The sequence below is a fragment of the Tyto alba genome, unplaced genomic scaffold (assembly GCF_018691265.1).
Source record: "Tyto alba isolate M040663 unplaced genomic scaffold, T.alba_DEE_v4.0 Super-Scaffold_6, whole genome shotgun sequence".
Lineage (NCBI taxonomy): Eukaryota > Metazoa > Chordata > Aves > Strigiformes > Tytonidae > Tyto > Tyto alba.
This window is the reverse complement of record NW_024881327.1, coordinates 28,593,141-28,737,319: the sequence shown is the minus strand read 5'-3', so window position 1 is coordinate 28,737,319 and position 144,179 is coordinate 28,593,141. Positions and strand designations below refer to the sequence as shown.

At 37.4% G+C, this 144,179-nt stretch overlaps 1 protein-coding gene across 1 annotated transcript; it reads right to left on the bottom strand.

Annotated features, from left to right (window-relative positions):
* Positions 1-41,294: 41,294 nt before the first annotated feature.
* On the bottom strand, positions 41,295-141,946 carry KCTD8 (potassium channel tetramerization domain containing 8). Its single transcript, XM_042808407.1, has 2 exons — positions 141,058-141,946; positions 41,295-42,609 (listed from the first exon to the last, which is right to left on the bottom strand). Exons 1-2 carry the CDS (start codon positions 141,899-141,901, stop codon positions 42,149-42,151), a joined length of 1,305 nt encoding a protein of 434 aa, XP_042664341.1. The 5' UTR covers positions 141,902-141,946; the 3' UTR covers positions 41,295-42,148.
* Between the last annotated feature and the right edge of the window lie 2,233 nt (positions 141,947-144,179).

The window sequence follows — 144,179 nt, the reverse complement described above, 5'->3', positions numbered from 1 at the left end:
AGCAGAGTAATCCTGCCAGTGGTATCACCAAAGTCAGGATTTTAAACAGTGAAAAGGAAGTCAGAATGTTTAACTTGCTAGTAACCACTAATCCCTTTTAGGATTTAATATTTAATTATGGAAGTGTCTCAATCAATGACGGGGTCCCCACTGTGCTAAAATGACAGTCCTGCCTGGCAAGACTAAAGCTAAAGCTAAAGCTCGTGTCTTACACATGTGAATTCTGGGTTTGATTGTTGGTGATTATGAAACCATTCTTCAGAATTTCATGAATAATTCAAAATATTTGTTTGCAGCGAGCATCCCAGAGGCAAGAGTTCCTGAATTGCTTTTGTAATTTTCCATGAAGCACACCTGACTTTGCCAGGAGATAACACACTGAGATAAAATTCACTGGCTCTGGCTTTTCAGTTCCCCTTTATATCTGGAAGGGGATTTCCATATCCTCTGACTCTGCTCCCAGAAGTTGCTGCTACTGGGTTTGTGGTTTAAACTTGGAAATTCAGAATGAGCTTGATGATATCACCTCTGTTTTCAGAGGTGCTGCCATCCTGCTTTATTCTTCTAGGTGAAGCTGTAGACCCAGTCAATGAAGAAGCCTGTTCCAGCTTTGCTGACTACAGCCTGAGACAGTGTCAGTCTGAAAAGGTATCACCATTGTGCAGACATCTGAATTCTCCAAGCAATTCAAACCAAAGTTCACCTGATGTAACGCTGTATTCTTCCATGGAAGGGAGAAACAGCAAAGGATTGTCTTATCATCTTTGGAGCAGAGCTGGCAGGGATGCCTTGCTCACTTCCTAATCAGCTATGACTAAATCCACTTACGTAAGGTGACTGAAGAAATGGAAAAACATACATTAAATACATTCTGGGAGCAAGGTGTGTGTTGGAGAAGGCTGCAAAAAGCTGAATTTTGTTTCCCAGTAGTCTTCTGAGAATGTACATTAAAAGTGTGCTACAAGAAGTTCTATGTCAGGCAGCTCTGACACTGGTCGAGAAACAGTTTACAGCACCTCAGCCCAAGGGGAGAGAAGACAGTGAGGACCAGAATCTCTGACCTGCACAAAGGTAGATTGATTCTGGCTGTACCATGCTAAAATATGAGTAAATCTATACAAAGTAGGTCTGTACTTCAAAATGAAATTCTTTACCTGTAAAAACCAGAATTGCCTGTAAAAGTATCAGTGGCATCAGAAGAGACTCTCTCTGTACAGGTGCAGCAAATTACCTATTGTAATTTCCTGAATCAAGCAAATGTGAAGGCTGGATTAAAAAACTTAACCTTGTAATGAATAACCATACCAAAAAAGGTTATGAGGAAGATTTGATAATACAAAAACCTGTATTTGTTGTATGAAATGGGAAAAAAAAAAAAAAAAAAAAAAAAAAAAGTGGCCAGAGTGATTTTATTATTGTACAAAAAGTTATGAAACTTGAAATTGATGCTTTGTCAGTGTTGTCATTTTTACCAACCTCAGTACATCAGTGTTACCCATTTAGGATGGGAACAAAGATACATAAATTTAGACCTTCAGTTTATCATCACATCTTTTTTCAAGGGATGAGAGGTGTTCTGTCTGTTTTTTCATTCTGCCAGTCTTCTACTGATTCAGACTTTCTTCATTTCAGATTTTATTCCCATGTTTGAAGCCTTTTAAATGAGGGGAATGAAATATGGGACTCTCATGTGCTTTCCCAAAAATAGTATCCAGGAGCAAGGGAGCAATAATCTTGAATGTGATGCATATGCAAATACATCTGTGAATTCATTCATTGCTCCATGAAGCTGAGGTATATATCCCTAGTGGATACACTTTTCTATAAATTTTGCAAAGCATAAACATTTGTCCTTTTTTTTTTCTGTTTAGTTCTTAGCTTTTCATTGAATATTTATTGAAACAAGGATCTGAGAATCCAGTTTGGTAACAGATATTCTCTTGACTTATTTCAAGGTCATTTTTTTTTTTTTTTTTTTTTTTTTTGGTGAGCAAAGACTTTAGCTCACTAGAAACTATTCTGCAAGATATAATTTCATCTCCAGTAACACTGATGTACTTAACTTGTTGAAGGTGTATTATAATTTGCACAAATATCCTCCTTAAATGTTGATATGCTTATCATATAATCAAAAGTAATGATCCAAATGCAAATTTATCAAAGACACATGGTTAGTAAGTAATTTACTGTAAGCTACACTGATTACATTTTCATCATTTTCATATATCAGATATAAGTTTTCAACTAATTATTCAGAGTTTGTAGGATAAAATGCAAAACACATGAAGACATTGAAAGTGATAATGTTATTTATACTGAGGCTGAGCGGGGGTGGGATGCAAATAATTTTACAAACATGTGGCATACACAGGAGATCTTCCAATCAGAGCCTGAACTTTTCAGGCAGGCTTCTGGTGAATTTATTTTTAATATATTTGGCTTTTTAATTCAGGCCTGAGTGCAATTTATGTAATTTCATGCAATTAACAGAGGTGCTTCTGTTAGGATTACAACTACCCTAGACTCCTTTAATAGTCAATAGGGAAAAAAAAAAACAAACCAAACCAAAACAAAAAAAGACCCAACACCTCTAGAAAACATCTTATCTCATTAGACTTCACAATTTTCCTTCAGAGATTACTCTTCCTCTGTGCTCCTAGCAATGAAGGGAGTCTGAGAAGATAATATTCCTTTCTCCCCAGTGCTTTACTGCAGTGGGATTATTCCAGGCTCTGCATGCAAGTGGGAGTGTGTCCAAGCTCGATGGAGCATGGCCAAAAATAACATCAGAGTAAATATCTTGAGCCTAAAATTCAATCTCCTTGAAAGAAATAACTTTATTTTGGTCTGAGATTTGCACATATACCATTGTGAAAGCCATTCTTGAGTCAGAAATGTCCTAAACCATGTTATAATTGTTACTTTGGTAATGATTAAAGTTACAAATCACTGTTGCTATATTCCTTCTCTTTACGTCATTTCATGGTAGCTCTTGTCATTTGATTGCATAGTAAATATCAGGTAGTGGCAGTCTAATTATATGATAATTGCTATAAATGTTACAAAGTAAATAGAGCCAGTGTCAGTTACATAGCAATTATTCTTGGCCCTACTAAGCATTTTACCAAGTAATCTGCAGGAATATGCAATTATCTTATCACCTTTTCACTTGCTTCCTTTCTGCTGTATCAAGAAAGGAATTAAAAATTACCTTCTCAACTTCCAAATTCTTCATGGTCTCTGCACTTTTGCTACTTACTCCCCCAGTGTCTCACTCTGCTTGTGAAAGCCGTCTATTCTTTGTCTTCTCCATTTGATTGAACAGATCAGGATAAGACAATGACTTCCCTACCTTGTTGTCTTAACATTTACAAACACAAATATTTGCATTTGAATTTCTTATATTTAGGTAACCATCAAAGCATAAATAAATTACTGCTCAAGTTCATGCTCTGAGAAGACAGAGATCCATTAAGGATGTTTCCTTTTGGAATAAGAGGATAAATAGTGCTGTGTAGAGATTTCTGCACCTTTACAAGAAAAGACTAATACTTTCCTAATGTAATTCCTGCTAGTGTGGGTTTTGAGATCATTTTCATTTTTGTTAAAGCTACACTTAGGATTTTCACAGCTCATTGTCAAGATATAAAACTTCCTCTTTGTCCTACTACTACTCCCTGCTTATCGGTTTCTCTTTCATCTGTTTCTGCCACATGTTTTTCCACTCTAATATTTTGCCTTATCTATTATTATCTTTTCCCCTCCTTATCTAATAGATAAGTATCTGATGCCTGAGGCAAATAATTCAGTAATTGGTGTAGGAGGAGAAGAATGAAACCAACAGCAAGAAACCTTGCTCAAGCTTAACAAACAGACAAACAAACAAAAAACAAAACAACAAAAACCTAAAAATCAAATCCCCAAATCCCACCCTCCTCCCCCCAAAACAGCTTTGCTATCTGTGCTTGTACTCTTGCTGCATTCTCCATACCTGCCTCATGATGTCCGTCCAAATTTCCCTCTGCTCCTGCTGCTTGAAAAGGTGCAATCTGACTGCTACTTGCAGGAAAAAGTACTGGAAAAATCCACAGCAAATAGGTAGAGAAGCTGAAAAGGACCATTCCAATTCATCCCTTTCGGGTCTTGGCACCCAGTATCAACTTATACAGCTATGAAAACAGAATGATTTAGGCTATAGCAAGGGCTTGAGTCCCTTCCACAAACAGCAAAAATAATTGAAGACATGTACTGGTAATTTTGTATGGTAGAGATAAGACTGGACCTGAATGTTCCATCTGAGAAACAGTAAATTACTTCCTATTCAGAATTTTCTCATTTTATTAGCTTTCTCTTACAGCAAATTATGGTATCTTTTGGAATTCACAGATTCTGGGCTCTGTAAGATTAATTTCTTTCTACAAGAATGTTAATTAAAATATTAATTCATACTGGAGTTCTGCACTGCACATTAAATACTACTTTGCTTTTGAATGGCAAGCTGTTTGTGACTACTTGGGTATCAGACAGTTTGCACTTCCACAAATTTGAGATTCATTCCCTTGGCATCAGTCTTACACATATTTTTTCAACTCAGTTCATCTTAGCCATATCTCATCTGGTCTATTGATAAATTAACAATAGACCATGACAAGGAGTAGGAAAAAAAATGCTATACACAGCAGCAATTTACATCTCATAGTTAAACTTCAGAAGCAATAAGTAAATAGCGGTCAGAGAATCAAGAAGTAGGAAAAAATGTTGGACTCCGCAACAAAAGCTTTATCCTTCCAATATTGCTTTTAGCGCTGATTTCACAGGTAGTATTTTAGAAGATACAGTTAGATTTTACTTCTAATTTACCTCTGAATATATTCCCATAACAAAGAAAAATGTGCAAAAGAAGAATATGAGCTTCATTGGCTCTACAGTGGTGCAAAACCTGCAATGAAAGCTATTAGCATCAGCTAACACTAGTCAGGGTGGCCTCCAGTCAAATGCAACCTGGACTCCTTATACAACTGCATAGCCACCATATCTCTGACCTCTGACAGATACTGCTCTCAATGACTTATTCCATGTAAGCTTTTTCCTTCAAGAGCCCATGTAGGCTTTTTCTACTTTTCTTAAATAATGCTATGGCTTAAAGCAGAAAGACACTAAAACAAGCTTCTGTTCCTGTTGTGCCATGGGGAATATTCAAATGCTACTGTGTTTGAATCACAGTCTGAAGCTCATTTGATTGATTCCCATGCCATTAATCCCAAGAGGTATTATTGTATCAAAGCAGCTTCACCCTCCCTCTCAACAGGGGCTGCTCGGAAGAGATCTCTTCCCATAAGAAGGAGTCCCCTCTCTTGTTCTGCAGCTGAGGAAGAGTGATGAACTAGCATCAGATATGAAAACTGAAAACAATACTCATGTGGAAGCTGTAAATCATCTCCTTTCTTGCCATGACAAAGTGCAGCCAGCCAAGAGAGGATGGATATATTTCTACAGTAGTTTAACTTCCACTGGGTTGTTTCCAATGGGAAGTTACCAGGCACATCAGTAACCTCTGCTCAACACAGGGAAGGCCAACAGTGGCTGAGGAACATTTTCCAAATCTCAGACCTAAACCTCAAATTTACTGACTGTGGCAAGTGAAGACTGTCTCTTACGTTCTTCACTAATTCATCGTATTGTGTATTAAGTGGTTCAAAAATCCAACTCCCATCAGTTTGTCAGGAAATTATTCTGGATACTGATGTTCACTATGGTTGAGGGGTTTCTGTGATCTCTGGTAATTTTTACTTGCTGACATTTTTCTTTTAGTTTAAATAGGAACAGCAATTTCTGAATTACTTCACTATAATATGTATACACTCATTTGTAGCTCATTTCTACTCCCATTAACAAGCTTTTCAACACCCTTAAGTAGTAGAAAAGAAAATATTTGCAGCTATTAACAAATGCAGCACTTAATGACATTATAACCCTGCTTGATCAGAGCCTTTTACTAGATATTGGATTGCTTGTTGAAAGTCAATTTTACAACAAAATAAACACCGGCATGACATAAATTTCACTGGTTTATTTTTCAGATGTAGTTATATACCGTATTACTCCTCAGGGCTGAAAAACATAATGTGTGCAAATGAATTTAGACACACAGCAACTGATTTTCCAGTCATGATATAATTAAGGCTATAAAAGACTGCTTATATGTATCAGCTACTGTGGGAGCGCCTCACATGCTCGTATATACACAACAACTATATTCTGGGGTTTTTTTGGTTTGCTGTAACACTTATTTGTCTTTTTGTAAAGCAAGCAAATTATTCAGAGTCTAAAAAAGTTTCTAAAAGACTGAGAAGCAGAATAATTAGACTACTGTGACTCAAATTTTGCATTAGAGGAAAATTAACATTGCTCAATCAAAATACATCCTATTTGTTTGATATAAGTACTTGTTTTCGGTATATACACATGCACATCATGGGAACAAAGTCAGTAGTTTTAGCATTTTGTTTTTCAATTATTTCTGAGATGATCACCTCGTGTCTGAAACAAGAGCCTATTAGAACCTCTTTGGTTCCTAAACAAAATATTGATCCACTTTAGCTTCACTTGGGATTAGGGCAGTACCAAGTAGAAACAGTGCAATATTTTCTTTTCTATCAAAGAAGGCTTCACTGCACTGTTTGTGTTTTGTTTTGTTTTGGTTTGTTTTTACTGCTACCAAAGGAATTGACTAAGTGCTGCAATTATGGGCATTGTTCAACTTTCCGTTCTCCTTGTTCACCAGAGAAAGCAGAAGATAAGTGATTGTGGCTTTATAGCACCAGGTCAGATACAGGTCTTCTGAGCAGTATAAGCATGAGAGTGGAATGGGAGAGAATGAAGGTACTCAAGCACTAGGAGCTGAGCTCCATCACTGAAAATATCTGAGCTGTTTTAAAATGTGTTTTGGAATCCATTAATAAGAATGTATAAAACCAGTACTTTAAATGGGCAACAGTAGATAAATATTAATAAATTGAACTTCACTTTGCAGTATGAAGTGGAGAACTATTTCAGTAGATATTTGAAGACACTTTTTACTAAAGCTTTATATGTAAAATTTCAGAAATTTCTTTGGGAATTTTGATTCACTTAAAAAAAAAAAAAAAGATAGACTTTCTGGAGTCAAAGAAAATGAAATTATTTCCCTTCAGTCACATAAGTTATGCAAGTACAATAGTTAATAATCAAGGCTGATCAATAGACTCCTATTAAATTTCTTTACCAATACAAAGCTGCATTTTCTGGCAAAAATATCTTCTTTCAATGGATACGTTGATATTCTGTTAGAAAAACAAGTATCTGAGAAGTTAAACCTTTGAAGTTTTGTATAAGCATACAGAGTGTTTTCTCTGAAAGATAAAAAAATTTCAACACCAATAGTGCTATTTTCTACTGCGAGTTATACTTTTTAATTGACTTGTAACTCATAAATCACACAATGTGTCCCCCATCTTCATTAAGAGGAGATAAAGAGATGAATTATGTGACAAGGATTCAGGCTAGAGAGCCCATCAAAATGGAAGAATGGGATTGTAAATCCTGAGCAACAATTATAACAATACCTTCATTTGGCATGTGGCATCATTTTGAAAATAGTATTTTGACATGTTTCAATTCTGGACTAGTTACTGAAAAATTTAAATTTTTCTCTTCAGAACTGTGCTATTTCAAGGCATATTTAATTCCGTTTTAATATTTACCACATAGTTGCCTTTGAATCCCTACTTCTGTGATGTAGATGTTCATAGTGCATCCCCCCGCACAGGATGTAATCTGTATTTTATTTAGACTAATATTCCCTATTACAAGTTGAACTATCAACTCCAATGTCTTTGGAGGCTTGCTTTGCTTTCATTAGAGATGCTCAGGGAGTCTCCCGGGTTAAATTTGCTGATGTTCTATGTCTCAGATTAGATCCACATCACAGCTGCTAAACAAGCAGAAGCACTTTCAGGGCCAGTACCATAAGTAACATAGATCTGTAATACATTGTTAAAAAAAACAAAAATAAAAAATTGGAGGCTGTGAGAGTGTCATCATTTTAATGCAATCTCATTGCTTACACATCCCTACTATTCCTTGACAAAAAAATAGGTCTTTTGCAGGTTTCCTAAAAAGAGATGCTATTTTTTTGTCTGCTCCACTTCTGATTTTATTGTTTTAGAGATTCTCCATAATGCCCAATTCTCCCTCAAAGCCACTTTAAAACTAATTTTAGACATAATGAAATCTCAGGTTACAAATCCCAAATAACCTCAAATTCATACAATCCTACTGGGCCCAGTCAGTACACACTTAAATTTATTGCAATATTTTCATTCACCCAGATGACTATTTCAGAGCTTCACAAATTCAGAAGTGAAATATAATATTTGCTCTTCATCATTTTCTATTCTCCTGTTACAAACCTTCAATCTTCTGTCAGGAGGAGAAAAAAAAAATCAGACAATTTTGGTGATTACTTATCAGCTTTCAATAATAATGTCTTTGAATGCTTGAGAGCAGAATTCAGTCTCACTGTCTGTGTATATTCTTAAATGTTCTTAAATGCCAAACAGCTGGAAATATTTCATAAAGTTTTTAAATATTTCAAAAGAACTCATGAATTTTCAGTGTTTCATTCTACTGTGACCCCGGGTTGCCTTCAGTAATACTGCTATAAACTATCTTTCAAGGAGTTGAGATTACACGTGCAATCTTATTGAAATCTAAGTTCTTCCACCCATAGGCAGAAAAAAAGGACTTAACAATATGATTACAAGGGCTTTCAAGTTTTCTAGGCCTCTCATAATATCTTATGTCCTCAACACACCAGAAAAAAAAGTTTACTTATTTTATTCTCGGTAACCTAGCCAATTAGTGGGTGACATGATAAAAAGGAAACACCAAGAGCTTGGATGCACAAAACAGACCTTATTTTCAACAAAAAGCTGATGCTTTGTGTTTCTCAGGGTGTAATATCACTGGATATAGAGGTGTATTTATAACATGGTTCTTCATTGCCTGGTACAGCTCTTGCAGAGGTGCAATGTTCCAGCAGCTCTGGAGTTCACAAATGAGCTGGTTTGCTTTTATTAGGAATTTGATTGTTACCTGTGACAGTTTTCTTTTGCTTTCATTAGGATTATAAGAAATGGGAAGTACAAGAAATGCTGACTCCTGAACAGCCTTACAATTCTAACAACTGATTTCACAACAATGAAGAATTTTAGACAAATACTATATCCTGATGCTCACAGCTGTTTCTCAGGTAACCTTATTCCAAGGGCAATAAACACTATTATAGAAGGATACATTACAAAAGCCTAATGTACTTTTTGCTTGCTCTCTTGTATCTAAGGACTACAACCAGAAAACAGCTTACACAACTCAATGATTCTGCTCCCACTGGAAATGGTAATGACATATTTCTTTCCTGCATTTACAGTCATGGTGTAAAATACCTGACCAAATCCACCAGCAAGTCCCAGATATTTGTACATGCTTTGAGGGCAGCACAAGAGAAGAGGATATATGAAGCATCTAAATAAGATCATTTAAGTGAGAAAAATGTTCCCCGACACCAGCAAGGGGTACATGAGACCTTGTTATATAGTTTTCTGTCCAACTTGGAAATTGTAGTTTGATTTGCTACGATAGGAACAATAAGCTCAGAGCTTTACTACTCCCAGAAGACCAAAGGATTTACTACTGAGGTTAAGTTGGATAGTGTACTGAAAATATAGTAACTATAGTAAGAGATACAAAAATCACAAGTTTGATTGTCATCTACTGATTTTTAAGACTCTTGGGTTTGTTTTGTTTTGTTTTGGGGTTTTTTTTTGAAGGGAGAGGAAAAATGAAGTACAGAAGGTTGGAGAAGGGAGAAAACAAGTGTGTCCAGGACCAAGTTAAGAAGCATTAAGAAGATAACTAAAATTTTATGTGGAAAACTGTGAAGAAAATATGACCAAACATTAAGTACTATTTTGTGTGAAAAGGCGACTAAGATTTTCACATTTACATTTGCAAACAAAATCCCTGCTCAAAATCTCAAGACAAGACACAAAGCATTAGATAACCAGTAAGACTAGCTTCTAGACAGAGTGGGGGAAAAAAAAAATAACAAAAGAGACCATTTATAACATTTTCAAAACTGTGAAAGTGATAAAGAATCTTAAGTCCCCCTTATAATATAAAATAGTTTCCAACAGATTTAGTGGAAATCAAGTTGAAATATATGAAGCAAAACCAATTAAAGATAACTTCCTCCTCCGGGACTCCTAGTGCATCCCAGCCTTGGAATCACTACGCTCCATGGAAAACTTGATGTGAAGTTGCTTTTTTATTCAACACTAGTCCCATTACACTGTCTAATAAATAAATACAGAGAATGAAATTAATTTATTTCTAGATTCAAATGTATCTACTCAACTTAAATGCTGAGCTTTGTTTTTAAGACAGCTTTCCAGAACCGTCGAGATGAAACCATGTTTTTTGAGTAAAATAAGAACCTAACATGATGGTGAGTATTTATTTTCCAGAAAGTAAACCCAGGAATTGAAATATACAGAGGACACAGGTTAGACTAATGTCTAAAAAAAGCACAATTCTGAATACATTTTGTCTATTTATTCCCATGAGAAGTCAAAATAGAAAATTCTAAACACTAGGAAAAGGACATTCACGGTGGGAAATATAAGGTTGTCACTTTTTCTACTGACAGGTTTCACTCCCGAATTCATTATTATTTTATGTAAATTTCAATGTTATTCTTTATATAACATAATATAAAATAATAGCTTCATAATGAAGGCTACACCTGCAAAGGTCAGACTGAACTATTCTCCCCAAAAGCAAGTCAAGTTACTGCGACCACCAGTTTATTTTCTACCTGAATTTTTTGTTTTAGCCATTATGTTTAGGGCTGGGTTTTTTTTTTTGTTTTGTTTTGTTGGATTTTTTTTTGTTTGTTTTGATTTGTTTTTGGTTTTGTTTTTTGCTTTTTTGGAAGATAAATTACTGCTGTGCCATGAGGGTTAGGTCTTGACTACTCACTGCATTGACTGATTATTCTGAGCCTAGATGATGTAGCTGTCCATGGAACAAATGATATGCTTAGCTGATCAGGAAGGTGAAAACTGTAGCCCTGTTTTTAACTTGCAGTAATAGCCTGTGTTTAATATATTTTAATATCAAAAATATATTAAATGTTATGGGCTAGTCATAGTGCTGGTCATTGGCTTCTAACTACCTTAATAACACTCACAACAAAATACTATACAACATAAGGTTAATAGGTAGCAAAAGCATAGTAGAGAGCAAATCAAACATCATCAAACAGTGAGACCATGTCATATTAAATAATAGCATTAGTGGTCAGAAAGTATATTCCATCTCTGTCCAAAGACAACTTTATTGATTCATTATCACAATGTTGTAATTGTTCTTAGCATTTCAGAAATCATTAACAGAAGTTATAGCAGAAATACTGAAGTGCTATTAGTTGAGTATAAAATGCTGCTTTTACAAGCCAGACATGAGATTTGCCCGTGTGGTGAGTTTGGTGCTTACTTGCAGTTAACAAGAGGCTCTCCTGTCCTGTTAAATCCTCCCTAGCTATTTTTAGAAGCCTCTCACACTTATTCATACAGTGCTCATCAATGTGTGAAATTAAAGCATGGTCTGATCAGTATGTGAAAGTGAGGTTCATGGACTTAATTTATGAATAAATTATAATGGGGATGCTGAATACTTTTAAGGAAGGCTATGCAACCTGATGAAATGAGCTAATACCAACACACTGAGGGCTGAAACTGGAATGCCTGAAAATAAAGCCTGGCTAGAATTTACTAAGGTCAGGCAAATATCAGCAAGTTACTAGGTACAGACAGTTAATTGCATTTTTCTGGGATGGTTAGTATAAAATAATATCTTTAATATAAAAAGCAACATTGCAGAAACTCGGTTTTTACTGTTAAAAATGTACAATGCAAAGACAACGTTTTAAACTACAGAAGTGTTTTACAAATAAATTGTGGTTTTCTGCTTAAGTTATTAAAATCAACAGCTCCATGTATAGTTGTAATGTCTGTGTGTTAGGAATGTAAGTTCTTTAGCTCCTCAAAAAAAAGGCATTCTGGAGTAAGAAGTAGATATATCCCATTAAGTTATTATCATGCTCCCAAATAAACCAGATCACTTTCACACAGCTTGGGCTCAAAGAACCTGTGAACAACACATGGAATCAGGAGTAAACTGAAATGGAAAAAAATAACAGCATGGAAGAATATGGCAACTAAATGTTCTGTTAGACCTGAAACTCAAACCATCAGGGAAAGATTTAAGCCATGCACAGGTTACTGTAGGAAAACAATCAGGAAGTAGTCTAATTTTTGATAATGGAAGTTTCTGGTACAGTTAATGCATCTAGACAGATAATTGTGCATGTCAAACCAATTTTGTTGGAGATGGGATACATAGCATAGTAATGTCTGACGTGATTGATAGATTAAATACTCTACTTTCAAACAGAGTGGTGGGCTTTGATAGAGTAATGAATAACTATTTTACAGCACTGGGCAAAAAGTATTATGTGGACGTGGTGATGAAAAAAAATAAGATAGCGTTGGTCTCTTCATCCTCAAAATGCTTCTAGAGTGTGATTTGCTTTATCTTCTGAGCTATTCCATGAATATTTGACAAGCAGAACACGTTAGGTAATAAAGTTGTGGAAAAAGTAGAAAATTAGAGGTACATATTTTCCCAGAAAATAATGTCTTAGAATTATTATAAGTTTAAAATGATAATAATTTTTAAGTGGTCACATAATTTTAAAACTCTATTCATAAGTCCACAGTTAGCTGTATGAACATGGAGCCATGTGCCTAAAGAAAAGCTGCTGGTAAACTGGGAGATACACTCAAGCCCAGCACCTTCTGAAACTTATGAAAACTCTGTCAGAGCTTTACAACTACTGAACAGAAACATTACCCTTCAGTTTTGTAGGCCATAACAGTTGTGGTACTCTGTTAAAACAAAACAGACTTGTGATTAAATCAGGTAACAGAAAAATAAAGTTACTTTTCAAGTTAGAGTAAGGGATATATCGCTCACTGCAGGTTTGTTGATAGCAGATGTGGGAGGAATGGGAGACCATATTTTGGAAGAGTTTTGAGAATTATTAATTCAAGCATAGATTAAGTGCAAGGCAAATCATACATGAGCTAAATGCCAATACTGAGAGTCTCTTTCCTCGTTTTGAGAACTGGAAGATGCCTATTCTCAGACTCTTCTGATGTATTCTCTGACGTTTGTCTTACTCTCATGCATTTTTTCTTTTCCACCCACTTTGCTGATCTTGATTCTTTGCTCTTCTCCATCTCATTTGTATCAATTTTCCAATGCCTCTATAGATTCCAGTCTCCATGTTAATGACAGCAGTGACTGTCCCCTTCTTCTAGTATTTTAAATCAAAATTGAGCCAAGAGTAGACCTGCTATGGAGACTAGATTATTTTTTCTTCAAATACAGTGGATCTGTTTACTCCTGGCTATATAATATTATTTTCATATACTCCTAACATTTCTTTAAAAACAAAAGGGAAGAAAGGAAAATGTACTAAAATCATTGAGCACAAGTATAGAACACAATGTTTCAGTGGGAAGTTTAAAAAAAGTTTCTGGCTGTGATGAAAGAGTAAATGTTAAAAAAACATATTTGACAAAAACATCATCATGAGTTTCAAACATCCTACAAGATACATAAAAAGAATCTTTCATTCTCAGAAAACCACAGATTTCATCAAACATTTGAGCAAGTCCAAGATTAAACAACACTTGCTTATTCAATTATAAAAAAATTATAGCTTTTTAACTTTTTTTTCAGGGCAATGTTTTAAAAATTAAATTAGACCAACTTAACAAGTTTCTACAACTCCATTTCAACAATAATTTTTTCAAATAATACCATACAGTAGTATTTTGTTCGTTTGAAAAGATAAGATTTGCTTATGCACTTCAAAAATAAATCTTTTGTTTAATTTAAAAATATATACATAATGGAAATTAGATTATTTGATTTAAATTTACAATTGTTTATTTGTCACTATTTTAATTAATCAGATAACAATTTAATATTTTTTTTCTGTCCCAATGTTGAATGGAAACTTTTTTAAAAGTGTGAAATTATGTGCAAAAAAAAAAAAGACATTCCTATTTCAACAAAGTAGTCAAGTAGTCATATACTGGGTGTCAAGGTAATAGCTGAGTTGAAGCCTCTTCAAAAAAAGGCTGGCATTTTTCAGAGGTAAAACAAAGAGGGGATATAGTTTCAATAAATGCAACTAGGAAAGGATGAAATTAAAGAAATCTTGTGAAAAATATAAAAAAAAAAAAAAGAAAAAAGCAAAAAGAGAAAAGAGAAAAGAGAGGGTATTTTGTAGCACAGCTTTCAGCATGATTAATGAAGCTTGGTACACTAGTGCACTGAAAACAGAAGATTTCTACTTTATGTCATATTGTCTGATCTGGTAAATCTGGAGGCTGATTTTTAACATATCTGATACTTCTCTCCAATTTTTTTTAATCCAATGGTTAGCTCTGATTTTACTGGAAGCAGGTATGTGTCAGCTGAATTACACAGCTACTTACCTTTGCTTCTGCTAAGACTACATTTATAGTACCTTTTACCTTTGAAAGGAAATTAAATGCTTTATTTAAAAGCAAGCAGGTTTCTAGACATAAAAATGGAAATGTGATCAGTTCTATTTGCGTAAGTTGTACGTATTTCACATTTTAAAAGACTGTAATCCTCTGTGTACTATTGTTGTTTCATGTATAAAAGTACAACTTGGTGCACAATTAAATCATACAAAAATACATTAAAAGCTCTAATGCTCTCTTGTATGGGTTGTGAAATAATGAACATGTTCTGCTCACAGCCTCGGCCATTATAATGTTATTACACAGTCATTAAATTGAAGCTGTTATTCCACTGCTAAAACAACTGATCAATATCCATTACCATTCAGTGATGGTTGGAGCCAAAATGAGATTATATTGCAAATGAGCCGCAGACAAGGTAATGATCCCTCTACTTTGATATATTTAAAGGCATTCCCTAAAGCAGATAATTTCCTTAAGAGAGAGTACAAGTTTTCTATAAAGTTTCCAATCTAGGGAAATAAAAATGTGTTTTAATTATAAAGAGCCTTACGTAGTATGTTTTATAATGAAATAATAGCGTCCTCAACAAAGATAACCACTGCTGGATCAATTAAATTGTTTCTAGTTTCTACCTATCAAGTTTTACATGTTCTGTAGTTATAAATGTTGTGTTATATCAAACCTGTACCTTACCAAATAAATGAACCAATTGATGTTGTCTTGAACTCATAATGTATCTTAGTGAGGTAAATTTTAAAGCTTGCCCAAAAATAAATAAATAAAGATAGGAGAGATCTCCTTAGAAGGATTTTAGTCTTTCTTTCCCATAGGACCCATGATAATCTTGTTTTCTCCTTTGTTAACACTTACAAAGTCTGGTTGAACATCCTCCAAGCTGTGCTTGAGTGGTTCCTTCAAGGCCCTGTCAGTCATTGACTTGAGGGATCTGTTTTTTTCTATCATCTCTGTTATGTCTGGCTCATTAGTGTATCTGGGTGTTAATAATTTATTGGTGGTTTTTTTTCTTTTATGTTAACCAGATATCCTCACAAGACAGATGTCCTTACACCCAGGTATCCACATCTCTTACTCTCCACACATCCTTGCAACATGTAGAACACAACAGTTTTTCCAATTACTCCATCTTGCATCTCTTTTCAGCTAGTCCTGAGATTTCCCTATTGAAGAAAAAAGCTTCACAAGCATGTTAAACATATTTGGACAATTTACTGATAAAATTAATAGCATAGTAATAGATTAATATAGTATAATATAGTAATAAAATATAGCTTAGTACTTTATCTCAATTTCATTTTTTTTTCAACTAGTTCTTCTTCCATATTTGCCAGATTTCATTCACATTTTTTCCCAGAGTGGTTGTTGTTTAATTATACATGGCCAAAATGCTCATCCTCTTCCAAATAGCCCTTCTGGATCTAGGGCTTCCATTTATTTTTCTTTTAAACTCAGCCTTCCATGATTTTAAATATAGTCCTAGAATATTAATAACATTGTAGCCCTTATTAATGCGGACAAGCTCAAAAAAAATACAGCTTTGCTCTTGACACTATAATGACTATTTGGAAAGAAAAATTACCAGTAATTATGATAGGCTTACATAGGCATTTATATACTAAGTATAAATACTTCCTGTGGCAGAAAGAATTTTTCCAGTACTAAGGTAAAATTATGGGAAGTCTAATATCTCTAATTTTCACACACTTATATTCAATATTCTTGTGAGTCTTACTTTCTGTGATACTGTTTAGTCTGAGCTCTGCAGCAAAGGTCTGAATTTTTGGTCAAGCTTTTGCTTGTTCAAAAATCGGTATCTGTAAATGTGCATAATAATAGAGGCAAAGAAGTCCAGCTCCTCCATGGATATAAATTAGGCTAGTCTCTTTGTAATCCTACATACTCAGAAAAAAGAAGCTGTGATTTAACTCTACAAAATGGACACATTGTCCACCTGAGCTATTCAGTAGAAAAAACATGTTTTTTTCTTTCCTTGCCATTGCTCTCTTCTTTCTCATGTAAAGCTAAGGACTTTTGCAGTTTTTGCAAACCCCATGTTTCTAGCCCCTTTCTTTGGACAGGTCATCCTCAGCTTCTCACCTATCTGGCTTCTGTTCTCAAAAGCTTTTCCCTCTTACTGACCCTGTGTGATATCTCCATTCAGCAAGTACAATTTGGTTTTCTCCCCCATTGCCTCTGAGGCTTGAAAGGACTCTGCAAGAATAACCACTTTGCAAAATCTCCTTATTTTCCTATGAGACCTCAAATAAAAGCATTACTAGATAAGCAGCTAGTATCCCGTAACCACTGTGCATGTAATACCAGGCCTCCCTGCTTCCTCCGCTGCCTGCCTGCCTATCTTACTTTCACCTTGTCCTGTATTTTGTTTGTGATGCCACTGCACAAGCGCCAAGCTGCCTGGTTTGACCACCACCACCACCACCACCACTGCTGTACCGCAGGCTGCAGTGGGAGCAACGTAAGGCCATAAAGGAATAAGATCTTAAGATCATGTCAGGAATGGAGGGAGGCAGCCCCAGCGAATGCTACGGTGACTTCACTGCTGGTCCTACCCACGATAGAGCGAGTAAAGCTGACCTGCTGTGATGCAGTCCCGCCTCTGACTGCTCTCTAAACATACTCTGAGTTGTAAGTTCCTTGCCAGAACTGTGAACGGCAGCAAGAACAATTGGATCATAGTCCATGGCTACTGCGAGGCATGATAATAATACCAACAATAAATAATAAACAACAGCAATAACCTTCTATCATCTGACAGCTCAAAGGCATATTTAATGCAAAAATAAATAAATCATTGTTATGAAGAGATTCTTACAGCCCCTTCTATACTACTATATTCTGCTTCATTTAATGTAGAGTAGGCATCCCAGTCTGACAGCCCTGACAGCAGCACTGTCAGAAGATTTAGTGGAATTGTATGATTTCCTTTCTCTGATCAAACTGAGAAGTGACTTGTCTTGGCAAATCTGTAACGAGGTTTTGAATGTTGACAGAAGAAGGGCATGTTGGGGAGACACGCAGGTCATAAAAGATATCTAATCTAACGAATATTAGAATTCTTAATGAGTTTTGTCTTTTTTTTTTTTTTCTTACACAGTTGTTTGTAGGCAGTCTTCTCGTCTTAGTTTATGTATTCTACATTAATGCATTCATTACATCTTATCTGTCAGAGATCTGAGGGTTGGTGCTGATAGCAAAACTAGATGCTCCTATTTATAATAACTGTTTGATCAATAATGTATTGCAGATGCATAGCCCATAGTACACTGTTACGAACATACGAATGGGATGCCTTCCTCCTGCACATGCTCTGCGGTAGCTCGCTCTGCAGCATCTAGCACTATTCCACTCAAATAGTGGCCAATGAATTCTTGCTGTTTAATTGCAGGTCCATTAGTACAACACCAAAGGTTAAGGTGTTGCAATTACTGACATTTAAGTGGTAAATCAACAAGGCCTGGACAGGAGAAAGGAAGTGGGAAGATATTTTTATGGTACGAAAAGAATAATTTTACTGGAGTCATAAAGACAATTCTGTGGTTATTTCAGAGATGCATTTTCATTGGCATTGACTGAATATAACAGAAACATGTAGAAAAAAAAAGGATTTTAAAAGATTGAAGTGAAAGAAGATCTTAATTCCCTTTCACTTACACCTGCCTTGTCAAGACTTACTGCACTGAAGGAAAAATGTAGGTGAACTGATTCTGGTTAATTGATTATCTCTTTTATGACATGAATGCCAGCTGAACAGAATCAGATTCTGTCCATATTACTTCAGCAAGTTCAGTGGGTACAAATGAGAATAATTTCCAGTGTAATGCAACGTAATATAGACATCAGGCCTATTTATATTTGATGTTATTATAATACAAAATTCTATGCAGCAAGTAATAATGATCAACTGTAGTCGATAAATGCCTCAGTTTATAAGAATGGCTTAAATAGCCCTAAGCTGCATACATATTAATGAGAATGTTTTCTCTTTCATAAATAAAAATTCAAAATGCTTTTTCCTACCTAAACTAATAACATTGTTCCAAGGAATAACCTGGCTTCATCATTACTTTGAGGGCTTAATTCAGCATTAAAAGTCTTTCTATAGATAATTATCTGTGACTTCTTGAGGGGGATGCAAGAACTGCTTGGTAAAATTCTACAGCTTTGGTTACGCAGAAGGATGTGACTGTATCTTTTAGCTTTAAAAGCTGATAATATTACCTTTCATGACATTGCATACATAAGCAGCACAATCAGCATACTTTGTCAGGATAAATGATGTTAAACAGGAGAGATATCATTTTAATTATTTCAGAAGCTAGGCAAAAAGCAATTAACATATTAAACTGAACGTTTTGTTGTAATTTTTAATTTCTGAAGTGTTTTTTGGTTTTTTGTTTTTTTTTTTTTTTTTTTTCATTCAGGCAATTCTGTTATGTTTATTATTATGCACTATCTTTTATGACTTCCACTGTCTTCATAAGTTTTCAGCCATTTCATCAGAACTTCACATAATCTGTTTTACTCAATAGATGGTAACTGAATGGCCAATGTTCACTGTAGTGTTTACTATAATTCAGAAAATAACTGTTTTCTGATGATTTTCAGATATTTTAAAGTACACTTGATTATCAAATCTGTCTTATAAACTTGGAAAATTACATAGCTAAGGTTAGTCACCCTTCTCAGGAAGGTCAATATATTAACAGCCAATATCAGTTATATTCCCTTTAACATGCTCCTTTTAGAACCTTGAGTCATTCAATTTCTATTCAACAAATACACATAGTTGTTGAGATATATAGAGTTTTTTCTATTATATACAAGCAAAATATCATTGCCAACATAATTCTATAAAAAAACCCATATAAATTAATGTTTAACACGTGGCTGCTAATAATAAGTCTATTATATTAAACTTTAATTCATTTAATGCTGGTCTCATATATTTCTATGTAAAATTATGTAAATTCATCCTTTGTTGTTTAGTCCTGCTGTTTTCCTGAAAGGACTTTTTATATGCTTGAGTTTAACATGCTAGCTACATAGTGTTTTATATCTCTGCAACATTTTACTTTATAAAGTGAAAAAAACAGACAAACTGTACCAATTCATCTGGGTCTTCTTGCCTTCTGAGCACATCACTGATGTGTGTAGTGTTGTCTGTGGGATAACACCAAGTGATTGATGGTACTTTTTTTCCTACCTAAATGCTGTGTATTAAGTGTTTAGAATAAAATTAGTTTTTCTAATGGAGTTTACTGGAGTATGAACATCATCGGGGAGGGTACTAATGCAGTTTTTTGATGGTCCAGCCCTGCTCTAGTTGAAGTCATTGAAAAACATCCATTAATTCTCAGAGAGGCAAGTTTAGGCCACAAGAAATTCAGGACAGAAAGTTGTACAGCATGAAGCTAAAGTAGCTAGATTTAAGTATCCTTTATACCAACTTTTTACAGGTATGACTGTGTCAACATCACTGGAGCGGTTCCCAATTACATCAGTATATAAAAAGAGATTGGGCCCACCAAGATTAGATTAAGACTAATATTTGAAACAGTCACATGGAGCATTACCTGATTCAGTAATTCTCAGTCATCAAAATAAACAGTCTAATTTCTTCAGGACTACTTACATAGGCTAACAGACACAAAACTCAGTCCAAAACAGAAGGAGTCTATACTTTTTTCTGCATCATTGGTTTAATTATAATGGAAGATCACATTGTGGTTTTATGCATCCATATGTACATTTGACATGTCTCTGAGGAGCTGGATGTTTATTACTTTGACCCTAAGTAAAAAGGAAAAAATGCTTCCTTTTCTTTTAGGAACTTGATCCTCTGTAACACTGAGCACATTGTGGAAATGTCAAGGGCTTTGAATTGCCATTAAAGTCAGCAGCTTGAAAGGTTGAGTCATATAGACATTTATTTTAAAGCAATTAATAACCTGAGAAGTCACTAATACACTATACATCTTAATTAGAAGCCACATCTTCACTTCCGTTTAATTACTTTCACCTACCATGTCTTCACTTCAGTTTAATTACTTTCCTTTGTAGCTTGCATAACAAAGGTGCAGATTCTATATAAGATTTACAATGGATTCAATTGTTGTTTTGTTGTTTGTTTATGTGAAACTTGATGAGAAGAAAGATGAACACTAAGTGATCTATTTTTACACCCCGGTTGACATGCACAATTTTCACTGATACTGGAAGATACATCACAGATAATACTCCCCAGAGCTTTTAGGAAAGTATTGAAGCTACCCTGTATGATTCACAAAAATATGTGCTTCGTTTTTCAAAAAACTACATAATGGAGAGTCTTCTCTAGGAAGATTTCTAAATCATCTTTGGCAGGGCAGACAGACTCCCCAGAAAATAACAGGGCTGTAGTAACCCTTTACCAGTCTATGAGGAAAGATTATATGTGGTTAAGTAAGCTTTCAACACCTGGCTGACGGTGCCTCTCTTCCAGCTCCCAAAGAGATCTTTCCGTTTGCATTTTCAGCAAGCTGGTGAGGGCTTGGGAGGGAGGAGGTCCAAGTGCATATGTAGGCACATGGTGGTCATCCTAGGCGAGAATGGCACAAAAAGAGAGAGAATTTGGGAGTCCTGATATCAAACAGTAGCACTATGAATGACTGAGGCATATGAGTGACCAAAATAAAGAGCTATATTTTTATATACATACATATATATATATATATATATATATATATATATATATATACACTTCAAATCTGTTCTCCCATATCTTCCCTGGACTAGCTCTTAAGCAGGATTTGCAAGCTTCACTCCCAGAAAATTCAAAAATCAGCGTCATATTCTCTGCAGAGGGTGTTCAAGGGTCTCCCCAGATGACAAGACAGTGTCCTGAAGTTGTCCACTGATAACATGCCAGTCTGATGAGCAGTCAAAGTCCAAAACTGTCCCTCAGAAAAAGCCTCAATAGAATTCTTTCTGGAAGACCTCTCTCTCACTCATGGTGGGGAGTGACCAATTATAACATGCTTATTTATTCCTCAGAATATCTTGTGCTGTCCCGGGATCTGGTAGGTTTGAAATGGCATGTTGTTGCCTCCAAGAGCTCTTGACTCAAGAAGATCACCATACCTAAACATGTCTCTTGTTCATTCCTGCCTCTGTATTTCCTAGGAGAAGCCTGAAGTAATAAACCTGGTTCATTTTGCAACAGAACATCCCTCTGCAGAAATCCTGCTGTCCCTTGTACATCTCTGCCAGCCTCTGTGTTTGTACTGATTTCTCAGTTACATGTGTAGGAGCAGAAGAATAAGAATATCAGCTCTGCAAGTCAGCTTCTACAAATATAATGAGAAAGGTTTTTCTCTCAGTTCAGAGCTGGTGAGTGTTCAGAAAATGCCACAGGTGAGAATGCATCCCCTTGTCCTTTCCTCTGTCTAGACACTTTCGAGAGAGCAAGGCTTGCTCTGTGTTTCTCACCTGGGCAGACCACAAAGGGCTGTATCCCCCATCCCTACCAGAATATCATTTTTTCACTGCATCCTGTGCCTAGAGCCCTCCTACCTGTCGGAAGCACTTCTGATTCAAACAGTTCAGCAGCTCCGATCAGAGTAGCAGTGAGCTCCACTCCACGGGGTACCTTCACATTAATGGTGCCCTGTGAAAAATCACTCACCTCTTGAAAAGCGAGAGCAGCTTCTCAGGTGTTAACACAGACCTGGCTGGCTTGTCCCCTGGTGGTCTTTGAATACCTTTAGGCCATGGAAACGATTTTCTTTCTTTAGAGCATCTTTTCATGTCCTCCAGGTTCTTCATGGATCTTATTGTTGGACGGTTACAGTTAATTTCCCTAAATATTATGCAGTCTAAACCTTTGCTTTAAAATAGTTTTTTACCTTTTTTTTTAAATTCTACACCAGGGAATTCAGGATCTTGGAAGTGATCTAGCTTCTATTTTTCCTTCTGAAGACTTTAAAAATTATAAATGAAGACACAGCGACCAGGTTAAATTCAAGAGATAATGAAAAACATTCAGAGATTTATATATAGTACATTTCAAGTGCTCTTACAGTAGGTATTTAAAAAAGCTAATGTCAGAGGGTCCTCCGCTGCTATCCTGTGAGAGAGTAAGTGGGTATAAGTGTGCATGATGGAAGGAATGGGGAAGATGGGAAAAAAAATACAGGTATTTCTGGGAGCCACAGTTCCATCTCAGGAACAAGAGAGCTCCCCTCAAAAACAGATTTTCATTTTAAAATTTCCAAAAACCAGGCATAATGAACATTTGCTCAAAAAATGAGGATTTTTTTTATTTAGTGCCCTGAACATGACACAAATCTTAAGAAAAAAACAGTATGCATCCAGGTAAAACCATCAAAGGTGTTTGTATATTTTTTTAATACTAGGTGTAACTGAAGTTTCTAACTTTGCAAGGACTGACCTTGAAACTTTTAACAACACTCTTCCAATATGACCACTTTGATGGATAACATAATAGCTAAGTTTTGTGGTACGTCCTTAATAGGCTTCTGGAAGAGACTTTTAAACTTATATTTTTATTTGTTATTATTTATTTACAATATACTTGCTTTTACTAAAGACTACACCCGCAGGTCTCAAGTGAATTGATTGCATAAGAAAGGCTATTTTTAACACAAACCACCATCTAAATCTTCTTCCAATATTATTGTTGCATTTCTCACTTACTTTCCTCTTCTTCAGGCAAGAGTTAAGTATAGTATTATACAGTCCAAAGAATTATTATACTAGCCAAATATGCAATGAAAAGCTTCACAAGAGCTCTTTCACAGAGAAATCCTTTTATGCTTAAATACAATGTCCATATTAGCAAAATGGTCCGTTAGATACATTTTGATAATTGAATGAAATTTATATTTAAGAATTGTTCACCACGTGTTGAAACTGGAAAGCTCTCAATGGTGATAATAAAGAATAATAATAGAAAAAATATAATAGAATATTATAGACAAAATAATTTAGAATAAAATCTGCCTTGTACCTAGACACAAAGAAATTTCATCTTCTTTTATCTGTTTTGATTTTTGTGTCTTTGTGCTATTTTTCTTTACCTTAGAGCATTACTTAAAATACGTTATTTTGAATTATCTTCCATGGCTTTAAACTTGAATAGATGCAGTTTGTTGCTTCCACTGACAGATCATGAAACAGAAACTTTTTTGCTGTTGGCTCTCATCATCTCATTTTTCTAACATATCCATGACGAAACCATTATGTCATGATTTTATAAAGACAGGAATATATGCAGTTTCTGGTTTTGGCTCCCAAGCATGGAAGTTTCACTTCAGAAAAAGTTTGAAGCATGAATCTGTTGTGTTTGTTTTTTTTTTTTTTTTTTCCTCTCCTCTTTTTTATTGTAATGCTCATCTGTGATAACTTTATTCATGTTAATGAAAGCAAAGCTTTTACCTGCAGTACATTCTTAAGCTGAATTTTCATAATGCACTCTGGGTTCTGGATAAGTAAGGCTTTTATTTAAATCTTATATACAGTAGCTCCCTAGGAGAACAAAAAAAAAAAAAAAAAAAAAAAAAGTAATAAAAAGAACACAAGGGATTCTCAAGGTTTGCAGAAATGCTTGGATTTTAAGTGTTCCGTGATGCAAACTAAGCACCTTTCTGACACCCTAAGCAAATGATTTATAGAAGGTGGGTGAAGAAACTCTTATGGCAAAACACAGAAAACCCAGGTCTGTAATTGTTTGTGTCTACAGAGTCTCTGCTTGTTTTTTCCTGCATTGTTTCATCAAAATTTATTTTGTGGTGATTTTAAATCGTTATATCATAATCTTTTATTTTCAGTTTAAGTCTTTTCCAATATTTAAAGACAACAACACTTCATAGCTTTTGCAATTGTTTATAATCAAGAAAATTACAATTTCTCAAATCTAAATGTATTTAAGTATCTGATGTTAGAAATAGTTGACAATAGAGCAGATGCTCATCACATGCAGTAGGACACTTAAGTTTTTCTTATATCATGGCAGATGGAAAATTTTAGATAATATCAGTAGAGCCAGCTGAGGTGAAAGAAATCTTTTCCTATGCCTCTCTGAGAAAGAATAGATTATAATTAAATGCTTCTTATGAAATAAGATTTGTCCTAGGACAGGAAAAAGGCGATTCTTGGACAGAAAGTGAAGAATTTCAAAAAGCTAAAACAAACAAAAAGGCTTCAGTTCTTGAAGATACCCAGTTTCAGTAACTGACTTTTCAAATGGTGAGTAGATGGAAATCAGTAGAGCTAACAGGGGTGTGGTTGCAGTCATAGCCCTGAAGACCTAGCTAATTTCCTAGCTAATTGGAGCTACCACTACCAAAGCAGATCCACTATACTAATGATTCCATTATTTTGTTTTCAGAGTATACTTGCAGGTGTGAGTCCTGCAGAGAAAATAAGAGCTCAAATACTGTCATATCAAATCAGGACACCAGTTTCTATCAGCCATAATATGAAGAGAATTAATGAGAGAAACTCAGCTAGACTTGTGTTGCAAATTATTGTCAAAGTAGAAGCTGGGCCTCTCCAATCTAGAGCTCTTATTGTTTCCCCAGTACTTGTTACCTAAATCAGCCAAGTCTCATTAGAAGACAAAGATCTGATCTAAAACTCACTAAAGTTACTGTGTATATCTCTGCTAATTTAAACTGACTGCAAGAAATGTAACTTAGAAAGTATTTGGCTAAATTTGTAATTTGAAAGGGACAGAACATTAATCCTGGGATCTCTGGGTTGTATATGATGGTTAGAAGTCAGATGTCATTCCTAAAGGTCTTAGTTTTAAACTGTAGCCTACTGCTTGCTTTTGGTAAATTGTCTTTACAAAGACTTTTTTTTTTTTCTTGTTTTGTTCATCATTTACTCACTCCATCAGAAGTGATAAAGAGTTTCTTTACTCTCATTACTGAAATTGGTGCTGTCTTAATAACCTTTCTCACAGTTCTTCCTGGGTCTTTTCCTCATAGTACAGAAAACAAATTTGCAAAGACAGTGCCCCATTAATCAGATAGATTGTAAGTCATTAATGACTGTTAATTACAAAGCAAGAATAAACAAATGTACCCCCTCAACCATTTTGTTTCCCTCCAGAGATCTCTTTACAACCTTCTGAAAGTTAAATCATCTCTAGCATAAATATGTTTCATCTTATCATAAATATAATTTAATTCTAATATAATATAATATGATTTGAGATCAAAGCTCTTATAAAACAATAACATGATTTTACTATGATAAGTGGTTTGTGTTTCTGCTATATTCATGTTCCATTTCTTTTCTTCTGATTTGAATATGACACAAGCTAGATGATTGTTCACTGAATACAAATTGTTATTCCAGTCAGAGAGTCCACTTGCCCTATACATCAGAACATTAAAACCTTTTAATTACTTGATGTAAATAGGCAACTTCCTTTCCCTGTCACTTCCTGAATGCAATAATATAAAATCTTTATTTCATAACAATATTTCATACCACATTATTAGAAATCTGTCAAAGAAATAAGGACATGTAATTTTGATAATGGTAAAATTGGCAAGTAAGAGAATCACCATATTCAGATATTATTGCTAAAGAAGGGGGAAAACAATAACTTCCACACAAATATCTTAGATAACTGTCTAACAGAGTACCTATGGTAATGAAAACTCAAGAAGACTGTCAAAATACTTGCTAACTTCAGTGTGTCGGGATGGGCTCAGAGGAAACTCTTAATCCCTCTTTTAAGAAAAAGATAACACAATTTGCATTAGTAGTCTCTTTAAACTTCTTCATTCACATGTCCACAGTTTAACCTCAAGTCACAGATTAGAACTTTATTATCAGTGAATTGAGTGGGAATGGTCCCCAACCCTTATCACAGATTTTTAATAACACACTTTTCAATCTCTCCTCACTTAGAAATAAGCAAGATGTAGAGAACTTCTGACTGCAGGTTTCTGCTGCGAATGGAAAAGGTATCACTTACTGCTATGAAGTATTCAAGTTTTTTTAATATGATGGATGGTAAAGAAGTGGATGTTTAATGAGAGAGAACTAGTTTTCTGAAAAGTAAAATAAAAAATTCTATAGGGTCTTGCATCAACAAATATGAAAAATCATGCATGGATTTTAAAAAAGTGCATTTTTTATTTAAAGTCATAGAAAAGAAAGCTGACAGAATGTATGATGTGGGAGGAAAAGAGTTATTGACTGTGAGATTCAGATCACAGAGGGAGACAGATGAAAGAAAAATTAAATGGAGAATTTTCCCTGATAGATTGGGTAGTTGTCTACATTTTATATATGCATAAATAAATTCTGTGTGAAAAGAAGCGGTAGTCTGAATTGCATGTCCCTGTTAGAGGGATATGTTATTTTTTGTTTTAAAATATGGCTTACTCCTAAGGATATAGTTCAAAGATATTTCAATCAAAGTTTAGTTAATGCATGCTGGTAACAGTAAATAGAGAAAAATAGGAACAGAGAATTATAATTAAAGCCTTATTATCTTAATTTTAAATAAATAAATAATGATAGCCTTAAAGGGGCTGGATGGGGAACAGAGTGGATATGGTTTTTATTTAGCAGAGTATGTCTGTTGTAAGGACTGATGTAAGCACTGAAGAGGAGGGAACTCCCAAGATGTGGCAATGAGAGAGACAAGAAACTGTGGGCAACAGGAACCGAATTTAATTGCAGTACAGGTAACAGAAATCACACTACTCAGCAGTGTCTGACAGGAGAGGGGGGAGCAGCTCCATAGAGGACAACACTTGCATGTCTTTGCACTGCAAAGTGTGAGCCCTACATTATTTGACATGTTTGCATCCCAGTCTAAGCTAAAACGAGGGAGAAGTCAACAGAAAAGTAGGAGGGAAGTAGATGTCACAAGTGGCACCGACAACTGTTTATAGCAACAATGATATATATTTGCATTAAAGCAATCCCCAAGATATATCCTTTCCGGGCAGCATGAAAGAAAACATCTGTTGCAGAGAGTGCAGAGGCTTTGCATTCAGAAGATGTTCAATCTTTTATGCGCAATTTGGTCTTTTATGCATATTACAAGACATTTATAGTGGTGCCTCACATAAACTGTGTCTCCCTTGTGGAATCTCACATTGGGATAGGTTATTGGAAGCCAGTAGCCATTACAGCGGTAATTTGAGCTGGGACAGAGTAATGGCACCACATTATGAACCAATAATGGGATACTAATGTTTGCAGTACGCTCTTGCAGTGCATAATAATGAAGGGGAAGTATAAGTTTAAAATCAATCCTTAATTAGGTGGATGACTTTCTGATTCTGACAAACACTGAAACTTGCCCAGAACTTCAGTGCTGACTCAGAGTTTGCAGCTTTTCTGCCTTAGGATGCACAGGTCCCTACCAAGCCATATTTCAGGGCCTGTTCTCTTTAGCTTTTATTAAATAAAGCCACCTGAGCCTTTGAGTAGCTTTTCCAAACCCTTAGATTTGCATACAGTTTTATTCCTGTAGTGCAAGTGATCTTATGCCATTTGGCAGCACCCACTGCTGCGGTGAACACATGTCACAATTTCAGCAGAGTGAGAAAAGCAACAAAAAGGGAAAAAGCTGGCATTTTGGGAGCAGTCAGCTTACTTTTGATCAGTGTGAGGAAACAAATGTTTAGGTGATGAAAATTATTTCAGTAAATATCCTCTAATGTTTCAGGTGGCAAAGGCTGTGAATCTTCCCAGCATGGGTCATGGATGGCTACAGCACGCTTTGCATGGGGAGGGCAGCGTTTAAATCAACCTGTTGCGATAGATCCACTGTGAATGGCACCCACAAGGAATGCTGCGAATGCAGCTCTTTTCATCTCCTGGAAGGTCTGAATATCATGCATTAGTCATATGTGGGGGAGGAATTGATAAAATAAACAAACATATGGAATGATTAAGTCTGGCACGGTACTTACACACTGGCACAAACTCTTCTGCGGCACAGTGGCATCAGCTGGAGTTTACAGTCATGTAAATGGAGAGTGAAGTTGGGCTCCTCAAAGCTAAGATGCAGAACCTCTTTTTTTATTTCTATTTTTGTTGTTCTGTTTTAATAAACTTTTTTTTTTTATTTAGGAACTTTTTTTTTTTTTAAAATAACAGTGTGTAAGACTTCTGCATGTGCCCTCGGGTTCAGTGCTACCAGCTTCATAGTCCATTAAGCTAAATGTCCCTGCTATTTTCGCTAATTTTATAGATGTGGTATAAGCGTTAGGAAATGCTGCTAAATATCTAGGAAATTCATTAAAATCTGAAGAGCACAGATACTGTATATAGAGCATGTTCATCAGTCCATGTCTTCAAACATCTGTGACAGCCGACAGACTGCTTGCCAGGCACTCATAACACAAAGGAGATGGGGGTTAAGTGAGGTAGGAAAACAGAGCAGCAGAAATAAAACTGCCCATTCAGCATCTCCTGCTTTAAATGTTTATATCAGGAATTCCTTCATTCAGAATATTCTTTGAAGTCCCCCTGTTGAAACCTTTGGGTCTTCCTAGGAAATAATGGAAATAAATTTAAAATGGTAATCTTCATAGGCCAGAAATTATTATAGAAATTATTTGTATTTTCCCATAGAGATGCATTCTCTTTCTCTCAGAATATGCATTTATTATCAATCCCTCCTCAGTTTGTTATTTACTGCCTGCTTACAGGTCAGGTCAACCAATTCAATTTTTTAATGTCCAATAATGATTTTAGGTCATTTAATTTAGGGCAATTAAGTAAATTGCTAGAAATTTCAGCACATTCCAGGTCAATTCATTAAGTTTTATAATTCTTCTGAAGTTTAAATTTAACACTTTTCTACTGAATTACAACTCTAATTAATTATCTTCTATGCTACGCATCAAAAGGACTCTTTTTCTATCTTAACCTGCTAATAAATGGAAGTTTTTATGAAGAGGAATGTGCCAGATTCTCATTTGCACTAAGGCTCTTCACAAGCCATGACAGTAAAAGAGGCCTAATAGGGGTATAAGACGCTTTGCCTCCAGTTTTAAAGTCCCTTCTCTACTGATATTATGGACAGTTATTTTGACAGTGTCTAAATAAGCAAAGATATAAGATTTTGTGAGTATAGAGGTGAATAAGCAATGAATGACAAATGCTAGTTCCAGGATTTAAAGCCCATTATATGTATACACACCATTTCTTGTTTGATACACTGTTCATATATTACAAAAGGAAGAGGTCTTTTCTCAGCATCCCTAAGGACATGTCTAACTCCCTCCCTGTTGATAAGACTTTTTCAGGTTCGTAATTTTTCTTCTACCAGCTCCATTGTTTTTAAAAGCCAGTCTTAGCAGTAACATAAATTGAAGGGGGTGAGGGGGCAGAGAATGGGGTTATTTTTTTGTTTCTCTGACAAACAGGTATTTCCAGAAGCATGCTGACATTTCATCATCCTCTGGACATTTCTGTTTTACAAGAAGGGCTATATTTTGTGGGGGATTGCTTCCAATACGCAGAGTTACAGCTTCATTCCTGTCCTGTGTTAGTTTAAGAACATAACCTTTTTGTTCCGAGTGAAATTATTATGATCTGTTTCAAATGCAAGGGAGGGAAAATGAGCAGTGAGCAGAACTGTCCAAGGCAGGTATTTTCACAGCTTCTATTCCTTGATCTGGAAAATACAGAAAAAATACAGGAAAGTGATTCCTTTTAATCAGTGACAACTGTAATATGACAGAGGAATTGTTGCTGTTCCTGGATTTTTGTGACTTTTTTTTTTTTTTTTATTTTACTACTTTAGTATTCCAGTCTTATTTTTCTTCCTAAGAATGTATCTAGTTGAACTGTTCTGGTTTGCACATATGTTGTTAGGGCCCATGGGGCTCCCTGGGAAGCAGCAAGGCAGGACCTGGCAACCAGGACTGGTCCCACCACCCAGCCCGGGAGCAGGGCAGCCGGGGCATCAAGGGCAGCCCCAGCCCTGGCCAGTGTGCACCTCCCTGGGGATGGGGACGGACAGGGGTCAGGATATCAGCCCGTGGGTGGGGGTTCATAAAGAAGCAGACTGGCAGCTTTGCTTACAATCCAGGCATCCAGACATTTGTTAAACTGTAATTCATCTGCTGCCTAAACCTCCAGGTATCTGCCCATCCATCATCACCTAACTACCCAAATGCCTGCAACCTGAGTACACACCAAATGGTTACACCCCAGGGCTTGTACTCGGGAACAGTCTCCAGCTCATTCAGCAGCACATCTGGACAGCCACATCTGTCACCCCCCGAAACCCCTTTGCTGCTCCGGATTTCCCTGAAAGCCTAATTTTTTTTTAATGAGGTGAGGGAGACACCTGTTGTGCTGTTGGGGATGGCTCAGTTAGTGATGCTGGAGCTGAGCAGTTGTTCCCCATCACAGATCCATGTCCGATACACAGCCCTGCTGCAATGCAATGGGTCGAAAGGCAGCTCACAGTGAAGATAGCGCCGTAGGCAGGTGGGTAAGGAGCCAGAAGGGAAGGTCTGTGCTGGGAGGCAGTTGTCAGTTCGGTGAAAGGGTGGAATAATAAGATGCAAAGTTTTCTGGGCCAGACAAGATTGGCAGAACTCAGAATGCCTCTTTTCATTTCCCTACTAATTTCCTTCTGGGGGCATGTTTCTAGCCTCTTCAATTTGCAAGGGAAGAAATTTCAGTTTGTTTCCCACTCCGCCCTCATCATCCACCTACTGAGCCGTCGCTGCTTATTTTCACACCCTTGACTCCAGTCTCAAGCCCCCTCTCACAACCTCTCTCAAAAGGCACAGAGGTGCTGCTGGTTTCCCCATAGTGAATCCGCTGATGGTCCCCACCTCATTCTAGGAAAATCATGCTCTCTGAGCACACTGCACCCACTTCTGCTCCCTCCAGGACCCTCCTTGGCCACTTTCCCACCCGGGTGTCGTGGCGGCGCAGGGAGAGCCTGGGCGCAGCTGGTGCGGGTTCTGTGATCCCTCTCCTCCTGCAGCTCTGAGCCCTGCAAGTTCAGGAGAAGCTGAGATCAGCTCATTGCCATCACCACCTGGGCTCTGCTCGGCGAGGGGCCACGGCATCTGCAGGGGTCTATCTGTCTACACGGACATTGTTTGAGGCTCCTCCTCTGGGGCAGCCCCTCAGCAGCTTGCTGCAGCTTGGGCAAAGCATTGTACAGTTGATACAACTTTCTGTGTGATCTTCTGCTGCCCTCTCTGCTCTTCCCACTAGCTCTGTCTTATTTTTATTCAAGGAGAGACAAAATTGGCTGCTGTCCCAGATTTGCAGCTGGTGTCTCTAGAAGAGAGCTTACAGAGGGGAAAAAAGCCACAAACCAATAAACAAAATAACCCAAAGTCCATGCTGAACCCGCAGACTATGCAGTTTCCTCTATTCAGACATATAAGGCATTGGAGACTGAGAAGGAGGTTAAGGCTATAACTGCTTTCTCCTGTGGTGGGGATAGTAGCAGTAGTCACTCTGTCACCTCTAGTGGTGTCCCATAAATTGAGAATCCCAGGTGGCAGCAATGTTTTTAGTTACATGGCTCCGTTGTGCAGTGCAGGAGTTAGAGCCTGAGAAAGGAGGAGGAAAATAAGAATTTGCTGATGATGGCTTACATAAAATACACTATGCCACTGCCAGAAATTATCCCCACTGAGAGAAATTAATAGCTCTCTCTTTCAAAAAAATGTCAAAAAAAGCAGCTTGTTTTTCCATGTGGATTGTACACTAAAAACATCAGAGCACAAGGTACAGAAAGGGTGATTCTGCAAGGAGGAGAATACACCTCTCCTACCATTAGCATTTCACTTGGGTAATATAAGTGGACTTGCAAATGTTAAGTGCTGCAAGAGTTAAAGGCAGTGACGGGCCAGCAAATTGTTTCAAACAAGTGCCTTCCACAGAGGCTGAGCAGCCCCTTTTCAGAGTTACCTTTGAGGAACTTTGGGTGGAACGTCCTATGCAGTCAGTGAGCAGAAAAGTGCCCTTCAGTCACCTACCCCAGTACTTCTGCCCAGCGGATGGGGTTACTTGGAGAATTCAGCTGTTTGGCACTAAGCTGGAGAGACCCTGCTTTGAATCTCTGGAGAGTTCTGGGTCTCCATTCTTACAGGTAGCTGAGCTTGCCAAACTGTTAAATGTTCATTTTTTTAAATTGTTTAACCAGTCTTTCGGAGGAACATGAGGGTCTTCCAGCTTCCACTCTTCCATGAAGTAACATCTCATGGCTACCATCTGCATAAGAATATTGCTCTGCACTGCGAGGACTTGAAAAGATGGGAAGCTTATGGACTCAATTTTAATTAATAAATTTTAATTAATCCTGCAGTTAGATACCCATGGGCAAGAGCCCCATTTGTATCAACAGACATTTGCCCAATCATTGGGTCTTGCTTAAAAGTCAGGCTGCAGGACTGGGGCCTGTGAGAAACCATCCTCATCCATTCAGGAACTTTTCTGCTTTGCTGACACATGACAAAACTTCTTAGCTACCACGCACCAACCAGAATGTTCAGTATGGAAATAGGTTGTACATAAGTGCTTTTTTCCTCTATTTGGCATTCACATGATATGATTTCTAGGTTTGTTGCTCACACAGTTGATGAGCAAACAATAAAGCAAACTAATTTGATAAGTTTTAAAAATATGGAAGTGTCAAAGAGGGAGACAGGTAATTAGGAAGATTTGGGGCAGAAAAACATGGTCTAGACATGACTTGATTTAACTCACAAGGAGTTTCATTGATTTAAAAACAAAATAGTATGAAGAGATCGTGATCTTACCCCATACTGTAATAAAGTTTAAACAGAACCACTCTAAGGAATACTAATAGAAATTAGAGAGAACAACCAATCTCTTTGCATTTATGTCACATTCCTATCAACAGTCCCAGGTTTTGTTTTGTCATTTTCAATTGTCTTGGGGCAGGAGACAAGTCTTTACACTTAACTGTAAAGCATTAACCATGTATCTCATGCAAAATAAATAAAAAATTAATCATGATAGGCATTCTGAGTTATTAAGTAAATCAGCACATGCCTACTGCATCAAGAATCATTCTTACTGAATATCCTTGGGTGACGGAGGCACCAGGAGGGAAGAAGAAAAGGAAATAATCCATCTTCAGAACTGGGAGGAAGCATCAACCAGATAATTGCATAAGCACATGTATGGATTAAAAGCCTGGTATTTTACCAGCTGAAAATAATCTTTTAATTGTTACGGCAAAAAAAAAGATATGATAATTATGGACACGGAAGTCAAGATCATGATGGGATGTGGCACACATCCAAAAACATAATTCCTAAATTTAGTGTATTGGACTTGCACTAGTGATAAGGCATGATCTATGAAATTACACCTGTGTTTCCTAAGGTGAGGTATTGATGGTGTTTGGGAGGTGAGGCCCGTGATGGCTGCTATGAAGTCAAGCAGGATCTTAGCTCCTGAGCACCAGCTAGGAACTATTCAATAAGATGGGAGCCCCAGCCCACAGGATGTCCATCAGCAGACAATCAAGATAATCACATAGGGAGGATGATTTTAAAGCAACTAAAGACCTCGTGGCTTCCCAGGTACTCGGAGTCTGGAGGAATCCACTCAAATCTCTTTCAAAGCCATGGAGAAGACTTTTGTCCTGTTATTGATTTTTTTCCCCTCTCTTTCCCTCCATGACAGCTTCACTGTGTGTGAAGGGACATAGAAACCTTCTGGAGATTTTCAGAAAGACTGATGTTCAGCTAATTTATTGGAAGCTTGTATGCATAAGAGTTCTTCTCATTTCTGTACCCCACAGAGCAGCACCACTGTGTGCCTCCTGCTGAGATGCCTATCACAGGCTGGCTCAGGCAATTGCTGTTTACCACAGTGTGAGAATGAGACAGACTCACAAGGAGTATTAAAACATAGCTCTTGTCAGACAAAGTTGATTATTCTTTTCAGTAAGCACTACAGAATTAGTGGATGAAGGTAATGGGACAGGATAATAATTCCTGGCTTCAATTTCAAGCAACCTTACTTGTAAAATTAATTCAAATTGACTTGGAGTGGAAGTGAGAAGCTGCAGTTAAAGATGATTGACAGGTCCTATTGAGATGAGGGGAAGGGCATAGGGATCACTGCAGAGCTAACATGAGTTTTTCAGAGACAGGGGAAAAAAAAAGTAGTTACATGCCCAAGTCTCTCAGTAAACGCCACAGGAAATTAGGGATCTCTCACCTGTGTGCCTTTGAAAATCTCTCTCATATGTTTTATTTGCCATCTTCTCTAATTATCTAAGATAAAGTAAGTGTGATGTTCATGAAATTCAGTTAAAAAAAAAGAAGAAAAGAAATAGTAATGAGTAATTAGAAACATCAAGGAAGGTAAAATGTGACTGAACTTTTGAAGAAAGTGGTCTGGTTAGAAATAATTGAAAATTGGTGCTGTGTATTTCCAGAGGGCTGAGGTAATCAGGGGAAAGAGATGTTTTAAAAAAAAAAAAAAAAAGGCAAGAAAAGTGACATAAGTTTGCAATATAAGGAGGCAGTAAAAGAGAACATGCAATAATGAATTCTATATATGGAAACATCCCACCACAGTGCAGGAAGGGAATAACCTTTTTTTTCTACCTCTGTCCTTCCATTACTGACCAAAACTAGAATATGTGCATTTGTGGCTATCTCTTTCCCAAAAGAATATCGAACAGTTGGAAGAAGTTCAAGGAGAGTAACAAGACATGTTTGAAAAGACGGACCTACGCTTGCCAGTGAAGTTCCAGGTAATTATTCACATAAATTTAGTGACTGTAGTCGCAAAAATAGAAGCCAAATCTACTTTCTATTCAGGGACTGAGAAGGAGGGCACTGCTTAATTTTTCCACGAGGACATTCAGGACTAGCGTCATAAATCCTGTGAAAGAACAACTGCTTTTTTCCTAAAGACTAGGCTTAGTTCTGCAAGAAGGTGAAACCAAGCTTTTCCCTGGGGAAGGGTATGCAAGGGCTTCCCATCCGTCCCTGTCCAGAGATGGAAGCACCCCATGCCATGTCCTGGGGCTTCTAATCCTTTGGAATGGCTCCAAATCCACTGAGGCATGGAAGATTATTTTAACTCTTTAAGCTAATTTCTTGACTGTATGGACGTGTTAAATCACTCAGCACTCATATCAACTGCTGATGTCAGAAGCTTACTAATATAATTTAAATCAAGTGTAGGTATAAATCAGAACAATTCAGGGTCAAAGTGTCAGTGACTGTTTTGTGCTGCATTGAATGTAATGCTACCTTTGACAGAAAAATGACACCACATGAAACACACAATGCACCTAACTAGGAAGAGAAACAGAAAAAAAGCTTTTTAGGATCACTGATTAATGGTTTCTAAACTTCATCCTAGGCCAAACTAGCAATCTATTAATTATGAGAAATATTTCATCAGGTGTTGGCCACTGTCAAAATTTACATTTAAAGTGTACAATATACATTTATGAAGAAAACAGTCTTTCAGAAATTTATCATGTGAAATCTAAGCTTTGGGCACATTATGAATTGATCAATATTAAATTAATGAATTGCATGGATGTTAAGCAGAGAGTAGATAAAGTGACAGTATTTCAGCATTAAATATTGCTTCAGAATCTAGAAAGATTACTTATTGTCTATTTGTGATCTCACGTTTATGTTAATTTAATTTACTTCTTGTTACTGGTACTCATCAGTTCTTTGGTGACTTGTTAAAAAATTACACTGCATTGTAATTGAAAGACTTGACATGTTCAATACTAGAACTTCATCTAATATGTGTATGAAAGATTATATGATCAAGACTCTCAGAACCAATCCCATCCAGTTATTTCTACATTTTCTTTTTCTGTATAAAAAGGAACATAAAGTAACATTGTGAAGAACTATAGACATTTTAAAAAGTCAATGCAATACAGAGACAGAAATTCTCACTACCTTCATCTAGTCCATTATTGCTTTTCACAACCTCTTTTCTTTTCATATTATCTGAAGAGAAGAGATGGCCCAGCAAGGAGGGGAGAAACCCTTAGGGGAGGAGAAAATTCCCAAATACTTATTCTCTTATACTCATCACTAGCTGCACTTACTCCATTTGTACATTTCCCCAATGTGTCTTACACAATCTAATGCCTGCAACTGAGGACGGCCAGGATGCCAGGCTCCAAACAGATGGGAGCACAGTCAGTGCTGAGTTTTTCTTCTGGGCACCATTTGTACTTTGTTTTCTCAGCACCTCATTTCACACTGTCACGAGCCCAGTTTCAAAGAACGAACAGTGTGTTGCAGCAGCAGAGATTTACATCTTCTGCTGGGGATCTACATGTAAGGACAGCAGGATTTGGTCTCATGACACAGCTGTTTTCTGTGCAAACAGTTATGATCCAGCAGAAAAAATCAACAGACCCTCTTCAGATGCAGAGTGCACCTCTGCGAAGGCAGGTATCCACGACAGCAGCCTGCAATAAGTAGTACATCTCCATAAACGGACACACCGTGTGAGTAGTAGCTCTTACCTGCACCAGCCTCATGCAACCCAGCATCACCGTGTCTGAACTGGGATGACCGATTCAGCTGCAGTACCAACACACACCAGGTGTGGATGACAAACCAGATGCTGACAGCATCAGTGGCTCATTTTTCGGTGTATAGTGTCTCTGTGGTTCACTTCATTGGATGACTGGACAGTGCTAAAGGTATTGGATGCCTGACAGTCTGAAAGAGAGCATGAGCTGTAGGGTGATGGGACTTTGCCTTCCAGCTTGTGCTTTATGGAGTCTTCTTGCCAGCAGTGCTGAAGGTTATTCAAACCAGCAATGTTCTCAGTGTGCCCAGCTTCCCCCATCATTTTGCAGTGTGAAGACCACAGTTAGTCCCTTCTGAATTTGGGTATGTGTCTTCAAGCAAGGAACGGATAAGCTCTTAAATAAAAGCGATTGTATGAATGTCCATAGTAACAATGGAAAAGACAGGGGTAGAGTGGAAAATAAGAAACAGCTTGAAGTTTACTTCTAGGTAACAGATCCTAGAAAGGAAGAAACTACTTGTCGGACTGCAATATATAAACTGAAGTAATGTGTGAATGCTATTTTTATGATGAGCCATACCAGTGGTATGATCTTGCAAAAAGCTAAAGGTTTCTTGAGAATTTCTGAGCATCCCAAAGAGCTTGGTTCTGAACATGAGTCATTTGTAGAGGGAACCCAGTGTTGCCCTCTCATTACCAAGTATACTAAATTGGGTTTTCCACCTCCAGTAGGAAGTATATTTTTGAATATCATTACTTGAACAAAGACATCATTAGCAAGTCAAATGATTTTGCATAAGCACTTTTTTTTTTTTTAAAGGCCACAAAATGATGCTTTTTATACAATTTAGCATTTTGTTCAATCAAAGTGAATTCTAAAATTCTGTTTCAGAATCAATTTCAATTAATCTAAAACTTGTACATTTTTATTAGTGAAGAAGGGCTCAGAAATATTCCTTCAGTAGTAGACTAATCAGTCCACCATATAATTCAGATTTTTGTTCACACATTTTAAAGGTGTAAACATCATTGTATGGCAAAACTGTATCTCTAGTCCCCATCTGTTCAGTTACAACAATAAAGTATATAAAAATTGGTGCACATCCATTATGAGGTCTTAAAATTAACATTTATAGTGTATAAACATGGACAATAATAACAGTATTTTTGCAGTAGATTCTGATATATTACTCTTGTGAAATAACAGCTTAACTGTGAGACTACTTGTGAAGGAAGATTTGTTCTATTTTTATCAGCTCCAAATCTTTAAACATAATCTAGAATATAGCATTCTATATCGCTGAACTTGTTGAAAATTAAGAATTAAACTCAGCTGAAAAACATAAAGGGTTATGTATTCTATGTTGAATTCCCAATACAACCATGATTTAAGGGATTATGTTTATTTAGAAAAAAAAATCTGAAAAAAAAAATATTCTTTTTTTAATAAGAACTACTTCTAGAAATATGCTTCATTTACATGTTATAATATTTCTTTGTCTTTTATATTTTTTAAAATGTTTTATATATTTTATCAAATCAATTATCATTTATAAATTATCATTTATAATAGCATCTGCTGACTAAAAACTATTTTTTAATGACACTAAACTAAATATGTAATAATTATAACTTTAAAACATAACCCTGTAAAATTTGAAATTAATATAAAAATTGTAAGTGAAATATTGAAAGAAAAATACAAACTTTATTATTTTCATCCTTTTTTTTTATTTAAGTTTGACAAATGTCAGCATTTTGATTTTTCTTTCCTTTCCAGAAAAATGTTTTAAAATCATAAACTTCATATGGAATGGAATTTCAATGTACTGACCAACTTTACTGAAGTCCAATAAAAGGCATGGATTCCCATGGTAGACCATTCCTCTGTGTAACAAAGTGAAAACCTGAAAAGAACAGAAAAAGAAGACCGAAATGGAAAAAGTAAAAGCAGCTATCATAGAAAAGTAAGAAAAAAGGAAGACAAAAGTAAGCATTCAATCCACCATGTGCTTCTAATACACAGTTCTCTTGTAACGTCTGGGAATTTCCAACAATCTTAGCCATTTAACCACTCCTCTGTTCCACCAAATGTCTCAGCTTGCTTCCTCCTTAATGACAGGATGGAAACTGGAAACTAGATTAATAAACATGTAGGTGGGGTTGGAGCTGTAACTGGGTGAACTGGATGGACAGTGTGATGGAAATTAGAGAATATGACCAAAGGATTCACAGAAGCTGTTGTTCTCTCCCACTGTCTCCGACTATAACACATCCTAATTTTTCCCTCTGAAAGAAGGAGGACAGGGTACACTGTGCAATTCCAAAACCAAAACACTTCATCTTAAGATGCTGTTGCTAGGTAACAGCAATATAGTTTATCTGCCACATCACTCACATGCCTCGTGAACACAAGGAAAGCGGTTAAGGTTATCATAAATCTTATGCTGCCCATGTATTAAGAAATGTTTTAAGATAATATTATGTTCTTCTCAAGAATGAATTAAGAATGCTCTGAGAAATTTTAGGTAGTATGTTAAAAGAAAAAAATTAAAAAGCTATAAAAACATCTATATACAGACAAATTAAAATGGATGGACAGCTCAAACAAACACCTCAGCATACCACAAACAGGTACTGCCTGGACTACTAAGAATAACTAAGGCAGCAAAATAAATCCCCAAACTCAATGGCGAGGTTTAATGGGAAGGTTCAAGATGCTGCGTGAACCTAAAAGGTATCATCGCAGGTGGCAACTTAGGCTAAACAGAGGTAACAGAAAACAGCAGAAGGTGTGAGAAGTGTAATGAAGACAGATTCAAAATGCTAGAATAAAACTCAATGTGAGATTTTTTCAAAAGCTCTTAATAATAGTCTAACTTTAGACTAAATAAGAACAGAACTGTATCCATTGGAGGTTAGTAAGTCATGGTTAAATAGTTGGACATTTCATCAGGTAAAGACTAGAAAGCCAAAGATTAAAAAAGAGAGAGAAAACAAACTTTAAAAGTGTCTAGGAAGCAAGAAACTTTCAAAAGAAGAGAAAGAAGCAAGCAAGGACCATGAGGGTAGAGCTGAGACGCCAAATGATTTCACACAGTTCAGACTAGATTTATCACAGACAATGCTTTTTCAAGTCATAAAAATGTTGTCAAAAGATGAAATGTTGGAGCTAACTGATTGAGTAGGACAGTAACTAGCTCTAGATGGGTAAAAAAAAAAAAGTGAATTAAGTCACTGAGCTGGTATCAGAAGTATGCAGTCTTATCAAAAGTGGCTTATTAGAAGACTGAAAAGTAATACAGGCATTAGGAATAATCCTGGAAATTACAACACAAGAAGTCCTCTTTACTTTAGCTACACAGTTAAAATTACCATCAGATATAAACCATCTCTTCTGACACAATTGTACAGTTCCTGCTATAGAATACATATGGGGACGAACCCTTCTAAATGTGTATGTGTATGGTTGTGTGTGTGTACACAGTAATAATTTCAAGTCTGTAAGAACTCAGTGGCTCCCTTGCAAACTCCGTGGGTCCTTAGCCATTCAAGCTATGACTGTCTGGACCACAGTTGTCTTCTTGGTGGTGTTGTAATGAGAAAGGTATTGATTTTCCTGTATCTGGGCTGAGAAAATAGGTTTGTCATATACAGTTGACTATTCATAGAAAACTTTTCATTTGTAAATGTAACGCATTCTGCTGTGATATTTTAAATCTTCAATTTCTAAGCTGATTTTTGTGACCTTATGAAATTGGAACTGCTTTCTGCTCTGTTAGTAAAACCACTCAGTTTTTTAGTTCATTCCCTGCTGCTTCTTAGCGTAACTCTCTTCCTCTTGGCGAGTCTATATCGTGGTTCCAATTAAATGGCCCTACCCTAAGTATTTTTCACCCACTCTTGAAACATGGGGTTTTTTGTTGGTGGTGGTTTTTTATTTTTTTTTTAGCAGAGTAGTTATGAAAACATTAAACAAAAAGTAGCAATTTGCTTAATTCAATTTTTTAAAAAGAGAGGAGATAACGATAGCCAAGGAAATCTACCAGATGATTCTTTTAATAAATACATTAAAGTCTCTTTTATTTTTCTCCAATTTTAGCAACTAACATAACAGAAACTTTCAGACCATCAAACCAGTTTTCACAATCTGCCATAAGTTTGCATTTCACAGAAATAACCCTGACAAGCACTAATAGATGAACGTTGTTGGTGCAATAATAAAACAGTATAAGGCATATTTACACCATCCGTACATACAGAACACTGTACACACAAAAAAATCACAGATCCAGAACAAAGTAAATTCAATCCCTTAGACATTTTATGTTTATAGGCTTGGTATCAAACAAACAATTCTCCAAGCAATAGACAACCTCTTGTTCTTGTGTGATTTATTTGTAACATTATGCTCATGCAAAATAGGTATTTGCTTTATTGCATTAACATTGAAAGAACATTGGGAATTAGTTCTGAAACCAGTTCAATCAAATATTAAACCCTGTATCTCTTCATCCATAGCGAGTCTGAGTCATTGTTATCGGTGACATAAAACGAGGTGTTAACTGATGATGAACATTTTTATTCGGTAAGTTCCAAAACGAAAATGAAGCTCAACTGACTACAGTTTAAAAACCATCTCTCTTGACCATGCACTTTTTTCTTTGCTATTATGAAGTGGTTTAGATGAGATGCCTTTTGTACTTTTTATGTTCCTATCTTTTTATATATATTTTTAAAGAAACCATGTACTATCCAACATCCACTGTTCACAGAAAGAAATAAGCAGTAGGAATAGCTCTGGTGGCAGAGTTGGCCAGAAGGAGGACATCAGTAAGTTAGTGGTAACAATAAACATCAAACACCCCAGAGATACGTCATGAAAGAGTTGATTACTATAACCCATATTTCTGTAAGAGTTCAGACTGCCAGGGACGTTTGCGCTCTGGAAAGTAATCTGGAATATGGATTTTTTTAAAATCTTGGATACATTTTCTCATTTCTTCTTCAACACTCAGCTTCTCACATACCTTCTTTTTGGAAAGATTTGTTTCTCTGGACTTGCTAATGAGGGTTTGAAAGAGTTCACTGTTCCTGCGTTTGTCTGGTGGTGGCATCCACTGCACCGGGGCCTTCTTAGATGGACGATCCAAAGTCAGAGTATTTGGCTGGTTGGCTGTGGATGGCTGAGTGCTGGTGGCATTTTCTTGAGGGGTGCTCGCTTCCGAGTGGCTGTCACAGCTCGAGGTTGACAACTCGTTACAGGAAGTCCCGCTTTCACTGCCCTTGTCCAACACTTTGTCATGCTTCCTTTCTTCATGGTCTTGTTTGGGCGAAACTGTTCGCTGGGGGGGCCCTAATACAAGGCAGGAGAGAAAAAGCATTAAGCAAGCATTGGTTTACACAGAAAACTGATCAGATACCATTTAGAAAAACATGACTCAGAGTCATGCTTGGCTGGCATAAATTGGTGGCATTTTCTTGTACTCAGAATTATACCAGACTGGTACACAAGTTGAAGGTCTGGTCCTTAAAATTCTCACTCCTTAAAAATGTTTACCATAAGAATAATTTCACTGCCTGCCTAAGAATCCAGGTAATGAAATGTGCATAATGCTCACAGATTATCTGCACTGGAAATCCCTGCAGACAAGTTTAAATGAGTTAGTTTGCTATTACACCTCAAGAAGTTTATTATGAAAAATTAGATTTTGTATTATTAGGAAAATACTACCATACAATTTGCAGAGTCTTTGCTTAAATAAAAATAATCCAAGGCCTTTGATTTTTTTTTTTTTTGGAAGCTCTTAACTCACCTTCCCAGAACAGTCTACTGATATTATGCTCTGCAGATGTCAACTCTGCAGAAGCCCCGGACAGAGAAAGAAGTATTAATCCTAGAATAACAGAGAGATCGCTCACTACTGACAAAACCTTTAGGTTTTTTTTTTTTTTTTTTTTTATCCTATAACGATTTCACTGCACTTCTTACTGTCAGTTATTATCCCAGACTTGCCTCTGCAAGCTCAGAATTCAGTTGTACACTTCTTACTGCACAAGCTGGCAGGGAAAAGGAGGTTATGAAGTTATCAGTAAAGAAACACTTTGCAACGGCAAGGAGAGCGATGTGATGGCCTATCAGCAGGCAGTGTTCAGCACTTCACACTCCTGAAAATCAGATCTAGGCTGTTATTCTCGCCAGATACCACTTTTGCTTTGAAGTCTTAAAACAGAATATGAATGTGAAAATTAAGTGGTAGCAGCTAAATCTGTACAAGCATTTTAATTTCTGAGGCCTTTTTTCAAAACTCCAGCTGTGAAGTGAAATGATGCTACGCTGACATCATATAAATGTCACAATCTTAATTTAGGACACTATCTAAAGCTCACAGAATTATCTACAGAGTTCAAGAGTCACTGGATTGGACCAAAGGGAAAAATTTCAAAGAAAGATGTTTAAACATCTGAATGAAAATACAGACCGGGGCTTCAGTGGCAGTTGTGTGTCTTCTAAAACCCCTGAAAGTGTCCCAACATTTTAGATATCTAAATATCTTACAAAAACTAGATTATCCTTACAATTTACCCAAACACCACCAGGATCAGTTAACTGCTTTTGCCAGTACCAAAACTCAGGGTATGACAGCTGAGCCTTAAGCTACGGGGGCAGAGTTGCAAGGAGATTTTTGAGACACTTAGTATTCAGTTTTTCAGTTACAAATTAGAAATATAATTATAATTATAAAGAATGCAGGAGCAATATGAACACTCTAGTGTCTTTTTGACAGTGTAGTTCTATGATTCAAGGTAATTTAAGAAGATTGCAATATTTTATATGATACACAGGGAAAAGCAAAACAAAGCAAAACACAAAAGCAAATAAATAATAATCTAACAACAGCAGCATTCAACAACCTGTTTTGGTTTTGTTTGAGCCAGCATCCCAGGATGCTATGTTATGTTTCTGTAGTCCATCTAGAGAAATCCATGAATATCCAAGATCTAAAGAGGAGACACAACAATACACCAGGGCTTGTACTTACATGATTCAGAGAGAAAATCACAAGTGATTTTCTACTCCATTATATTCAACCCAAACATTTAGCACATGGCTGCAGTGACTTCATTCCTCTTTCCCTTCCAGAAATATGTTCACCTTCTTAAATAGATTTCCATGCCTTGTTTCTACTGCTGTATCTGACATTTCATTTCATACCTCAAACCATTATATGAATATGCTAAACCAAGAGTCAGCTGCCATTATGGAATTACTCTGGCTTTGCAGCATGCGATTATAAAAATGAGTTGTTAATCAGATAGTGATTTCAGTATTGTTACTCTGATTTTCAATAACATAACATCAATATCTAATCTAGTTTTCAATCTTAGTTTCTTCAAAAGTAACAACACACTCTATGGCTAAGAAACTAAAGTTTTCTATTTGCAACACCCTGTAGTCTTCAACACTGTATTTACTGCCCACTTTTTTGTTGTAACTTCATAAATCAAGATATTATTTCTACTTGGTCTATTTATACTTACTTCTTTATTGGTACTCCTTGCTTCTCAAGTGCTCAAACCTGCAATGTATTAAGGATCTATTTCAAAAAAGCACTGAAATACACTTTCAAGAATATAAAAAATTCTATTTTCTGCTACAAGATTATTCATGAGCCTGACAATAGGCAGGTATTTAAATGCTTTTTTGGATCACAGCCTTGAGGTTCAGTACCTTAGAGCACAGCTCTGTATGCTTCACTGAATTGCCTAAATTCACAATGACTTTAATCCAAACACAGGTTTCTCCCACACCTCTCCTTTTAAAAATTAACAAATCCTCCCTCACAAAGAATTCTTTATATGCTCCTGCACTTCTTCCTCAGTACTGTGTTATTAACAGAAGCAACAGTTCTGCTAGAGGGGAGGTTTTTCTCACAGTATTTTCCGCCTGCTGAAACTCAAAAGAATTTATAAATACATAAAAAAGAATCCTCAAAAGATATTTGTTTTATTTTCAACATCAGGGATTATTTGATAAATTTAGCTACATCTCTAATTCTGAAAACATCTCCGTATTGCCCTTTATGACAGCACACTCATTTGCAGCTGAGGTCGCGTGATGGGATGCTGTCATCACTGTACTTTCTCAGCCCTTCGAGAATAACACCAAAGACCTTCAGATAGCTCAGCCTACCTGAAACTATTTATTTTCCAGGAGTGCAGAATAGCTCTTAAAAACCCAGAGAAAGTATATTTATTCCACTGTACACATAGAATCTTAGAATCATCTAGGTTGGAAAATACCTTTAAGATCATCAAGTCTAACTGTTAACCTAACACTGCCAAGTCCACACATAACACTAAAAAAATTCACTGACTTACAACCTGTCCCTCCTGCTCCTGCCCCTTCTAGGATCTCCTACCTGGCTGCTGGTTCCCCAACTTAGAGAAGTTGAAAGTGAGTTACTGCATCTTGGTCCTCTTCAGCTCATTCTCCTCTACCCAGATATGTCCACTTGCCTTCTTCATTGCCCAGTTCTCCAAACAGCTCCCAGGTAACACTTCTCCTCCGGGCAGTTCCAGTAGACACTGAGCCTCCCACTTCTTTTTTCTTTATTGCTCTCAAATGGCTGTGCCTCTCTTAGAAAGATAGAAAGTGATCTTGTCCTTTACCTGGGCTTACTCATGACCTCTACTATGGTGGCTACTAGACTCTCAAGTCTAGTTAACTTGAGAAAATCTCTCACACACATTTCCCTGATCAGGAAGACATATTTACTTTGACTGTATTTATTCCTCATCTATGTTGCTCTCTGTAGACATTTAGCCAACATTTCCTGCCAGAACTGACTGATAAAAGAGTCACTTTCAAGTAATTACTACAGAATATTAATGGAAAATGAGCTAGAAACTTATGAACGTAATTCTTTGCAGTGAAAATCTGCTTCTACCAGTTACGACAATAAAAACAGAAACCAGAAGTCCTCTCTGTTAAACAATAACTGAGCGACAGAGCTCCAGTCAAGAACAGAACATGACAAATACCACAGCAAACCATCCACTAGCCAATAATTATTGGCTGAAAATTGTAACGACGTATTTCTGGAACATAAATAAACCTTAGATAGGTCAAAATTGCTTGTGGATACTCTGAAGTGCAGTCTGAATATCTGTTTGAAAATTCCTTTATCTCTGTCTCCCACAACAGCAAAAAATACCACACAGGAAACATTAAAAGCATAAAATAATGATATTCTGCTTATCTATATTTCAGTTTTTATGTACACTTATTTTCTTAAATATTAACACAATAGGCTTAAGATAAAGGAAATCATATTCAAATCCAATTAACCTGACTGCTCCGTAACCTGGCTTCACCAAGGACAAGTCCTTCCTGACCAATCTAGTGGCCTTCTATGATGGAATGACTACATCCGTGGACAAAGGAAGAGGTACAGATGTCATCTATCTGGACTTCTGTAAGGCTTTTGACACGGTCCCTCACAACATCCTTCTCTCTAAATTGAGGAGATGTGGATTTGATAGATGGACTGTTTGGTGAATAAGTAATTGATTCAATGGTCACATCCAGAGTGTAGTGGTCAATGGTTCTATGTCCAAGTGGAGAGCATTGATGAGCGGTGTCCCTCAGGGGTCCATACTGGGACCAGTGACATCAACAGTGGGATTGAGTGCACCCTCAGCAAGTTTGCAGATGACACCATGCTGAGTGGTGCAGTTGACATGCTAGAGGAAAGGGATGCCATCCAGAGGGACCTGGACAAGTTCAAGAAGTGGGTCCATGTGGACATCATGAAGCTCAACGTGACCAAGTGTAAGGTCCTGCACATGGGTTGAGGCAATCCCAAGCACAAATACAGGCTGGGCGATGAGTGGGTTGAGAGCAGCCCTGCAGAGAAGGACTTGGGGGTATTAGTGGATGGAAAATGGACTATGAGTCAGCAATGTGCGCTCGCAGCCCAGAAAGTCAACTATAGCCTGGGATGCATCAAAAGAAGTGTGGCTAGCAGGTCGAGGGAGGTGATTCTGTCCCTCCACTCCATTCTGGTGAGACCTCACCTGAAGCACTGCATCCAGCTCTGGAGTCCTCAGCACAGCAAAATCATGGACCTGTTGGAGCAGGTCCAGAGGAGGGCCACAAAAATGATCAGAGAGATGGAACACCTCTCCTGTGAGGACAGGCTGAGAGTCGGGGTTGTTCAGCCTGAAGAAGAGAAGGCTCCAGGGAGACCTTATAGCAGCATTCCAGTACCTAAAGGGAGATTATAAGAAAGAGAGGGATAATCTTTTTAGTAGGATCTGGTGTGATAATACAAGGGGTAATGGTTTTAAACTGAAGGAGGGTAGATTTTGATTAGACATAAGGGAGGAATTCTTCACTATGATGTTGGTGAGACACCAGCACAGGTTGCCCAGAGAAGCTGTGGCTGCCCCCTCCCTGGCAGGGTTCAAGGCCAGGCTGGACGGGGCTTTGAGCAACCTGGTCTGGTGGAAGGTGTCCTTGCCTGTGGCAGGGGGGTTGGAACTAGATGACCTTTAAGGTTCTTTCCAAACCAAACTGTTCTGTGATTCTCCTCCCTCTCTCTCTCTGTACGTCAAATACCCAGTTTATTGTATGTGGAATGGCAGATGCATAAATTAATATCTTTCTCACTCAGATACTTTATTCCTACAGTGTCTCAAAGATCATTTGTTTGTTTATTAATATGTTTACTTTTACTGCAGAATGTAAAAGAAATTCCAAACCTATGCACAGCTTCCTGCGGTTAGCTATTTCAATAACTACTGTATTGACATGAAGAACGGAAAATCTTAGGTCTGGAGTACAGCAGTTATAGCTGGTTGTAAGACATGTAGATAGGAGTTAAAGATGATATAAAAATAGTAATTTGGAAACAAAACATAATCAACACTTTAAATGTGTTCGATATGCAGTACCTCAATCAAGAAGAATGGAATCTGTTAGAGATGTTATTTTCCAGTTTTTCCAGAAAATATACATAAAAAAGTAAAATGACTTGAGTTTTAACAGTCCCCTTACCAGAATTATAAAATTAAGCCTGTTTGTTGATTTAAATAAAAAACTAAACCAATTAAGAAAACCCCAGATGAGCAAACCCAAAATCCAGTTTTTCTGTTATGTAATTTTATTGAAAACAAAGTTCTTGAGGGTTTTTATCTTCATAATTTTCTGTTCCTTCACATGTACTTTTTTAGAAAAACCTAAACAGTTCTACTAGATATAGCCTATTGAATAAATCAAGTAACCCAATTAAGTTTTCCTTTGAACTGATATAGCTACAAACAAAACAAACTCCTGCATAAGGAAAAAAAAATTAGCAAATACTTTATATTTACTGAAAATGCATTTTTAAAAATTTGCAGCAAAAATGTTAAAAAAATTCTGATGTTAAAAAATACTGATGCAGTAAAAAAATTCCATGTTTTTAACTGATTTCACAGAAAATGAAGACAGGAGACCAACAGGGTTTTAAAATGACTGATTATATTGGATGGCTCAGAAACATAATAGCAAAGAGAACAAGTTATTTTTATTTGTGTCTGTAGAAGGAATGATATCTAATCCAATAAAAGTTTTTGCAATTTGATTCATAACTTTTGCATACTTCAGAATATTGGCAATACATGATTTTCACATGATTTTGCATGAAATGCTTTTTTTTTTTGCATTATTTTACATAAGGAAAGATCCTTATTTTTAAAGGCTACACAGGACCTTCAGGCTGGTACACAGCTATGTTAAAGCCCTGAATGAACTTTTCCTCTGCCTACTATCTCAAAATTACATTATATTCAGAGTGAATATGAGTCCTATTCTGTTTTATGATTTAATCTTAAGAATCTAAGTAAAATTAACTATAATTAATATACACTCATAGAAACAATACTCATAAAACCTCACATTATGATGGACTTATCCATCTTAGATACCTAGGGTTATTTATTGCCTTTCACCAACATTCAAAATATTACACTAAACTGAATGCTTAGAGAGAAGTCACCTGTGAAATCTGATGACAGGTTATGGCTACTGTGGGACCATTTTCATTACCAGACTTTTGAGTACTTAATACCACACTTCAGTGGTAAATTATTATATTTTATGTCTAATTTCACTTTGATTTTACTTTTAAAAAAGATTATTTTTAAGAGCTATAAAAGGATAGCTCTAAATCCCTGACATTTTCTGTGGCACATTAATGATATTTCCAGTTTTAGAAGAAAATCCTGTTCTTAGAGACCAGCTCATGAATTCACTCCCTGAGACCAGCAAGGGATTCATCTTGCCTCTTACCACTAGAGTTGTAGATTAAAACTAGCTTTATGGCAGGCAAATTTACAAGGGACTTCTTGACCACTGTACTCTCTCCTCTTTAATGCACTACAAAATCAAGATAGATACACTGCTTGGTTTTAACAGTGAGGGTTTATGCGTGTTTTTTTTTAAAAAACTTCATACAGTTTGTCAAGGAAACTTTACTTATTTTAGGTATTGCAAATTACATCTAACTTAGTCTTGCTGGGAGGAAGGAAGAGGGAAGGCCATGCCTCACTTAATTTCTATTTTAAGGCTAATATGCAGGCTTACAAGTGAATTAAGCGGCATGCAGTCTTTAGCTGCCCCTCTAACTGTGGATGAATTTTATCTGTTATGAACATCCCAAGCAAACAATACTAAGAACTAAGTATATAATGTGAGAAATATGTAAGTGCTTTTGACAAGATCTGCTCTTGACAGCTTGCACTTATGGGAAAAACTGAAGAGTTCAGTGTAGAGATTTCAGTAGAACAAAGCTTTGTGTGGGAGTCTTTATGCTGTGTGCTTTCAAACTGCTTCAAGTAAAAAAAAAAAAAAAAAATGTGTATATATATGTGTGTATATATATATATTCAGTTTCCAAAGAATGCTTAGTATATAATAGTGAAGTATTTTTCAGAAAGGAGAATTGAAACTCAGCATTTCCAATTTTCTTCCTCCTTTCAGATGAGTGACAAATTGCTATGGATAACCAAATACTCACACTTTCATGTTCTTTGATCCAACTGAGGCTTGGCTTTAGTCAATGCAAAGTAGAATGGTTTCAATAAAATGAAGAGAATGTTCCTTTCACCTTCGATTACTTCAGGGCAATATATTCATTTGGAGGAAGAGAGTTAACTCCTCTCAGGCACAAGAAAGAATTAGTATCTGGGAGGTTTTGATTTATTAGTGTGCTAAGCCCTGAACTTGTGGGTAAAAGGCCAGCACTGTTGACATATCAACTTCAATACTTTGAGCAGAACCTGAATTTTATGTGATTTAAGAAAGCCAGCAAGTCAGCTTGCAGATGAGACTGCCACAGAGACATATCGTGAATCTGACATAAAGAACAGCATTTACGTTACTCACATTTTATCAAAACAATTTTGTAAATATGCCCTCTGGCAAAGCTTCAAATTTGTATCTACAGGGCATGTAAATTGGTTTGGCTTTACTAGAAAGCTGATTCTGAGCTGTGAGTCTGGATCCAAAACTGCATTCATATTAAAAAAGTTTTAGACTTAAATGTTGATCCCATTCAAGTCACAGACAACACACTGTGACCTTAAGTTACAAAAAATTAATTAAAAAATAACGCCTGTTCATTCTAGTGTGGATGCAAAAAAAAAAAAATCTTAAAAGGAAAGCAATTTAATTGTGAAAGCAGAAAGTGTCAAAAATACTGTCTCTTTTTACAGAAAAAAAAAAAAAAAAGGAAACTAGAATGATTTCTATAATTTTTCAGTACTTTACTCAGGAAGCATATATTTACTGGCATCCCTGGAAAATTCATCTTAATGTGAAACCGAGCAAAATTAGTGCAGATAATACTTTATCCCCCAAATATTTGAGCAAGAACACGTGAAAATACTATGTTCTAAAGAAAACCTCACTGTAGACTTAATTACCATCTTTGCATGAATATGGAACCTGTAATAATAGGGTGTTCAATGAGTCATTGTAGACAAACTAAAGAAATGATGAGAAATAAAAAAAAAAATCATGGTGATTATGAGGGATGAAGACATAATATACTCCTTGATTATTCTGAAATGTTTTACTACATTCGGAATTTAATAGGAAATGCAATTTTTCCCATAATATTTCCTGTCCTCTACTGCCAAGCCCATGAGACATCTCACATGTTTTGACTCCAACACAAAATTTCAAAGTGGGAATTGTACGAAAGTCTTCTTGGTAATGTTTAGGAGCATTAAGATTTTTAGGAGTGTTTATTTGCTGCTTCATGGATATTTCAATAGGAAGAATATGTCTGTGATTGGACTCCTGATGAAGCCTTTTATTTAAATCTCCTTACCTGCCATAGAAAGATAAAAAGACACTGTATAGAGATTGCAGCTGTATTGGGCATAGCTCCCACAGGGGAAATTACCCTTTAATAGTGTTAAACTCGATGGTGTGTGAATGGTTATGTGGTACTTGTAGTGAATGAACCAATTCATCTTTCAGATTAGGACCACATGCCTGTAAGTGATAAGTGCTTTTTCTCAGGAAAAAAAAAAAAAACAAAACACCACAACAACATAAAAATATTTTCCTGTCACATTTACTACCACCTGATGTTAAGCTAACTTCTAGAAAGGGTACAGTAGAATGAGTTAGATAAATCAGTGAGGAAAATTTCTTTGCTTATTTCCAGTCAGGCTGTATTTTAAATATTACCATTACTCACAACATAAAAAGACTAATTAATATATGGAGAGGGAACTATTTTTGTTATTTGGAATGACAGAAGATATATAATAAACAGTCCTGTGCCCAACTTGAACTCATTAGATATTTCACCCTCATCTTGTTTTGAACAAATAACAAACCCACATTCCTTTCTTTTGTTACTTTTCCAACTGGGTTTCATGGTAGGCAAAACAGTACTTAAACAGGAGAAAGCCAGTGAAATTCTGACACAGACAATTTGTTGCATTCAAGTAAAACCAATGAAGAGTCCATAGCTTTTTATTAAATACATTAATCTGAAAATTTTGAAGTCATTCTGAGAAGTGTCTTTTCTTGGCTGATAAGCTAAAGATAGCAGGAAAGACCAATAATTTTCATAACCAACTACGGAGTCAAATATTGAAGACGATATTTTTATTTTGTGGAGTTAGAGACGGCTACTGCATTAATGCACTGCTGGAGAAACAAGAAGAAAATTAAATGTTTGTAATAGATAAGATACAAGCTGAATCAATATCAAATGACTGAAAGTCAGGAAACCACCAATACTGCCAATATTCAACCACTGTGTAATATGCACAAATATTTGATCCATTTCAGGACTATATCACTAGCTCAATACTTTGCAGTCAAAGATGTTAAACCTCCTGATAAGCCTTGAAGAGACCACTGTTTAGCAAAAAGATTGCAAGATCTTCTGCAAAGTTCCAGAGCAAAATTTAAAAAGTCTGAGCTAAAGGAATATTGTAAAGTTATTTCTGACAATTTCTTAGCAGACAACACAAACTTCCAGAGTCAATCAGATGCTTCACACTTTGTAAGTTATTTGGAGAAACAGGACTCACTGAAGCAGTAGAGAGCTTTCCTCCCAAAACATTCCTCCCGATCTGGATAAGTCATCACATTTTTCACTGGTGGTCATATGCTATACTAATCTTCACTAATAGCAGAGTAATAGCAATAAAATACAAATATTATAGTAGTAGCAGTAAGACTGAGCTTGATCTTGAGATTTGAGAGTTTTGATTATTTTAGAATGAAGGCAATTGGACACAAATTATATTTATTACATTATATTATTGATATTTGGAGAAAATATCAGAAATGATTGCATTAGTATACATGACAAATGAGAACAAGTTTCATGAAAAGCATGCTTCTTCCATAACTTCACTTGCTACAGGGAATAGCCCCAATTGCTTGTATTTCAGTCACATCTCAGCAACATCTGGTATATGTGCCTGTCATTCATTTCCAAACTGTAAAGTAGGTTCATGCTCAGCTCTGTATGAGAATATTATTTGCCTTTTTTGACTGGTTATTTTTCAGTGGCTACCGGTTAAGAGCTAAAATCTTTTGTTCTGTCCACGAAAAATGCTTATTAGTTGCTTATTAGATGCAATATTTTCCCTTAAAGAAACAGTTAATTGATATTAAAATCCACCAAATTATCGTCAAATTATAAATTTGACATCTGAAAGTTAATAAGATTTATTTAGAGTGATATTCTCATTTTACCACAAAAAGGAGTCAGGAGAATGATCAAAAGCAGGACATTTGATTATGTTGCTCTTATAAACTCCCTTATGACTTCAGTGCTTCTTTCCCCTAACTGGTGCTGACAGAAAGTTTATTTTGTTAATGCTGATCACTGGAAGAGAGTTCCTTGACATAGACCCTAGTCTTCCAGCTCCTACTCTAGCCCTTGTAGCTAAAAGCAAAGGTAGCTTCTTATTATTTTAACACCAGGGTACTCAGTGCTACTAGAGAATCTTAGTGTCAAGGAGGTAAATGTCTTTAAGTTGTTCCTTCTTAACCATTTTCTTGAAATCACTTCTAACACAGGCTTACGTTAAAAGAAAAAAAAAAAAAATAAAAGCCAACAACACACTTGCAAAAGCTTTACAAGGGCAGAAGTGACAAAAAAGAAAGACAATCGCTCCATCTTTGCATTGCAGAAACACTTCCTAGATGTGTCTTCCCTCCAGGATTCGTAGGACAAACTATAAATGACTGCTTAACCTGCGAGTTTAGAGACTCCGTTCTATTTCCTATTTGGTGTCTTCAGACCACATTCAGAGAAAACATCTGTTGGGCTGGGAAAAGATACTGACTTCTATATCCGTTTTTATCCCTGATACAGCCCTTGATCCTTGGGGGTCCCTCTGAGGTTGCCAGATATTATCAATGCCCTTTCTCACTCCCTTCCCCTTTCTTCTGAGGAAATATTTATTTGTAAATCAATCAGGAAAATCATTCTGTTGTCAACCACATTGCTGGCTGCTGCCTTCTGCTTTGTAAATATTAATATTGGTTAGGCATCTGTTCAAGTGCGAAATAGTCTTTTAGCCATCGGCTCTGTTTGGCAAAACCCTAATCAGAGTTTTAGGCAACATGAAGCTGAATCTTTTTCCACTCAGATAAGCAACACTCTTCTTTGAACCACTCAGAATTCTTTTTTCTAAATTAGTTTTAACTTTTCAGCTGTCAGATGTGGCTCCCAATGTGGCCACACAAATGCTTGTGCCAGAACAAAAGGCACCAGAGGGATGGGAAAGAATATTCAAGGGAAAGGACTGCATTTTTTAGTGATGGCTTATGACAATTTGAAACATACATGAAGCAATTGCATTCTTGTGACATTCACATGCATTAAATATACTGACTTAATAATGTCCTCATCAAATATAGTTTTCTTTCAATAAAAGTATACATAGAATGTAAAAAATGGCGTCTCAAATGAGGTCTACCAGTCAGAAACTTATTTCAGTGGGACTTCATAAGTGAAAGATTTCAGTGGGGATTCAGTCACTTCCAAAATCACTACTTCTCTCTTACAAGCTCCAACATGAGTTAAAGCAGAGGGAGTGTGATTAACACAGCAATTTCAGGCATCTTTGTTTTTATATTTTCTTTTAAGAAAAGTTAATTCACAACTCATTGGTAAGAAATCTCCTCCTTGGAGACTGTCAGTGTCCTCACTCTTGGTTACTTTGTTGTAACAGTATGAGCAACAGGAAAAACAAAAAACAACAAACAGTTAAAAAAGGGACAGAATCAACTACCACCTTTGTGGCTTGCTTCCTCATTTAATTTCAGATACTAAACCAAAATTTTTCCTTGATAATTTTAATTTCTGTTTGTCTAGCATCATCTCACATTACTTTCCTTTGTCAATTACTTTGTCAGATGCTTTAGATAAAATGTGTAATCTTCATGTCTTCCTTCCAGCTATTTCAATTTTACAGGTTTCTTTCATACTGGCATGTAAAATAAATTAATGTTGAAGTGAATTTAGAGAACATGTATAAAACATGCTAGCAGAAAGTTGTCAAAACACTGTGCACTGGCTTTGGCATTAGAAAAAGTCTCACATTAAAGAAATATTTCAGACACCAGCAATCTTGGCAGGCTTACATGATACTTATGATAGCACTTTAGGCAATAAGCAAATGCAAAACAATGGGAAATGCATACTTGAATCAAGTCTGCATTTTACTTATGATTACTGAGAACTAGCAGTGAATTATATGAACTGGGTAAGAGTCCACAGTGAATTATCCTAAGGGTTCAAGCACTAAGAGGGAATCAATTCAAAATATACTCAGATTATATTTGTATAGTTTTATTCATTTCCTTGCTGCTCCCTGAGATAATAGAAGCATCTCAATCTGCAAGAATTCTGTGAAAAGACCAGAAATGTTTGCTGAAAGCCTTCCCTGAGTAACAGTGATGGTCATCAATGAGGTCTGTGTACATAGCATAAAGTACATTTCAGACTAACATTTCAACAATAGCAGTGCCATTTATCTATCATTAAGGTGTAGTAAATGAAAAATAAAGTAAAATAATATGAAATTAATGGGGCATTGCATCCTAAACCATGTAAAACACATGCTGATAATAACACACTGTCTTTAGATCCAAATTCCTAGATCAGCCTTATGGAACATTCAAAGCATTCACTCCAAGTAAACAGGTACAGAAACCATGAAAACATATGCAGAAAGCCAATCTTATTTATATGGTATATATTTAAGTAAAATAAAAATCATTGCATATGTAAAGGGTAATGAATTCACTCTGCACACAACATCTTGTCCTCTACAAAAAGCAAAATAGTTCGCAAATAATTTGCATGTAAAAATATTATATATCCATACAAACAAAATATTATGACCAGATGACATGAACCCATAAACAGATAAAAAACCTGAAGGTTGAATTCATTAAATGAATTCTCCTTGAGAAACAGTGAAACGACACAGATTACAACTACAGTATAGTAAAGACAACATGAAATTCTTAACAGAAATCCTGAGTATTTGCAGAACAAACTGCATTTTTGACAATAGCGAATCAACAGCACTTAAGGGACAAGACTATACTCGTCAAATTTAGAAATTAAAAACATACAGGGATTCCTAGCAGCAATATTGGAAATATTGCAAAATTTCTTCAGATATTTCTTACATAATACTTGAAGATAAAAGTGATGTTACGTATCTTGAACTAACCTAAAGTTTCCTCATCACTTAATCTTATAAAAGGATTAAAAAGGAAAGTCTAAAAAGGATTTACTGCTATTACTGAGGTGCTTGTTGATAGTAATATTAATTTTATTTCCCTTGCAGACTGTATGTTCTAGTAATAGGCTATGTTGTACATAATGTAGTCAGGCTGCATCATCATTAATTAATAGATGACCATTGCCCTGAACAAGTTAAAAGCTAAGAACAAGACAAGAAACAACAGATGAGAAGAGAGACAGATGTGAAAGTACCAAAAAATGCAATATTGGTCAGCACGATAGGCTGGTTGTCTTAAACCAGCTGTCTAATCTTTTGTCAGAATTTATATGAGCAGCACAAAACCAGAGAGTTTTAAGGAGGATTTTGAAGTATAATAACATAATTGCATCACAAATGTTAGTGGTTTCTCCCTCAACTAAGAAGCAGCATCACAGGTGACATGAATGTGAATAATAGAGAAAGTCACCATGGTTTGTTTGGGTCTAAAAGTTACCATTACAACAGCAAATGATAGGAGCTAGGTCACTTACGGCCAAAGGCCTTAAAAGTGTGAGGACAAGTAACCTACATCTGACATAAAAATAAGAGATTTAATGTAGAGACTGAGAAACAAGAACCAAAGAAATAAACTACAAAAATGATTTTTTTTAAACAACACGAAGTAGATACTCTGGAAGCAGATAAAGTAGTATTTTTCACAACTACATACTTAAAGTCTGGGTGGAAGAGGAGGAACACGAAGACCCTTTCTTAGAAATATAATTTAATTTATATTTCTAAGCAAGCACATTTAAGGCTTAAAATCTATGTTGCTTTTAATATAAACAAAATCACCCATAAGCAATTTTCTTCCATGCATAAGACCCTGGTTCTTCAGTGTATCTGAATTTATTTCGGCTATAATTGAAAATATCTTTTGCCAGAAGATTTTCCTCTGTCCTTCGTTAAGCAGCTACATTGGTTCATGGAGCAGCCAGGTCCTGGTTGACTTTTCCATGCTTTCCTCAGGACTTTCTACAACACTTTCTCACCTCACCCTAGCTCTTCCCAATGAACACCTCCCATCTTCTTGCAGTAGAACTCGAGGGATAAACAGCAGCAGACCTGTTTTGAGCAACATCAGGCTTATAAAATCGGTCCTACAGAAACTATATACCGTTCTGATTCAAATTTGCTTAACTGTTCAACATGATGTGCAATTTGTTAGCGGAGGGATCTTGCCTGCGATATTTATCTATTTCTTAAATCCCTCATCCCTTGCAAAAATATTTTCTGTAAGGTTACTGCTAGTTACATCCAACAGTTTCACTTACATGTAACGTTTCCATCCCTGATCAAGTGACAAAGACTGATTACTATCCCAGGTGAAACCAGCATTAGAAAGAGTAGGAAGACTTCATCCTCCGTTTATTCCAAATGTTTCAGATATTTATCAGGAAACACAATCAATATACAGAACTGAGATATTTAATCACTTACTACAGTTTGCAAAGTATGCCCAGCTCAGACTGAAATGTGTTTGTTTAAACTCATTCTTTATTGAAATATTAACTATATTTGTAAAGTTTTTAAATAATAAAAATATTAAATAATAAAATATGGACTGATTTTCTACTATCCTGCAAACTGAATACCAAATGAGTACAGAAGGCTATCTAAAGAGGGTGACAATGTTCTTTAGTGAAAATTTAATTTCTTATATTGTCCTTAGAATATGTTTTTTTAATAATTTTAATCAAATTTTAGTAATTTTAATCAAATCTTGAGAGATTCACAAAACGTGTCTTAGCAGTACTGAAATAGATACTAATAGTTGATATCTAACTCAGCCCTAACGGAGGAAAAGAAAACAACAAAAATAGCCCTATAAGAAAAAGTGTGAGAATTTCTGAGGAGAAATATACATTTATTTACACATTTAATCACAATCCTACATTCCAGTAAATTATCTGAAGCATGTTTCAATTAGGAGGTGAGTGGCTTCTGTAGCTTTGCATAGCGACAAAAAAAAATGAGAGAAGGAAGGAAAAATACATTAAAAATCATCTTGGGAGAGTGGACAGACTATTGAAAATTTTCACATGAAGTTTCATTTACCAAACAAACTTGAGCAATTTTCTTTTTATCACAGTAATCTACCTCATAGTAAAAACATTACACAGAAAATAATAACCTCATTCTGATTATCACTAAGAGTTCTACCTCAGTTTGACTAAAGGCACAGTCAATAATTGTTTTACTAGAGTTTCATTAAAGCTAAACTCATTTACTTTGTCTATTTGTTTTTACCATCTTTGACTGGCTCAACAGAAGATTGACCAGCAGATGGAATAACTAATTTGGAATATTATCACATAAAAAAAAAAAGTCACTGAGTGAAAAAATCAACATTTAATGCATTTTAGTAAGTGATCATTTATAATGAATATAATCCTATGTCGTATGAATTGTCATTTTCATTTCATTCATGTAAAGGCTATCATATCTTATTTGTATAAAAAACTAAAATGTACAAAACATGAAAATTAAAAAAAGATAAATGGCAGTTGACATGAAAACACATCTTTCTTTTAATAGCCATAAGGCTTGGGAATATTTACTCTTTCAGAATACATGACTCATTTGTTGCCTTACAGATGTCAACACGAGTCTGCAATAACAGTTTGACTTCTGCATTTGAAAGTTTCCAACAGCAATGCAAACTGAAACCTGTTTCTGATGCCAGCTGAGGTAGTGCTTCTTTTCCGTCACCATCCAAAGCTGACAAAAAAGACCAGTCTATATGCGTATGGACTCTCAGGGGCCAATGATGTAACTTTAGTGACTCAGATTTCCAAGTGCCAAGTGTAGAGTTATTAATCAGGGAAAGGGGTATGTGTGCCCTTTCTTCTCATTTTTGTATTCCCCAAAAAGAAACCCAGGATCAAAATACTCCTCTGTTGTTATGTTCACTTGTCTCAGGCTTCTTATGGTGAAGTATTTTGCTTCCTACATACTTGTTTCTCCTACTACTACTGTTTTGATTCTCTTATATACTAGTTTAATTTAAGCAACCTTTACCAATGATAGTACATCTTCCATATTCAGCTGTACATTGAGCTTTCAAATGTAACAAAGTAGTTGCCCTGAGCAAATTGTTTTTGTGTCTGAAAATGTAATTTTCTTCTGCTTTTCAATGTCAGTATGAAAGTCAGGGTGCTTCTGTCTCAGTGCCTGAGTTTCTCCATCTGTAAAATGTGAGTTGTCCCTTCTGTAAAATGCTTCAAGATTTACTCCTAAAAATATTATATTACAACTGGATACTAATAATATACTAAAATAAATCACACTGTTTTCTTACAAAATAAATTCCAGATTTATTTTGCAGTTGCAAAATAAAGTACAGCTGGGGCAAGAGAAAGTAAAATCAAGATCATAAACTAGGTAACAGGTTTATCTCATAAGACTGTAGAAGAGGTCCCTCGTGTACATTCTTACTAGTATTTCTGGTCTGCTAACTCATGGTGTGCCACAGTTTTAATGTGGCTTGACAAATTTAGGAAAACAAAGGAGGTGAAAGTCCTTAGTGAAAAAGATGAATGAAAATCCAGTGATCACAATGTTCACTCTTCTGGCTTCTTCTGGTTGGCTTCGATTTTTACTCTGCAGACAAAACCTTATTAAATTATCCCTTCCTATTTGTTTTTTATTATCTTTAAAGAATGCAAACAAATGTGGAAAAGAGGAAGAAAAATGTGCTGATACAGAGTCCTACATTCTTCATGCAAGATATTGTAACTTACACACTTAACATCTAGATTTCGTGTTACCCTTAGTATGTACGAATGGCAGAGCTCTAGAGCTGCCTGTATTCCAGGAAAGGTCACAGACAGGAGAACAACACTGGCAGGGACTTTTATTGACAGAACAAAAACTTTGAGATTTCCCCTGAAATAGACTCTCTGCCTTTAAAACAAAAGAAAACCAAAAAGGAAACGTGTGGAGAGAACTCCCTTTCCTGATATATCCTTCCATTTCCCCACAAGCTTTGGGGCTTCACAGACTCGGAACAATGATTACAATATGTTGCTATTTCATTATTCTAGCTGAGTGTGTTTTTAATAATTATACTAACATGAAGCAAGAGGCATAATCTTGGCTATACGTGCTGTTTCTTTAGAGAAAGACTTTAAACCAGGTTCTTTAAACCAGTCATGAAATGCTTTCCAACACAAATACCACCAGCTGTATAAAAAACAGTAAACTTAATAGCTTATTTGACTTTACTTTTCAACCTTCTGCCATTCATATTTTTTGTTTATAATTTATCCTTCTCAGCAGATGTTCATAATAAGAAAATACAAACCACAGGTATTTGTAATATCTAATCATAGTGGAGGTATTACATTTTTATAAAATATATAGGGGTCTAGAACAGAATTGCCTCCTCTTTTGCTCAGGGTGAGTTTTGACTTTTGTCTCTTGCTATAAGACATAAGTTCTTCCATTTCACCAAGTAGGGTGTTTGTTGTATTTTTATACAATAATGCAAAGAAAATCCACATAAGTAAATCCACATAAGTAAAAAAAATAATTCAAAGTTATTAAATTAACTTTCAATTCCTTTTGGAAATTGCCTGGTTTTCTTCTTAAAATTACTTTTTCTAGGAAAAAAATAATTTAAAACCATGTACTTAAAATATTTTAGCTTTTGATGAAACTTATATTTATCACTGAAAAAATATTTCGGATTTCTCTGAACACAACCAGTGCTATAAATACATTCTTGACATCTTACATCACTCTATGTTTATGACATAACTGAATCACTAGTTCCACATATCACTTTTATGATATTTGTATGAAGCTAGTTAATGTCTTTATATGAAAGAATAAAAGGGAGAAAGGGACAAAGAATGGGAATAATTTTAACATGTATGATAAAGTAATTAGAATAAGAGTATCTATGGATTATGCAGTATTTATGGATGATGTAGATACAGTACCAAAAATATAGATATAGAAATACATTTCTACTAATGGCAAGACATTATATAATATATCCGTATAACACAAAAAATGCCACTTTTTTCCTCAGCAGGTGGAGGCAGGCAATTATTTTACAATCATCATCTCCTTTGCTTCCTACTGCTATTGTTGCGCTCAATAATGAGAATTTCAATTCTGGCACATTCATATGGATACATTTCTGATAGCGTGGCTCATATTCTGAACAGAGTTTCACCGCTGTGAACTCGGCTTCACGTTAGCAGTGCTGACGAAGGTGCTCTGGTCTTTCAACACGCTCGCAACAGAACACGAGTTAGGTTCAGTGAGCTCGTCTCCCTTATTCATTAACATACATTAACCTGAATATGTGCAAGAGACACATTCCTAAATTCAGCATGTTACAGACAGACTTGCAGGTTCTCAGCTCCTCTTCTTTTCAGCACCTTCTAAAACCTTTTGGTTTCCAAAAACTTGTAAATGTTTTCACCGTCATCATCTAACAGCACCACTAGGATTATATGTAGTATTGGAACCATTGTGTTGCTCTTGCTGTTCATTTTTTATAGTTTGTGTATTTAGGTATGTTTTTTGAAATGTAGCTGCTAGGAGAGGATTCATCATTTTTAGATGATGAATTATTTTCTGCCTTGTGGAACAACCTCAGTAGGTGGTCTAGGCACACACACATGTAAAGCTAAAAGCCTGGAAAGTGGGAAACTGCTAGAGATTGCAAGTGTTTCCAGAGTGAAGCAATAGCTGAGTCAGGTTTCTTAGGATGACATTTTGGATTTGCCTATCTAAGTTCCAGCATATATACCTAAATCTTCTTTTTTTGATGTGGCTTTCAGTTTTCCCCTAAGCTGAAACACAGCTCAGAGATATCTGCTACTCTCCTGTCATGTAAGCAATGAAAAATTTCAAGGTTTTCTCCCACTTGTGTTTCTTTAATAAAGACTTTGCTAAGCACATTGAGCATTTCAGTCTAACAAAAATACAAGAAAAAGCTTATGGCTGGGAAGTGAATGAGTGAAAGAGGTTTGGAAACGGTATTATTTACAGTAGCTGATCAGAGACAAAGCTAACAGAAGTAACATGGGATGAAATCCATTGCAAAATCCTGCTTTTACCGGGACATAAGGATCCACAAAAATGTGCCGTGCACCTTTCCCGCCCTGCCTCTGGCTGCAGGTGCCTAATGTCACTTGGTGGTGCCTGTCCAGCCCCGCTTTGAAGCACCCATGTAAGAAAACCTCCTGTTTTCCGGACCGCGCCAGCAGCAGGGCACAGTGTCCTGCGTGGCGTGTTTGACATGGGGCTGGATGCCCGAACGCTTGCCCAGCCTGGGTGTCAGGACAGGGTCACCCAAAGCGAGAGCCCTCTCCGGGGAGAGATGGGAGCTAACGCTCCCTAAGGAGGAGTGCCGGTGCTGACCTTCCAACTGCAAACCTTCTTCCCGCTCATTTCTGCTCAGGGACACGAGCTAGGCAGCCATTTCAGCTCCGTCTGTTGTTTTTACTTGAGCTTTTTTTCAAAAATAAATGAAAGTCTTGCTTGCATCAAGGGACACCCTGAGAATGGGCCCAATTCACAGAGAAGCAAACATTGCCTGATGTGCACGATTTCAGACGTAAGAAACAGTGATAGTCACTGAATGGCAGTCCGCAGCATTAAACTAACCCCCTCTGTGAGCAGCATGTCTTTTCAGGATTAACAATTTATGAAGTTAATGCACATCTAAGTATGCAGCTGTCCTTTTCTATTTTTAATAACCAAAAAGAAAATGTCACCAAGTAAAGGGGAAAAAAAGCTGCTTCTCAGTTGGGACTGTACATAAAACTGTGGCAGCATTATTCTCCGTGATGTAAAATGGTACTAACCAGTTTTGTCATGGAGCTTAAAATACAAGATAGATCTAAAAATGTAAACTTTCTTCATTTTCCCTTCCTGTTATTATTAAAGTGTTCTTCTAATGAACTTATTTTAACTGTGATCATAAAATGAATATGACCTTGTGTATGGCTTGGTATAAACAAACATTAAACAAAGGTACTTGAAATATTCTAATACAATTGAATTTTCTGTTTTACACAAGAATTAATATAAATAATCTCTTACTTTTCTTGGGCATTTAAGTATGAAGAATCCTTAATTGCTTTGCAAGATTATATACGTGAAGGAAAAACTTCAGTTGTTTAAAGGCAGCAGTCCTCTGATTGGGCTATGTGTAAATATGTTTTTTTTCCTGCTTGCAATGAGTTTATTGGACTTTGGTGGTGGTGTGCTATAAATACTTTGATAGGAATAGAATCTGCAGCTGCATGAAGAGATGAATTCTGAGCAATAAATATTTTGCTAAGACATCAGTACAACTTCTCACTCATTTGAGGAGTATTGTGAAACTTGCGCAGCAATGTTCTGCAAAAAGCCAGACAAGTAGAGGACTGATATAGGAATACAAAGGTGGCTACAGATGAGTAAATGAGAGGTGAAGAAGCACGGAAAATTGAATTGTTGAGCTAGAGAAAATTGGCAAGTGTTTTTTGTTACGAATCATTCTTGAGATGTTTCATTTAATATTGGTCATAATGACCTCTGCACAGAAGCATGCTGCTAAATCATGGTGTTGACACAAAGCTCTAAGATGTTACTGTTGAGGAAGATCGGGATATCATATCAGAGAAACTAACTGATGCTGAAGACCTAAATGATAGAAACAGGATGAAATGTCATGGTACAAAATGCATCCTGGACATTATTAACAAGAATTCCTGCTTTAAGCATATGAATGGAAACAAAAGGAGAGGAAAGAATTGGTTGTGCTAATTGAACAAAATAATACAGTTATTAAAGAAAAAGTTGTATGTGATTCCAGAACATGAAAAGTGAGGCATACCCAGAAGGAAATACTGTGCTGCTCTACAAGGTAAAGGTAAGACCTGACCCAGAATACTGTGTTTATTTATGTCTTCTCACACTTATGAAAGACAATTTCAAACTAAAGAAAGGGCTTCTAACTTTTTTTTTTATTTTGAAAGCCCAAAAGAGGAAAAAGCAATGCAAACAGAAATGATAGTGTTGGCACAAAAATAAGTTGATTTTAACCAATTATGAATCCAGAAGCTTTTTAACAAGCTGAACAAGAAGGTTTGGCAGTTTGATTAGTTTATAAACAGGATTATGTGTGGTTGTTTGTGACAGTACAAATTCACTAAACTGGGAATCATCTTCCAGCCACGTCTATGATGAGACTCCAAAACCAGCTACAACTTTGGGGTGGATCTGCCTAGATAATTTCCTTACAGATACTTCTCAAAGGCTTTTGACAAATGAGAGGACGAAAAAAAAAAAATCAAGTTTTCCTTTAATTGCTTGTTCTGTGGGCTACCAATTTTTTTTTTCCTGGGAACTGCACACCTAGGAGCTTTGCAGACCTTTTCCACCCTCAGTACATCCTCAGTACAGTGACGGCACTAGGCAGAAACAATCTTTCCTCCCTTCATCCAGCCTATGTAAAAGAGTGCAGCATATCAGCTTAAGGACAAATAAATGCAACATGCATTCTATCATGTCTCATAATGAAGCTGGTAAGTTATACATAACATAATTTTTATAAATCTTGCATTCTGCTCAGAAAAACAAACAAACATAAACTTACCCAACAGGCCTTCCTGAGAATTTGCTCTGCATTTGGCAGTAGCACACATATTACATGTGTGGTGCTACAAACATGGTGATATCAACCAACCTCTCGGGTATAGTGCGTGGGACCAAGACACTTTGCTATCCCTGACACAAAGGGCTACAAAATACTTTGGAGGCAGGTGAGAATAATAATCCAAACCCAGAATGGAAAAAATATTTCACAGTTCAAATTTCATACAGAAAGGAGACAGGATGAGACTTTGTTAGAACTGCTGCTGGATTCAACCAACTTTTATTAGCTACTTAAAACTATATATGCTGCTCTTGATCTTTTGGAAACTGTCTTAATGACTCTGTTTGGGTATAATGAAAGTGAGTCCACCTTTTAGTGAAACTCTGCCATCATAATTGGTGAGTATGTATCCTACATGCTGTTGATTTCATAAGACTTCATCACTTCCATGGCTGTCAGTCTCAGCACTCACAATGTTATGTTCCTTCCTCCCACACTAATTTCTTTAGCACAGGGCAGGCAGTGGAGCATGATGTTTATACTGCTATCTGCTGCTGTTGCTACTTCATCTAATGCATCTGTGATACAAGTTGTTAAATCTTCAGGAAAATAATAATACATTATGAAGCAGGCTACTTTATTATATAAGAATTATTCAATAACGGTATTTTTAATGTACACACAATTTCCCATGATCACTACAATCTGCATAGAGCTGCCTATAAGTCTATAATAAAACCAAATAATTGTATTCCAGTCTCATTAGTGCTACAAGTTATGAAGTAAATTCATAAACACATATGAAAACCTTCCTTATAATTCAGTAAGGTAACTCTTTTGGGGTTACAGTAATAACCTGTACATTTCCCTAGTTTGTCTACACTAGGTATCAGTTACTTTGTTTAGAAAAAAACAGTATACTGTGTCCACTTCTGGGGCAAAATACAACATCACTCCTTTGAAGGTCTCAGCCGCAACTGGGTAGAATAAAATATCCACTTCCACTGGACCCTAAATATCTGTTCACGGGAGAGGACCCTTAAAGGTTTCTTCCATATTCATCCTGAATACCCTAAATTTATCCACCAGTGCTATGATTCCAGTGGGGAAACATAGATTTACCAATTCCTCTGGAAGCCAAAGCAATGTAACTCTTGTAGGGCAGATACCAGCGTACATCAACACAAGTGGTCATCAACAGGGGCAGAATTCAAGGGACATATAAAAGTAGCAAGGACAGACATACTCTCTGGTAGATCTTGCTGAAGGGGGACAGAAGATCTAAAGCTTAAACTCTCTTTTGTTCTCTGTGCACTTCTGGAAGAGGTTATTGCCCCCTGAAACAGTAAAGTAAACAATGTGCTGGCACCTCAGCTGCCTCAGATCACACCCCAATAACCAAATCTATTAATAAACACAAATCTCAGTGTTGCAATAATAAATATAATTTTTATTTGGTTCACTCGTACATCAGAGATGTTCCCTGTATCACCGGGATACCATGTATTTCTAATGTAAACAACAGTGCAGTCTGTTAATTTATATCCTCTATATTTTACATACTGCTTTGCTCAATAATCCTGTAGTCCACAGAAAATATTCTTAGTGAGCAAGCCTCCTGATACGTAGCAAATACTTTACACATAACAGAATATATTTAATATAATGGCTTCATATTCTCTATAATTTCATCATTAATACTGAAAATTAAGAGAAAATGTAGATAGGTATAGCACCTCATTAATTAGCATCACTGTGTGTGCAAAAAACCCCACATAAATGCAAGGTATTATATAATATGGACAGATATTGTGAATATTATCTATTATGACTTGTATCAGGATGCTAAATATTGGATTGTGCCTACGTAAAATAGTTCAATTTTACTGATATCAGTGCTGTCATAACTCTTTGTTGCTGAAAACCATTTGGCCTTATTTTTCTTTTTCAAATTTTTATGTAGCCCAGTCCCACTTTTACTACTCTGCACAGACATTTCAATGTTGATTTTCTTCACTCTATAACCTAAATTAATGAAATATAATGAAATCTTTGGATTGTGACATAAGGCTGAATTGTGCAAAGAAAACCTCTACAGATAAATACATACTAGTAAGTATAAGAAAACTCAGCTACCGGTCAAGGATTGGCCAGAGTACATAACTGCTAGCAGTCTTCCTTGAACAGTTATATCCTATGCCAACAAGCTCTTTTCTAGACAATGTTTGGACACAGCTTCAGAAAGAGCATGGGTCAGGGTCTGTTCCCACTACGTTGGTTGCATATGGCTACAGTGGTTTTGGGTGAAGAGACTTTTGGTGTATAAATGGGGACTTTTGGTCTCAGGCACAGTTCTTACTTTTTCTTAGTTGGTACGATGAACACAGTCCATATGTCCAAAACTGACTTAGCACTCACTTTCGCTGAGCTTTCTTCCATTCCTTTGCTGAGGAGCATAAGAAATACTTCATGAGGGATCAAAACCATACAATCTAAGTGGTGTTGCACAAGCACATCTGCCTGTATCTGCTTTGCTGCTGTTTTTTTCTAATGACCAGCTGCAGAGACAGATAATTAATAGGCATTAAGTAACCCTACAGCCATTCACAACCATTGTTTTGGGTTAAGCTTCCCACAGTGCCCTCCCCCCCCCATGCCTTCAATGCTGCAATGTGCCACACAGTCACTCTTCCAATGTCTAAAGATACCTACTGGTACAAGACACTCGGGATGAGAAGCGAGGGGACAGTCTTTTCAGCAGCATTATCTCCAGATGAAACAAGTGTGCATTACAATTTAGGAAGATATTAGAGTTGAAATCATTAGAAGTTTCTTGTTGCAAAATGGTTTGGAAAAAAGAAAGCAATTCTACATTGAAAGCAGATTTGCATACAGGATCTTAATATATCAAACTGTGGGATGTATTTTGGAAAGAGAGAGAATACAGGTGGAGAAAAAGAGAAGGATATTTAAGATGATTATGCCTTCCAGTTACATACAACTTCACACCCTGTATACTTATCCTCTGACATGTAAAGCTTCTATTTTCCAAATAAAAAACCTCAACACCTTAATCGAAAACAAGTATGTTGAAAATCAGAGGAAGAAGGATTTCCTAATCCTATAAGGTAAAGTGATATAAAGCCAGCTAATAGCATAATAAGATAAGGAATACAGTCTAATTGGTGATAAAATGTCAATATTCCAATAGATGTATACCAGCAGTCCATTAGATTTAATTAGGCTCTCTCAGCAAGCAATAAATCACATAGAAGACAAATTGAAAGGAAATCAGCTGACTGCTGTGAAACACTCATGGGTTGGTTTACCAAAGCTAATCTTTGGGTAAATTAAGAACTAGCATGGACATGTTAAACAGGATTTGAAAAAAAAGACCAATGTCTAATATTAGTATAGGATTATGAGATTACACATGAAAATCTAAAAGCACTGTTGATCTGCTCAGGTTTTAATTATGATCTCATTTATTGATATCATAAAAAAGTATTAAGAAAGATTCAAATGAAAGGAAGCACTAGACTGGCAAACTAGGCTGCTTACGCACAGCCCCATTCTGGAAACTGATAATTAGTGTGCAGCACGCGGATGCTGAAGCTTCACCCTGTGTTCAGCAGGGCGCCATGTATCTGCCTCTGTACACACTATCAACTGGAGTAAAACCCACAGTTCATGGGGCATGAATGGAAAATGAAATGCAAATGAATCGTCAGCTGCATTTTCAGAATCATGGAAGAAGAGTAGCAAGTGGAAGACGCATTGGCTGAACACACCAAGTAGACAAATGCGATATGAGAAAATAAAAGCAGTGTTTCTTGAATTACTGCAACTCTGAAGACTGAAAACACAAAAGGATTTAATTCACCTGTCTGAATTAAAATTATGCTTTTGAAATCAATTATGGGATTTTATATTTCCATGTCTCTTCTCAGCTCTTCATTAAAAAGATATCTGAAAAGGAGGACATGACATTTTAAAAAGCTTTAAAAGCAAATGGAACAGCACATGGAAGCAAAAGAAGGGAAGGTTTTGTGTTATTGATTGGTGAAGGCCAAAGCATGATAAGAATAAAGGATATAAGAAAACCCACTTTCTGATAAAATCTGAAAATAACAAGTGATTTTTTTTTTTCAAACCAATCACAGTAGTTGCCATTTTGACTCTATTTAAAATGGATCTGATGAAACTGAGATAGGAGAAAACTGCCATTTCCCACAAGCTTGACCTGCTCTAGTCATGTGCAAAGTGCAATAAATAGTCTTCATTTATTCAAAAAGTGATGCTGTGACAGTCTGCATTAAGCACTGAGACAGGCATTTAGTCTGCATGTTACAAATAGAATCGGACTGGTGAGAGGGGGAGGTTGAAAAGAAGTCTATGGGTTCTTTGGCTTTCAGGAAAAATTCTGTATTCTTTTAAACTTCTAGTCCTAATCTTCCCTCTGTGAAATTACAGGGATGAGAGGAAGTGAGAGGTAAAGTTCTACAAGTGTTTGTGGATTTAACTACTACTTTGTGTTTGCCTTTATTTAACGGTATATTAGTAACCTATTAGATTAGCTCAGTGGTAAAAATGCTAACTGGGACAGTGATTAGCAGTGAATAATGGCGAATAGCAGTGGCAAATAAGCTTTCCATTCGTAATCTTGTAAATTCCCAATTTGCGTCTGTCTGTGTGAGATTGCCTTAATGTCATATCAATAATATTTAAAACTGAGGGTTAATAATCCATCTCTATTAACTTACTTTAGCTGCTGAAAAATAAGTTGAATATTTGCCTTTTTAATAGTTGTGCTTAAGGCCTGCATAAAGAAGGAAGAGAAATTTTTTACTGTGTTAGAAGAACAGGTTCCTGTGGATGCTGGTTTTCCAGATGTGCTTCATTCCTCCACATAATGAGTGCCTTACTTCAAACTCAGAAGCCAAAATCACACGGATCACTAAGTCTACAACACTACTTTAACAACAGTAGTAGTGCTTAATGTAATGTGCTCCAGCCAGGAGTAGGGATTTATTTTCTTAGCTTATGTACAAAGCTCCTTTACCATTATAACAACCATTGGCACCGTACTACACTTCAGTTTTAGACTATCCAAGTTACTGGCAGCTAACACGTTACACTGAGAATTATCTATGGCATATCTTCAGTGCTTATACCAGAGCACCAGGGCAGTGCTAACATGCATCAAGTGTATTGCTTCTGGCATCAGACAAGCTTCATCAGCACTTGCCTGGAGATGTGCTCCACTGCCCTGTATAGTCCTGTCCTATAGCAGAGTGTCCAAGCTCCACTATGCCTTAAGCAGCTCATTCTTCTTCATTTTGTTTTTATTAATTTGGAGATGTCCTTTATATTTTCAACTTACAGAAATGGAAGTCTGTCCATGCAACCTCTGCACGGTTAATATGTTTTATATGCATTACTACCATGTCAGCAATCAGTGAGTCGACACAGAGGGGGAAAATTTGCTCAATGATTACTTCGGTATCGTGCAGTTTTTGGAGGACTGGAGCTTATCACCTGGCACTTTCTAAAAAATACGGTCTGCCAAACTTCTATTTTTCAGCAAGTTTCCGAGTAAAATTGGTGGGGTTTCCTATTGGATAAATACATGGGAAAGGTTTAAATCTCCACATAAGTTTATTTGTTGCATTTTTTTATTATTACCTTTAAGAATGTAGTTTAAATGTTAGAACATATCAGTATTAAACCACTTACCTATTCAAATTATTCAGTCAAACAACTCTTGGAAAATTCTTTAGTTAGGATCTGCAACCCACACATGCAGCCACTTCCTTAGACTCACTTAGAATACATACAAAGACAGGATATTTTTGGTATTAACTTGATGATTTAATTAGTTTGATTATCTAATTCCAGTTCGGTAGAGAATAATTTGCTGATCTGACCTTGCTGTGAGAGAGTGCTTTATATTTGATCAGTTTATGTACAGTAGCCTAGGTTTAGCGATGTGTTTTCATGAGTGTTTTATTAAATCCTACTATTACTGTCACATTTTGTGAAATAAATTTGTTTTTTAACTTTTGAGGGATAAAAGGACATTAAACTCTTACCTAAATCAGTCTTTGTTTCTGGCAAAAACCTTGCACTGAACTTTTCTTGACAAAGTTACAGGAGAAAAATTAAAGGTAATTTGATGCTTGCAAACCATCCTGTATATTAATTAAATAAATTAGTCATTACAAATTATTTGCGTAGTGGGAATTGACTATTTAAGGGTCAATTTGGCATTTAAATTCTGTTTCAAGATGTTAATGAAGAAGAAAAAAATGAAAACAAACAGCACCATTAGACCTGATCAATACATGGTAAAGTAACTCAGCTGAGGAAGCACTTTGGTGATGGTTACTGAAAATTGCTCATACATTTCTGTTGATGCATATATTGAGTCTTTTAATAGCCAAAGAAACTACCCCAAAAGAAAGTTTGTTTGGTGTTTTCTGAAGTTGAGTCTGTATTCAGCCAATGAACAGCTTATACCACCCAAATCACCTCTGGTGGTACCTCTGAAGCATTTGCACATAATGGAAGAAAATAAGGCTACAAAAACTAGAGACTGAATATAAAGTGTGCCTGCATGATCCAGAGATGTCTAGCTAACACTTAGAGGTTACCTTCATAATCCTCAGTAAAACAGAAGTAAATTTACAGGATTGCTGAGGTTGGAAGGGACCTCTGAGGATTGTCTAGTTCAAACTCCCACAAAAGGAAGGTCAACTACAGCAGGTTGCCAAGAGCCATGTCCAGTCAGGTATCTCCAGAATTGAGACTCCACAACTTCTCCGGGCAACCTGTTCGACCATTCCCACAGTAAAAATATTTTCTTCATATGTTTAAATGGAATTTCCTGTATTCCCAGTTGTGCTCATTGACTCTATCCCATCACTGGGCACCATTGGAAAGTCTGGCTCCATCTTACTTATTCTGTCCCAACAGGTATTTATACACATTGATAAAGATCCCCCCTGAGCCTTTTCTTTTCCAGGCTAAAGAGTCCCAGCTCTCACTTCCTCCTCCAATGTGACAGATGCTCTAAGCCTTTAATCATCTTTGGCTGGATTCTCTCCAGTATGTCCATGTCTTTCTTGTACTGGGGAGCCCACCACAGAAGACAGCACTCCAGATGTGTCTTATCAGGGCTGAGCAGCAGAATAGTGTTCAATATGTATCCTAGGCATTTACGTATGAAAGAAGTTTGCTACTTGGCAATATTCTTGAATTTCTTGATATTAGAGGTGACAATAGGTGGTTCATGGGAGACTGTGAAACTAGGCTTAACATGGAAGTATGAAGATGCAATCATTAATAGATTTTATTATTAATTCCTGTTTTTTCATTAGTTTTATGCAGTTTGATTTAATTAATTTCAAACTAAGTGGTTGAAAAGCATATGATACTGATTTTACTTGTGTTACCAGAACTCTGTATCATGCTGGCAGGAAACTAGATTTTCTGAACTTAGCAGTAAAGGCACAAGGGGGCACTACTCTTCTTACTCAGAATGGGAATCATCTAAAAGTATCATGAAAACAACTTCTCATAATTGATAAATAACCTCTAATCACATTTTCTGCATCAAGAGTTTGCACAGGATCCTTACAGAAATAACCATGTGGAAAAACAGATGGGACTCAAGGAAGAGCTGTCAAAGCCACCCAGGTACCATGTGGAATATGCAATCCCAGTTAAAGCTTCTCCATCACCTCCTGGGTCAGAGCTTCTTTGATGTGAGAGGAGGGTGCACATTCCCCTGCGTCTAGACTGATCTTTTGAATTGGGTAGTGAGGATTATTGCCTCAGCTTTTCTCCATTGTTTTTGCGTAAGCTACATCAACAACAGCACTAGGTTGAATGCCTATTACACTTAGAGACCATCCTCTGGAGCAGCTCTAAACATCCCATTCTCCACAGCCTGCTCACTTTCTGTTCAGGGGCTGCCTCAGGAGAAGATGAGCAAACACATCTGCCAAGAAGTCAATGCACTCAGGCAAGGCTTATAGGCTTGTAGTGTACTCTTAGTGTACTCCCCATCACCTATGCTTTCCTTAACCTTTCTTTCAGATAAAGAAGTAAAATGCTTTGACATTTCTAAAAACTAATAGTTGTAAGGAAGGAAAACTTCGGTCAAATTGTAATTTCTGTCAAAATATTAAAGCATTTTTAACAGCCATACCTCATAAACACAAAGATGAGGAACACTGTGTGCATGTGGACAGCCTTCATACCTAATGTTATTTATTTCTAAACATTATGTATTTCTTTTACACTACATATGTTCATCAGAAATGTGAGCTTCAGGAAAGAATTCAAAGTATCCTTGGTTTAGGAATCTTTTTTTGCTATCTATGGTACCCATGTGTCACTTATCACTGCTTATATAGCATAACTACTGTACTGTACACAGAAGTGTTTTATTTACTAATAGAGGAACATGGGCAATAAACATCAATTTAGAAAATGGAAAATAAGTGACTCTGAATTCAGTGCTTGTTGGAAGTATTTTGAATGCTACACATAACAGTTAATTTCTTTTATTCATCAACTGTTCATCCAAATAATATGAATGAGTATGTTCTAATAAAATTAAATTTAACACCTATAAATATTCAGAAGGAAAATGCTTTTCCTTTGGGGTACATATTCATTCATTTGTTCTACCTAACTAGTATCAGCATTCAGACAAATTCCATGATGAGAAATTGATATTATCCATGTGTGGTGAAAAGTTTGTAATTTGTGACTGAATACTGTTTTTTGTAGATATGAGGCATCAATTTCCCAGTAGAGATCCTTCTATAAGAAGCTGAAGAATTCTGAAGGTTAGTACTTTCTGAATTTCTGAAGGTTTTATAGCTTAAATAAATCTTTAATAAAATATTGCAGAGCACAGGAAGCCTGAAGGAGTTTTTTTAGGCTGGATGACATGAAGTAGGATGACATGAAATAGGTTGCAGACCATGACTTCAAAATTATATGTACAAAGTACAGAATAATATTTTTAAATCTTTGCTTTTTATACTTTCAATTTTTTAAACATTTTGATTCACACTAACATATATGAGTAAAAAAAGATTGATAGCTGTATCTTTTGATGATAAATGATTATAGTTTGGCGATATTTTTATTTAAGCTGTTCACCAAATACAGACCTTATAGAAGTCTCAATTTCTCATGTTTTTTAAATAAATGAGAAGACATTAAGAGTAAGCATGTAATCAAGTGCACAAACTCAAAATATAGATATGGGTATATCTTCCTAGATGTAATAGACAGAATTCTATCAAGTTAAAAGTAAAAAGGGCAACAAAGTTAATGAGAAAATAGCTTTATAGAATCACAGAATCATTTAGGTTGGAAAAGAGTCTTAAGATCATCAAGTCCAACCGTGAGCCTCACACTACCATGTCCACCACTAAACCACGTCCCTAAGAGCCACACATACATGTGTGAAGTATTTACCAAACATCTTCCAGTTTACAGAACTTACCCTAGTGACTAGAGACCAGAGGAGTCACAGGTCTAGGGTATCAACACTGACTTTTAGGACTTCAATCCAAATTTTATCAACAACTAGTGCAGAATAAACACCATAAAATGAACACTGTTTTGGCAAAAATGTGTGTTTATTTCCTCCTTACTAATTATCCACAGACGGGCCGACTGGCTCATTATTAACTCAATTGTGTGGAAAAATGTAACCTAGAATTTCTCTGCTGTGGATAAACTACTTTGACTATCCAAACAGCTAAATGTGTTGCTATATCAACAAAACTGTACAGGCTACGTTCTGCCTAAGCATCCTAACCTTTGAAAAGTGAAAATGTAATACACAGAGAATGCTTATAGATATTTACAGAAAATTAATTATAATTGTTTATTGAGCCAGGTGCCACCTGCCCCAGTTGTAATGGGTAGGGCCATACTGCACAGGTAGTCCTTAGATCTCTGCTGCAGTCTGCTTAAAAAACTGTGGAACTGAAGAAATAAGAAATCTCCATGTCCACAGTGGAGACCAAGAAAAACTGATACTCCAAAGAGATTTGTTAAACTTTTTTTTTCTTTAAATTTCAAACAACACTTAATAATACCAACAACTAACTTTCCTCTATGTGGTTGATAAACTATCTGCTAACAGAAACATAGAAAGAATCCTAGTTAATTTAAATTACTGAATTTTACAATAAATACTAACTATGAAGAAATCTAGTGTCTAGTAATAATAACCTGGCATCCTCCTTAGGAATTTTACAGTTACCGTGGTTATATTCTGGATTCTAAAAATAGAATTTAGCATATCCTAAAACATATTTTGGAAAGAATGATTTCACTTTTATATAATACAGAGCAATTAAAAATCCTGTTCAAGTGATCTCACTTATACACACTTATCTACTTCATGCCTGCCACCATATTGTGCCAGTAATCATCATCAGCAATCATATTTTTCTGCTTCCATTTAGATGCAGAAGTATCTTCAGCCTTTATGATGAGATTGGTTGAAATACAGCCCTTTTCTTGCCTGACAACTATGTCATCCAGAGGCGAAGCTTTTCTGCCCTCTCAAGAAAAAGAAGCATCATTTGTCCTTGAAAGCACATGGACACAAAAGGCTTTATTAATGTCAGAGAATACCAGACAGCTAGACCAGAGCAGTGATGGAGAACTAGAGCACAATAATCTTACTCTTTTTGCAGTCACCAAAATGCTTAATCCCAGATACCCCATTTCTCCCCACTATCCCACCAGTTGCTGTTGTTCAGTCATCTGTAGCAGGTAAGTTAAGACATCAGGAGACAAGAAGACAAATGGAAAAAAAAAAAGCTGAATTGGATTATTTGAGTACTGAATCTCTTCCTGAACAGTGGCTACAAGTGAGACCAAAAGGTACTTTGCCTTTTTTAAAATGAAGTTATAAATGCAGTCCCTGAGAGAGTTTGAATTTTCTGCATGTAGCTTCAAATTCTCAGTTCCCTGTTTTGTGAACTCCATGAACTCCAGTCATGGACCATCCGCTCCACAATAGGAGAATACATACTTCCTTAACTATATTTGTAACTACACATCTACCAGACCAAAAAAATAGCTTTCTACTTGATGTAACCTAATAGCAGATGTGTGACCCAGACGTAGTCTGAGTTGTCAGGCTGAGCCAAGCAACTCTGCGTAATGTACAGCCAATGCTAAACATTGCAAGGGTATGGAAAAGATGCTGTTGGAGATCAGTATGAAAGTCAGTGGTGACCGCATTGTAGTGTAGAAACGCATAGTTTAGCTTCAGTTAACTGTAAGCTACCAAGATCATATTCCATTAGTCATTTAATTACGTTAGCACAGAGCTCAGCTAAGCCTCACAACAAAGAATTTATTCTGTTCCTTAAGAGATGCTGTGAACCTCACAGCTACAATCCCTGTATCACAGTCAGGGCAAAGAACTGCAGACTGCAAACCAAATAAATTATTCCTGAAGGAAGGCACTGAAGGTGTTAAGTTTACTAGAGCAACGAAGAGATATAAAAAACCTTGCAGCATCATGTCAACATCTTCAGTTTGAGAGGCAGGAAAAAATATTAATTCACCCTGAAATTCCTCCTGTTCTCCTTTCTGGTGCATAAGAGACAACTATTGATCTAAGAGTGTTGATAAATGAATGAGTAGTTTGGTTGAGGTCTATGGAATGGCACTTTCTGAAGTAAATTCCAACTGGTGTTGCAGTCAGAAGCAAAATATCTGTCAGAGAGATTTAACTCTCAAGAAGCAGTGTTTGGCAGGAGGATATGTTAAGTTTTATATTCTTATCAAAACACAGTAATTCAAAACAGATTTACACTTTAGGAATGCAAACTGATAGATCAAGAATGTTTAAATTATCGTAAGTAAATAAAAACCACAAAAGAGGAGTAATTCACTTTCATTAATGCTTCAGGCTGTCCTCCTCTTGAGAATTGATTCGGAAAGGATAGTTATTTGTCCACTTTATCCCAGTACTACTGAAATTGGCTTTTACTATTCAAACAATAGGGAAGCATCCTCTCAGATCAGGTGGTATAATCAGCCATCTTATGAAAGAAATATATTTTATTAGTTTTAGTTTAGACTGGCAGGTCTTAAAGAGCAGAGATTTTTTTTCTTTTCTACATAATATGCTAAATAAAGAAATTACAAAGTAAAATTTATAACCCAAAATGATCAAGTAATTGGCAGACAGCTCTGAAACAGTGTTTCCAGGGTTCCTCTCTCAATGTTTTTTTCTCGTTCCCCACTGTAACCTCATCCCCAAATACAGGACAGTCTTTCAGCAATAAGTCACTGACAATCTTCTCTCCTAAACCAGAGACTTCATGAATGCTTACTGCTGTCACTTCCACTTTAAGAAAACAGTCAATACATATTCAAATTATTTTAAAAATTCAGAATTCCAGGCCAATATTAACATAATCAAGCAATTATGTCATTTTACCAGCATAAGAAATTTATCTTAACTTGTATCTTTCTATAACTCATTTTATTAGTATTATGTTTCTTTAAAAAAAGTATAGAAACAAAAAATAAGTGGCAAACTTCAGGACAAGGTTCCAATTTTTTTATTTATGCAGTAAAAAATCCTCATGGTTACAGGTACTGTAATAATAAAGCTTAATAATAACCCTTCTGGATCTGTCACCAAATAATATTTTGTTAGTTTTCTGGCTGCTCTGTTGTAAGGAGGAAGATTAACATAGTAAGATTTTGTTAAAACTGCTGAGTCTATGGATTCTATCTTGAAATAGTCTGCACTTCAAGTGGAATGAGAAATATTTCATATCCTCTGCTGCAGCATGAGACGCAAAAACATTTTAAAGGAACAATATATAAACACAAGGAAAGAATTACCTGGAAAGAATGATCAAAAACTCAAAAAAACCCAACCCAACCCACCAACATAAAACAAGAATCAAAGTGGAACTTGGACAGGATTATATTCATAACTCTTAAGTGGATGATTCTGGAGTTTATTGCCTGTAAAGGAGGCAAATATTTACTGGTATTTATAATTCAAATGTTGGCTAAACTTGAACAACATATAGCAAGCAGGCCTCCAACAAAGTCAAAGCACTATAAATTGCTAGATATAGAAATATTGTATTAGCTATTGATTTCCAATGCGCTATGGAATGCAATATGACTTTGTCAATTTTCTCATGTGAAGCTTCCCTGTAAAAGATCAAGTACCACTAATGGTAAACTGGCAGATTTCCTACTGATACGCATAGGTGCACACACACACACTGCACTTGTCACCTGTGTTTTGAGGCAAAACCAGATGGGAAACTATGGCACAAGAGGAACACGCATCCAAGATAATAAGCTTTGCTGAGAGTGCCTGTATTTCTGTTAAACCAGGCTCAACACATGTTGCAATGCCAAATGCTGAGCAATGTTTGGATCACAGCTTGCTCAGGACTTGGGCATCAGCCCAGCATCTGCATCAGTGTCCTGGGTTGAGTAGTGTTGGGGGTTTTTTGGTAGCAGGGGAGGGGGCTATAGTGGCAGCCCCCTGTGAGAAGCTTCTCGAAGCTCCCCCAGCTCCAAGTCAGTTCCACTTCTGTTTGGAAAATTGAGTCGATCAGCTGCGCCTCTGCGATAACGTATTTAAGAAGGGACGTGGTGACGGGCAGTGGGACTGGTGAGGAGGAGTTGCTGCAGCTGCCTGAACACCAAGGTCAGTGGAGGAACGGAGGAAGAAAGGAGGGGGGAGGTGTGCCGGAGCAGAGACCCCCCTGTATCCTCTGGTGAGACGGCAGGGTGGCCCCCCCCGCCACCCATGAAGATCTGCGGTGGAGCAGACACTGGTTTATGGCCTGTTGCTCCTGCTCAGATAATCAAGGTTCTGTGCCCGAAGAAGGCCAGGGTCTTGTGGGAAACAGTAGCCCAGCTGCTGTAATTCAGTGCTGGGAGGATTGCAGCATGCGGGGGAGTCCCACGCCGGAGCAGCTCAGGAAGGGCTGCAGCCGTGGGAGGGAATCCAGTCGGAGAAATTTGGTGACCCATGACGGAGCAGTGTGGGGAATGCTGCTGCCCATGGGAAGAACTCATGTCAGAGAAAGTTTGTGGAGGACTGTCTCCTGTGAGAGGGGGACCACGATGGAGCAGGAGGAACAAGTTAGAGAAGCTCCCCCCAGCGAAGATGGATGAAGTGGCAGCTCTGACTGCACCCCCCATTCCCTGGCCCTGCGCCACTGGGGGAGGAGGTAGAGATATCGGGAGCAGAGCTGAGACCGGGAAGAAGGGAGGGGTGGGGGGAAGGTGTTCTCAAGATGTGGCAATGCTTCTCACTGTCCTACTCTGTTATGTGTTGTTAGTGTCTGTAATAAATGTATGTTCTTTTTTTCTTCCCCTAACGAGTCTGCCTTTTGCTCATGCCCATAAAGGGTGATTTTTTCCCCATCCCAGTCCTATCTCAAACCCCAAGCCTGGCTCTCTGTCCCTTCTTATTGCTGGAAGAGAAGGGAGAGAGAATGGATGCATGGTGGTTGGCTGCTGACCAGGCTCAAACCACAACAGTCAGTCCGAAATCTACCACCTCTGGTCTAGGAAGGAAAATTACCCTGGTACAGAGACCACATGCAACAGGGATGCACAGGCTAGGAGCTCTTTAACGCCATCTCCCAGGGGACTCAAGCTTACTCATCTCAAAGTACCCGAGTCACCATCACCTTTAAGTGAATTCTGAAAATCGGCAACTCTACCTGTGCAATTTTCAGTACCAAAATACATACTGGTAAAGATTATTCTGTCAGAGTAGTTATGCAAGTATTTCTTCATAGACGATTAAGAAAAAGTCCAACTGAACAGCAGGAAAAGCTACAGAAGGAGCCCAAGAGGCTAAATCTGAAGTCTTCGTGTTTTATTTCACTGAAGTCTTCGTATGTTTCATTTTATTTTATAAGAAGATTTATGAGCACCCTTGAAGAAACAATATCATTTTCAGATAAATTCTATCTTTATCTACTGGAACCAGAAGACAAATCAATTTTAGAATCCTAATTACAAGAGGAGAGATACAAGTCTAGACATTCAATCAAAACCAAAAAAGCAGTAGGGGCAGATGGCCTGAAATAAAAATTCTTTCATGCAGTGCAAAATCTCTTAATCCTTAAAACAGAAAAAAAAAAAGACAGTTTCTAAAAGTATTTGGCCTAAAGAGTTATATTTTTAATGTGATAACTACTTCTGATGTTTTTCTTTAAACAGTGCTCAGTGTAGGCTGTAATGCATTTTCAAGTATTTCCATCTTAAAACAGGAGAATATTTTACTTTAAAACTTCCACAGGATGAGGATTAACAATACTTCATTGTATTAAAAAAAACCCACCTCTGATAGCTTTTCTTAGAATTGCATTTCCTTTTTAGTAAGATTTCCTACATAATTTCTTTTCAGCCTCTTCCATTTGGTGAATATCATATTAAAATTGCAAAATATTTCATGAAGACAAGGCAAGATGCATCCTTGAAAATTCAGGACTTTCCCTGGGAAATCTACACATTAGCTGATGGAAGCAAAGATAAAACAGGGCAGCAGTTTTCTGTGTCCAGCTGTAAGCCTGAGAGAGGTAACTGACCCTTAACATAACGGAATTCAAATGTGTAATTTTTTTTTTAAAGGCTATATGCTGCTTGAAAATCATGGCCTAAAGATTTTCGAACTTTACAATACCTACCATTTGGCTGTGGATTTCCATAAACTTCCAGTAAAGTTTTAGGTGAATTCAAGTTCTTATCAGGGTCTGAAGTTAATGATAGCAAAATCCTCAGAAATAAATTCCAAATTTCAATTACTGTTATACTTGCTAAATAAAGAGACTACTCTCTTAAAACAAATGGCCATGGTGTGCTAATTATGATTCAGATAGGTAGATGACCATTTCAGATGATCAGAGGGTTTAAGTGCCTAAAAAACTGAATTGATCGTATGACCTTAGTTATACATCTTTGCAGGATTGACCCTAGCATGTTTAGAAAAGACTGACTCAACTCCCACCATCACCAGTTGATTGGATTAGGTGGAAATGAATGCCTGGCAGAGATGTTTAATTTGTTTGATGTTATTTCCTTAATGTATATTTTATATATATATATATATATATATATATATATATATATGTGACATAAACATTTCCTTCCAATTGCCACGATCACCTCAGCTCTTTAGCAGATAGAAGTTTTCACTATTGGGCTCAGACGTTGACTTCTTTGACCTTATTTTGTAGAGAACAATCCAGACGGTCAAACACTGCTGTTGGCAGCATTACAGATGAAGCTAATATTAATTCCAGTTAAAGCCTTACTTGTTCTTTGATCACACTAAACAAAGTTGAATCTATTCTACCTGAAGGTGTACCCTGTAAAACTCAAAAGAGTAAGTGCTAAAAAGAAGCAATAGAAGCATTCATAATTTAAATGACAGCATGTTTTATACAAAGGACTGTCAAAAAATATGAGAAGGCTATGAAGTAAACTGAAGAGAATTTAAGGAACCTAACGCAGTTGGTAGAGTTAAATGAGAAGACTTAAAATCCTAGGTAAAAGAAAGGGCAATGGAAACAAAAGTAGTTAGCGGTAGATGTAAAATCACTTTAGTGATTACCCGGCACATTTCTAATATTTTACAAATAAAAAATAATTGCCAATTAGGAGAAAACAGTTATTAACAGCATAATAAAAAAGAGAATTGAAAGATAGAAACTCAAAAAAACCCAAAAGACTTAGAAAAGAAGATGGGGCAATCTGCAAACAATATCTCAGTCATAAATTGAGGTTCATTTAGTGGTTGAAGTTCTCTTACTGACAAAAACATGTAGGGGGTCTTATGCAGCTCGTGGTCTTGTGTAAGTGCCAGTAAAAGATGCTGTATGAAAAAATCATGCAAGTGAAAATGGAGTAGCTTAAATTCTAATTTTTCCACTAATTTCTTCAGGGTTTTTTGTGCAATGCTACAGAACATTGTCTCAGGTGTTTTATTTGATTGGTTAATAGTAAATAAATAGAGTTCTTTTTCTTCTCTCCAACGTATGCAGATGCACACAGCAGTCTTATACAACATTGGAACATCAGAAGAAATATCAAAATGCTGCAAAAATTGTTTATCTAAATATAAAGCTTTATGCTCTAATTACCAGCAAGCTCACAAGACATGAAACTAGAGGAGGGAAAATGAGAACAGCCACTGAAACGAATGAAGCCATGAGACATCCCAGGGATGGTTTCTATTTGTACCCATGTCCCTGAGATATTCTCATTTGCCTGGCAGTATCTCATTGAGATGAATGGGCCACTTCACAAATCTTTGGAGAGTTTCTGAAAGGTCACAGAGACATGAAAGAGAGAAATGATAGCATTTACCTTCTGCACCATTTAATGGGTATTTAATGTCATGGGGATCAGGTGCTTTACATTAAAACAAAACAAAACAAAACAGAGAGAACCACTGAAGTTCTCTGACATTTTTCACTTCTCTTGACCAAACTTTCACAAGCCACTATTGAGGGTTTTTTTGTTTTGTTCTGTTTCTTCTAATGAAGTAGGTCAATTTTTCAAATTCTAGGTGATAATAACAGGAGAATTATATAAAGTTTCTATTAATATTGGTAACTCTCAAATATAGCTTCACAATAGGTAAATGCTAACCTAAATAACTTCAGTATGTATAGGTTTTTCTGGAAGACCGTTAAAGCAGCCCACTTCTGTTTTAGTACAGATGTACCTAATGTACCTTCTCCAGCTGATCTGAAAGTTGTTTGTTTCTCTCCAGAGTTCACACTGACTGAAATGCAAGCAATCCTTACAGCAGCAGGATAATCCTTAATGGAAATTTCAGCCTGCTTATTAAAAAAGAAATGGTGGTAGGTGAAGTTCTGGTATAGCTCTGATTACGCCAATGTAATTTCCCAGTCATCTGTAAGAGCTTCGAAAATGTCAGGTCAATCTCCTGTTCAAAGTAAGCACAGATGGTACACTCCATCCACCACAGGGTGGGATCTAACCATGCTCCTTCCCCTCTGAACCAAACCCTGGATGACTCTGGATGAAAATGAAGATTTCCTTGCTGTCTGGAACAACTGCATTTTTTCTGATGGAAAAAAAAAAGGACATCACAAAAAAACAGAGTCACTACTGCATCTTCTAATTCTGTATGGATTCCTCCTCTGCCTCTCTACAAGGAATTATTAAAGTAAGTCATGGTGCTATGCCTTCACTGCTAGTTTGAGGAGAGAAAGGATTTTAGCAATACTTTCCATCTCCTCCAACACCTGTAAAGGAGAAGAGATTGACTGACCCCACAGCTATTTGATGGTTAGGTATACATGTGATAGAACAAAACTCCTCCTGATAGAGACAGATAACGTAATAAGAACTTGTAACCTTGAAGCAACATGTTGCAGTGTGGAAGGTTCAGGTTGCACATCAGGAGAAACTTTTGCACCAGGAGGGCAGTGCAACACTGGCACACATTGCTCAAAGAAGCTGTGAAACCCATTCCTTTGCAGCTTTCAAGACTCAGGTAGACAAAGCTAGGATGACCTACGTGAGGTTGGTCATCCTTCATGCAGCAGGTTGACCTTGGGATGTTCCTTCCAACCAGTATTTCCAACATTCTGTGAGCATTATACACTCAGAGAGGCCAAGTTGGATGCCTTAAGGCAACAAGTGGAATCAAATTTGTAGAACAGTCAGATGGTATAGAGGCATTTGAATCTGCTCTTTACCTGTGGGACCTTTGGGATTATGGATTTATTTCTAACTATGTCCTTTAAGTATGTCCTGATATTCATCAAACAGTCAAAATGCTTGTTAGCATAATCAAGCTTTAGCTTTAAGGAATTTGTAGCTCCCTTAGTGAGTTTGAGAACATGAGATCTGCATTCCTTTCTCATGTTTTTAAAACCACTGTCGATGCCAGACTGTGTTACAATGCAAAAGGGTAACAGACAATCTTTTTGCCTGAATTGGAATTTTTCATAACCATATTTTAACAATTGTTAGATACAATATTGCAGTCAAACCCTCAGCTGATGATATAACACCCCCATCTTATGGAACATTTATCATTATTCTAAATTTGCATAAAGAATTATTTATACAGCTATATAAATAATAGGTTCACTGAATAGCCTAGATGAAATTTATCTGTACTACTGAACATATATGATTTTCTGGATTTTCAGTTTGTTGCTCTGGAGGATCCTATAGCACCACAAGATTTTGTAGCACACATTGCAACTGTAAGAATACGGAAAATGCAGAAGACATATATATTATATTTTACAATTATTTAACCAAGTATTTAAAAGATTCAGACTTGAGGCATTTTCAGTTAAGTAGTAGTTATTTTTAAATATCCTGAAGTGTGTCTAATACATTGTGAAGTTACAAGCTTCATAGAATTCCATTACAAAAAGAACAATAGTCCAGAAGATCACTTCTCTTATGCCAATATTAATTCTTCACTAATTTATATTTTTGCTTTAGAAATCTAGGTTTTGTTTTTCTTTTTTTTTTTTAATAAGTGAAGTTTAAAAATTACTTTGAAGTTAATTCTTTCTAATAAACAATTTTTTAACTGATTTTCAGTGAAAGATTGTTTATGCAAGCAATTTTCCAACTAAATCTATTCAAAGTATCACTTGCTTTTGCACACATTTCCAGGCTGTTATGAGAAAAATGCTATCCCCAAATATGACAAACCTACATTCCAACAGTTTTATAAACACAAATTTACCCTAAGTGGAGATAAATTCCAACAAAAGATTTTGAGAAATAATTTTAAGGTATGTTTTACTTTTTCAAGAAGTTGTACTTTTTTCTCCCCCCCATCTGATAAAATATTTGTAATACCCAAGTATCAAATTTCTATTAAAAATACATTACATGAAGATTGCTCAATAGATGTGTTCATTTTTAATCACTGCTTCCAATGTTTCAGTCTTTTCTGTTTAAGAACTGAAATGGAAAAATAAAAATATGCACTTTAAGCCAGTTGGGTTTAAATCAACTTTGCATGATTAACTGTTAGAATAGAGAAATTATCACACTTGTAAGCAACTGAATAAACATTCAGTCTTCATGAAACAGAGCCATATATCTATGGGCATTAATTCCATAATTAACATAAGTGACAATAACAATGTAGAGTAACCGAAGGATACTATTTACTAAAAGAGTGATTTTAATAACTCACTAACAAAGGAAGCAAAGTTGGGATTATGACTTCTTCCCGTCTTTCAAAAATTCTAGTGAAAAGAACAGCTCATGTGGAGCCATTTAACTTTTCTTTTCCTATGTTGATGTCAGCTTTGCAGTTATACTTGGCATAACAGCTTTGATTAAACATTTTATATAATTGTAAGCTTCCTGAGGGGACTCAGAATGGAACTATCAGGTGCTTGGGTTACATTCCAGATGGCATGAGATTTGCTCAGCTTCACACTCCTCTTCCCACTGATGATACTAAACCACAGTGGAATTCATTTGCAAGTAATTCTGAGAACCATCAGGCTGAATTTCAAAGAATTAAAAAAATCAGCAACTCTGCTTTTAAAACAAAGCATATGATTTGTAGTTGTTTTTTAAACAATACTGAGGCTTTCCCCTGAGTAATTTTTAAATCTGTGTCTGCAAACATTACACTCTAAAAGCACTGCTGTTTCATTAAGGTTACAGGTGAACTGAAATGGCCTTCTACAGTTAATCCTTCCCCACTTCTGATTTAATGTGTAGCTAAACAGATACTAGAGTCAACATCTAGAAGCAGATAGGTATGGTAAGGGAACATGGAGAAGGCAGTCCATAATCCGATTTATTTGGGCTACTGTCACACCTGGCTACTATCTAGATAAACTTTCTTTATCACAGAAAGTTAGATTCTGCAAGAGAAGGGAAGCTAGGAGCGATCTAATCTCACCTGCAGAAATAGCAATGCCAAAGTACACCTTAAGGACATTTGGGAACAAACCTGGGGACACTGCTGCTCTATATTCCAAAGAGCTTCACATATGGAGGGCTTGGAGGACAATTACAGTAATAGTTCTCAGAAATCCCTAATAAACCTGTTCCACTGCTTGACATTTCCCCAGTTCTAGTGGGTTGTTGATAACTCATATTTGTTTCTGACTTGTAAGTAGAACATTTTAATGTGTGCTTATAGATGCATAATGATAGAGCTGGACTGGTTTCTAGAGCTTTCCTATCCCATGAAAATGGGCATCTAGAATTGGACTTCAGCACAGTGGACATATTTCCACCCAAAGCTTCATCCCAAAACTTTTCTTTGGCAACTGAAGATTCCTAACCTCACTGTTTTGAGTTCAGATCCACTGCTTCTCGTCATGCACAAAACTGAAGCAAGCTGAGCTAAGTACCTATCTAGCCTGAATTGGACATTCTTTGATTTTAGCACCCTAAAAGACTTCATCCACTGGATTTCAGGCTGAACACACAGCAACAGACTGGCTTTCCCCCTCCCATGCTCAGTGAGACATGTCTGTGACAGCTTGAGGGTGCCTGAAGGAAGAGCAAGAGGCTGAGGAGGACTCACTAGTGGTTTTGCATTTCATCAAAAGACCAATGATAACAATAATGTGATTGTCCTGCAAGAACTCTTTGAAAGAGTGCATATAGCTACCTGGTCAGAGGAGAGGAGTTTGGAAAGATATTTTTTTGCTGACTCAGAACAAAAGTTTTGTTCTGTGTGCTGAACAAAATTGTAATGCAGACTGAGAACTGAACTAATGTTAACAACTACAAGGAGGTTACTGTCTAAAAAAAAAGGCTCATCAGACCCACTGCTATGTTTGGACTCACACAAAGTTATTGCAACAGGTAACAGTAGAAGTGGTGACTGCAGTGAAATTGATGCCTGACAGCCAGGACCGAGAAAAACAAACTGTGTTGGGTTTGTGTGTGGTGGGGTTTTGGTAGCGGGGGAGGGGGCTACAGATTTTGTTCCTGTGAGACTCTTCTTGAGGCATCCCCAGCTCCAAGTCAGACCCAACTCTGACCAAGGCTGAGCCAATTAGCAGCAGCAACTGCACCTCTGTGATAATGTACTTAAGAAGAGGAAACTAAGTGAAGGAGGAGTTGTGAGGGAAATACCTACGCAAACACTGAGGTCAGTTGGAAGAAAGGAGGAAGGGAGGCAGGGGAAGGGTGTGCATAAGTAGAGATTCCCCTGCAGCCCATGGTGAGAGGGCAGGCTGTCCCCTGCAGCCCACGGAAGTCCACAGTGGAGCAGATGCCGACCTGCAGTCCATGGACCACACCACACCAGAGCATGTGAGCGCGCCTGAAGAAGGCCAGGGCTCTGATGGAAGCCCGTGCTGGAGCACTCTGTTGCTGGGAGGACTGCAGTCCACAGAAGGGACCCACGCTGGAGCAGTTTGGGAAGAGTTGCAACCCACGGGAAGGACTCATGACAGAGAAGTTCATGGAGGACTGTCTCCCATGGGAGGGACCCCACACTGCAGCAGGGGAAGAGCGTGAGGAGTCCTCCCACAGAGGAGGAAGGAGCAGCAGAAACAACAGACGATGAACTCACCGTAACCCCCATACCCTGCCCCCCTGTGCTGCTCAGGGGGAAAATGCAGAGAAATTGGGAACAAAGCTGAGACCAGGAAGAACGGAGGGGTCGGGGGAAGGTGTTTTTCTTAAGATGTGGTTGTCTTTCTCACTGTCCTACTTTGATTGATAAATCAGTGGTGGTGGTGGTCAAATTAAACAGATGTTCTTTCTTCCCCAGCGGAGTCTGTCTTTTGCCAGTGACCATAATAGATGAGTCATCTCTCCCTGTCCTTGTCTCAATACCCAAGCCTTTTGTATTATATTTTCTCCTCCCCACCTCTGAGGGGAAAGGAGTGATACAGGGGCTGCGTGGTGCCCGGTTGCCCTCTGGGCTCAAACCATGACACAAAGACAAAAGGAATTTGTTCACCCCAATTCCTTTTGTTCACGATGTGTTATCCACTTTTTTACTGGGAACAAGGGAAGGTGGAAGAGCAAGTACTTATACAAAAGTTAGACTGACTTGATTCTCGTCAAAAGCTACAGACAGAACGGCACACCTCTGAATGGACTTCACTGTTATGCCAGTAGACCGCAGGTTTCAACTCGATTCATCAAGATACTGTCTGACAGAATCCATTATCCTCTGTAAAACAATCAAGGAATTAACCGTGGGTAGTAATTTGAAAAATTAACATAAGTAATGTAATATCAGACTGTCTTCCTAAAGTAAGATAAGACCAAGCAACTCTTGGATCTCAGGTTATTTCAAGACACAGCTATTTCAAACCCCACTTCACTCTGCATAAGCAGAATAGAGAATCATTGCAGTGGAGCATCTTAACATAATAACAGTATGAACATGAACAGATTAATTCTGTGGAAAGATCTCTGCATTCTTATCAATATAGTTTGCAGATATTACCTTTAACTGACAACAGGAGAAAAAGTTAAAGCAGTATTTCATAATACGGGATTATTTGAATCAAAGAATTAATGTTAAGCACAGAGTAAAGGTCAGATGAATCTGATCTTGGAAGATCAGGATGATGAACTGCAATTCTTTAAAGCTTCTGAAATCTCAAGAAAAATTAAAAAGAAAGGTCAATAAAGGATGTAGTCAATTTGCTGATGAGTAACACTTTCATGAAAAATAAATCTTAAATTCTATCAGACGATTAAAATGCCATGCCTGAACTGCATTACATATCTAGCAGCATAAATGAGAATTAAAAAGAATATCTTTTAAATATATATAACATTATGGGACGAGTACTGGAAATTTTAAACAGCAATGTAGAGGTTTAAAGAGTTTTTCATAAAAATAATGTTTAGAAAATAACATTGTAATAATAGAAAAAGTCATATAAAGTTAAAAAAATTAATATATGTTCAGAAGGCTATAACATCAATTAAATTTTAAGTTTGAACTCTTTTGAAATTAACATGACAGGCATTTAAAGGTATTTATATATAGTACTGGTATTTTTCACGTACTTAGAGCTAAACCTTAGTTCTAAGATTTTGATCTATCAGTTTGTTTTTTTAAAATATGAAAATAAGTGTCCTGAATTTGAACAAAGTAAAGACTTCAGGACATAAGCATCAATTACAACCCACTGTTCTGATCATTCTATTGATAAAACAAACAAAAACAACCAAACATTCAAGTAATAAGATAGTCTTATGGGGCAGGAAGCAACCCAACAGACAAAGCTACAAAAATGAGCATTTTATGCCACTTTGGAGACTTGAACAAATCCAAAAATCATAATCCATTCAAGGAATAAGTACTTGAATTTAAATAACAAAGGATTACCTCTTCTGTAGTTCTTACAGAAATCTTTGTTCAAGGGAAGAGCAAAAAACAGACAGAGCTCCTTTAGCCTGGAAGGAAATCTTCAGGAACACTATCAGGCAAGATGGTGGACTTTAACAAGTGATGATTATTTAGCAATTCAGCTGATTTCAATTTATGAATTTCCTTTTCTCTCATCTGCTTAGAAAATTCTTTACAAGAGAAATATTTTCAAGAGTATCTCTGAAATTATTATCTTTCCATAAATAAAACTGCCAATAATATCTCATCCCTCCTAGATACTACCGTGTAATTATGTAATATACAAAAGTTTGGAAAGTTAGGTTTCAATGTAATAATTACTGAGACTTTACTGGACATCTGTGGACTGTTAATCTGTTAATGATATTTTAGAAAAAGTAAATATGGTTATTCTGTTTGTGCAAAATAATAACCTCTATTCCTATTAGAAATATATAAAGCAGAAAATAAAATCATTTTAAGCTACAGTAATTCTTCATATAAGGTTACTTTGGAACCTATGCGTTATATATTTATTCATAGTCATGTTTTGTCCCTGCCAAGACTTGTCAGAAACACCTAAGAGAGATCGTATTCTTAGCTTACCTCAGAGCAATCTATATTTTTATGAATTTGTGTTTTATCTGTCCTTTTGAAATGCTGTAATGGAACACAGTAAAAGTTTGCCTGTTGTTCTTGAATGGATAAACCAATAGGTATTTGGAGAGGTTTTGGGGGCATGTGAAATTCCAAGATGTTATGAAGACATAATAAAATTATTTGCAGCTATAGTGATGCTACCACACTGAATGTCTATTCAAGAAACAGGTTTGTCATGCTACCCTGTTAACAGTTACTTATTTAAATAATAAATATCTGAAACTTGATTAATTTTAAAAAAATTAGGCACCCATTGGGTGTCTCCAGCATTTTCAGTCTGGCAAGGTCTTCTCTGTTCAGTTTTATGACCTTTTCACTACCTATGGAGAAGAAAAGATGATTACCTACAGTAAGATAAAATGAAAACATTGTTAATCGTGTGAATAATTTCATAGGTAGATAAGAAAGATTCCTCCTTTTTTTAAGAACTGTGATCAATTTGAGTTCAAGGCTGCCTGACTGGCTCGCTAATCAATACAAGTAATTAGAAAATGTGTGGGGAAAGATGTATTGATAATGAAACCATCTTAATGCTTATAGTTTTTTTCTTAACGCAGACTTGTCCATTGCTTTTAGATGTTTCAGGAGACACACGTGACCATTTCAAATAAAAATACGTCAGCTTCTTCAGGATTTACATTACATATAGATTTCAAAGAACAATTATGGGTCAGATGGTGCTTGGCTGCTGTGAAGCTGCATAGAGCTGCAGAAAGGAATAAATACTCTCTATCTTCTCTTCTGCACCCACGTGGGAAGAACAGCAGCTCTGATACTGAGTAACGCAGATGTTCCTTCTGCATTTTTGCCACGAGAGAAGTTTCTGGACTGCTTGGACAATCCTTGGGAAGGCAGACGGAAGTGAACTTTCAGGTCTCTTTTAACAGACGTTGCTTAAGGTGCACATTATCTGCATGCTGTGCCTTTGGGAGGTCATTGAAAGGACATGGATTTTTCTGAAGGATTCAAGAGAAGAAACGGTAGTAAACCAGAAACCTGGGTTTGCTAAAATACTGTTTCGTGTAAGAGTCAAGCATAAATATGTCTGACCTTCCCCTTTTTGGATGTTCCTGTGTAAGGGAATCTGGGAGGAAAGTAAATCTCCAGCTACACTAAAAAAGACGAAAGAAATTGGGAAGATAAGGAAAGAGGCAATTTTTTGTTCCATGACTAAGTGAAAGAAAGGAAAACTCACCACTTCTAAATAAATTATAAATATTAGCATAGTCCTTACCCTCACGGCAAATGGGACAGCTCAGATTGACAATGAAAACCTCCCATGGCATCCAGTAAATACAGGTTCGGCATTTTTAGGACAGAGGTTCCAGGACTGCCTACCTAAATAATCCATCAAAAATCTACTGAAGCTGGCAGTAGGGCAGCTTTTTCCCTCAAATGAAAACCCACAAGAGCTCAAACCTTTCTAAGAAAAGCAACAATGTATGCACATTTTTTTCTGAATGGACCCTTGCATCTATATCATCTTTTTATGTCAAAAATAATTTTGTGATACGAACTTTTACAGTGATGAGAAAGACTTTAAAGAAAATGAGGAAAATATAGCAAAGTATGTAATACAGAAAGCAAAGGGAGAGCAACTCACTTTTAGATGCTATTTTAGGGTAATGTTTTTATTAATTAAGCTCAGAATCACAGAGCATCTGTCAGCTATAGCAAAACATTAAGGAAGAGTGAATGAAAGATTGTACTGTAGAGAAAAAAATAGTTCATAATGAGTGAGTACAAAATTATCTCCTGTAGACCCTCAGAAGATCAGTAAATTGTATCATATGAGGAACAAACTAAATGTGTTCATACATGCTGTGTTGGAAATGAACACTGTCACATCTGGCTGAGTCAAGGGAAAAAAGCTACCTTGTGCTTTTATTCTCATGGGCAGGGTGGATTGACACTTTTGGGTGGCTGAAACCACAAAGCTAAATATTCATTAGACAATATATACATTACAAATGTAGGTAAGCCCCTCTGAGACAATGAAGTATTTGTTGGTGTACATTTTCCAAATGGTGTTCATTTTTTCATGATTCAGACAATTTAGCTGAATATTTTTTTGCTGGAAAATCACAAACAGCCTACCAGGACTGCTTTTGTTCTTTAGTTTTAGTATAATTCTTGGAATTATGTGTCAATATGAAACCAAGGAGCAGACAACAGAGAATGAGACTATGTAATTGTTTTCCAAGAAGTGTCTAGCAAAATGCACACGTCCTGAAATTAAGGTTTAGGACGTGCATTCTTCCCTGTACAGACCTCATATAGTGAATAACAGATAAAAGTAATTTTGGCATGAATTTTAAGCAACTAATACTCTAAAAAATATTCTTGAGCCCCAAGAATTTTCACATGCAGCTGGAAAGTTTCTGTGTAATCATAGATAATGAATATTTTGACATAGAAATCACAACAGTATAGTTTAACTTTTATTCATGGAGGTATTTTAAACTTTACTTATATCCCTAACGATATAACTATTCCCTGTGCATTCCAGAGCTCCTTTTTATCATTTCTCAAGAACTACAGGAAAGGTTAATGCTGCCCTTTCATATTCTGTGTATTTCTTTTGCCAGAATAGCCAGATAGCAATTTCCTTCAGCTGAGTCTCTAGACATATTGTTTTGGTCTGTGAGTATTCATAGCACAGTGCTAGACAGATTTCCACTGTCAGTTATATTGCGGGTTGACACTATACCACCAAAAATATATAGTACCATTGCTGATTGAAGAAGATAATAAACTGAAAAGCTCCAATGCATTCTTAAAGAAGAGTTGCAGTAAAGCAGCTCTAAATCTGAGTAACTGCTATGTGGCTGCTGCTATAACCAGGAAAATTCTTACTTCCACAGACTAAGCCTGTGGCGATACAGTGGTGAATTGGGACTGCCCAATTCATTCATCTTTTCCTTTCTGCCTGTTAACCACAGCTATTTTATTTTTGTATTTCTACTACCTTTATCCTCTAATACAATTATACATTGGAGATCAAAACATGGGGCAAAATGTTTCCTTAACAATATCAAATCAATTATTAAAACTGAAGTTGTTTTCATTGTCTAGGCCTCAAATACTTACAAAGCATATGAATTTCCCTTAAATGTACCCAAGGAATTAAAAATGTGATGCTAATGTGCAATTCTGCAATTAACATACTTTATCTAATGACATTTAAATTAAATATGTTGTATGGGTTTTATCCCTAAAGGTTGGGTTTATTTTTTTTATTTTCCAGGATAAAACAATACTGGTTTTACATTCCAATTAAAAGCAAACATTGTAGCAGACAGTTTCCAGTTGCATACTTCCCTCTCTGCCTAAGTGTTTACATGTCCCTTGGCATATGTCTCTGTTCTTGTAGCAGCTCAACATTTCTCCAGTCTAAGGTATAAATCAAAGCAGGTTAACAAGTGCTGTGACTGAAGCTATGAAGGCAAGGAAGTAAAAGATGAGGAGGTTCTCATATGTATTTATATTTCTTCTTATTACTTCTTTTCTGTATTTCCTCTTTTCCAACTTACAAAATCATTATAAACTCATCAACCATCCTGGGCCCACAGATGCTAGGAAGCAGATACTCGCAAATCGCCATGTCTCAGGAGAGGTTGTGCCCAGAAACATGACCAGTGTGTTTCCCCACCAGGCCAATGCTGCTCAGTACAAAATGCTTCTCAGCTGCATCTGCCATAGGATAAAGCTATAAACAAAAAGCCTCCCATGAGCTCTCATACAGTGTTCAGTGAGATGCAGGACAAAAGAAAAAGGAGTCTGACTTAAAAATTACTCATGCAAGCAACTTGCAACTATGTACAGTGCTCTTCTCTCGTCCAACCAAGCTTTCTATCCAGATATTTTTTTCCTTACAGATGGAACATCTTGCAGTCCTAGCATTATTCATTTTGTTGAATAACATAATATATATGATGAAAAGTTTAATGATGTTTTGATACGAAAGATCATTTGCATAATTACAACAGAAAGACATGAAGCTAATATTAAATATAAAATTATGTCACTCATTCTATGTATTAAATCTGGTCAAGTTTCACAGAGCATCTGCAAAGGTTTCCTTGAACTCTCCCAGTGTTTGCTTGGGTGTGAGCTGGGTTCATCCCTCTAAATTATGATAGCTGTCAGCAACATTAAATTATTCACAGTTAATGAGGTATAGGAAAGCCCTCAGCAATCCCGAGGTCAGAAGCACAGACATGGTGTTAGACTGGTATTCTGTCACCTGTGAAGGCATGATGCCTGTATGACCACTAAAACAGCCTTAAAACAATAATATGCTGCTACAGCAATGTATAGTAATGTCTCTGAACCCCACAGTTCAGGCCTGGGTATCCTCTAAGCAGAGAAGTGGATACAGTTGCTGCTACAGAGACAATAGTATAATACACTAATAAACTAACAGATTATTAAATGCAATGTTTTAAAAAAATCTTATGAGCAGTTTCTGACTTCAGTTATACTGGTACCAATCTACTGTAACTTCCTTGTAATTCATTAATCAGTAGTTTTTTCTACAATGTTCCAGAGTAGATATTAAATACATCTTTTATAGTGTGTTATATAAAAAGCAAATGTCATTGTTCCCATTAATTTCTAATACAACTACTTATTTTCCTACCAAAATTGGTTTAAACAGAGCATAATCATTAGTATACTTTGACCGACATATCCACTTTTAAATCAATCTGTTCAGTCTTCTGGATTCCAGGATGCTAACAAGACATCTAGATATCCATGATAGAAAAAAAAAAAAAAAAAAGTGCTCATTTCTAGACATGGCTGCTCAGGTAACAAATGTTTTATCTACCACACGATCTACTGGAGATAGTGATCAACCATAGCTGTGGGCTGCACACTTAGTTATTCCACTTCATGTACAAACTTTGAATTGTAACACAAGACTACGAAGATACTGTGATAATTATCTGCTCCCTGAGTGATATCTTCACTAAACAGTATCTCAGCCACGTGCTGTTTCCCAGCATCTGTGCACTCCTGTAGGACTTTTCCCAACTTTTCTTCTCTTCCCAAGTACGCTGAGCTTCTACAATAGCTCTGTTCCCCTGAAGTACTGAAATTGTATAGTAAAGGAAATGTATTCTGAATACAAGACACTACACAGCCACTGGAACCAGAAAAAGATAAATGAACTCACTACTTGAAGAAACATAAAATGACTGTGGGTCATATTGGTAAGAAATTGCAAAATCAACTCTTTTCCTTGGTTCATCCTCATTGTCTCCACATGCATGCAGAAACACCTGCTGAAATATATCTACATGAAAGTATACACACAGAGGATTGCTTCCATTTTCTTGTAAGTTAATACAAATATTTGCAATGCATTCTAAAAAAAATAAGAAATAAAGTACACACCATTTTATAGCTAATTCTTTTTTATAATACTTAAGATTTAATTCTTAGCTGTACCACAGTCAGCTTTTCATCAGATGGGGAATCTCTGTTAAGGAGAATTGTTAGCTTGCCATGTAGGGTATCTTGACTATCTGAAATGGCCACAAACATCACCTTTTTCAATTAGGGTTGTTACAAGTTCTTTGCAGTATTTCTATAGATCATGAAATTACAAGGATGTATTAGAAAAAGATTGTAAGAAAGAACATACATTTTCCCATACATGGATCATTCCATTGAGACAGATTTTTGTTCAACTTTTGATATGAAGAGGAAAGTTCAGCAACAACTAGCAGTTCTCCTCCAAAGATAGAAAACTTACACATTAAGAAGAAATGGAAAAAACATAGGTAACAGTACCAACCAGTAATGCCTACCAAATGATGTCCCACTGAGAGCAACCTTATTGCAGAATTCCTCAACATAAGTCAAACATTTTTTTGATATTTACAAATGACAAATCTCATATCTCATTTAATCTTAGAACATTTACTGTTATTAACATCATTTTATGATAATAAAGCCATTTCCTTTTGCTATAACTTTTCTAAAGAAGCGGATGATGCTTCTTTATGATACAATAGATACATACACTGTATTTTTATTGTTGTCCATTACACTAATATTTTATTCTGAAACAAATCCCAAAGGCCTGCTATCAATGGAGAGCAGATGGAACTGATGAACGCGTGAGCAGAGCTGCCTTTATTCTTTTTAGTGGCTGGAAAACTTCCCAAAGTAATATATGTCTTTTTCATGTATTTATCGCTCATTTCTGATGTACTCTGAGTAGTTCTCAAGTTAGAAACAAACATACACAGAAATGGAACTGAATGTATATTCCCTTTTCAGGGAAGATTTATTCTTCTGAGGGGTTCAACAAAAGACTTGGGACCATTCATTCAGCACTGCTGAACACTGCCTGTGACGATGTGAACTTCTTTGACTTTGTGGAAAGTCAGGGACTATGGAGATACTCAGGACTTTGATGCTTAAAATGACCTTTGATAATTAGTTAGAAGAAGAAAAAAAAAAAGCCACCTAATACATTCATGAATAACCTTATCTTAATCGCCACCAAATGAAACCAGCTTTTTTTTAAATGCCTCAGACTTCCATATATTCACCATAAAAGTTATATTTGTGGTACTTGCAGGCAATTGAAGCTCAGGAGAGCCAATTAAGATGAGTAGAGCCAAATAGACACATTTTGACACAGGCAAGGACAGACTGTGAAAAAAATGAATGCTTTAATCTGAGCCCCAGCCTGAGTAAGAGGGCACACATAACAAAACCTCATTACAAAGCTCGGAATCTGGCATTAAACAGTTGCCAAGGAAAGGAGGCTGGTTTCCATCCACCTTGGTAAAAATGTGAGGATCAGCACTGTGTCAGTTCAAGAGCCCAATTAATTTTCATCTAGAATGAAATAAACTGATACTGTGACATTAATGGAATATTCAAAAAAATTTTATTAAATCTGGAAAAGCTCCCCTTTGACTTCTGAACCTGCTATTTTTACTGCAGATTTCACTCATTACAGCAGTTTGTGACGAATTGGTTTCCTCTGTGCTCTTTTATAGGTTTATGTGTAACAGACTTGATTTCAATTGGGATTTCTGGAATGCCACTTTTTCAGTTTTAGATTTCCTTTTCAAGAACTGTTCTTCACAGCATTCTTCTCTCTCTGTGTATCCAGTTCTGTTTCAATGTGCACGCAGGTCTTCCTGAGACCCTTGATTTCAGAAGTCATATGAATACAGTTGATTTTCAAGTAAATTTCAGTTCAGTAAGAATTACAAAATTTCACATCAGGGTTTGCTGTTTCAGCTTGGGGCAGGCTGCTTGAAGTTTCCAACATTGGCCTTCTGGACAAATACTAAATCACAGTTAGGTTCCCCCCACCCTCTCAGTGGTGAAAGACAGAAGCAAAAAGAGAAAGAAGAGAAAAAAAGGAGAACCAGATGCCTGCAGCTAAATTTTGCCTCTTGTTGCATTCAAGCAAACATACTGAAGCAACTCAGCACAATTTCACCAACGTTTTCAGCGGGCAGTGGGTAGCTGATACCATTCACAGCTCACCACATTGCCAAAAAAGGGGGGGAAGCTGAAAGACACAGAACTGTAGCACCTAGGAAGACTAATTACCTGACACTTTTTTGGAAACAACAAAAACACAGCTCTTACTTTTTACAACCTTTTTTACAAATTAACGCAGAGTTTGTCAATTCTACAGAATGAGACACATGGCTGAACACATACCTCCTTATTAGTTCTAATAGTCTGAAAGCCTCTTTCTCCCTTAAGGTGTATCTATACTCCCTAAATAACTGTTCTTCCACAGTGGTTTGACCATTTTGGATTATGAAAACTATATGAAATATTTCAATTCCCAATACAGTGTCCATACATGATGGAGCTATTCTAGTATATTTTAACAGACAGACTTACTCAACAGGTGAACTTTTAGGTTATCTTGTCTATAAAACATAGGGGGACATAAGTGCACAAAGGTGAACTGTACTTGGGAGTCAGGCACTTAATGACTAGGCTGGGTAGACAATGACTTTTTAAACAAATAATACCAATTCCAAGCATTCAAATTCAAAAGATAAGTCTACAATCATAACATTGGCTTTAAAGTCTTGACAGGAAGAAGGAAATAGGATTTATCTTTTTTTTTTCATCCTACTGAGGTGTACTTGTCATTCTTTTCTTTCTAACTTACCACAGTCAGTAATCATTTTAAAATATAATAAATGAAGCTTAAATTCTGAGTAAAAAAACTAATCCAGGAGCTTGGTTTTGATTTTTGGAGGAAGAAGACCAAGATGGAGGGGGGAGTGAGGATTCTTGGTAAATCATGGGAGTTGACATAGAATTTGAGCTGGTAAAATGTTATATTATTTGATTAAAAAAAAAAAAATATATTCATGAATGTTATACTAATAGACTACCAACTGTATGTGGCTCCTAAAGATATTGTCTTACAAATAGATATCAAAACACTTCATGAAAGTAATCAGAATCAGTACAACTACTTTACAAATGGAAAAATTGGGACACAAATGACTGAAATCACCTGAAAAAAGGAGCATCCAGCAACACCTTCATATTGACCTTACATCTCAAAAATCCCACAGAATTATTCCTTATTTCATAGTATCACAAAAGATGCATCCTTTTTTTCTGTACGGATTTTACACACAGACAAAAAATTGTTCAAGATAAACAAAATTCAGCTTGTTATTATGTGCAGTATCTTGCAATTTGCTTATACATTATTTCTAAAAATCTTGTTTCGAAGTTTAGCATAACCACCTGGTAAGAATAATTTCCTGCAAGCTTCAGATCTAAATATAAATACCTGTTTATATTGTCTTTCTGAATATGTAAATATTTCAGGCCCTAAATTAGAGTGAAAACACACCAAACAAATTCTAATTGCTTTCACTCTGTGTCTTTGACACCCAGCAAATTCAGTAAGGGCAAAGTATAAAAAGAGAAGGGAACGGTAGAAAGGATAATTTCAGGGTAATTATTAGATTCATTATATATTTGTCATCAAGACAGAACAAAACTTTAAATCACTGGAAGAACCAGCCATAGCACAGTTGGTGCTAGTTTAGCAATGCAATACACCAAGATCCCCCATTCAGCAATATTTCATTGTCTTTGCCCTAAGCAAAAGAAAAAAATCAAGGGATGGAATATCATTAAGCTCAGTTTATCAACTAGCACACTTGGTTGGTATTTAGTGTAAATATTTGGCAATCAGCACCTAAATTTTATGATATAATCCTGGGAAGATTTATGTGCAAATTTAAAATTACTTAAATGCTTAAAGTTTATAGTGTGCATAAATCTTTGGGATCATGTCTGAGTTACCCATTTAATCCCTGTGATATAAAACAATGTGTCACTATATAAAGTAATGTATCACTGTCATTATTTTTGGCATAGGAACTTTGACTTGGAAGCTCACTCTGACCACATGGGCTGATAAGGCAACATCTCCAAAACTGCACAAGACCACTTCACATAGGGATAACTGGACATGACAGTAATCAGAATTACAGCTCATTTTTACAAATCTCAGTGATTTTGAAATATAAGATCATTTGTCTGATTGTTTACAGGTTACAACTCTTTTCTAGCTGTGATCTGTCACATAAGACAATCCATTAAGTTCTGAAAGTGAAAAAAAATTTGAATGGAAGCATGGCCTTAATAAAGCATAAAAATCAGCTTATACTTGTAAAGGCTCAACTGTACTTTTAAAAAACAGTATTCACAGACAGCTTCTGTTTATTATGGAGTGAGCGTGTTTCTAATTTCCTACTGCTGACTCACAGCTATTCAGCTAGGAAACATAGTTGAGATAGAAAGACTCTGGCAGACAATTCACTGTTGGCAGATAAGCCTATTCACAATGGTGGATTTGGCTCTCAGGGCAAAAAATTAGGTGTCATGAAATCCTCCTATAATAGGAAAGTTTTCATGTACTTTAATTGGAAAATTACAGAAAATGGCAAGAGGTGTATGGAATAATTAGGCTGACAACACTATGCTTTTAGTTATAGCAGGCAAAGCCATATAAAAACAAGCAGCAGAAAACAGAAGCAAGGCATATAAAGTTTTTTTCCACCCTGAATATTTCTTTAATGACGGAATAATTTCTAACACCTACATCAAAAAAAGAGGTTTGAGTAAAAAACTGCATTGTTCTGACAATATTAAAGCAGCATATGCAAACAAACGAATAGAGTGTAAAGTTACAGTGGTGTAAAGCAAACCAGAATCCAAGTCATAAACAGGGCTTTTGCATATGATCTCATGAGATAAATACTCAGAGACATCAAGTTTTCAACAGTTAGGCAAATACACACTTACAGAAGCTTGGGCAATACTCCGTTACAGGAATTACAGACACGTTTCCAAACCTGCAACCTTTAGTCACATAAGTTTTTATTTCTTTGTTCATTTAAACCAACTGTGAAACTGAGTGGGCTCAGTACTGAATGGGAGGACTGGGAAGTTTCTGGCAGTTGATTGTAGCCCCCACACCTGTGTTTGCATACTACCAGCACAGACCTAGCTGTGGCAGATGACCAAGGTCCCAAAGGAAGTGCTAGTAACCAGCAAGTGGGACACAACATCAGTACCATCTTCATCACACTCTCATAAGCAGGACCATGACAAGAAATAATAGAAGAAAAAGCTGCTCCAGCTTTTTCAGCTATCTACCCTAAAGTAACGTGTTAGTATCTTTACCTGCATTTGCAAAGAAAATAATTGCACTTTAATGTTTTAGATTGCTTAATTCTTTTTTTTTTTCTTCATATCCAATTTATCTCAGAAACACTCTTTTAACAGGATTTTTTTATCCTTTATAATGGTACTCAGTTTTTAATCTGGTAAAGAATTTACGCAGCTTTCAGAAATAGGTCCTCAGAAACACTGCAACAGTACGTAGATGTTACTTGGGATTTATACTGCTCTTACACTGCTCAACTGGATTGTCAGTTGAGTCCAGTTGCCAAGGTATGCATTCTTCCTAGACAAACGTTTCCTAAACTGTGAGGGGAAACCATATGTAATTTGCTTCATACAGCTAATTATTTACAAGTTGCTTTGTCCATTATGCATCCTCTATTTCAAAAGCTGGGTTTTTCAAAATAGGTTTAATTTTTAAATAAGTGCACTTCAACAAAGGAACGAGTTACTTACTAATATTTCAGATCACCACTTATAGAGGATATTTCGTGTTGTAAGATCATACATGTTCAAGAGCACTAGGGTTAGTTTATGTTAGAAATGGTCCTTGTAAGAGTTGGTGTTGTAATCCTCATTAAGGTATAAAGTGCATACTACTTCTCTGGGCAAGCCTTCCAATGCAGATGGGGTTCCCCTGAAGTCAGAGATTTTCAACCAGCTGAAGCAAGAAACAATTATTTCCCACTTTGTCCCTGAGTATTTAGAACAAAACAAATAAGTGAAATAAATCTCTGACTGGTAGTACAGTGAAGGAATAAATACTTAGGGGAATAATGGAAACACGGCACAGGAACAAACACTATGTGCCTAGTTTTCTAAGTAAATATAAGTGTCTGAAAAAAGATGCATACAATTTAAATAACTATATATGTAAGGCTAGAGAGCTTACAAATATTTCTATAATTAAATGCAGGAAGGGGTGTAATTTTTCTCTTATGCAGACTATGTTAATAACCTTTACTGTCTTATTTCCATTTAAAACTTTAAAGCACACAGCAATATTATTTAGAACTAGGAGACTATTCATCATTCTCAAGGTCAGGTGCTTATCAACAGCCAACTAGACTTTAATCAGCATCACTGCTCACTGAGAATAAACATCTCAGACCATGGATTCTCTTTCATACTATGAAGAAAACATGAGAGTGGGAAATTCCATCTCTCCTGAATTCTATAAAAGCACCTATAGTTCCCTGTTACTCGTCTCTATCCTTTGACTATAATGTTTTCTCTTCTAATTTTCACATTGTTATTGATCCCATAACAAACTTGTTCTAAATTTATAAACATATACACTTAACACTTTTTCACTGTCACAAACATTATAGCATTTACTCATTTTCAGAGGAAGAGATATTACATTCTATTTTTAATGAACATTCTCCAATGAAAGAATTTCAATATCATTGGTCATGGACCTCAGAACTCCAGACAGGAAATCACAGAGACATCTGAAGCCTGAGATGATAACATCCACAAAAAAAATAATTATTTATTCTCATTGCTACTAGAGGAGTGGTATACAGAGTTACAGCTAAGGGACAAAAATATCCTATCTGTACAAACATGTCAAATGTTTGTAAATTCAAACAAAAAACTGAAAAAGAAAACACTATTGACTAAAAACTATGAACTTAACTTAAAACTAACCCAGTTCTCAACACCTAAAAATTTGATACTGTTCTATGTGAAGTATTCATGAAGGAGCGGGAAAAAAAAATCCTGCAAATAAATTATTAATTATTTTCTCAGCTCTTTTCAGGACACCAGCTGATGTGCTTTGGTGTCTCAAAGTTTTCTCTGCTTTAAACATAAAGTATTATCATATTTTAAAATTTAATGAACAAGTCATAAAGATATTACAAAGGATCTGTGAATAATAGTTACTTCAAAAGTATTTTAGGTAGGTAAAGTTTAATGTTGGCTTTAAAATAAGTAGTTTATCATTTGCCAACAAAATCAACTGCCTTCTGTTGGTGAGACATTTTCTTTTGGGAAAGATGTATTAAATTCTAGTGAAAGTACCTAGTTTGCAAAATTATTTCCCAAAGTGTATCCAGACATCTATTTCTAGCCCTTATGTTTTGGTGCACCAGCAACTACATTTCCAATATTAACAGCAAAATAATTTTTTATCTTTATATATAAGTAGAGGAAGTATCACTTCAGGATCACCATTATTCATATACTTTCCTGGGCATTTGCTATTTGACTTTGATCTTACCTGTTCTTCATGCCTCCCTCTAACTAAATACCTGTGCCACCCATATGCATCTCTGACTAAATACCCTCTCCATGCACAAAAAAACGAGCTACTGACTGCTGTTCTGAACAGTGATAGTGGCCTACACAGACATTTGGTTTGATGCAGCACAGCCACTATGCTTTTCTGTAGCATAAGCTTTAAGGCAAGGTGTACTTCGTTTTCCTACATGACACTTTCCACCAGCAGACCTTCTCCATTTTGAGACTTCCAAACTCTATTTTTTCTAAATGGATAAACATCTCATTTTGTAATACAACATTATGAGTAGTTTCACATCACTGCTTAGAAATATTTAAGACCTATTTTAAAAATTACAATTCTATTCAGACCAAGTTTTATACTTGAGAGCATGAACTTATCCCCATCTGAAATCAAGTTAACACTAAAGGAGGTAATCTCATTATCTTAGAATAGGCATGCAACTTCAATCCTTTCAGGTTCCTCTGGAGTTATCTCTCTCCATCAACTATACAAAACTAAACACAGATACAGCAAACCTTACCTAGATTACATACTTAAAGGTAGCCTAACATTCACAGTTTGAAGATTCACCATGAGCACATTCAAGCCATAAACATGTCTCTGAACATTACTGCAGATTCAGTTGTTGGAATTTAGCAATACTTGAGGAGTGGACAAGTTTACATACAACAAAAAGTTTTTTAAACCCGAATTAAAATAGCATAGCCAGCCTTCAATGGCTTGAATTTACTAGTGAAGAAGGCCTTATTTGAACTGTGACCTAAATACAACAATATCATGGCAACAAAACTGGTAATTGTCACTTGTAAGCCTTTATTTCAGATCATTAAAATTATAATCCTGTACCTAAAAAAACCAAAATATTGGGATGTGGTTGAAAAATGGCTTCTAGATAAATATTTTAGATATTAATAACATATTATGACTGTTGTTTAAATTTTATATATTGCGCTATCCATTATTATTTAATTATGTTTTAGCACCAGCAAGTAATTAATTTTCATCATACTTTTCTACTTGAAAGACTTCAAGAACCTAAAGGCATTCTGTGAAAGCTTTCAAATTTCTGTTTCCTTTGTACTTTTCATTTTTGTCCCTTTTCTGTTAGTTCACACTTATATATTGAAGTATATAGCAAAAAGGTCACAAGTAAAAAAGACAGCTCTAGCAGTGCTAAAAACAATACACTGTTGGAGTAAACAGAATGAAAAGTAAATCTTTATGAACATAGTTCATAAAAGCAACAGAGACTGTTGTTGAAACAATTTAGTAAATTGCTCTTAAGTGATACCGTTGTCACTAAAGCTTACATGTCATCTCCAAAGATACTAAACTGTGTCCTTGGCATTCCAGTTTTCTAAACCATGAGTTAAATTAATTCCCAAATTGATTTAAATTACTAAGCCCTGATGTTTTGCAAATTTCCCCAAGAATCATACTTTTCATACCAAAACCTTTCCTTTTATTCATTATAGAACCACAGAATGGTTTGGGTTGGAAGGGACCTTAAAGATCATCCAGTTCCAACTTCCCTGCCACGGGCAGGGACACCTTCCCCCAGCCCAGGGTGCTCCCAGCCCCGTCCAGCCTGGCCTGGAACCCTGCCAGGGAGGGGGCAGCCACAGCTGCTCTGAGCACCCTGGGCCACTGGCTCACCACACTCACAGGAAAGAATTTCTTCCTTATATCTAATCTAAATCGACCCTCTCTCAGTTTAAAATCTTTATCCCTCATCTTATTGATACACTCCCTGATGAAGAGTCCCTCCCCACCTTTCCTGTAGCCCCCTTTAAGTACTGGAAGGCTGCTATAAGGTCTCCCCTGAGCCTTCTCTTCTCCAGGCTGAACGCCCCCAACTCTCTCAGCCTGTCCTTGTAAGGGAGGTGCTCCAGCCCCCCGATCATCTTTGTAGTTCTCCTCTGGACACACTCAAGCATGTCCATGTCCTTATGTTGGGGGCCTCAGAGCTGAACACAGCACTCCAGGTGAGGTCTCATGAGAATGGAGCAGAGGGGGAGAATTCCCTCCCTTGACTTGCTGGCCACACTCCTCATGATGCAGCCCAGGGTACGGTTGGCTTTCTGGGCTGCGAGCGTACACTGCTGACTCATAGTCCATTTTCCATCCACTAATACCCCCAGGTCCTTCTCCACAAGGCTGCTCTCAATCCACTCATCTCCAGCCTGTATTTGTGCTCAGGATTGCCCTGACCCATGTGTAGGACCTTGCACTTGGCCTTATTGAACTTCATGAGGTTTGCATGGGCCCACCTCTCCAGCCTGTCCAGGTCCCTCTGGATGGCATCCCTGCCCTCCGGCATGTCAACTGCACAACACAGCTTGATGTCATCAGCAAATGATGAAGGTGCACTTAATCCCACTGTCCATGTCACCAACAAAGTTGTTAAACAGCACAGGACCCAGTACTGACCCCTGAGGAACACCACTCATCACCACTCTCCACTTGGACATTGAGCTGTTGACTGCAACTCTTTGAGTGTGACCACCCAGCCAATTTCTTATCCACCTGACAAATCCATCTCTCCAATTTAGGGACAAGGACGTCGTGTGGAACAGTGTCAAATGCTTTGCACAAGTCCAGGTAGATGATGTCAGTTGCTCTTCCCTTATCCATCAGTGCTGTAACCCTGTTATAGAAGGCCACCACATTTGTCAGGCACAATTTGCCCTTAGTGAAGCCATGTTGGCTGTCACTAATCACCTCCTTATTTTCCATGTGCCTTAGCATAATTTCTAGGAGGATTTGCTCCATGATCTTGCTGGGCACAGTGGTGAGACTGACTGGCCTGTAGATCCCCAGGTCTTTGTCTCATCCCTTTTTAAAAATAGGGGTTACGTTTCCCCTTTTCCAGTTAGTGGGAACTTCACCGGACTGTCGTAACTTCTGAAACATGACAGATAGTGGCTTAGCCACTATTTTTAGACCTCTTATTACAGACCTCATGGAAACAGGAACCATTAGATACTCCAAACCAGGACTGTCATTTTGATTATAAACAAGTAAAATCACACAAGTATCAAAGTCTTTTAAAAGGAAAAAGCCACTGAGTATTTCAGAGCATTTCCAAACAGCCCGGACTACATGATACCTAGGAGGAATAATCAGCTTTCTGTAGCAACAATTCAACAAAGCACATGCAATATATTCCAGAAATATTATTTAGGAACAGGGTGTAGTTTTCAAACACCAATGGCAAGACTTGATGTCTGCATACTTTACTACAGATCACTGTTGGTGATATACTTATGGTGATGTAGTGTTCTGTCTCAGCTATATTTTGTACATTGTTTAATTTAATGTTACTTTTAATGTAGAGCATGTGCCCAGCTATAGTAATGATCTACTGGTGGTGATAGCTAAGCATTTAAAAAAAGCACCATCAGTAATATTAACAGCACTACTATAAATTTTTTTCACCAATTTCTAAAAACAAAAAAAAAAAAAAAACAGTCAAGTTTCAAAGAATTATAAAAGGCAATTAGTAAGCAACAAATACATCTAATGGCAACATTCTGCTTTTTCAGTGCCGGTCAAGTAATGACATATGGCCAAAACCAGACAGGCTGCTAGCTGGCAACCAGGTAAGTGAACAATAAAGAGGATAACTTTATAACAATCAAGATCAGAGTTTGTCATGTCAGGCTGTTGATGGGTTCCTGAAGAAATGCAAGGACTAACGAAGGAAAGGTGAAAAGAAATCTTGGTACTGGTAAATGCAAAGAAAGAGGCAATAGCAGTAGTGGTAATATTAGATTTGCTGATTTTCTCTCTGAAGGAGACAGCAGACTCCTATACAGATAGGGAAATGAAAGCAGGAAGCATAAAATGTGATGTACGTATAAAGGGCCACTTTAAATTATTTGAGGTATGAATAGCCATATGAGATGCCACTGCTGTATATACAGAATATTATTGGTCTATGGTCCCTCATGGCCTGTGAGGGAATGATATCACACTAGTTCCTCCCTGTGAAGGGACAGCTGATGTGTTTTTGTTCATATTGCTAACCACAAAAAGTCACGCTTGTTTACTGCTGGCTTCTTCTTCAAGATGTGTCCCAGTCCACAAACACAACTCTGGGACTCGGACAGGGAGGGTGTAACCCTGAGAAGGAATGAGCACAACCTGCAGGGATGTGGCACTGTTCCCCAGAGAAGGCAGCAGTGGTCCTGAGGAAAGCAGAGAGCACTCAGAGCGTAAAGGGCTGCTGCAGTCACCGGCATAATGTGCTTGCCTGGAAATTAGATCAGCACAGCTGGGATGCATTGAGCAACTCAATGTAAGTGCCTCTGCATTATGGGATTCGGTTTCAGAATTCTCTGAATTTCAGAATAATTTTGAAACAAGAGAGATTATTCCTAAATCAAAACATGCTGTTCTTTCAACTGCCCATGCTTGCCATTATTCTGCCCACTGTGATGAAAATCAAGGCATAAAATGATATTATAGACAGTTACATTTATGCCTACATCATCTGTCATTGACTGGAGACTGCAGCCCCACAGATCCATCAAACTGATGAATACTGCTGCCCCCAGCTCTGATGATTCACTGAACACCACAACATTGGCCGTTTCTTCAGCTACATGTTGTGAAGTCTGTGCTTCATCTGCACAGTACTTCATCACCATCCTTGTGAGGCACCACTACAATATGCTGCCAGATTGTGCCATTCCACCTGTAGCAAGTTTGGGTATTCAGTCCCCTCCCTGGCTAACCAAATTATAGAAGTGATTGATGGAGATCCACCACCAGAACACATTCTCTCTGAACATTACCAAGAAAAACTGTTTGAAAAATGGATCAGAAGGGAAAAATCGTATGGCTATTCTTGAAGATTGTTGAGCAATCTTGGCCATGTTGCAACTTATACAAAAATTTCTGTGTTTGAAAGTATATCCAGAAGGAAGTGACAAATGAGTGCATCATTTTACAGATGTTTCATTTGTCAATTGAAGACAAATGAGTGCATCATTTTACAGATTTGTTCTGTGTGACATGTGAGACTCCATCCAATGTCCCTGTGTTTTTCAAAAAAGAACCCCCAGACTGTGGCAGACTCTTACTTGAAATGAGTCAAGATCACAAACACCCACTGTAGCAGTTTCTGCTCTTTGTCACATGTGACTAACGGATTACCAGGCCCCATCATACCCAGCAACAAACCTGCTTTTCTAATGATCTTGAGGACTTTGTCAAAACTCATTTAAGCTATCACCATCAAAAGGTCAGGCTGAATAATGATGTAGACAGTTGAAAGTGCCTTATAAAGAACTCCCAAGGGAGCATGGCCAGCAAGGCTTGTCAGGTGCCTCACCTGCAGCAGGTCATGTCCACAGCTGGGCAAGGACAATCTCTGAGCAGCAGTGCTAAAATGTAGACTCCACCTATATCTCTGCTGAATGTATGGGGTTTTATTCCACCACTAAGTGACTCCAACTAACAGCCTGACTCTCCTTATTCTGTTACTCAAGAGAGACACATTGCTGCTGTGCCTGGGGTATATGGAGAGTTGCGATCTCCTGTGAAACTTGCCCAGCTGAGGAAGGCAGATGTATGTAGGAGGGACCCCGTATGGAGACAAGACCCGAGTAACGACATCACACCGATGCGATGAAAGTCGTTCTCGTTTATTTGCCCGAATAGCACCAAGATATACAGAGCCAGATGGTCACACGCTCTGTGCTTTACAATCTATTGGCTAAAGGCACTTATCACGCCCCCAGAAGTGCTGTGATAGGTCTGCATCGTTAGTATGCGTGTACAAACTAAATCTACTTTGCGGTTAGTGTATCCGGGCATTCAACAGGAAAGAAGCACTAGCCTGGCTTCCTCATTCTTGCCTTTCCAGGTGACCTCAAAGGCAAGATTATCACATGGCAGTTTTCTGCTCAGAGACCCAGCCTAGATTGTCCAAACCCTGCAGGATCAGTGCATGTCCCTGATCCCCAAGAAATCCCACCACAGATGTACTGCAGATATATGCTACATGTCCATGTTGTAAAGATGGCTATTTCGTATACAGAGAAGGAATATTTATGTACAAGGGAGACTACAATTTTGGTGAATAAGATAAAAGGTTACACAGCATGTAGGGAGCTAATAAAAATACAGATGGAAGAGGTAAAACTGGATTTAAAGATTGTCCCAGAAACCTACAAGACAGACCAAGCAGTAGAGGCAGGAAGCAGGAAGTTATACATACATAGTATGTATAGTTTTGCATGCTGTGAGCAATTGTACAACTGCTGACTGTCTCAGTGGTGGTATAGAGTTAGCTATGCATGGAATTACCCTGTGCAGATGTTTGAGATTCACTGCATGTGGTTAATCACCAAGTTGCTCCAGTAAAGCACCTCTGTGGATCTGCTGCGGAGCCTCTCCTGTCATCAATGGCCAAGGTTCTGGCTAAGATACAAGAGACTATAGGTGGGGAACTTTTATTCATACAACTGCAGGAAAGCTGTCAGCGTGTGCACCGCAGGTTTCAAAGATCTGGGAGCACAGGAAAAAAAATTTAGAAAAAATTTGGTTGTTTCACATGATCTAGTTTAGAGGAACCAAAGACTGTCCAGATTTATATTCTTCTTCTGCACTTACAGTGTTGAGCATGGGAATACTTGACTCAAGGGAAGAGTGAATGCCATCTCTCCCAATTACCACTCACTTTTTCTTTCAGTAAGGGGCCTCTGCCAAACGTGCACTGATGAGAGATACATACATTTCAGCCCCATATAGTTTCAGAGCCAGAAGGAATGAGTAGAGTTTATTGCATGCCTTTTTACCAACTGCTGGCAGGCAGAGGATCATTGCAGGAATAAGTAGACAGAAACAACAGACTTAGCAGCAAATCAAAATACTTGTGCAGAACCCTCCAGCAGGCTTGAGGAGTTGCAGCTAAAGGTGAAGATACAAGTACTATAAGTGAGTGCAAGAAAGAAGGAATAAAAGTCATTGTTTGGAAGGCCTGTTATTGATGGAAATTTCTTAGAAGATTTATAGCTCTAAATTGTATTTGGGCTGCTTCTAAAGACTGGGAAAAAAAGTGAGGATAGTGGTCCAGGGTCTTTCAGAGCTCTTATTCCACCCCTGCCTTCTCCCTCCTCTTTCTCTATCCTGCTTCTCCTATTCCTGTCAGCTTGGCCATGCCTTGCACACTTCTGGTGGCACCTTCATGGTGTGGCACTCACCAATCTGCTGGGGCAGCGTCCATAAGGTGAAGCAGATCAGTAGGAACACAGTCTGACCCTCACCATGTAACTGCTGAGACAGAGAGTTGCATCTCTGCTTTCTGTGTGCTTTGTGCACACTTTAAATGCTTGTAGCTGCTTATGCATTTTCGTGAGACTAAAGGATGCAGTATTACTCAAGATGGATGCCTAGGTCTCAAGTACATCATGTGTACAGTGAAATTAGCCTGTCTGGTCTGAAGCAGCTGCATAACGATCAAATGTAGGCACTCAGCTTGCATGAGGTGTTTAATTGCATCTTACACAGCTAATTTCCCATCTTCCTGTCTTTGGACTGAAGCAACTTAAACCTTCTTAAAATCAACATAGAGGAAAGTCTTACAACATACAGTCAACAAGAAGTTGCACATACACATGCTGGATGTGTACCGTTGAGGACAGTGATAGTAAACTGACCTTAATGGGAGGGAAGGGCACAGGAATGTAGTAAAACAATTATTTTTACCAAGAGTGCATGGGAATGGGAAGGCTGAAATTAGAACAGTATTCACTACTGCTGACAGGCTGTAAATTGGGATGGAAGAGAAAAGGCAGATTAAACAAACAGGCACAGATGAAAGGCAGCTAGTTATGGTTGGGAAGGACAGTGATTCAACGCCTGAGAGCTACTCAGCAAGAGACAATCTTTGTGAACACAGAGCTCAAATGAACTTACTATTTGTACACAAGCTGCTTGAAACAAGTGTGAAAATAGGTCACAACTGCAACAGTCTGAAGTAGCATGGGAAAAACGAGCAGAGCACATTCTGCTGTGAGGCAAAGAGTCAGAAATCTAAAATCTGAGCAAATGTATGAGTGTGAATTACCTGTGAAGTGCTCTCATAACAGAAACAAGTATATAGATCCTCCCTCCATTTGTCTTTTATATATAATAATTTGCTAAAGATTATGATGAAAGTATCTAGGAAATTGAAGACAAATAGTTCATTTTAAGGGCAGAAACTTTACTGACTTTACTGGTGGTTGTGTGCTAGTAATGAGGAATCCCGCAAACTAAAGATTTAAATACAAAACACTTTCTTATCTTTATTGCCATATGTTCCAAAAACAAATGCTACCTATGGTCTTACCAGCAACATCAAAGCTTTTGAAACTTTTGTGAAAGTCTTACATTTTCGGTTTTGCTTAGAGACACAGAGGAATGCTCTTCAAAGCCTTTGGGAATATATCACAAGCACAGTTACATATATTAATATGAAAATATCCTGGCCTTGTAACAAAAAGACCAGCTTGCACATTATAGTCAAGTCCAGAGGGACATATGCAGGTGGGTTGAATTACAGGTGGACTAATAGGCAAAAATAGTTATACCAGATTATTTCCATTTCAACAGGAGTCTGATATTACATATTAGATGAAAAAGTTGGAAACCTTTCAAAGAAAAATTTTCTTGGTATTTTAAAAGCAACTATCATTTTAGCATATTATGTGGAACTAAAGGCCAGAGGAAAAGATTACTATTCAAAATGCTCTTTTTTTTTTTTCTTACTCAGATACTCCCTGTCAAAAATGGTGAAAATGTAGATTTTAACCTTTCAGATATCTACTTCACATGATTTCACTGAGTGCAATATTACACTGTCATATTTCTCTGTGAGGCCGTTGATGATGTTGATGAAACAAATGGCATCTTATGATTACAGAGGTAATGCCACTGATTGACCAAGAATTTAATTATAGACATTTCACTGAGCATCTGAAAGATTTCAAAGCTTTAACCTGATACATAAAGTCATCACATGCAGGGTGTTTTGACACACTGTTATTTCCATTATGGAAGTAAACAAAAAATGTAAAGCTTTTTATATGAAGTGGAAGCTTGATTAAAACTTACAGCCTGGAATATAACTCAAATATAAATGGCTATGCTAAGCATTTAAAATGTTGTATCTAACAACAACAACAAAAAAAAAGTAGTTCGAAAACTACATATTAGTACTACAATTTACAATTTAATTTAAAAGCAACATGAGTACATCTTATAAGTGGATTTCCATTATATTATTTCTAAATGACTGTGTCTAATACAGTCTATAAACAGAAAGCCAACTCACAAGACACAGATTGGACTTTGTGGTTGAGAATCAATGGGTCTGAGAGTGCCAGTGATGCCTTCTGTTAGAATAAAACATAGCACACAGCCAAAAATGACATATGTGAATATATGTGTACAATCACCACTCCAAAATTCATGGCATGTTACAGCAAACCATTGAAAACAACAATTGAGAATTTTGAAATTCTGAATGTAGATGTGAAAATATCATAAAGTGGGACTTAATTAATACTTGTTGTGAAAAGGATCTGAAGTAAAACCATGTGAAATTTAAATCTCATGCTACTTCCTATTTACTGCATCTACTCCACACAAAGTTCTGAAGTGGACGGTCTTATAAATTTTGTGCAGAAGAATTACACTGCAGGAATGGTTTAAATTCACTGTGCTCCAAAAGCCCAAGGTGACCAAAATGTCTAAGTTAGTAGTAGGAATGTCTTTTTGCAACTAGAAGAGATAATGAATCCTATTACTAAAATGCAGCAGTAAGCCCAATTTTGAAGTCACATATAAGCTGTAACTTTAAAATTAGCATTTTTAATTTTATTCCTACTTTTAATATAGTTTCCTAGAATATTGGGACATAAAAAATGTTAAGAGGAAACGGCAGGCAAAAATGAACTCATCATTATATGCGCTCAGACTCTGAAGGGGTTGGATAACCTGGGTAACCTGAAAGCACATACAATACAAGATACACGTAAAATTCAGCCATAAGAACACACAGCAGGGGTGCAGCAGGAAAAGGGCAGCATTGCTGATGAATGTGGAGCAGGGAGATCCCCCAGCTGGCACCCGGCAAGCAGTCAAGAACATATTGTGCGATCAGCCTGGGCATGCCTGCACTCCTGAAATGAAACCAGCTAATGCAAAGCCAGCTCCAGTGTCTCCACATCAGCGGCACATTTAACCCTGAGACTGAATAATTCATCCCTGGATAATCAAGAGTTGACTGTATCTGGATGAGCTGAGTCCATTTATTAAACACGTCACCTGTAACTGTGGCTACAAAAAGTGAAGGGAATTCTTCCCTTGCCATATGCTACTTGTTGAATGTGGTTCAAATGTTCAGATCTTCAGTGCATTAGCTGCTTATTCAATTTAAAGACTAAAATAAAATTTCTCATAACAAACTTTCACCCAGTATTATGGATGTTTCCTTAGCCTGCCATTTTGCTACTGTTAGCTATCAATAATTAACATAAACTCAGCATGGAAAACTAGTTTGCACTGAATGGACTAAAAGTATTTTCTTTCTACTCTCCTTTTCTTCCTATTTCAAATACTTAAATTTATACATGTAATTTCTCACCTTAGTTTTATTTCTGCAAAGCACTACAATTTCCAGTTACTCACATGCTTAGTGTAGCCCTTACAAATGCCTTGCAGATTTGTATTTTATTCTCTCATTGCATTACATTATTTTTAAAGGAAATGGTAATCTCACATGTCCTAGAAACAATGTGAGCACTAAATCATGTATTTAAAGTGCACTAAAATCATCAAGTGTGAGGGACCACATAAGTTTGAAATATTATTACTAATGATCACCAAGAGAAATAAGACTAATTGCTGTTATACCTCCTCATAATATTATACTGCTATTATCTCTGCTGGCAACCTATCTGTTCAGCTTCAGTTAAAGGAACTAGAAACATTTTTACTACAAACTTTGGGAACAACTATCAAACACACAACATGACTGAAGAGTGCTGCTGAATTTACTGCCTAGTTGACTATATATTGGTGTAAGGTTACCTTTTATTTACTCCTGCAAAATGTAGAATACTGACAGAGTACAACCTAGAATGTTTTTTTTCACTCTAACAGATGCTAAATTTGTAACTTCCCCTTAAAAGTACTATTTAAGAAATCATATAATTAGTATCTTTCTTTAACACAAAAAAAAATATATTTTGCTTTTAAAACATTCAAATGTTTAAGAATTTTATGCAGCTAATTCTCTTGAATCACTACATTAAAGTTCAATAACAATAACATTCAAAAACAAGGCAAGAAGCTACTGTGTAAAAATTTAAAAATGTATTTTAAAAATACGATCATTTAGGGCCAAATGTACAATGTAAAGTCATTTTAATCATAATATATGTAACTGTAAGGCTACCATAGTTAGTAGTACAGTTAAAAACGTAATTAGACCAATACTTTTATACAAAGAAATATGCTGCTATTATCTCAGTGGGAGATAACCCTGGCCTTTAACTTGAAATAACGCAGCAAGTTACCTTCCTGATAAACAATGCAATATTAATATCACAGTTGGAAGCAGCTCTCTGAGCATTCACAGCAGGTATAAAATTTTTTGCTCCATTTTCATTGGAAATGTAGCATTCCTTTCTAATGCATATCTTTAGCTTCAAGTAAGAGGTATAAGTAGAGTTCAAGATATAATTAAAGTAATTTTATATTAAGCTAAACGACAAAACAATCAGAGCTTCAAATAATAAATAATAAAAAGCATAAATGTTACAAATTATTCAAGCCATGTGTAATGGCATGATGTGAGATACTTAGTTAACAGTTATACACAAATAAGCATATAAAAATTGGAAAAAAACACAGAGACTTGGGGAAACACTTGTGTATGAGTTCAGTTTATGCTGAGATTCTAAGTCAAACTGCATGATATATTATGGTCTCATAAATAATCCACTTCCTTTTAAAAAAAGTCCTCCGTAAAAAATATATGTGACAATCTTAAGCACTTTCTAGATTCTTAAATACAAGGAATACTGTTTTGAATAGGAAAGGGTGAAAGTCTGACACAACTATTTCTTCCACTTTTGAACATCACCTATCCTAGTATAACCACTCTACACCTTTCAGTACACAACAAGATGAGAGGTATTCTTTGTGACAAAGCACATTATTTGGTAACAGATTGAAAATTAAATGTAACACAGATGCATAGTAGGCCACTCTGCTCAATTTCTAGATTATTCCAAATATTAGAAGTAAGGAATTATCTTGGAAAAAAGAATAAACTGTACTCATTCATATCCAACATAATTTTCAACTAAGTGTTCTGCTGTTCTTTCATTCTCAGCCTAATTTTACCCACATCTCATTTTGGCATTCATCATGGCTCCTTTTCCACTTCTGTTAACACCTGAGATACAAGATCAGGGGCTTAGTGTACTGAAAAACTCAAAAATTGAACAAGATTTTTCCTGAGGAAAACTAAAATTGCACTCAAAATTTGAAAAATGATGATTTTGTCTCTGATCATTATGATGATCATGTTGTACAGGATTTTGTTCTACAGTATTTAGATTTTTTTTAAAGTGCCTTTTACACTGTTTCTAAAGTAGCTTCGGCAGTTTCAAAGGGCAAGGAGATTTTATAGCTACGGAGTGCTCAGTAGTTTATTCACCAGAACAGTCAAAAAGAAACTTCTGAGATTCCAGTCAGCTGCTCTTATCTACAGCTGCTTTTAATTCTACATGAAATAAAGTGAGATTAATCAGAATGTCAGCTGTCCTGCCTGCCAGTATTATCTGCTGATGGAATAAACACACCACAGAAAGTAGAGCCTGTGTACTGTAGCATACTGATGTTTTGCTGCACAACCAAAAAAAACCCACAGTCAGTGATTTTGTGTTGCCTTTTACACAATCCTTCCTCCCAAAATTCCTTTTATAATCTTAACAGGTGTTAAGATCAGTTAGACAGATAGGTAGATAGACAGATAGGTAGATAGACAGATGGGCAGATAGATGATAGTTAGTTAGATAGATAGATAGATAGATAGATAGATAGATAGATAGATAGATAGATAGATAGATAGATAGATAGCCAGCCAAATAAAAACTGAGAAAAAGTTGTTGTTAAAGGCCTCTATTCCCTGACACATTCCCTATATTTAAAAAAAAAAAAAAAAAAAAAATCAAGTTTATCTGTTTTATATTCTTATAAAAATAATGCCAAGAAACCAATGAAGACTGACTGTCGAAGCATCTGCACATTATGACAAACAAGACTGGATCTAAAGAAATATGAAAAAGTATCTGGACTACCCCACTCAAGTAACCACTAGAACCACATGTCAAAGAAATAGTTTATAGAAAGGAAGATTTTAAAAAAGAAGCTTTGCATTCACTCCTGGATCTCTAGGTAGTGGGTGTTGCAGTGTGGGTGCAACATGGTTGCAAAAAGACACAACAGCTTATAGACAAAAAAAAATAACCAACCAAACAAACAAACAAACAAAAAACAAACAGAAGAGATCGATAAAAACCTTCGAGAAAATAGAGGGTTCAAACAATCAATAAGCTAAAATCAGAATATCATAAAAAAAGAATTAAAGCACTGTGAAATGTAATGGGGTGAAATGTAACACTACCAAATGAACTGATTGCTAGACTAATGACAAGAAATTTCTCAGGTGGCGAAAACAAAGGAAGAGAATGATATGACTATCTTAATGGAATAAACTAATGTCTGCATGATATGGCTTTGTAAAAATAATGAATATTATCCTAAAATGTGTAAATGCCACAGCAACGATAAAAATCTCATCAAATGTACTCTATACAGTTCTATCTTTCTTCAGAAAAAATAGTTAAACAGGTCCAGATGCAGAAAATAAAGCTACTAGAAAGACCAGGGGAATGGCAACACTATCAAACAACAGAACATGACAAAATCGTATCTTGTTCAACCTAGCAAATCAACACACAGGAAAAATAAGATCACTCTTTATAATGGAACCAGACGACCTATGTAAACTGAAGCAGAATCAGCACATAATAACGAGTAAGTTGACTCTGACGAAAGCTAAGACTGGACATTTTAAAGTGGTTTCTAACCAACAAAAGTAGTCATAGCGAACAAAGTGATAGGTTTTCAATTGATACAGATGTATTAACAGGATGATGTACATTTACTTATTAAGGCAAACGACTGGATCATTAGCCTCTGGAATGTCACTCCCCTGCTTACATCCTACTTTCCTACAATCCTACTGCCACCAGAACAGCTGAAAGTTGTACAGAGGTAGCAATAAAACAGAAAGCTAAAGGTGTTTCAATGGGTTACTAGAAAAAATCTGCTATTTTATCTTTACCTTTGGTCTTAAGATACAGAATGTATTCCTAAATGAACATTGAGAGAGCAAATAATCCACCAGTTCCACCCTCCAGCCTGGAAAAGGAGAATTACAAACTTACGAGTACAAATTCAACAAGCTCTGCCTAAGGATTTTTGGCTAATACTTCAAATAAAAATTAACATCACTCCCAACCTAAATGATTTTAAAAATGTAAACAGAAAGGACAAAAAAGAAATGATACATGGTTTGCAAATGGAGGGAAAACTGTGATGTGGTTTGGAAAGAACATGCAAAAATTGGGATTTTGTCTCTTCATTGTGTCAAAAATCTGTAGCTGTTTTGAGGGATTTTCAGTTGGTCTCTCTGATACAGTAAATAAATAGCAATTAGTACTAAAATGTATAGGTTGAAGCTGATGGAACAGAATGTTTTAGGGTGGATGTTCCATTTTTAATTCAACTGAGATTTAATTCAACTAATACTTTAAAGGTCAAATAGGAAACCAAGTACACTAGGATCCAAAATCATAAAATATCAGGTGTGTCCATCAAGTCCAATGGGAATGTATGTGTGAATACATTGTGTTCTGGGGTTTGTACTGTCAGATGATCAATTAAATCACCCTTAGCCACTTAGAAAACGGAAAAGCTTTCTCTCACCTCACCTTTTTCTTGTTTTCAGCCTCCTATGTCTTCTCTACCTTTTCATCTCTAAAAAGTATCTCAGCTCCCTTTCTGCAGACACCAGCTTGCTTTGCCCATGCCATCCCCAGGAGAAACAGTGCCACCACAAGCTACCCACTGTATCCAAATGTCAGAAATAGAGGAGCGCTGGTGAGGCATGAGCGGCACAGCCAACAACACTCAGCATCCCCAAACTGAAGACGATCAGTAACAAGATTCCAAAGTAAGAAAAAGAATAGTGGTAACTGGGTTTCTCAAGACCAGCCAGTTCTGCTTTTACCTCCTGTCTACATACAGTTCTGTGATCATTTCAGATAAATATCTGGTGTCTTTTGTTGTTGACTTCTTAAGAACTGGAATGATTGAATATGATGTTCCCTTCCCCCTTATACAATTCCTGTTGAATTTTAATGCTTCACGATTCTCTTGCCATCTTTGCAGAGAACAGTATTTTCTATAAACACTCACTTGAATATTAAATTTCACAAAGTTAAAATGACAGTGAGGCAATGCTAAAATTACACACCTAAAACTGGAAAACCAAGTCTAAAGAACACAGGTTATAAAATACAGAATACAGAAATAAAAATAGCTGATGGACATTAATCTTTAGGATAGCCTTTTTTGTGATTTTTTTAATAAAATAGTTTTCAAGATGGGTAAAATCAGCCATTTTTCCTTTAATTTCTTAAAGACTTTAAAGAGAAGAAAATTCATTACATAATTATGTAGTAATATTAGCACAGAAATTCTTGCATTTCAGTTTTATAAGTTATTGCCTCTAACAGTGGGAAGGACATAAATTTGCCTCACTACCTTTGCTGCTATTATTACATAGTACATTTACATAAATTGTGGTGAATCTCTGAAATGAGTCAGAAAGTTTAAAAATGGCAACAAACAACAGAATGGGCAAAGGTATAGACTCTAAAATCTTATTAGCTGTTATTTAATCTTTTTGCCTTTTTATTCTTTGTGTGTGTCTGTCTTAAGAAATAAACATTCATAAAGCTTTATTACTTGTGTGCTGTAAGGGCACCCACAATTTACCACATGTACCAGCCTTTGAACAGTATGTCCTGCCAGTGCTCAGATCTTCATACAGAAAGGTGGCGTAACTGCTTTCCATCTGAAGGAAATAGGCATTTGCTAAATAAAAAAGATACCTAAATGTGGATTGCTGAAAGACAGGAGTAGCTACAGCAAGCGTGGGAAATCAGAGGGTCAAACACTCACCTTGCCGGACCTGCTGCAAGCATCTGCTTGTACAGTGGGAAAACTGTAAAGCAGGGGGAGAGCTGGATTGGGGGGGAACTCAGACATCCCGAGGGACCTTGCTGCCCACCAGCTCCTTTCTTCAATTTCTCAGAAAAAAGCTGCATCCTGTGAGAAATTGTCTTCAAGTACACAGAGAGGCATCTTCACATGCTGCCGATTAAGCGTCCTGGCTCTGTGACTAATCCAGGGCAGTTAAAATGATAGCATGAAAAATGCTAATTTGACCATTGTTGTAGATCCCCTAGCAGAACTTCCTCACAGAAGCTCTGCAGACCATACGCAGAAGTTTCTCACTTCTCCACTTGCACCTGAACCTTCCTTCTAGCAGCCAGCTTTGCTTCTCATCTGGACTGAGGAATTGAATCTACAGCAGCAATCAAAAGTAGTAAATAGAAGTGAAGGATTTTGAGTATGTTGCAGAATTTTACTCATGGATGCAGTAAAATAAGAAAGCATTAAACAGTGAGATTATGTATTTCAGGCCCTGCTTTAAAACACGTGTTGAAAGAAAAAGAAAGGAAGCATGACATTTTATAAAGAAAACAAGAATCTCTTATCTCAATTATGCCACCCAAAGATCTTGCGTTGATTCAGAACAGCATGTGACCATAGAAAGTAATAGATAAGGAATGGAAGCAAGGGAACCAGCAGTTTTCTTTATGTCTGGCAGGATGGAGATGAGAAAACAAAGACAATTAAGAAACAACCGAAGCTGCTGGCTTTAAAAGGTTTTAACTTTGCCAGAAATTAAACAAAATGTGATACAGTGGACTACATGTAAAAAAAAATCTGTAAGTACACCACCTTCAATTGCTGGTAGAATGATGTATTCCATTTAGAAGCAATTGTACAAAGAAACAGATTATTAAGTTAAAACAAAAAACAAAAAACAAAAAAACAAAAACAAAAAAAAAACCTTTCAGTTAATTAAACAGAAAAAAAAAACGATCAAGGACTAAACTGGTGGGCATTAATAGTAACAGCAAAAATAAATTCAAAATGCACACAAAAGTCAAAACTGGGGAAAGAATGGTGAGAGGAAACAGTATCACAGTGGAAAGGATAATTAATTTGCTTATAAGCCTATGAAGAGGAAGATGTTGGCAAAAAGAGAGAAAAAGCTGTATAGGTCCAAGTAAGGAAGAAAAAAGCAAAAATCAGGAGGACAACAGGAGTGCTTAATGAATATTTTGCAAGAGCATCTATGGCAAGAAAAGCCATTCAAAACTGAATTTATGACAGGATGCTTTTCCCAAGTCCAGTGAGTCAGAAGGACACCTTCCGGATGATGGCTGGAGTAATTCATGTGCAATCCACAAAACTTGACTAATAAGTGATTGGACAGCATAAAAGCTGCAACAAGGAATGCTAACAATAATTTAGCAAGAGTGACAACTCTGTTGTTCCTGTTGTGGAGATGACATTTCAGAATCATGAGGAAGCAAGCAAAATACCGGGGAGGGGAAGCTGTAGTACAAATCCTTAAGCAAAACTGTCTAAAGATAACACCTTGAAAGTTTTCTTCATGAATGCCAGATTATCAAAATTGGACAGACTTGACGTTTTGTTTTTGTTTTTTTTTTCAAAAACACAGCCACAGTAAACCCAATAAAATAGTCTGGAAGAGCAGATTGCCTTTTTGAGGAAATAAAGTTTGAATTATGGGTGTTAACATTAAACAAACAAGGATAGTCCTTATGCTTACAAAGCCCGATTCTTAAAGGCAAACCTACTACGTACAATTAAATCATGAAAATGAGCAAAGACAAATCATCTGGGTGGTTTGAAGCATTCTGCCGTTCATTTGTTCTTCAGATCTAATCAGAACTGCCATTCAAGCAAGATAAAAATCTCCTGTTAGAGTGAGTTGTTCTTGGCTTGCATGAACAAAAAGAAGAGGGTTCCTGTTGCTTCCCAAAATGCTGGGCATAGCTGTTAAAAAAAGCAAAAACGACTACAGAACTACTGATCAGATAATCACATTTTAATGAGACTCTCCAATTATTTTTAAAATATAGATGTCATGTTCCTTTGGTACTTACATTAAAAGTTTACAAATTACCTTTCTTCGTTTTAACTGGAATTTGATCTGCATACTACGCAGATTGGTTAGTCTCTGAAAGCGCTATTATGTCAAAGAAACTCTAGCACTGGGGTACCCAGTGGGCCCCCATATCTCTGAATACTGTATATCATCCTGTCTGTGAAACTGTGCTCAGGGAGACTGAAACTCTGGGAGGAAATCACTTACTCTTCATATGACTTCATTTTCTCAGACTTCCCAAAGATCTGTACAGGGAAAATCCCAGATTATCATCTGACCACAAGATGAAAGAGAACCAAACCAAGACAGAATTTAAAAACAAGCCCTCAGAACCCAACAACAAGCCTCCCCATGTTCAAATTTCTGCATAACATCATTCATATAAATACTCTTTTTTTTCTCAAGACACCTCATGCCTTTTTTCCTCAAACAACTCGGTGTCATACTTCATACTAATGTGAAGAAGACTAATTAGAAAACAAGTTTCTGTTTTATGAAAACCTTCAAGGCAAGATACTTATATTCAAATTCAGAAAGAAAATCTTTGTTGCAAAGTGAATAGGTATTTCCCTTAACAACATAACCTGGTAATTAGAAAATTCATCTGCGGGGTGGGAGGTCTATATTCAATCATTTGTTCTCTCTGATAACAGATAATTCCTCCTGCATAACTGCCCAAGCATGAAGCTCACTCTCTAGCACCAAATTCTTTACAAATTCCAAATTGGCCCCATATGTTGCTTCCCCTAACTAATGAGGAATCATCTAAGTGGCACTATCAAATATAGTTTGCATTGGATTTTTATAGTAAGGCATCTGCATCTTCTGCTCTGGCAGAATTACATAATAAATTACAGGCAGGACTATCACTTTCTGTGACATGCAAAAAATGACAGCAAATAACAGCAGCGTATTTTGCAAGAAGATTCAGCTTCTGTGAATGTTGTGGTAGAAGACAGGTAAACTTTCCTTTGGCCTACCTTCCTTCCAGCAGTATTAATGAAATTTCAGCTACTATGGCAGATCCAGTAAAAAACAGTGAGAGAAAATTTGTTTTCTTGTATTTCAATTTGCTTTTATCTAGCTCATTCAGTAGGGATGTAGCAAAAAAATAAAATAAAACTGAATAAATAAGGCAGAAGCTGCATGCAGCAGTGTCCCAGGAGGCGCTAAGTTTAGTTAAATTTTCTTTAAGAAAATGTATTCATGGCAGTATTCTTCCCAGCAGCAGGCAAGAGCTTTCCTGATTTTAAAATGTTTAACTCCTGTGAGCAAGATAAAGGTATTGCATTAAATTTACCTCCTGTTAAGTATACATTGAACTGAAACTTGAAACAATTATCTTATTTTTGAGCAAACCCTACCATGAAGAGAGTCTTCAGGAATTTACATAAAGTTATTTCTTTTTCAGTTCATGACTTCCTGAAATTTATTTTTTTTTTTTATTTTTTATTTCAGGTTCTTTTATACCTTCTTTCTTTCAGCTGGTTCCCATACAATCAATCAGTCACTCCTATGTCAGGCCTCTCTTTTTGGGGGGGGTTGTTACCCCAATGGTACTTGTCTTTCAAGGTATTTAATTTCTCCTGATACTGTTATGTGACTTTTTCTTTTATTTTGACTGAAGAGTCTATTGATATTTTCTGTTTTTCAAACTCCTGTCTCTTTTCACAGGATTAGGTGGAGATTTTCTTTGAAGCTTGTGAATCCAAGATTGAAAACATGAACACCAGAGACTCAAAAAACAAATGACAGAGGGATTTTTGTTTGTTTTTCTTAATGATCCAGTGTTTTTAAGGACCTCACCTCTGAATTTAAAACACTGTATCTTAATTTCAAGTTGAATTTCAACTCCAAGCTTCCATCTGATAGATTTCACCTGTTACTGCCACATTTACACTTCCAGAGTCTATTTGTTTCTAATCATGATCTCCCCTCGGTCCTCAGAGATTTACAGACTTTCTGGTTAGTTAAAATACTTGAAGTTAATGAACTTCCAGTCTTTCACCTAACACAGAACCCAGGAGCACATCCCAGCTCACAGGTATGTGTATGTGCCCTGGCTGTCTTCTAGCTCTAACACACCAATACGTAGGTGCACCCCATCATCTCTCAGCTCTCCATCCCCACTTCTCCAGCACCTGCTTTTCTTGGAATGAGAAGGAAGCTGTGTTTTTCTCTCACTGACTTCTCAGTATAGACAACATATGGCTCAAAACTGTGAGGCAATCTGCTCAGAGTCTGGATGCACTCTCAGCTCTAACTCAATACAGTGTTTCATGTGAAGTTCCTATGACCGCAACTCTTTGGGGACAGCACAGAGAAATAGCACCAGTTCATCTCACCTATGACCAATGCAAGCCTGGTTTGATCAGCTTGAATAGATTTTCATTTGTACAAAGGAATAGGGGAAACAATTTGTATCTTCCTTTGCCTATCCATACGTGGCTAATCATAATCCAGTCTCCTATCTGCAATTCTCTGAGCTAATATGTAAAAGGAAACATGAAAGAGAAGGATTTCTTCCCCCCTGGACAAATTAAATCAATTCCCCTATCATGCACTAGTGCTAAGGCACTGCCATCTAGTGTGGAAAATCAATATAACAAAGAAAGAGGAAAAAAAGATAAAAATAGATAAAGAGTATTTGCAACATGGCAGGTGAAATTTTATCGGCTTCCATCAAACATTTTGAACATGTACACATCGAATTTATAACATTAGTCATTCTACTTTATGAAAACACACATAAGCCCTCCCTTTTATAGAAAACTCCCTGACTTGATAGACTGCAATGGCTTCCATTAGATTGCACTGTATCATGTCAGACAGGCTCAGCAGAGCCCTTAGTCCCAGAAGCCTCATTTGGAGTAACTCTGTGAAACTGAAAATAAAATTCTACAGTAATTAATGGCAAGAACCTCTTGGTAGAAAAGAGCTTTTTCTTAATTACCACATATTTTATTGCAAATTTACAATGTCAAGACTTTATTCTCTAATTCACATTATATGAAAAGCATTGTAACAGAACAGTCTGCAGGACCAGAAAATCAGGAACTTTTGAGTTTGCCTCTGCATCTGTACTAGCTGAAGATTTGCTCTTGTCTTCCAAGAACATTCCTGCCCATACAACCCCAAGTTTCCATTATTTTGTGTCCTATGCAATTACCTACAGTTTTTCAACGTACATGCAAAAGATCTGACCTGTTTCTCTTGGACAAGCTTTGTACAGATGAAGTGCACATGACATGAGCCAATGGAGCACAGATATAGTAATTTTATAAAACTTGCAGAACTGTCATAAAACTCAATTATTATAAACATATTTATATTATTTATTATTTCTACAATTTGTTGTAATCGCTATATTACCACCGTGATAATCAAGGCTTTTAAGTACTCAGGTCACACTGCAGTCTAATTCTTACCAGAACTGTACCAAGACAGTGTTATATACTACTTGGCTGGTGCAGATAGTCTGTATCATCATCACAGCAAAACCCTGTTTAGAATACAAGCTGTATAAGTGAGTCTGAAAGTCCATATAGCAAGATTCTGCATCCTGATAAATATATGGTCATTTTTTTCTCCAATAATGCTGGAGAAACACTGCTAATGGGCAGAACAAGACAGTAAAGAGAAAATAGATTTATGTGTCAGTGAGACTACTTTACTATCCAATAAGGACTGGAACATTACAGTCTTAAAAGAGAAATACATGGAGGAAAAATCCTATTTAAAAAGTAGAATACAAAAAGAATATAGAAAAATCAGAGTTACTTTAGCATAATCTTCTACACTTGATAACATAATTCTTATGTATTTTATGTAGAATTTAGCACTATATAAAATGATTACTAAATCAATATTTATGTTTTGGTAACTGTATATACCCTGGATCTTTATATATACATACTAAATCACTGAACTGAATGCAAAGACACTTTGAACAAAGATGGAACAAACAGCTCTCAGTTTGTGTAAAATAATTTATGAATTCTTTTGTATTGCAGGTCATACTGCAAAACAAACAATTTCAACATTCTAAACATTCTCACAATCACCACAGATCACTGAGGTATTTGTTTAAGTTTTTAAAAATGTCCAAAATAATGACAATTATATATGATATGCCAATATCATTCTGAACTATTTTAGTACAACCATCTACTTCATGGATGTTACAAAAAAGAAATACAGTATCTTGCCAAGTATTCAAAGCCTGTCAATAACATTATCAGGAAAAATACTCTTCATAAAGAACTTTATGTGCCTCCCAAGTCACCATAATATGACTCAGCTACAATATTGAGCCAGGATGTCACCATCTAGCTAATGCCTTTTCTTTAAATATTTAGACTGCTAAATATACATAGATATATATACATTATATATGATGTATAGATTTAAGATTATGATATATTAGCTCTAAGAAATATTTGGGAATACTGGGTTGCTAAATTACTAATGTAGTTCCAATGGTAGTCTACAAATAAGGGTAGAAAGAGGGCACTAAAAAAAACAGTGAAAACATAGCACAGTAGATATACTAGGCTCCTGATTCACAAAATCATACATTAATTTCAGGCTTTAACTTTAAAAATATAAAGTAATTATCTGGCCCTCAAGGTGGTGAAGAAAAGCTTGTAGCTCATGACATAGACATAAGCAGGGTTAAGAGACCAATTAAAGTCTAGAGAAGAGCCTGAAAGAAGTCCTGAAATGATGAGGCCGCCCATGAAAATCACTGAGGGGCTAAGCTCCATGATTCCACTGCTTCTAGCTCACCACACCAGCTTAGGAGGAAGAGAATGGATGTGCTGAAACCCCGTGGCTGCTGTTCCCCAGGATCCCTTCTTCCCCTCTCTAGGGAACCCATCTCCACCACTCTCCCAGAAGTAAAATACAGCCAAGCCACAGCGTTTTGAATACCGTGTCACGTAAGTTTTGTATCACATTTAATGTGGACATGGACAGACTAGTTAACACCATCAAGACACCCAAACCTTCTCTAAGTAGGTGATGTAGGTGATCTCGTGACAAGAATATCAGTACCAACCTGCCCAATCCCTCCACCACCATGAATGCTGGTGGAAATATACTGTACCTTAGCAACACATGCCCTGCCCAGGACAATAACTTCAGAGACGAAACCGTATTACCAGGCGTTACTGATATAATTTCATTGACATCAAAAGTGTTTTGACAACCTACAGCTGACATAAGACCTGTCTCAAGATCTTTTTATCATGCTTCTTCTCTATGACTACGTATGTGTATCTATTAAGCATCAATCAGTGCAAGCAATACTTCTGTTTTAGTTTGTTGTCATAAGAGAATTTTTAACAGCAAAAAGAGTCTCCAGATACATCACTTCAACAATCTTTTCAGTAATGTTGGAAAAGCAAGAGGAACATCCAATATTTTTTGCATAATCCTAGCTACTAGTGCCTCATGTTCCATTCTTACATTAAAATTTCAAGAAGGAAAACCCCAAATTGTTTAAATATCCTAATAATTAACTGTTTTGCTATTATGCTATAGAATGTATTACTAAAAAGTAATTCAGCATTGTTCATGTTTGCTTTATGATTTTTTTTTTAAGTTTTCCAGGCTACCCAAAAAATCCTGTTCAGCATTTCTGCAGTTGCTATGTAAATTGATTCAATCTATGCTAGGGGAAAGATACAGAGGCTGAAAAACTCAAGAAAAAAAAATACGTCACATTAAAGGAACTCAGCACTGATGAAAAATACCAAAATGGAGAAAAACCCAAAGAAATCCAAGGCAGTCTGTCACCTTTGTGACAGATAGCACCAGAATCTATCTGAAGAATGACAATAAAAATGGTTACAGGTCTGAACAATGGTGATTTGCTAAATTCTTGAGATTTTTTTCTTCAAGCAACATGTGGTCAACAACCACAGTGCTATCCAACATTAATTTTGAACATTTTTTCAGATACTTTCTTAACTATGGTCTAGCTAACATTCTATGGGGCTTAATTTGGACCATAAAGTCCTGTAAGAAACTTTCTCCTGAATCATTTGTTTCAATTCTGACTACAAGTAGGACACACAAAAGTAAGTAAAAATATAATATAAAGTTAAGGCTTTGAAGCAACTGATTTTCTGAATAATCAGAATTTATAACTCTCTAGCGTCTACTTATTTACCTGCAGCAGTTTACTCTTCCTTTCCTGCAAAATGATCTCAAATAGCCAGCGTGAACTTAAATCACATCAGAGAAAGGAATCACAGGATAATTTAGCAGGTCTCTAGTCCTGCTCGAAAGCATGGTCCGTTATGAGGTCAGACCAGGTTATTGGGGCTTGACTCAGAAAAGTCTTGAAAAGCTCTAAGGATGCACAACGTGCCCAGCATTACTGCACAGCCTGTTTCAACACCTAGCTGTCTTAATGGGGGAATGTTTTTCCTTTTATCAAGAAACTTACAAACCTATTAAGAAGTTTGAAAGCTGAGAGTGTTATACAGCTACCACATGTAACATTTAATAGTCTTAATTTACTGATCCACAGTCTAACATCACATACCTTCTTGAATAGAAATTATGGCAAGCCACTCTGAACCAGCAGTAATTATCTAGTAACTTGCAATACTCTTGCTATATGACTGCTTGATGATACAGTAAATAGCTTTTACCACTATTGCTTTCACTGTTATAAACTGATTTAATTGACTGAGAGTTAGCCACTGCTAGAAATCAAGGTGAACTTTGGTAAAATGTCAATTTCTGTATTTCTAAGCCTCTAACATAACCACAGGGTAAGGAAGAAGAGAAACAAGTGCAGTTTATTGCCAGTCACTGAGGTGATAAGAACAACTAAATTTTCCAAACCAGCATCCTAAATTTAAATTTGTCTATCCCTGCTGTAGCCCAGTACTCAAAGTGCAGATGGAAATTTTCACTGGACTTGGCTGGATTTTCTGAAAATATATTCAAGATTGCCAGCGCTTATTTGGAGGTCAATTTTAGACTCATATTATTCTCAAACGTGACTCATTATATGGTTCATTAGAAAGGGTAACTATTTTTGCTAGTAGCCTCACTACTGAAGATAGAAAATAACCCTGATTCCAAAAACATGTAATTAAATATTAAAAAAAAAGTGCATCTTCTCAAACTTTAGAATATTTTTACTGTTTTCTGAGAGTACAGCTAAACCCCTCAAGCTCCTTCATACATTTTATGCATCATAAGCGTGACAATATAGAAAGGCTTGCATACAGTCACATCATTAACATTAATTATAAGTAAAACACTTTTACATAGTCTAAAGAACAAATCATTTTTTTTCCAATGCGTTTTTTTCCAGGTTACCAATTGCTTATAATAGGTGCTTTTTTTTTCGTCCATATTTTGCAGCCAAATGTAAAGAATATTCAGGTTAACTGTGTTAAATTGACAATTACTATTAAATTTACCCTGCTTCAGCAGCACGGCTGCAGAAACACAGTGTGCCATAAATAAATAAATATGTTAGATGCCACTCTTGCCTTACTGGTGTTTGACCAAGAACCCCTTGCTATTCCTGCATAAAAATAACTCATGGAGTTATTTCTCACGTATTTTATGTTCTAAAAAGTTCATGAATTTGCAAAAAAAAAACCGCCACCCTGAATCATAGCTCTGGCATTTTGAGGCCCTGCAGCAGACCCGTGATTATGGCACCTGGCCAGAGGTCCTTGGAGGAAGCAGCTCGTGGCTTATTTGCTGGTATTCACAGAAAGCAGACATGGCCATCACAGTGCCAGGCCCCACGGGGACACCACCAGGCTGTACTGGCCCTGACAGACCCTGGGGCTCCCCCAACCCTGCCCAGCATCCCATTTTAGCCTCCCTCCATCCCACCAGGGCTGCCAGTCCCCAAGGCCGCAGCAGGGCCAGGCTCCAGCTCCCCGCAGCCTTGCCCTGCTCTGCCACAGGCCCCGCCAAGCCGGGCCCACCTAAAAACGCCATGAGACCCACGTGTGTTTTTAGCAGGGGGGAAGGACGTTCAGGCTTGCTCCTAAATCCGTGTCGTACTCCCCCAAATCAGCAAAGCAAAACCGCCTTCTGAAGACATGGACTCGCACAGGCCATGCAGCTTTTATTCATCACATCCACAGCAACGGGATTTAGGAAGAAAGCACTGCCAGAAGTCAGTCACCAGGGACCTGATTAGACAGACAGCATTTAACCTAATCTCCTCTACTGCAAGAGCATTCTTCTTCCTGCAATTAAATGTGATCACAGATGCAATTATTTAGGGGCATAATTCCACCAATTTAGACACCAAACTACTCCAGCTGCAGGTGGAAAAGGTAAAGAGTGAAAAGACGGGAATGAAAATGTGAGCGCTGTTATGACTGGAGGCTGGACTACTGGGTAGCTAAAAGTCATGGGAAGATATCAATTTAGCAGGTTATGAGGTAAAACTTCAAAAATTTCAGTAGTTCTCAAAATACCACATACGGAAAAACAAATACTTCTGAAAAGTTTGTCCCTTCTATCCTAAAGAATTACAGGATTATTTTGGAGCCAAAGGATATCGCTATTACTCCAGATACTTTTTGGAGAGCAAAAACACATAGACTTTGTCTATCTCTAACATTTAGAAATGTTATATTCATTTATTACATCCCCCGAGACAAACCGACAGCATGAAGAAATTTCATAGGGAAAGAAAATGATCGTAAATTTATGTTTGTGAGCTGTGACACTAAGAGAGATAAATATGCATAGCTTTCTGAGGGATTGCTAACTGAGAAAATTAAAGTCTACAAGTACTGGGAAAGCAAAATTTCAAGCAGGATTGCGAATTACAGTGGTCTTAGTTATACTCCTTATGTAATTTAGGTTTACTCTTTTTAATATGATAAGGCTTATCTACACATACAGATGTTGACAGTTTCTGCTCCGAAGAAGGGGTACTTCAAATGGGTAACTCACTCGGAGTGAGATTTGATGCCAAAATATTGGAGGTAAGGGAGGACAGACACAACCTTACTTGAACAACGGTCCCGTTATATCTTGTATCATAAATAACCAAATTATTTTGTACTTTATTTTTTTTTACCCTGAAGTCCATGTAGCTTCAGCAATATTGATCACTCTTTTATAAGGCTGTATACTGGTATTTTTAGAACAGAATGAGTGATATTTATATACCCAAACACTGTAAAGAGACAAAAATAGGTGGAAAGGCAAGAGTAGCCATGCCGCAGCTTTGTTTCAGATCAGCTCAAAAGCCAGAGTAGGCATTAACAACAGAAATAGTAACAGCTGTCTGAAGAGAACAATACTGAGAAGTGACTGGCTATAAATGGGTGAATGTGAAAAGAAAGGGAAAGAAAATATGTTTATTAAGAAAAACTAGCAGAAAGCGATGTTTAGTTTTAGTCTTCTTCCACTCTATTATCTACACATTACACTGATTAAATTGTTGGCACTCTATTTTAATGACTTATTTTATCTGTCTTCTAACCCTCTTGTAGTTGATTGTCATATTATTTTGGATTCATGAGTTCCAATAAGAGTGAAAGAACCCTGGATCAAGAACCAGAAGCATTAGAGAATACTTCTATATAAACAAAATAGACATTTGTCATTAGTCTCACAGTTTTTGGTGGTTTTAATGGGGATCTGAATAACAGACAGAAAAAAAAGAAATCTGGTTTAATTAAACTATTAGTAAGAGGTTAAGAAAGTAACTGTTTTGCACAGAGTGTATTTATATACGCATATATACATACAAATCTGGGCCTTTTTTCCCCCTATTATTAAACAAATATAAAGAGCTTGACAGACACCTGAGACATATATAAAATATTCACTAATAAAAAGCCTTTTGAATGATACTACACTTTTTGTAACTTCCATGGAATACACTGACATAGTTTTAATCCTTCCAAGAACCTCTAAACATCTACGTTCAATAACATATAAACCAATTTCACTATTAACTTAAGTTGTAGGAGACTGTTTACAACAAAATGTGACAAGAGTCCCTGAGCACCAACTCGCCTCTCTTTGGGAATATCTGTTAATACTACTAAAGGGTAGAACCCAGTAAGGATGAGAGAAAAAAGATGAAAATGCATCTGAAGGTTATTGTTGTTTGCTTATATAAAAAATAAAATATACTGACTGATTTTAATTTCTGAATCATAATCTTTCTGCTAATGCAAAGAGAACATCTCTGTTTGTTTTAACTATAATACAACTGAACACATGCTAAGTAAAGACCTGAAATATTTAATTTCGTTAATAAAAGTTAATGATGGTGTTGATTTCTCTCTTCAGTTTCTCAACCCACTCCTCCCCCCAAAGAGATGTGCAGCGTATCTACTTCAATGCATTAGTTATTGCTGCCGTGTGTGTTTGCACTTGTAATTGAGTTGCTGCCTCTGGATTGAGTTATTCACAGTATTTTCTTAAACAGTGCTGTAGTATTTCCTTCAGAAGGAAGTGCTACTATTTTTTATTCTATAAGCCACTCTGCTTTTCTTTATTCACTAAGCACATGTCATCGGAACAGAAAACAGGGTACGTGACTCGAGCTGCACAAAGCAAACCTGACATGCACACAGCCCAGAGGCGGTGGCAGCCGCCCTGAGGCAGTGGCAGTCCCCCAGAGGCAGCAGCCCCTGTCTCTGCACCTCCTTTGCTCAGGGCCCCTGCCATAGCATTCAGGCTTATGGGGAAGCAATGAGAAAGGGAACAACTAAATTTTGACCTAGCTACTCTCAGCTGCAAAATGTTGATGAAGGAATCATTGCACCAGCTGTAACTAAGAGTAGTCCTGATGCTGTTTATGGCCAGGCAGACCCCATAGGGCAAAAAATGGGTAAACACACTGTTCCCTACCTTTGAATCCTGTTTTGAGCAACTTTGGGAAAGACAGTATCAAGATAGAAGTAATTCCATAAAGAAGAAATAATATTTGCATAAGTGTTTTTAAAGCATTGTATTAATCTTGTTGCTAGAAACATGAAACTCTCATTACCACCACTGTGATTTTCACATGTTCGGTGAAGTCCTGAAAATATTTAGACATGCGATGATATGTCTTCTGAAGTTAAACTGTCAAAATGTAACAAACATGAAAAGTTTTGTTACCACCATCTAATAAGATGTAAGCAAAATGGAACAGCATTACTTTCTATAAGTGCCATGAAAATTACAAAACATCAGTGCTTACCTCCTGCCAGGATTATGTGTACTAGAAACAGTTATGAAACCAAATAATCACTCATGTAGTTCGAATTTCACTTTTATGTGAAAGCCTAGCCTAAGACTACTTGCTGCTTCAGTCCCAGTGAAGGTTTATCTTGCAGCTGTGAACAGGACTTGAGTGTGAGTTTCACACACTGTTAGTCCTTATTTATATGATTAATCCCATGTATCACACAGAAAAACAGAAAAGAAGTAAATTCACTGAATAATCCTGAATTTATATGAGGCAAAAGCTAGATGTGCAATGGCCATTACCGGTTTAAAAATAAAAAATTAAAATCACACAAAATATTTAAAGAAAAGTACTTAAACTCTACTGAGAATGTTAATTTCATTTTAGACATAGCATTTTTTTCTCCTAACATTTAGTCAATATATGAATTTTAAGTAGAATATGAATTATCTCTTCACAAAAAGAACAGCATCAAGCTGGAGTGAACAACCTCCCCAGGAAATCCATCATGAAGCATTTGATTTCTAAAGCAAATGAAATTTGCCTGGTAATTTTTTTTAAGAATTTTCCACTGGACTTCCAGTAGCTCAGTTTATAAACCAGCCATGACTTGAGTGCCATTAGTACTCCACCTGCTTTAAGAAATAAAGATCTTGTAAGCTGAAATGAAATAAACTAATTCACAGATATAAAAATAACATCTGCTTGACAGGTTAGGATGTTAGCTGGTATAGTGACTGCAGTTTTTTTCAACAATTATAACATGACAAATAACCACCAGCCAAATAATCATCCTGTGGCGTAGAAAAGCCCTGCAGACATGACCTTGGTCAATTTAACTCTGTAGCAGTCTACTTACATGACTCTAGCAGTAAAGTAATCCAAAACTGGAGACAGAAAACCAAAGGGGAAATCCAGAGCATAGCCATGCTATTCACTTCTGCAGTGACACCCAAGATCTGCCTAGTTGCTGAGACTACGTAGGACAATGCTCTCTGACAATGACACTGGGTGCTACACCGGGCACCACACCAGTCTCGAGCAGCCCAGGACCCCAGAGGTGTGAGATGAATGTACACAACCTTACACACTTCCCTTCTTGGCCATCTAGGAATCCGTCTCACCACAGATCTTTCCCTTAGACTGGTAACACATCAAAACATGACCAATTACTTCTGGTCACTTTCTTCAGGCCATGCTGATGTTCAGCTCAACCAAGAAGAGGGCCTTTTTTTCTGACACTTGTCTTCTCATGCCCGTAGAATATTATTAACATACAAAGTTGCAGGGGGACGGGCACCTCAATCCATCCTGCTCCTAGCAGCTTGATGCCAGTGCCAGCAATAGATTACCACAGCCTGGCGAGGGATCACAGGTCAGCAGAGGAGCACCTGAAGAGCAGCACAAAGGAATTCCAGCCAGTAAGTCAGCTTCATCAGGGGCCCATCTTAAATACCTCTGTGCAAACACACGTAGCATGGGGAACGAACAAGAGGAGCTCAAGACATGCCCACACCTGCAGGGCTATGATCTTATTGGCATCACGGAGGTGTGGTGGGATGGCTCCTATGACTGAAGTGTTGGAATGGAAGGATACAGGCTCTTTAGGAAGGACAGGCAAGGGAGACAAGGAGGGGAGGGGGTCAACCTCTATGTCAATGACCAGCTGGAGTGCGTGGAGCTCCACCTGGGGATGGATGAGGAGCCAACCAAGACCTTATGGGTCGGGATTAAAGGGAGGATAGGGACAGGTGACTTTATAGCTGCCTGGGCAGTTTTTAATTTCTGGAGACCTAAGTTTAAATGTAGAACTGTGGCAGAAAAAGGATAATGTGAGTATTGATGAACTCTTTGGTGCAATACTTAGTGAATTTTTGTTCACCACCCAAATTCTTATCACAGTATAGTAAATGTGGTATTTGCTGCAAAGGAGAAAACCAACAGTGAAATACCAGCCATATCATACTGTGAAAGTGAATATATGGCAAAATATATTTTATTAGCAGTTCAGTTTTATTTTTAAATCATCTGCCTGGAACAATATTACATGGAAAACTTTTGTACACATAAATTCTGTGCTTGAACAGTAGATAAGTAGAAGTTCATGCTGACAATAAAGAAAAAGTAAAATACGATTTGCTCATCCTACTGTGGAAAAGTAAACATTTCCCTGCAACTACTGTCATAAATCCTTGAAAATGTATGAGGTGATATAACACCAAGAAGCAGTTTTCCTGCAAAATATTACAGATCCAGCAAAGTCAGCCTCTCCAACACTGTCACTTTGTTCCCAAGTAAGCCACAAGAAGTACAAGTCTGGGATAATATCAAAACCAGTGTGTTTGTATTTCCCGATATCAGAAATAACAGCTGCTTGTATCAAGGTGCTTATTGCCTATCTAGTCTTGATCCTGGTATATAATATCCAGGTTAGTTGATTTTCTCAGTTAATCTCTAATTTTACTCTTAAAATACTGCAGAACAGTCCCAATCCTCAGCTCCAAATATTGAAGTGGCTCTACAGTACTTAAAGATATGATTTTATTGTAATACGCCCAGAAACTGGATATAACGATTAAAATCTGATCACAAATCATTGTATTGAATCTTGCATACTTCTGTTGAAGTGTAAGAAATATCAAAAGGTTCCTCTTCAGTGCAGCAGTGCCTTTACACCAGCTGTAGAAGAACGCAGGTTGTCTTCATTATTTATTTCATTATTAAAAAGCTGAATTTGTTCAAACTTCTTTTTAATCTCACATTTTAAAATCATTCTCAAATAGAGTCCCTTGGTTGAAATGATGACTAAAATCAGCATACCAGTTTCAGTAGTCTAGATTATCACACGTTATGTCAAGTGGCGGTATAAGAAAGATATTCTCATATTAGTAATTTATGACTGTACACTTTGATTCATCCCTTTACATTCAGGGACATATATTTTGGAAGAATGACAAGATAAAGAGTAGTCTATTATTTTTAAACTGTATTAGAGTTGCGCTGGAATCATAAGGTAGAATATACTGAAGTTTTATGTCAGTTTTCCAAAGTCAAAGAACTGCCTACAGAATCTCTCTTTAAAGGGCCTTGCTCAAAAGTCCTACCAGAAACAACATTGCCAGATCTTGATACTGTCAGAAATCTTAAGCTTTTCTACCTTGTGCTTGTGATACTGATTTAATCCTTTATGTCTGCCTGTACCACCAAGAATTTGTACTCTAATCTTTGAGGTTTTGGTTCAGTCTCAAAGTAAATTGTCCAAGTTTACCTTAACGTGCCACAGAGAAGCAATACCCTTGTTTTACTGTTATCTTGGTCTCCTTTCTCTCCTGAGCCTAGCACATTTCAGATATATTTGTTCCATATAAAAAAAAAAAAAAAAATTTAAAAATAGCACAGACACACTCCACGTAGCAACAACACCACTAAATAAGCAGAGATGGATGGAGAGCAGCCTGGCACGGTCAGGGAAACCGCCTGCAGGACGGACTTCATACAACTCTGCCCTCAGAAGAGCATTTTAGGGTTATATGCCAACGTACTATCCCCTTGCTGTCCCAGTGGGATGGTGAACTGGATTTGGCATTCACAGAGCAACTAACACCTCAAAGTATTTTACATACATGTTTGTTCCCCATGTTTCAAGTGTCACCTTCTGTTTTCTTCTCCCTTTTATTGCAAAGACACAAACAATGTTGGTTGGGTTTTATTGTTGTTATGGGTGGGGGGTTTTGGGGGGGGCGGGCTTGGTGGTGTGGTTTTGTTTGCGTTTTGTGGGTTTCAGGGGTTTGTTTTGTTTTTTCAAAATACCATATTGTTTCCTAAAAGTTCATTGCTTCCAACTGCTTATTCCCCACTGATTACAAAATTATTATCACTTGTTTATGACAATATCCACAGCAACCAATACAATCTTAGAGTGCTGTGACTTCAAGTGGAAAATAAGCACCATAAATTCATGCAAATGTCAGCTGTTACAAACAAAAACAAGAGACAAGGAAACAGAAATTGTCACACGTGAAACAGGAGTGTCAAAATAGAATACATGTCAAAGTTTCTTCATGAAATATTACTGCATTCTTCTTACGATAAACATGTCAGTTCAGCACAGCAAGCTTCCAGCTGAGCACAATGCTCTCAACACCCGTAAGTCTGATTGTGTAGCAGATGTTAAATGTAAAATCCATTAAGACCAATTAGATTCTACAGAAGAAAAAAATAGTAATATCATGCACAAGCAATTCTGCATTACACAACAGTACTGAAAGATACAGTGAACCATACACAAGGAAAAAAAAAAAAAAAAAAAAAGGACAAAAGCTTAAAAATGTAAATCACACCCTTTCCTCACAAAGAGACCAGCTAACTGAAGGTATGTTAGATTGCCTGCTGCCACGTGAAGCAAGCTCTCCTGGCTTCTGGTCTCCTATTTCCAGCTAGAAGCAACTTTCGTGAAGATCATCACCTATTGCACACCAACAGGTAATTAATCAGTGGTCCTCTATGGCAGCTTGAAACTAAGGAGCAAGGGAGTTCGAGCCTCTTCCCCAAACTGCATATGCATTTTGTATCATGTTAACTGACCCAAGTCATCTTCATGTGTACTAAGGTGAGAGCTTCAATAGCATGGAGCCAAGATTTTTGGGGGGGGGGGGGGCAGAACCAAAACAAAAAAGAAAAAACAGCCTTTTCACTACCACATCAAAATTTACTCCTTTTATTGACCATTAAGAGATGGGATTTGTAATGGACAGATGGAACAGACCTCTGAGCACTTTTCAGAACAAAGCCACCAATTCAAGGTGCAAGTTAAATTCTGGCCATGTAGTAATTGTGTAGACAAATGAAGCTGTCACTGCATACACGATAGCTTGCACACCATTGAGGGTAAAGAACCTGATGTTCTTTGTAGGAATTATGCATACTAAGAAGGAAAGTCTGTCTCTGTAGTTGTCAGGACATGTTGCCAAAGGCTGAAGCATTATTTCCTGGTAAGCAGTTTCAAACAACCTCTGGTTCTTCAGTCAGAATTAGTTCACAACTAATCCATCCCTAGATACTAAGCAACTCATAAGTTAATTAAATATATATATATGTAGTATCCAAGGTGAATTTCATCTGCCAGAATGTTTAAGGATATAAAGTAATTTCCTTTTTTAAAAGAAAAAAAAAAGTGATAGATGGTCATTTCAACTCAAAATACCAACCAAAGTTTGACAGATACTACAAACAGACCTGAAATCTGTTCTACAAACCACAGATTAAACCTTTGGCCCCAAACATTCCTTAGTAGCTCTCCGTGAGAGGCTCATTCAGCTACTCATAAGGAAATGGGTAGAATGAATATATCCTCATATATTTTTCCAATCATTTTCCTATCTACCATTACTAGAAAAGAGAGTTGTCCACAAGTTCTCAGGAGAAATGGTGAAAGAGATGTTTGTGTGGCTGCCACAGAATTACAGACCAACAACTAATACAGTTGCTGGTTGCAGATGCTCATGCTGTGAGTAACAAATGCAAATGCAGCTAGGGCTTTTTCCAGTAGAACATAAAACTAGGTTTCTTCTCCACTAGCACCAAAGTAAGTCTCAGGCACTGGCCAAAACTGGAATAGGCTCCCCAAAGTTTTTTGTCTGGATATTTTCGTCTGTAGGGCACAGTCAAGAGTCTCCATGAGAGCTCTTGAAATCAGCAGCCTCCCAACCAACACTTCCTCCTTTCTGAGGCTGCTGGTGACATGTGGCAAGGCATAAATTGAAAAGTGACCACTCTTCTGTTTGTGTATTAAGGTCTGTTAGTGAGTGAGGGAGGAATGTGGTCCTGGATAATGCTTGGGAGAGTAACCCTGACCACACTTCTCACCCTTAGTGCAGAACACTAAGGCTTCCAAGGTTTGCCCTCTCTTTGATATATTCTTGTGCAGCGGTCCAGCAAAGCAACAGCAAGCACCCAATCCACCCAAGGCATTTAATAAAGTATTGTTTTATCGAGTCTCAACCAATAGGACATTTAGTCAGTTTAAAAAAAAAAAATAAAACAAAACCCCCAAAAAAACCTAAAGCATTACTTCAGGCATGATGTTTTGCTTGCTTCTCTTCCCATTTTGGTGATTTTTAAAGTTTTGTCTCCATGTTGCTACATTTCAAAAAAATCTATCTAATCATACAAAAACGTATAAAATTGTTAAACAAAAAGGTTGCTAAATTCATAACAAGCCACCAAAATTAAAATATGCTCCTCATCTTTTCAGCCTACATTTATCTCAGCCATTTTTTGCACTCAGAAGTAAAAAAAAAAAAAAAAAAAAAAAAGAAAATCACACCCGAAAATTTTAAGCAAAACCATAAATTTTCAGTTAACTGTATCAATTTAAGTAATTAACTGTGTTACTTTTCACAGCATCGTAAGCTGGAAGGCTGCAAATCTAAAACAAAAACCATGATGTACAATATCCAATTCATCCCTGGCATTATTCCACATAAATCAGAGGTATTACACCAGGGATTAATTTGGAACACTGATCTGAATTAGAACACTGTTCTATACAGCAACCTCATCATAACACACACACACAAAAAAAAACCCAACACATTATGAGCATCACAAATGCACACAAATAATTATGCACCTACAAATCTATTTCTGAGCAAACAGAACAGACTATTTCATAGTCTTGATAATAACAAGGAATTTCTGCTATTTGGAAAATCAGTATGTCCATTTTTCTCAGAAAGGAGATTTAATAATCATGTAAAATAATTGATAAAAGTCCACCCAGAAGAATGTAAAGCTCCCCTACAGCTCAGTTTCCACATATCCTAATGAAATATGACTGGTGATAACTTATGCAATGAATCTTCAAAAACTGTTTTAATACAGTTTTGAAGACCGAAGTGCATAAGTCTGCTCAGCCATGGGTGGTCATCACCTATACAATACAGAGCAATGTAAACTGTTTAATGAATTTGTCCTCCAAGTAGAAACCCATTCACATTTCCCTCCTCTATTAAATACCATGCCTAGGTCCAGTTCTGCACGCGAAACAGGTTGCTTCTGTTTAGGTGCCCTGCCTGTGAAGTTAGTTGGAGGCTGCCTCTCCCACCCCACCACAGAGGCAGAGGCAGATGCTCTGCCAGAGCATCCCTCCTGCGCGCAGGGAGCGCGGGACCGCGCAGAGGCAGGGGAAGGACGAAGTGAATGGCGAACACCTCTCTCTCCCACAGGCTTACTCGACTCTCAAACACATCTGTGCAGCTTAAGGCTGCCTCTGCCTTTCAGAGACAAATCTCTGCCAAGGGCTGGGGTTCTCCATCCAGCTGCGGTTTGATTACCTGAAACCACTGCCCAGCCAGTGCCCTGCATAGCACTACACACTTTGCCAGATTGAAACTCATTCGTCATCACTCGATTTTCCTATTCGCGAGTGACCTGAAACCTTTAAGTCTACCCACAGCCAACTAGCGAAGTTGCTTAGGAGCCGTACACTGGCTATGGAGTGGTTTATTTTCTCTTCTCCACTGTTTTATTCCACCTTGGAGCAGACTCTTTCCTGCTCCTCGGGAAGTTGGCTGGGCTCTCGCCGCCCCTTCCCTCACCGAAACCGTGCCCAGGCGCAGTGCGCTCGCTCGGGAAGGAAACGCAGCGATAAAATATGAAAACCCTTCCTTGCTCGGGGTTCCGCCGTTGCCATCTCCGCGCCGCCTCGCTGGCCGGCAGCGCCGCACCCCTCCGCGGCGGAGCCAGCGCTGCGCCCGCCCCCCTGCCCGGCCCGCGGGGCTGGGACACCCCCCCCCCCCAACCCCCCCGCCGCCGCCGCCCGCTCCGGCACCCCTGGGAGACCCCGACACGGGGCAGGCCCCGACACGGACCCCACGGGGAGGGGGGGGAGAGGGGCCGGTCCTCCCCGCCGCACGCTCGGCACCGCAAGGTGCGAGCAGCCCCGACTGCTCCGAGGAGCGGGGGGAGCTGCTCCCCGGCCGCGCTCCGGCCGGCGGCATTTGGCAGCGCTGTCCCGTCCGTCCGTCCGTCCGTCCGTCCCCCCAACGCACAAAAGAAAATTTGAACTGTAGCGGTGACAGCGCCTAAGGAGGGGGTTGAGCAGGCAGCCCCTATTATCTCTCCAGCTACATGTTGCTTTGGGACAGCAAGGGTTGGAGCGGTGGGGGTGAGGGGGGTGCGGATGGACTTTTACCAGCACATCGCTATGCACACACACACACACACCCCCCGGGGACGGCAGGCCTGCGGGCAGCACTTACTGAAGAAGATGTACTCGGTGTAGCTGCTCCAGATCTTGTCGTCCCTGTACTGGTTGATGAAGGCGGCGGTGCCGGTGGAGTTGCAAGCCACCATGTGGAAGCCCGCCTCGGAGAGCCGGTCGAAGGCTTGCTCCAGGTAGGTGAATTTGAGGTAGAAGCGGGAGGTGTACTTCTCGGGGGGGCGGTCGGGGTCGCGGCTCTCGTTGAGGGTCTCCCCGAAGACCTCCTTGGCCAGGGCGATCCTGCCGCACACCATGATGCGGGCGACGCGGCGGAACTTGGCGTCCGCCTGGTTGTCCCGCACCGTGGTGTAGGAGCCGCGGTAGCCCACGGTGAGGAAGCCCGAGCGCTTGTCCAGCGCCGCCCGCTGCAGCCGGTCGCTGCTGCCCTGCGAGTTGCTGTCCTCCAGGTCGCTCTGGCAGCCCTCGTCGTTGAGCGAGCTCTGCTTCGTGACCTTGGGCGACAGCAGCTTCACCAGGTCGCCCAGCTGGAAGTACTCGGCCTCCCGCAGGAGCCGCTCCTTCTCGGGGAAGTGCTCGGGCAGCGCCAGCTGCTTGTCCCGCAGGTAATCCAGCACGTACCTGAAGAGGAAGCCGTCGCGGTCGATGAAGAAGCGCGCCCGGCTGTCCCTGGGCAGCTGGCGGGCCGCCGCCGGGCCGCCCCGGCACGGGGAGAACATGGTGGCCAGCGTGCTGTCCGGGACGCTGAGCAGCGTGGAGTGCCTCGTCACGTACACCTGGCCCCCCACGTTCAGCTCCACCACCTCGGGGAACGGCGAGCCCGACGGCCCCGACACCATGTCGCTGATGGGCAGGATGCTGCCGCCCGCCTCCTTCAAAGCCATGGCTGCGAGCGGGCGGCCGCGAAGGAGGGTCTCCCTCCTAAAAAAGGCGGCCTCCCTCCCCTCCCCTCCACCCACCCCACCTCTCCCCTCCTCCTCCTCCTCCTCCTCCTCCTCCTCCTCCTTCCCTCCGCCGCCCGGCGCGCCCGGAAGCGCCTGGACGGAGCCGCCGCTCCCGCCGCCCTCCGGCACGGCGGCGGCCGGCACGGCCCCGGGGCGCGGCGCCGGCCCCCCCCGGCCCGGCGGCGGGACGGGCTGGGCGGGGGGGCTGGGCTGGGGGCCGGCCCGGCCCGCCGCGACCCGACCCGACCCGACCCGACCCGAGCGCTGCCCCTGCCCCTGCCCCTGCCCCTGCCCCGCCCGGCCCGGCCGTGCGCTCCGCTCCGCTCCGCTCCGCCCGGCGGGGGCCGCGGGGGGCTGCGGCCGCGCTGGCCTCAAGGCCGAGCGGCTGCCGGAGCCGGCTGCCACTTGGCGAAGCGCTGCCGCGCTGCCAGGCTCGGCCCCGGGAAGAGCCAAGCCCCTACCCCGGCTCCTCCCCTCGCCTCGGCTGGGTGGCTTTTTTGGCTCGCTTTGGATTTTTTATTTTTTTTTTTTTTTTTTCCCACCCCCTTAAAAACCTCCCCCAAATCCCTCTGTCTCCCTTCTACCGTCGCTCTATCCGGCACTCGCAGAGTGCTAGGGTGATGGTTGTCCTTCCAAAAGTAGCATCCAGCAGGATTTTTCACCATCTTCCCTATATTAGCGTGCCCTTACCATGAGGGAAGGCAGGGATTTCACTGAGGGCACAACAGAAACCGGTGTTCAGCTGCGCTGGTGGTACAAATCTAACAGATCCTGGTAGGACAAAAATGCTGTATGTGATGTCCCGCGGCTTCGCTGGGGCACAGCACACTGGGATCCTGATTTTCAGAGAAGCTTAACGTTCCTTCTAGCTTGACAGTGGAATTGGGGTTGTTCAGAGCAAAAGAGAAAGTCAGCTGCCATTAGGATCCAGATGCCAGACACAGATTTTGATTGGGATTCTTGGCCATGAAGCAACTAAATTTGTACTCTATTTAAGCAGTAGATTTTTAAATATTTATTTGTTTGTTTTTAGCTGGAGCCACAACTCACCTGCATCCAGATTTCTCATGCATGCGCTTTAGGCTGTGCTGCTGGAATGTGTTAGAGCACAGACTTGTGCCCATGTGTCAGATGAAAGATGTATGGTTGATCTCGCCAGTGAAAACTGAGGCCTAAACCTGACTGCATTTGTCTGACTACCAGTGCCGGATCTAAGTGTGACTCTGTTGTGCTGGGTGGTTCATGCATGGGAACACTTTAGCCTTGTTTTTTACAGTCTTTTAAAAGTTAAGGTTTCAACCTTTAATTGTGCCACACAGAGGCAGAAGCCCAACAAGTCTTGCCGCAGGCCTGGGGGTAGAAGTCATCAGTTTGCAGGCAGATACAGTTGCAGTCTGTTACCTCCTCACTAGCCTGCTGTGATCGAGAGGACCAGTCATCCAAAGCGTGGTCGCATTCTTTAAACTACTAGTGTAGACTTCTCGCTTTTAAAACAGTAACACAGACGTCTCAACAGCACTTCACACCACCTATCTTAGATACCTCTTTCAAGGTGGGATGAATCAGTCCATGGTGCTACCTTCCTCCCTTCATTTGCTATAGAAAAACCCTAAATCTGTTTTGAGACAATTCCTTGCTTTTACATGGCTAATGCTAGGGGAGGACCATTCACCACCCACCCATTGGGTGGGGAGTGTTGGAAAGACTGAGCAAAGACTCCTAGAAAACTTAAGAATTATGTTCGTCAAACATAAGAACTATGTGGGAGTGAAAGGAGTTGTAACAGAGAACAAATGGGTAGGAAAGATTTCTGCAGTGGCCCTTCTTGACCACTTGCTGAAATCGAGAAATAGTTTTGAAAATGGGGGTGATTGTAAGAAACTAAGCAAAATTCTCTCTCTTTCCTTGGTTATTTTGTTTGAAACGTTCTCAAAGGTCAGAAAAATCATTCAAACTGCTGGGCAACAAGAAAGCAGGGCACAGTTGTTTATTAACAGTTTTGTCATATGTTTCTTCAGGTTCAAGTCATTAAGACACAAAAGGAGACAGTTTTCATTGTCTCGTTCTTGCCTGTAGGGGATATTGTGTCTCCTGAGGACTCAGTTGAAATGTTTCTGCTGATTTCTAAGAGGGCAGGTTTCTGGTCTGCCTTCTTTCTGTGTAATATGGAATAATAGTTGGCCCATGTCTGAGACAACTCGTGCCAGAGCACTGCCTG

Excerpts from the sequence above, each read along its gene's own strand:
- KCTD8 (XM_042808407.1), bottom strand. The coding sequence starts at position 141,901 with ATGGCTTTGAAGGAGGCGGGCGGCAGCATCCTGCCCATCAGCGACATG. Across the intron at positions 42,610-141,057 it reads CACCGAGTACATCTTCTTCA|GGCCCCCCCAGCGAACAGTT; the intron begins GTAAGTGCTGCC and ends GCCTTGTATTAG.